This window comes from Heptranchias perlo, unplaced genomic scaffold (assembly GCF_035084215.1).
Source record: "Heptranchias perlo isolate sHepPer1 unplaced genomic scaffold, sHepPer1.hap1 HAP1_SCAFFOLD_440, whole genome shotgun sequence".
NCBI lineage: Eukaryota > Metazoa > Chordata > Chondrichthyes > Hexanchiformes > Hexanchidae > Heptranchias > Heptranchias perlo.
Window position 1 is genome coordinate 68,382 of NW_027139454.1, and position 130,919 is coordinate 199,300.

General features: G+C 51.0%; 1 protein-coding gene and 1 long non-coding RNA gene across 3 annotated transcripts; both read left to right on the forward strand.

Annotated features, from left to right (window-relative positions):
- The first annotated feature begins 25,306 nt into the window (after positions 1–25,306).
- On the forward strand, positions 25,307–91,853 carry LOC137313101 (collagen alpha-1(I) chain-like). Of its 2 annotated transcripts, XM_067979348.1 has the most exons (10): positions 25,307–25,384; positions 37,880–37,958; positions 66,869–67,015; positions 67,747–67,918; positions 73,087–74,107; positions 76,275–76,441; positions 83,135–83,244; positions 83,910–84,023; positions 85,707–85,755; positions 91,650–91,853. In XM_067979348.1, the coding sequence occupies exons 1-10, from the start codon at positions 25,338–25,340 to the stop codon at positions 91,745–91,747; spliced, it is 2,004 nt and encodes a 667-aa protein (XP_067835449.1). In that variant the 5' UTR covers positions 25,307–25,337; the 3' UTR covers positions 91,748–91,853. The 2 variants fall into 2 exon arrangements, with proteins under 2 accessions (XP_067835449.1, XP_067835450.1); XM_067979349.1 differs by lacking the exon at positions 85,707–85,755.
- A 4,891-nt stretch (positions 91,854–96,744) lies between these two features.
- On the forward strand, positions 96,745–106,229 carry LOC137313102 (uncharacterized). Its single transcript, XR_010960986.1, has 3 exons — positions 96,745–97,253; positions 101,144–101,212; positions 105,692–106,229. It is a non-coding gene; the product is annotated as an uncharacterized lncRNA (long non-coding RNA).
- Positions 106,230–130,919: the final 24,690 nt, after the last annotated feature.

Consider the following 130,919-nt stretch of genomic DNA (forward strand, 5'->3'; position numbering starts at 1 on the left):
GCCTTCTCTAATTAATCAAATAAGGGCGACAAGGGCCCGGCCCCAGTGTCATTCTCAGGAAAACAAACGTACAAGTGGCCCCCTGATGAAACAGTTTAAAGGTATAGTCTGATTTGAACGAAACCAAAAGGAAACTTCTAACCTAACCTCTAATCTAAATCAAAATACTATTATCGCTGTCTATCAGATAGTTTTACGATGTGGAGATGCCGGTGATGGACTGGGGTGGACAAATGTAAGGAGTCTTACAACACCAGGTTATAGTCCTGATGTGGAGATGCCGGTGATGGACTGGGGTTGACAATTGTAAACAATTTTACAACACCAAGTTATAGTCCAGCAATTTTATTTTAAAATAAAATACCTGAGGAAGGAGGAAGTCTCCGAAAGCTTGTGAATTTAAAATAAAATTGCTGGACTATAACTTGGTGTTGTAAAATTGTTTACAAAGGTTATAGTCCAACAGCTTTATTTGAAATCACAAGCTTTCGGAGGCTTTTTCAAATAAAGCTGTTGGACTATAACCTGGTGTTGTCAGACTCCTTACAGATAGTTTTACTTAAGAACTGTTGTACGATTTGACCTCTGCCACAGATTCCTGAACAATAAACCAATCTCCAGGGTCTGCAGGTTGTTGTGGGCGAGACTCGTGTCCAAAACAGTCAATCATTTAACCTCTCAATTGCTGTTGTATCGCCAAATGTGGCGTCCATCCTGTGCACAGCAAGATCCCACCAGCAGCCATAAAATGAGTGGGTTGTTGTTTTTGTTTTGCGATGGTTGAGGGAGGAATGTTGGCCCCAGGTCACTGGGAAGAACTCCCCCCAACGCTGTTATTCCGACAGCGGCCGTGGGATCTTCAACATCCACCTGAATGGATAGACGGGGCCCTCGGTTTTAACGTCTCATCCGAAAGAAGGCACCTCCGACAGTGCTGCACTGGGAGGGCGGGTCCAGATTGTGGGCTCAACTGCTGGAGTACGAATCAAACCCACGACCTTCTGACTCAACAGGTCAAGTGTTACGCAGGCTGACCCATCCAGCCAAGTGATAATATAACCCATTTATACTGCCTGCATCAACGTCCTTCCCTGGTTATTCATTCCACACCTCCGTTACCCTTTTGAGAAACAGGTACTATCTAGTGGATAGCTTACTGACAAACATGTGGGATTCCTGCCTGTCACAAGCACCTAACATAACAGATAGTAAGCTGTACAGTAAGCCACCTTACACTGCATCAGTGTCAGCCATGGCTCAGTGGGGTCTCACTCTTGCCTCCGAGTCAGAAGGTCGTGGGTTCAAGGCTCCACTCCAGAGACTCCAGCCCCATAATCCAGGCTGACACTCTGTGTCCCTAGTAGAGAGCCTCTGTGTATCCCAGAGAGAGCCTCTGTGTATCCCAGAGAGAGCCTCTCTGTACCCGGGAGGCAGTCTCTGCGTACCCGGGAGGCAGTCTCTGCGTACCCGGGAGGCAGTCTCTGCGTACCCGGGAGAGAGTCTCTGCGTACCCGGGAGGCAGTCTCTGCGTACCCGGGAGGCAGTCTCTGCGTACCCGGGAGAGAGTCTCTGCGTACCCGGGAGGCAGTCTCTGCGTACCCGGGAGGCAGTCTCTGCGAACCCGGGAGGCAGTCTCTGCGTACCCGGGAGGCAGTCTCTGCGTACCCGGGAGGCAGTCTCTGCGTACCCGGGAGGCAGTCTCTGCGTACCCGGGAGGCAGTCTCTGCGAACCCGGGAGGCAGTCTCTGCGTACCCGGGAGGCAGTCTCTGCGTACCCGGGAGGCAGTCTCTGCGTACCCGGGAGGCAGTCTCTCCGTACCCGGGAGGCAGTCTCTGCGTACCCGGGAGGCAGTCTCTGCGAACCCGGGAGGCAGTCTCTGCGTACCCGGGAGGCAGTCTCTGCGTACCCGGGAGGCAGTCTCTGCGTACCCGGGAGGCAGTCTCTGCGTACCCGGGAGGCAGTCTCTGCGTACCCGGGAGGCAGTCTCTGCGTACCCGGGAGGCAGTCTCTGCGTACCCGGGAGGCAGTCTCTGCGAACCCGGGAGGCAGTCTCTGCGTACCCGGGAGGCAGTCTCTGCGTACCCGGGAGAGTGTCTCTCTGTATCCGGGAGAGAGTCTCTCTGTATCCGGGAGAGAGTCTCTCTGTACCCGGGAGAGAGTCTCTGTGTTTTTTTTTATTCGTTCACGGGATGTGGGCGTCGCTGGCAAGGCCAGCATTTATTGCCCATCCCTAATTGCCCTCGAGAAGGTGGTGGTGAGCCGCCTTCTTGAACCGCTGCAGTCCGTGTGGTGACGGTTCTCCCACAGTGCTGTTAGGAAGGGAGTTCCAACATTTTGACCCAGTGACAATGAAGGAACGGCCGATATATTTCCAAGTCGGGATGGTGTGTGACTTGGAGGGGAACGTGCAGGTGGTGTTGTTCCCATGTGCCTGCTGCTCTTGTCCTTCTAGGTGGTAGAGGTCGTGGGTTTGGGAGGTGCTGTCGAAGAAGCCTTGGCGAGTTGCTGCAGTGCATCCTGTGGATGGTACACACTGCAGCCACAGTGCGCCGGTGGTGAAGGGAGCGAATGTTTAGTGTGGTGGATGGGGTGCCAATCAAGCGGGCTGCTTTATCTTGGATGGTGTCGAGCTTCTTGAATGTTGTTGGAGCTGCACTCATCCAAGCAAGTGGAGAGTATTCCATCACACTCCTGACTTGTGCCTTGTAGATGGTGGAAAGGCTTTGGGGAGTCAGAAGGTGAGTCACTCGCCGCAGAATACCCAGCCTCTGACCTGCTCTCGTAGCCACAGTATTTATATGGCTGGTTCAGTTAAGTTTCTGGTCAATGGTGACCCCCAGGATGTTGATGGTGGGGGATTCGGCGATGGTAATGCCGTTGAATGTCAGGGGGAGGTGGTTAGACTGTCTCTTGTTGGAGATGGTCATTGCCTGGCACTTATCTGGCGCGAATGTTACTTGCCACTTATGAGCCCAAGCCTGGATGTTGTCCAGGTCTTGCTGCATGCGGGCTCGGACTGCTTCATTATTTGAGGGGTTGCGAATGGAACTGAACACTGTGCAGTCATCAGCGAACATCCCCATTTCTGACCTTATGATGGAGGGAAGGTCATTGATGAAGCAGCTGAAGATGGTTGGGCCTAGGACACTGCCCTGAGGAACTCCTGCAGCAATGCCCTGGGGCTGAGACGATTGGCCTCCAACAACCACTACCATCTTCCTTTGTGCTAGGTATGACTCCAGCCACTGGAGAGTTTTCCCCCTGATTCCCATTGACTTCAATTTTACTAGGGCTCCTTGGTGCCACACTCGGTCAAATGCTGCCTTGATGTCAAGGGCAGTCACTCTCACCTCACCTCTGGAATTCAGCTCTTTTGTCCATGTTTGGACCAACGCTGTAATGAGGTCTGGAGCCGAGTGGTCCTGGCTGAACCCAAACTGAGCATCGGTGAGCAGGTTATTGGTGAGTAAGTGCCACTTGATAGCACTGTCGATGACACCTTCCATCACTTTGCTGATGATTGAGAGTAGACTGATGGGGCGGTAATTGGCCGGATTGGATTTGTCCTGCTTTTTATGGACAGGACATACCTGGGCAATTTTCCACATTGTCGGGTAGATGCCAGTGTTGTAGCTGTACTGGAACAGCTTGGCTGGAGGCAAAGCTAGTTCTGGAGCACAAGTCTTCAGCACTACAGCTGGGATGTTGTCGGGCCCCATAGCCTTTGCTGTATCCAGTGCACTCAGCCGTTTCTTGATATCACGTGGAGTGAATCGAATTGCCCGAAGACTGGCTTCTGTGATGGTGGGGATATCGGGAGGAGGCCGAGATGGATCATCCACTCGTCACTTCTGGCTGAAGATGGTTGCAAACGCTTCAGCCTTGTCTTTTGCACTCACGTGCTGGACTCCGCCATCATTGAGGATGGGGATGTTTGCAGAGCCTCCTCCTCCTGTTAGTTGTTTGATTGTCCACCACCATTCACGACTGGATGTGGCAGGACTGCAGAGCTTTGATCTGATCCGTTGGTTGTGGAATCGCTTAGCTCTGTCTATAGCATGTTGCTTCCGCTGTTTAGCATGCATGTAGTCCTGAGCTGTAGCTTCAACAGGTTGGCACCTCATTTTTAGGTAAGCCTGGTGCTGCTCCTGGCATGCTCTTCTACACTCCTCATTGAACCAGGGTTGATCCCCTGGCTTGTTGGTAATGGTAGAGTGAGGAATATGCCGGGCCATGAGGTTACAGATTGTGCTGGAATACAATTCTGCTGCTGCTGATGGCCCACAGCGCCTCATGGATGCCCAGTTTAGAGCTGCTAGATCTGTTCTGAATCTATCCCATTTAGCACGGTGGTAGTGCCACACAACACGTTGGATGGTGTCCTCAGTGCAAAGACGGGACTTCATCTCCACGAGGACTGTGCGGTGGTCACTCCTACCAATACTGTCATGGACAGATGCATTTGTGACAGGTAGATTGGTGAGGACGAGGTCAAGTAAGTTTTTCCCTCGTGTTGGTTCGCTCACCACCTGCCGCAGGCCCAGTCTAGCAGCTATGTCCTTCAGGACTCGGCCAGCTCGGTCAGTAGTGGTGCTACCGAGCCACTCTTGGTGATGGACATTGAAGTCCCCCACCCAGAGTACATTTTGTGCCCTTGCTACCCTCAGTGCTTCCTCCAAGTGGTGCTCAACATGGAGGAGGACTGATTCATCAGCTGAGGGAGGACGGTCGGTGGTAATCAGCAGGAGGTTTCCTTGCCCATGTTTGACCTGATGCCATGAGATTTCATGGGGTCCAGAGTCAATGTTGAGGACTCCCAGGACTACTCCCTCCTGACTGTATATCACTGTACCGCCACCTCTGGTGGGTCTGTCCTGCCGGTGGGACAGGACATACCCAGGGATGGTGATGGAAGAGTCTGGGACATTGGCTGAAAGGTATGATTCTGTGAGTATGGCTATGTCAGGCTGTTGCTTGACTAGTCTGTGGGACAGCTCTCCCAATTTTGGCACAAGTCCCCAGATGTTCGTAAGGAGGACTTTGCAGGGTCGACTGGGCTTGGTGTTTTGCCGTTGTCGTGTCCGGTGCCTTGTGGTCCGATGCCGGGTGGTCCGTCCGGTTTTATTCTTATTATGACTTTTCGTAGCGAGATTTTACAACTGAGTGGCTTGCTAGGCCATTTCAGAGGGCAATTAAGAATCAACCACATTGATTAACATAACCCGGGAGAGAGTCTCTCTGTACCCGGGAGAGAGTCTCTCTGTACCCGGGAGAGTGTCTGTGTGTACCCGGGAATCTCTCTGTACCCGGGAGAGAGTCTCTGTGTACCCGGGAGACAGTCTCTCTGTACCCGGGTGAGAGTCTCTGGGGGAAAAATTGGATAAGGGTCCGTCCTGGGCGATGGCGATGCGCTAACACCCCGCGCCCAACAGACCCTGGGCAGGCAAGACGCAAGTTTGGACCCAAGGGAGCACTTACCTGTAATTGGAGTTCCTTTCCAGGCCTTGCATGTGGAATCAATGCAATTCTCACTTTCCACCACCAGAGGGAGCTCCAGCTCTTAATGGGAGGATGTTTCTTCGAAATCTCTTAAAGGTAGCTGGTACCTGTTATTTGTTGAAAATAACAGTCTACTGTCTGCACAGAGATCAGACATTGCACACGTAAAACACAGATGCGGATCCAATTCTTATGTTTACACACTAATGAGTTATGTTAAAACATTGAATAAAGGTTGCGCACTACTAAATCCCGCATTCTCCAATCTGCACACCAGACCTCACCAATCTGACGATCTGAGTTGGCACCTGGTCTGCGAGAGTGCATGCACCAAGGTTCTCTGCTGATGCACTCGAGAACTTGGGTGCAGGAGGTGGACAGAAGGAGGGACATCCTATATCCACAGTGTGGGGGGGGGGCAAGAGGCCCTCCAGACATATACTCAAAAGGCAGTGGGAGGCAGCGGGGGACAAAGTCAATGCCAGGCGCACAGCATCATCGTGAATGGTGGTGGACAATTAAACAACTAACGGGAGGAGGAGGCTCTGTAAACATCCCCATCCTCAATGATGGCAGAGTCCAGCACGTGAGTGCAAAAGACAAGGCTGAAGTGTTCGCAACCATCTTCAGCCAGAAATGCAGAGTGGATGATCCATCTCGGCCTCCTCCCGATATCCCCACCATCACAGAAGCCAGTCTTCAGCCAATTCGATTCACTCCACGTGATATCAAGAAATGGCTGAGTGCACTGGATACAGCAAAGGCTATGGGCCCCGACAACATCCCGGCTGTAGTGCTGAAGGCTTGTGCTCCAGAACTAGCTGTGCCTCTAGCCAAGCTGTTCCAGTACAGCTACAACACTGGCATCTACCCGATAATGTGGAAAATTGCCCAGGTATGTCCTGAACACAAAAAGCAGGACAAATCCAATCCGGCCAATTACCGCCCTATCAGTCTGCTCTCAATCATCAGCAAAGTGATGGAAGGTGTCGTCGACAGTGCTATCAAGCGGCACTTACTCACCAATAACCTGCTCACCGATGCTCAGTTTGGGTTCCACCAGGGCCACTCGGCTTCAGACCTCATTACAGCCTTGGTCCAAACATGGATAAAAGAGCTGAATTCCAGAGGTGAACTGAGAGTAACTGCACTTGACATCAAGACAGCATTTGACCGAGTGTGGCACCAAGGAGCCCGAGTAAAATTGAAGTCAATGGGAATCGGGGGAAAACTCTCCAGTGGCTGGAGTCATACCTAGCACAAAGGAAGATGGTAGTGGTTGTTGGAGGCCAATCATCTCAGCCCCAGGACATTGCTGCAGGAGTTCCTCAGGGCAGTGTCCTAGGCCCAACCATCTTCAGCTGCTTCATCAATGACCTTCCCTCCATCATAAGGTCAGAAATGGGGATGTTCACTGATGATTGCACAGTGTTCAGTTCCATTCGCAATCTCTCAGATAATGAAGCAGTCCGTGCCCGCATGCAGCAAGACCTGGACAACATCCAGGCTTGGGCTGATAAATGGCAAATAACATTTGCGCCAGACAAGTGCCAGGCAATGACCATCTCCAACAAGAGAGAGTCTAACCACCTCCCCTTGACATTCAATGGCATTACCATCGCCGAATCCCCCACCATTAACATCCTGGGGGTCACCATTGACCAGAAACTTAACTGGACCAGCCACATAAATACTGTGGCTACAAGAGCAGGTCAGAGGCTGGGTATTCTGCGGCGAGTGACTCACCTCCTCACTCCCCAAAGCCTCTCCACCATCTACAAGGTGTGGAAATGCATAAAGAGATACCTGACCATATTAACTTTCCAATACACCTAAACCATGAATATGGACCTGACCATATTAACTTTCTAATACACCTAAACCATGAATATGGACCTGACCATATTAACTTTCTAATACATGATGGATATTTGACCATATTAACTGACCAGCCGAATACAATAGAAAGCTTATATTTTAGTTTCTCACCAAAGACATACAGAAGCACTATTGTTTAATTAAAGTTCTCTTATGCTGTTAACTGTCTGACTAACAGAAATTAATGACCATATAGCCTTGAGACTAGGTACAGACCTACTGATAAAAAAGACTGTTTCTTAAGGAAAAACACTTTCCCAGGCCTGTGTCCAACATCACGAGACGGTCATGAGGAACCAGAGGGTGGGTTCCCTATTTTGATTGACTAACTACCTGAACCAATAAAGAATGTACGTGTACGCCCATATTCTACGACAGGTGGGCGTTGCTAATTAACTGTATAAACGTGAGCTGTTTCTTCAGCTCAGCGAAGACGTAGCCCTGACCATTGTTTAGGGCACTCTTCCCTTGTATACAAGTTTTCTTTAATAAATTCTTACTTGTCTGAAATAAGTGTTTGGAGTTAATGCATTGAATACAATAGGTAATAATAAGTTCAAGTTTTCGACAGTTCTTGGAGGTCCCACCGAGATCGCTTGTGATCCCCGGTAAGTAGGGACACAAGTTGCCTGTACAAACCGCAGACACACTGCGATTGATAAGTGTATGCATTAACTGACGTGACTAATTCTTCTGTTTGCCTTTAGGAATTGGAAGGCGATCATAGGAAATGTGTTTCGTATAGACAAGGATAAAAAAAAAAGGGGGAAGAAAAAAGAGAGAGAGACGCGCGACAGATTACTCGATATTGTCAGCTGCGGTGTTGTAGTAAAGGGCTGAGAGAGAGCAATAACGGAGTAGATCTGTGATACCGGTAATTACTAGAGTGATGTTGAGGTTGCTGTATGGACGGTCTGCTGCTAGTGGAAAAGGCGCCAGGAAAAGAGAGAGGTAACCGGGTTACGGACTTGTGTGAAATAAAATTTTAACATTTGGAAAAGTGTGAAGTTGTAATTCGGACAAGCGCAGACTGGATGTCGCGTAATTCGGAAAAGTGTGAAATTACAAGTCTGTAGTGGCGACAAACGCAGACTGGTGTGGATGTCGCGGATTCGGAAAAGTGTGAAATTCTGGTTTACCTGATGCATAGTGTTCCCCCTTCTCAAAAGGAGAAGCACTGGTTTATGCATTGTGTTTAGATAGAAACACTAATAGTGTTCCCCCTTCTCAAAAGGAGAAGCACTGTAAAAATAATCTTGCGTAAGTCAGCTGATTCAACTAATTGCAGACGTTTCTCTCACGCACCTAGCCTGAGCTGGTTATTAAGAGGGTTTTAACCCCACGTGAAGGCCAGGATCCTAAAGTAGGTGTAGAGAACACATGACGTCTTGTCCGATCAGCTGAATTATCCAAGTGCAGATCGGCGACCGTGATATCGTTGTGTAACATATTGTAGCGATTGTAAATAGAAGCTATGGGTGCCAGCGCATGCAAAATCCCTCCAAAGGGAACACCTGCTGCTTATATGTACAGAAACTTTGGGAAAGAAACAACTGACGAGTTGATAGTTTGGTCCAAATGGACCAGGACTAGAAAATATCCTTTTCCCGAAGACGGCACATTTAATAATGATAGAATTAAGTGATTAGAAAAAGGTTTAAAAGACAGAGACCCAAAAAAGAAAGATTCTTTTGTTTTCAGTGTACTGTCTCTTTAAAAAGCCTGTCCTTATTGTGAGTGTTTTCTGTCGGTGTTGTGGGCCACGCCCCCTTCTTACTGCGTCTTACGTGTTTTCCTCTTTTGTGTAATGTATCTGTTTTGTCTTGTGTTTAATTCTGATATTGCTGAATTAAAATTGGAGTTATTGAGGTTAAGTGACCTATTAAATTCTGGTTCGTATAAAATGTGAGCATGTCAAATTCCAGACATGGGATCTTCACAAAAAAAAAATTGGCATTTTAAATTTTTATCTTGTGATTGGCTGTGGTTAAAAAAAAGGTTCAAAAAAATAACGGGACAGATAAAAAAAAAGCTATCTGGTATCACCATGATAGGAAAAGTTGGAAAGCTGGAACAGCTCGGAGAGTTGGTTATAATCATACCCACTAAAAGTATGTGGGGAAAAAAATGAATTGGACAGCAAATTATAAAACTTACAAAGCAATTAGAAATTGAGGGGGACCTAAACAAAAGTTGATCACAACAATCTGGAAATACTAGACTAACTATAAACTAAAATGTACGATGGGAGATGTTATTTCCCGGTATGAATTTTTTTTTAAGAAGAATTTATGTGAAAGCTGCGTTGACGTATGCTGAGAACGCTGCGTGCATCTGATATCTGGCTCCGTCGTTTTGTTTAAAAAAAAAGTTAACCCCTTCCAAGGACACCGACATCTGTTTTCAATTCACCGAGCAACAACCTTTGCATTTATATAAAATAATTGACAAAATGAGGTTTAATTGTAAAAGAAGAGATAAAGTGCAGCTTTAAAGAATTACAAGTTACAGTTGCAGGATGATCTCTGGTTATAAATTAATTTGATCTTCTTCGAAGCATTTTGTGCCATTGTGATTGATTCCTCCCCCCACCCCTTAAGGTTTTTACAAGCAAAAGTAACTAACCCTTATTTCCGTATTGCTGAAGTTAAGTATTTGGACTGCACTAGTTTTTTTTTTTAAGATGTTGGTCTGATACCTTTGGAGTCACAGCATTCTGAAAGTGGAAAGAGCAGGTACTGTTTAAACAGTTTTGAACAGTTTTATTGTCTCTTGATAAAAACAATGATTTTTGTGAATTTTGAAGGGAGACACCCTCTTTCTTCAGGGTGCAAGGTGAGGATCCTTGAACCCTCCTCCCCTGAAGGAATAGATTAAAAAAAAAGACGGCTCCTAGGGTTGGTACTAGTAATACTGGTGATGGCACCCGAAACCCAGGGACGAGAGGTGTACCAAGTACAGAATATTGGGGTAGTGAAGGACGGAATGCACATATCCCATCACAATATGTTACCATATGCTGTAAAAAAAATTTAAAGGGAATTTGGCTGGAACAAAATTAGAGGGATGTGTTACTAGACATGCTATCACTGTATGTCCACATAGTATTGGATACAGCCCAGAAGCACAGTGTGGGTTTAACAATACCGGTACCAATCAGGATATTAACTGTACCATGGAGGCCCTAGTGGCGGATCTAAAACCCACTCAAGTGGCATATGCCGGAAAGGGCGAATACCGTGTTACAACTAATTGGAAAACATTTAAATCTGCCAATCTAACTTGTGATATTTTAAGTCCAGAGTTCTGCTCCATTCCTGAAGTCCCGGTTCGGATTGGACCCGAGGAACTGGTAGAGATACACCGGCATAACCTCACCACCTTACAAGTTTCTGAGGATGTCAAAAAGGACTTAAAAGAATATCAGGACAATTTGGGTATCTGACACCCCTGTTGCCTAAATACTTGAAAGCATTACGAATGGAGATACGCCTCTCCCAGAAGGTTTATTATAACCTACAGCAGAACAATAAAAACATTAAGCATGACACTGACCAAATTAAAGTCACCACTTGGTGGGATGACCTCTGGAGTTGGAGACTGAATATACAGATCCATCCTTAGATTAGATTAATTTCACATGTATTAGTCGTAGTGCAGTTTGTTGTAATATGCTTCTTGATTTTCATGGCATGTAATAAATGTCGTAAGCAGAGGATGAAAGGTTTGGCAAAGATAGTAAAACAGAGCCCTGGGTGAGAATGTCCCCATTGTCTCTGTGATTTCAACTAAGAACACATCTTAATGGTACCGGGAGTAGCACCCGCTGGGGTAAGGTGCATGTAAAAGGGAAGACATAGAATCATAGAAGTTACAACATGGAAACAGGCCCTTCGGCCCAACATGTCCATGTCGCCCAGTTTATACCACTAAGCTAGTCCCAATTGCCTGCACTTGGCCCATATCCCTCTATACCCATCTTACCCATGTAACTGTCCAAATGCTTTTTAAAAGACAAAATTGTACCCGCCTCTACTACTGCCTCTGGCAGCTCGTTCCAGACACTCACCACCCTTTGAGTGAAAAAATTGCCCCTCTGGACCCTTTTGTATCTCTCCCCTCTCACCTTAAATCTATGCCCCCTCGTTATAGACTCCCCTACCTTTGGGAAAAGATTTTGACTATCGACCTTATCTATGCCCCTCATTATTTTATAGACTTCTATAAGATCACCCCTTAACCTCCTACTCTCCAGGGAAAAAAGTCCCAGTCTGTCTAACCTCTCCCTATAAGTCAAACCATCAAGTCCCGGTAGCATCCTAGTAAATCTTTTCTGCACTCTTTCTAGTTTAATAATATCCTTTCTATAATAGGGTGACCAGAACTGTACACAGTACTCCAAGTGTGGCCTCACCAATGCCCTGTACAACTTCAACAAGACATCCCAACTCCTGCATTCAATGTTCTGACCAATGAAACCAAGCATGCCGAATGCCTTCTTCACCACCCTATCCACCTGTGACTCCACTTTCAAGGAGCTATGAATCTGTACTCCTAGATCTCTTTGTTCTATAACTCTCCCCAACGCCCTACCATTAACGGAGTAGGTCCTGGCCCGATTCGATCTACCAAAATGCATCACCTCACATTTATCTAAATTAAACTCCATCTGCCATTCATCGGCCCACTGGCCCAATTTATCAAGATCCCGTTGCAATCCCAGATAACCTTCTTCACTGTCCACAATGCCACCAATCTTGGTGTCATCTGCAAACTTACTAACCATGCCTCCTAAATTCTCATCCAAATCATTAATATAAATAACAAATAACAGCGGACCCAGCACCGATCCCTGAGGCACACCGCTGGACACAGGCATCCAGTTTGAAAAACAACCCTCTACAACCACCCTCTGTCTTCTGTCGTCAAGCCAATTTTGTATCCAATTGGCTACCTCACCTTGGATCCCATGAGATTTAACCTTATGTAACAACCTACCATGCGGTACCTTGTCAAATGCTTTGCTGAAGTCCATGTAGACCACATCTACTGCACAGCCCTCATCTATCTTCTTGGTTACCCCTTCAAAAAACTCAATCAAATTCGTGAGACATGATTTTCCTCTCACAAAACCATGCTGACTGTTCCTAATTAGTCCCTGCCTCTCCAAATGCCTGTAGATCCTGTCCCTCAGAATACCCTCTAACAACTTACCCACTACAGATGTCAGGCTCACTGGTCTGTAGTTCCCAGGCTTTTCCCTGCCGCCCTTCTTAAACAAAGGCACAACATTTGCTACCCTCCAATCTTCAGGCACCTCACCTGTAGCGGTGGATGATTCAAATATCTCTGCTAGGGGACCCGCAATTTCCTCCCTAACCTCCCATAACGTCCTGGGATACATTTCATCAGGTCCCGGAGATTTATCTACCTTGATGCGCGTTAAGACTTCCAGCACCTCCCTCTCTGTAATATGTACACTCCTCAAGACATCACTATTTATTTCCCCAAGTTCCCTAACATCCATGCCTTTCTCAACCGTAAATACCGATGTGAAATATTCATTCAGGATCTCACCCATTTCTTGTGGTTCCGCACATAGATGACCTTGTTGATCCTTAAGAGGCCCTACTCTCTCCCTAGTTACCCTTTTGCCCTTTATGTATTTGTAGAAGCTCTTTGGATTCACCTTTGCCTGATCTGCCAAAGCAATCTCATATCCCCTTTTTGCCCTCCTGATTTCTCTCTTAACTCTACTCCGGCAATCTCTATACTCTTCAAGGGATCCACTTGATCCCAGCTGCCTATGCATGTCATATGCCTCCTTCTTTTTTTTGACTAGTGCCTCAATCTCCCGAGTAATCCAAGGTTCCCTACTTCTACCAGCCTTGCCCTTCACTTTATAAGGAATGTGCTTACCCTGAACCCTGGTTAACACACTTTTGAAAGCCTCCCACTTACCAGACGTCCCTTTGCCTGCCAACAGACTCTCCCAATCAACTTCTGAAAGTTCCTGTCTAATACCATCAAAATTGGCCTTTCCCCAATTTAGAATTTTAACTTTTGGGCCAGACCTATCCTTCTCCATAGCTATCTTAAAACTAATGGAATTATGATCACTTGTCCCAAAGTGATCCCTCACCAACACTTCTGTCACCTGCCCTTCCTTATTTCCCAAGAGGAGGTCAAGTTTTGCCCCCTCTCTAGTCGGGCCATCCACATACTGAATGAGAAATTCCTCCTGAATACACTCAACAAATTTCTCTCCATCCAAGCCCCTAATGCTATGGCTGTCCCAGTCAATGTTGGGAAAGTTAAAGTCCCCTACTATTACCACCCTATTTTTCTTGCAGCTGTCTGTAATCTCCTTACATATTTGCTCCTCAATTTCCCGTTGACTATTTGGGGGTCTGTAGTACAATCCTATCAAAGTGATCTCTCCCTTCTTATTTTTCAGTTCTACCCATATAGACTCAGTGGGCGAACCCTCGGATATATCCCCTCTCACTACTGCCGTGATGTTCTCCCTAATCAAGAACGCAACTCCCCCTCCTCTCTTACCTCCTGCTCTATCTTTCCTATAGCATCTGTACCCTGGAACATTGAGCTGCCAGTCCTGCCCCTCCCTTATCCATATTTCAGTAATAGCTATAACATCCCAGTCCCATGTACCCATCCATGCCCTGAGTTCATCTGCCTTGCCCATCAGACTTCTTGCATTGAAATAAATGCAGTTTAATCTAGACTTCCCTTGGTCTTTGCCCTGCTTTCTCAGACCATCTGTCCGGTCATGTTCTGTACACTCTCCCTTACTGTCTTTTGTTTCTGTCACCATTTTATTTCCCACTGACTTCCTGCATCGGTTCCCATCCCCCTGCCACATTAGTTTAAACCCTCCCCAACAGCACTGGCAAACACTCCCCCTAGGACATTGGTTCCAGTCCTGCCCAGATGTAGACCGTCCAATTTGTACTGGTCCCACCTCCCCCAGAACCGGTTCCAATGGCCCAGGAATTTGAATCCCTCCCTCTTGCACCATCTCTCAAGCCACGTATTCATCTTAGCTATCCTGTCATTCCTACTCTGACTTGCCCGTGGCACTGGTAGCAATCCTGAGATTACTACCTTTGAGGTCCTACTCTTTAGTTTAACTCCTAACTCCCTAAATTCAGCTTGTAGGACCTCATCCTGTTTTTTACCTATATCGTTGGTGCCTATATGCACCACGACAACTGGCTGTTCACCCTCCCCCTCCAGAATGTCCTGCAGCCGCTCCGAGACATCCTTGACCCTTGCACCAGGGAGGCAACATACCATCCTGGAGTCTCGGTTGCGTCCGCAGAAACGCCTGTCTATTCCCCTTACAATCGAGTCCCCTATCACTATAGCTCTGCCACTCTTTTTCCTGCCCTCCTGTGCAGCAGAGCCAGCCACGGTGCCATGAACCTGGCCACTGCCACCTTCCCCTGGTGAGCCATCTCCCCCAACAGTATCCAAAACGGTATACCTGTTTTGGAGGGAGATGACCGCAGGGGACCCCTGCACTGCCTTCCTACTCTTCCTCTGTCTGTTGGTCACCCATTCACTATCTCCCTCAGTAATTTTTATCTGCGGTGTGACCAACTCACTGAACGTGCTATCCACGACTTTCTCAGCATCGCGGATGCTCCAAAGTGAGTCCATCCGCAGCTCCAGAGCCGTCAAGCGGTCAAACAATAGCTGCAGCTGGACACACTTCCCGCAGGTGAAGGAATCAGGGATACAGGAAGGAGCCCTGAATTCCCACATCTCACAAGAGGAACATGACACGGCTCTGGGATCTCCTGCCATGACTTAACCCTTAAGTTAGCTTAACAACAACTGCAATGTCAAGAGAAAAAAAAGGAAAGAAAAACTACTTACCACTCCCTTTAAGGAGTTTACTCCTTTAAATTGTTCTCAATTTAGAGAATGTTAACTACACTAGGGACCTTGATTCACTAAAAAATAAACGCTACTTCCTATAAGACCAGCAGACCTTCCCTTTCCTTTTACTTCAGTTACTGTCGATAAGTAGAAATACTCACCTGAACCTACTCACCAATCAGGTGCCTCCCCTGTGTCGCGTCCCGATCTGATTCCTGACGTCACTTCGAACTCGGTCGCAGCTCCGCTCGGCTCGGCTCGGCTCCTCTCAGCTGTTCTCAGCGCTCTGAAATCCCGCCTTTTATCGGACGCTCCCTCAAATTAAATGAATCCCACCAATTTCACTTCAATTAAAAAGGTATACTCAAGGGCCCTTGCTGAACAGTAGTCCCCCACTACACAACAGAGACCAGAGAATCCACAAACTCTAACCTTAGACAAATTCAGCAGGAAAATACTCACCAGCCAATCACTTACCTCTTCCTTGGTGACGTCCCACTTGGATTACTTTTTGCTTCTTATTTATCTTAGGTCCAGGAGTTAAGTCCCTGTGATGTCGCACAGTAGTTGTCTCTTGTTGCAGGTCTGCTGCTGCTTTTATTCCACAATCTCAGTCTTCTACTCTCAGGTCCACTACCGCTCTGCAGGAAAAGCAAGGCAAAGCAGCACCTCCTTCCCCCACTTCACCAAACTCCCACACTTACCGAACTCTCAGCACACTGTGTTGTCCTCAATCATAGTTTGATAGGATTATCAGATGCTCTGCCTCTCTTCCACCCGGACTGGTGGCCAACACGAAGAGAACCTGGTTAAGATGAGGTACAGCATCCAAGAGGATATTATAGGAATAAAATTTGGATTAAGGGATATAAAGGGGTGGGTCCCAATCTTGAGTTCAAAGGTCAGGTCTAGTTGATTGATTAACCCATAAATCCCCATACAGGGACCCCGGCGGTGGCATACCAGCCGGGAAAAAAAACTGACTGATTAATTAAACTATTATAAGAGACTGTTGTAGCATGGCATGTCCTAAACTGTTAGATCATTTGGGAATAATTGGCTCGGCATGCCTGATCGTGTAGGTGGGAATTGGCATAGAACCTGTTACAACCCCTGCTGCAAGTAGACTCAATCGTGTTTCAAGGGAACTGCATGTCAATACTTTTTATATATGTCATATATGTATCAAAGCGTCAAGGTATCTCTGGTTGTTGGGCGTGCTCACATATCCCAATTCAATCCAAGGGAGGCATTCCCCTCAGACCAGTCCCCCTAACTTCCCAAGAAATAGAGGAGTGGGTAATAAATCAAATTGAAATTAATGGGAACAGAATGTGAGATAGTGGCTGGATAAACTCGAGAACAAGTAAGGCAATGTTTGTGAGAAAGCAATGGAAGGAGTACGCAATCACAACAAAATGCGAAACCAAATTTCAGGGGTGGTACCAACCTAATTACGATCGAACCCAGAAACCTCCGTTTCTAATCCTTACAAATACACCAAGAACTAATGAAGCAATATGTTTGAGTAAGAACTCAGCAGGGGGTGATATAATGGGATGGAGTAAGTGCACTCAGTGTATAAATATGACAGAAACCAGCATTAGTAGTACCATCAGATGGAAGCCTTGCACAGGTGGCCAAATTCACATAGATAGAATATACGTAAAGAATTCCCCTGCAATCACTGCGTATTATGAAACCTACTTTATTTGTGGCCACAAGGCATACCCATGGTTGCCTCAAAAATGGACAGGATCATGTTACTTGGGATATGTGATCCCATATGTCCGACACTCAGCATCCCTGCCTCAATATCCTGCTGGGCAACGAGTAAAGAAGGTAATTACTGAGGCCGACTGATTCTGGGCCATTGCTTTCCCGAGGTGGGGAGTGAGCATGGCCACCAGAGAAATTATTAAATTGGCCAAAATCTGGGGAATAGTTGCTAATGATACGGCAGAGGCCTTAAAGGAAATAAGCGCAGAAATGATAGCCATTCGTACGGTCACCTTATGGCCCTTGATTACCTGTTGGCAGAAAAGGGAGGAACATGCGCACTAATTGGATCTGAATGTTGTACCTACATACCTGATAGTTCAGAGAATATTACTAATTTGGCCGATCACATTCAAAGGGAAGTTGAGAAATTCAAGCAGCCCCCTTCGTTCACTCTTTGGGGCTGGGCAACAGGATGGCTAGGTTCTATTGGGACTTCTTTAGTTCAGGGACTAGTCATATTCGTTGTTATAATTCTTATAGCCTATTGCTCTGTCAAATGTTGCTGTGTTATGATATCCAATCTGGGTACACATATAGCTCCCACAAATTTGATGGTGCAAGTAGGAGTGGCACGGGATGAGGTGAAGGAAGAGTTTGAACGTCTGGCTGGAATAATGCTCTATTAGAATATTGTCCTTATAAAGGACAAAAGGGGGGAATGTGGAAATGCATAAAGAGATACCTGACCATATTAACTTTCTAATACACCTAAACCATAAATGAAGAAATGCATGATGGATATTTGACCATATTAACTGACCAGCTGAATACAATAGAAAGCTTATATTTTAGTTTCTCACCAAAGACATACAGAAGCACTATTGTTTAATTAAAGTTCTCTTATGCTGATAACTGTCTGACTAACAGAAATGAATGACCATATAGCCATGAGACTAGGTACAGACCTACTGATAAAAAAGACTGTTTCTTAAGGAAAAACACTTTCCCAGGCCTGTATCCAACATCACGAGACGGTCATGAGGAACCAGAGGGTGGGTTCCCTATTTTTGATTGACTAACTACCTGAACCAATAAAGAATGTACGTGTACGCCCATATTCTATGACAGGCGGGCGTTGCCAATTAACTGTATAAACGTGAGCTGTTTCTTGAGCTCAGCGAAGACGTAGCCCTGACCATTGTTTAGGGCACTCTTCCCTTGTATACAAGTTTTCTTAATAAATTCTTACTTGTCTGAAAATAAGTGTTTGGAGTTAATGCATTGAATATAATAGGTAATAATAAGTTTAAGTTTTCGACATCACCACCGGCGCACTGTGGCTGCAGTGTGTACCATCCACAGGATGCATTGCAGCAACTCGCCAAGGCTTCTTCGACAGCACCTCCCAAACCCACAACCTCTACCACTTAGAAGGACAAGGGCAGCAAGTACATGGGAACAACACCACCTGCACGTTCCCCTCCAAGTCACACACCATCCCGACTTGGAAATATATCGGCCGTTCCTTCATCGTCGCTGGGTCAAAATCCTGGAACTCCCGACCTAACAGCACTGTGGGAGAACCTTCACCACACAGACTGCAGCGGTTCAAGAAGGCGGCTCACCACCACCTTCTCAAGGGCAATTAGGGATGGGCAATAAATGCTGGTCTTGCCAGCGACGCCCACATCCCATGAATGAATAAAAACAAAACATGGATGCAATGCAGGAAAAAGTTCAATGCTTTGACAAGAGTGGTCAAGGTGAGTGAGGTCAACTGTCAAGTGGCGTCTCCTACCAACTGCATCACACACTACACCCCCCATCCCAACAAACTCTTTCCATCAACACTCAATTCTTCCAATCAGATGCTTCCTCTCGCCCTTGCACATTACCACTGTTGCAAGCCGCCCACCCACAGGCCACACACACTGGCAGCTATTCAACCATGACAGGCACATCACCCAGGCAAACGTCCCGCTTTCTTGCAGGAGAAGGCGGCGCATATCAAGAGGCAGCAAGTGGCCGTGTATTTAGCCCCTTGAGCCTGTTCCACCATTCAATGAGATCATGGTGGACCTGTGACCTAACTCCATATACCCATCTTAGCCCCATATCCATTAATACCCTTGGGTCACAGAAGTCTATTAATCTCAGATTTAACATTCACAAGTGAGCTAGCATCAACTGCCGTCTGCAGAAGAGTGTTCCAAACGTCTCCCACCCTTTGCGTGTAGAAGCATTTCCTAACTGCACTCCTGCATGTCCTGGCTCTAAATGTTAGTCCATGTCCCCACGTCCTAGTATTGAAGTCTAGGAGACCTCCAAAAACAGTTACAAATGTCTTGGCAGCCAGAGGCAATAATCCAGCCACTAACCTGTAAATCCTGCATGGTCCCTTTAAATAGCATCGGTGGGGGGTCCTCCAGGCTCTCTAAGACACGTTCAAATGGTCTGGGTTAAGACTGTGCGTTGAGTTGAGCATTAAGTCCCAAAATGCTGTGTATCACTTTAAATCAGCGTTGCACACTGATTGAAGCCATTTTCTCCCTACTTTACACGATTCTAGCGTTCCTTATCTACACCGGAAACGTGCGTGCGCATCCAAGACACCATCTTGGATGTCGGAGAGGCCGTGTAGTGCTGAAACAACGGGCACTACATGGCCCAATTTAGCGCCCACTGTCTCCCCAGGAGGAAGTCTCTGTCCCCGGGAGAGAGTCTCTGTGTCCCCAGGATGAAGTCTCTCTGTACCCTGGAGGCAGTCTCTCTGTACCCGGGAGGGAGTCTCTCTGTACCCGGGAGGGAGTCTCTCTGTACCTGGGAGGGAGTCTCTCTGTACCCGGGAGGGAGTCTCTCTGTACCCGGGAGAGTCTCTGCGTCTCCGGGAGTCTCTGTAGTGGTGTTTGCTGAGAGCAATATAAGTCATTGTGATTGTGATCTCCTGGACTAGTTTGAGGGGCAGGGGGTCTGTTAATGTCTGGGGGGAGGGAAGGAGTCTATTAATTTCCAGTGGGGAGTAAGGGCTCTGTTAATGTCTGGGGGGGGAGGTGTCTATTGACGTCCGGGGGGAGGAGTCTATTAATGTCTGGGGGGAGGTGTCTACAATATGCCAAGGGAGGGGGTCTATTGATGTCCGGGGAGGAGTCTATTAATGTCTGAGGAAGGGTCTATTAATGTCAGGGAGAGGGGTCTATTAATGAATTGGGGGGGGGGGGGGGGGGGAGTCCATTAATGTCCGGGGAGGAGCCTATTAATGTCCGGGGGAGGAGCCTATTAATGTCTTAGGGAGGGGTCTATTAATGAATGGGGGGGGGGGTGGGGTCTATTAATGTCCGAGGGTGGAGTCTATTAACGTCTGGGGTGGGGGGTGGGGGGGAAGAGTCTATTAATGTCCGGGGGGGAGTCAATTAATGTCCTAATGTCTGGGAGAGGAGTCTATTAATGTCCGGGGTTGGGGGGGGAGGAGTCTATTAATGTCTGGGGAGGAGTCTATTAATGTCCAGGGGAGGAGTTTATTAATGTCCCGGGGGGAAGAGTTTATTAATGTCCAGGGGAGGAGTCTATTAATATCCCAGTGGAGGAGTCTATTAATGTCCCAGGGGGAGGAGTTTATTAATGTCCCAGGGGGAGGAGTCTATTAATGTCCCGGGGGCGGAGTCTATTAATGTCCATGCGGGAGGAGTCTATTAATGTCCCAGGGGGAGGAAGAGGAGGAGTTTATTAATGTCTCCAGGGGGAGGAGTCTATTAATGTCCAGGAGGAGGAGGAGGAGTTTATTAATGTCTGGGGGGAGGAGGAGGAGGAGTCTATTAATGTCCCAGGGGGAGGAGTCTATTAATGTCCCAGGGGGAGGAGTCTATTAATGTCCCAGGGGGAGGAGTCTATTAATGTCCCAGGGGAGGAGTCTATTAATGTCCCAGGGGGAGGAGTCTATTAATGTCCCAGGGGGAGGAGTCTATTAATGTCTGGGGGGAGGAGGAGGAGGAAGAGGAGGAGTTTATTAATGTCTGGGAGGAGGAGGAGGAGGAGTTTATTAATGTCTGGGGGGAGGAGGAGGAGGAGGAGTTTATTAATGTCCCAGGGGGAGGAGTCTATTAATGTCCCAGGGGGAGGAGTCTATTAATGTCCCAGGGGGAGGAGTCTATTAATGTCCCAGGGGGAGGAGTCTATTAATGTCTGGGGGGAGGAGGAGGAGGAAGAGGAGGAGTTTATTAATGTCTGGGAGGAGGAGGAGGAGGAGTTTATTAATGTCCCAGGGGAGGAGTCTATTAATGTCCAGGGGGAGGAGGAGGAGGAGTTTATTAATATCCCAGGGGAGGAGTCTATTAATGTCCAGGGGGAGGAGGAGGAGGAGTTTATTAATGTCTGGGGGGAGGAGGAGGAGGAGGAGGAGTTTATTAATGTCCCAGGGGAGGAGTCTATTAATGTCCAGGGGGAGGAGGAGGAGGAGTTTATTAATGTCCCAGGGGAGGAGTCTATTAATGTCTGGGGGGAGGAGGAGGAGGAGTTTATTAATGTCCCAGGGGGAGGAGTCTATTAATGTCCAGGGGGAGGAGGAGGAGGAGTTTATTAATGTCCCAGGGGAGGAGTCTATTAATGTCCAGGGGGAGGAGGAGGAGGAGTTTATTAATGTCTGGGGGGAGGAGGAGGAGGAGGAGTTTATTAATGTCCATTATATGTCCCACCCCGCTTCCTGTAAGGACTCTATTCCATTCTCCCAGTTTCTCCGCCTCATCTGTTCTGACAATGCCACCTTCCACACCAGTGTTTCCGATTTGACTTCCTTTTTCCTCAACTGAGGATTCCCCTCCCCTGTGGTGGACAGGGCCTTTGACCGTGTCCGTCCCATTTTCCGCACTCCTGCCCTCACCCCTTCCCTTCCCTCCCAGAACCACGATAGGGACCCCTTGTCCTCACCTTCCACCCCACCAGCCTCCACATTCAACGGATCATCCTCCGCCATTTCCAGTGCAATCCCACCACCAAACACATCTTCCCCTCCCCTCCCCTTTCAGCGTTTCCGAAGGGACTGCTCCCTCTGCAATACCCTGGTCCCTTCTTCCACCACCCCCAAAACCCGCTCTCCTCCCCACGGCACCTTACCGTGCGAGTGCAGGAGTTGCAACACCTGCCCTTTTACCACCTCCCTTCCCACCGTTCAGGACCCCAAGCACTCCTACCAGGCAAAACAGTGATTTACTTGTACTCTTCCAATTTAATATGCTGTATCCGCTGCTCAGGGTGCGGTCTCCTCTACATTGGGGAGACCTAACCCAGACTGGGCGCTCGCTTTGCTGAACACCTCAGTCCGCAAGCGTGACCCTGACCCGCCGGTGGCTTGCCATTTTAATTCCCTGTCCCACTCCCTCCCTGTCCTCGGCCTCTTACACCATGCCAATGAAGCTAGAGGAACAGCACCTCATCTTCACAACCTTCCGGACCCGACACTGATTTCAGTAACTTCAGACCGTAACCACTGCTCCCCTTTGTTTCTGACAGCAGGTTCTGCTGCTGCCATTCTCAGCTCCTCCAGACCCATCTTTTTGTTTCTTCACTTGTCCCATTACCACCGTCCTTGTCCCATTACCATGCCCTCTGTCCCATTCCCATTCCCCCTTTCCCATTACCACCCTCCTTGTCCCATTACCACCCTCCTTTCCCATTAACATTCCCCCTTTCCCATTACCACCCTCCTTTCCCATTAACATTCCCCCTTTCCCATTACCACCCTCCTTGTCCCATTACCACCCTCCTTTCCCATTACCACCCTCCTTGTCCCATTACCATGCCCTTTCCCATTCCCATTCCCCCTTTCCCATTACCACCTCCTTGTCCCATTACCACCCTCCTTGTCCCATTCCCATGCCCCCTTTCCCATTCCCCCTTTCCCATTACCACCTCCTTGTCCCATTCCCATGCTCCCTTTCCCATTACCACCTCCTTGTCCCATTACCATGCCCTCTTTCCCATTCCCATGCCCCCTTTCCCATTCCTATTCCTCCTTGTCCCATTACCATTCCCCCTTTCCCATTACCATTCCCTCTTTCCAAGTCCCATTCCCCCTTTCCCATTACCACCTCCTTGTCCCATTACCATGCCCTCTTTCCCATTCCCATGCCCCCTTTCCCATTCCCCCTTTCCCATTACCACCCTCCTTTCCCATTACCATTCCCCCTTTCTCATTCCATGCCTCCTTGTCTCATTACCACCCTCCTTTCCCATTATGAAGCCCCATTCCCCATTACCAACCTCCTTTCCCATTACCAACCTCCTTTCCCATTACCATTCCCCCTTTCCCATTACCACCCTCCTTTCCCATTACCATTCCCCCATTACCATTACCATTCCCCCTTTCCCATTACCACCCTCCTTGTCCCATTACCATGCCCCCTTTCCCATTCCCATTCCCCCTTTCCCATTACCACCCTCCTTGTCCCATTCCCATGCCCCCTTTCCCATTCCCATTCCCCATTACCACCCTCCGTGTCCCATTACCATTCCCCCTTTCCCATTACCATTCCCCCTTTCCCATTACCACCCTCCTTTCCCATTACCATTCCCCCTTTCCCATTACCATTCCCCCTTTCCCATTACCATTTCCCCTTGCCCATTACCATTACCCCTTTCCCATTACCATGCCCCCTTTCCCAGTCCCATTCCCCCTTTCCCATTACCACCTCCTTGTCCCATTACCATGTCCCCTTTCCCATTACCACCCTCATTGTCCCATTACCATTCCCCCTTTCCCATTCCCATGCCCCTTTCCCATTCCCATGCCCCATTTTCCATTACCACCCTCCTTGTCCCATTACCATTCCCCCTTTCCCATTACCATTCCCCCTTTCCCATTACCATTCCCCCTTTCCCATTACCACCATCCTTGTCCCATTCCCATGCCCCCTTTCCCATTCCCATGCCCCCTTTCCCAGTCCCATTCCCCCTTTCCCAGTTCCATTCCCCCTTTCCCATTACCACCTCCTTGTCCCATTACCAACCTCCTTTCCCATTACCATTCCCCCTTTCCCATTACCATTCCCCCTTTCCCAGTCCCATTCCCCCTTTCCCAGTCCCATTCCCCCTTTCCCATTACCACCTCCTTGTCCCATTACCATGCCCTCTTTCCCATTACCACCCTCATTGTCCCATTACCATTCCCCCTTTCCCATTACCATGCCCCCTTTCCCATTACCATGCCCCCTTTCCCATTACCACCCTCCTTGTCCCATTCCATTGCCCCCTTTCCCATTCCCACCTCCTTGTCCCATTCCCATGCCCCCTTTCCCATTACCATTCCCCCTTTCCCATTACCACCTTCCTTGTCTCATTCCCATTCCCCCTTTCCCATTACAACCCTCCTTGTCTCATTCCCATGCCCCCTTTCCCATTCCCATTCCCCCTTTCCCATTACCACCCTCCTTGTCACATTCCCATGCCCCCTTTCCCATTCCCATTTTCCCATTACCACCCTCCTTTCCCATCACCACCCTCCTTTCCCTTTCCCATTCCCCCTTTCCCATTACCTCCCTCCTTTCCCATTACCATGCCCCCTTTCCCATTACCATTCCCCCTTTCCCATTCCCCCTTTCCCAGTCCCCCTTTCCCATTACCACCCTCCTTTCCCATTACCACCCTCCTTTCCCATTCCCATTCCCCCTTTCCCATTACCACCCTCCTTGTCTCATTCCCATTCCCCCTTTCCCATTCCCATTCCCCCTTTCCCATTCCCATTCCCCCTTTCCCATTACCACCCTCCTTGCCTCGCACCATCATCCCTTTTGCCATTTAATCTCTTCTTCCCTCCCTCTCCCTGGGCTCTGTACTTGCTTAAAAACTGTTTAATCCTCAACTTCTGACGGGTGGTGGTGGTGAGGGGGGAGTCATCGAGACTGAAACGTCGACTCTTGTTTCTTTCTCCACAGCCTGACTTGCTGAGTGTTTCCAGCATTTTCTTTTTTTTTTGCTTCGAGTGGGTCGTCGCCATGAGGGACTGCGCCGTGAGCCGGTCTACGCACGCGCGGCTCGGGACCGTTTCCATGGAGACGCCATTCAAAAGCCGGGCGCGCGCAGCCCGGCAGTTGGAGAAAGGTGGGGGGGGGGGCGGCGGGTCGGAGCGCCGTCTCCATGGCGACCTGGGCGCGCGGCGTAAGGTGCGTGTAGGGGGGGTGGGGTCACGTCCCCTCACGTTGCTTGTCAGTCAAAGCCTGTCAGCGCGGGCGATTGGCCGAAGCCGGTCAGGGTGGGCGGGGCCCGCCGGCGTGGTCTCCCGGGGAGACGCTGAGTGACGCGGTTTCCAAGGAGACCCGCTCGGAGAAGGTGGGCGCAACTGGAAATGGCAGGGAGGAGGTGGGCGCCAGGAGATGGGCCACCCAGCCACAGGTAACGAGCACCCAAGGGCCGGGGCGTCCCTGCACCCTCAACCGGGGGGTGACTTAACTGAACACCGAACAGCATAATTCATAGGCATTGGGTGCACACAAGGGTGCCCCACTGTGACCAAATGGCTGGGCACCCAAGGGTGTCCCACAGTGACCAAATGGCTGGGCACCCAAGGGTGTCCCACAGTGACCAAATGGCTGGGCACCCAAGAGTGCCCCACAGTGACCAAATGGCTGGGCACTCAAGAGTGCCCCACAGTGACCAAATGGTTGGGCACCCAAGGGTGCCCCATAGCAACCAAATGGTTGGGCACTCAAGGGTGTCCCACAGTGACCAAATGGCTGGGCACCCAAGAGTGCCCCACAGTGACCAAATGGCTGGGCACTCAAGAGTGCCCCACAGTGACCAAATGGCTAGGCACCCAGGGGTGCCCCAAAGTGACCAAAGAAGGGCTGGGCACTCAAGGGTGCCCCATAACAACCAAATGGCTGGGCACCCAAGGGTGCCCCACAGTGACCAAAGGAGGACTGGGCACTCAAAGGTGCCCCTCAGCAACCAAAGAAATGCTTGTCACCCAAGGATGCCCCACAGCAACCAAAGAGGGGCTGGGCACCCAAGGGTGCCCCACAGCAACCAAAGAGGGGCTGGGCACCCAAGGGTGCCCCACAGCAACCAAAGAAGGGCTTGTCACCCAAGGTATCATTTGCTGATGACACAAAGGTAGGTAGGAAAGTAAGTTGTGACGAGGACATAAGGAGTCTGCAAAGGGATATAGATAGGTTAAGTGAGTGGCAAAAACTTGGCAGATGGAGTATAATGTGTGAAAATGTGAACTTGTCCACTTTGGCAGGAGGAATAGAAAAAGCAGTGTATTATTTAAATGGAGAGAGATTGCAGAACTCTGAGGTACAGAGGGATCTGGGTGTCCTAGTACACGAATCACAAAAAGTTAGTATTCAGATACAGCAAGGGAGGCAAATGGAATATTGTCATTTATTGCAAGGGGAATGGAATATAAAAGTCGAGATGTTTTGCTACAGTTGTACAGGGCATTGGTGAGACCACATCTAGAATACTGTGTGCAGTTTTGGTTTCCTTATTTAAGAAAGGACATAGTTGCTTTGGAGGCATTTCAGAGAAGATTCACTTGGCTGATTCCTGGGATGAGGGGGTTATCTTATGAGGAAAGGTTGGACAAGTTGGGCCTGTATACACTGGAGTTTAGAAGAATGAGAGGTGATCTTATTGAAACATATAAGATCCTGAGGGGACTTGAAGGGGTAGATGCTGAGTTTCCCCTTCTGGGAGAGACTAGAACTAGGGGGCCACAGTTTAAAAATAAGGGGACTCCCATTTAAGATGGAGATGAGGAGAAATTTTTTCTCTCAGAGGGCCGTGAGTCTGTGGAACTCCCTTCCCCAGAGAGCGGTGGAGGCAGGGTCATTGAATATTTTTTAAGGCTGAGTTCGATAGATTCCTGATTAACAAGGGAGTCAAAGGTAGACGGGAAAGTAGGGTTGAGGTCACAATCAGATCAGCCATGATCTTATCAAATGGCAGAGCAGACTCGAGGGGCCGAACGGCCTACTCCTGCTCTTAATTCGTATCTCAGCCACCAAAGATGGGCTTGGCACCTAACCCCAGCATACTGGGAACGGTAGAGGAGCAAAGAGATTTGGGAGTCCAAGTTATTTAAGGATAGTAGACAGATGCAAAAAGCAATTAAAAGGGCTCATGAAATGTTGGCCTTTATCTCAAAGAGGGCTGGAATACAAAGAGGAGGAAGTTACGCGACAATTGTACAGAGCTGGAGAACTGCCTTCAGTTTTGGAGCAAAGGCAGGTAAATGGAGTTGAGGTACAGATCAGCCGTGATCTCATTGAATGGCGGAGCAGGCTCGAGGGGCTGAATGGCCCTCCTCCTGTTTCTAATGTTCTTAGGCTGGCCCTGGGGGCGGAGGGAGTGGGGAGAACTTTCCTGAATCTGCCACAATGCAACGGTAACGGGATTCGGGCCTCACAGGACGACCGGAGAACGCTCCCCAGTACCCCTCGGTGGCTGAGGAGGGTCCACCCCAGTACCCACAATTGGAGGTAACTTGCATACCCCATGCAGCAAAAATAAATTCAGGTTCATTGGGGCACCCATGGGCTCAGCACAGAATGGATCCTATTCCTAACCCCTAGTGGCACGCCAAGCTAAACTAAACTTCCCCCAGAAGCATAGATGCATTTAAGGGGAAGCTAGATAAACACATGAGGGAGAAAGGAATAGAAGGGTTGGCTGATAGGGTGAGATGAAGCAGGTGAGGGAGGAGGCTCGTGTGGACCATACACACCGGCACGGACCAGTTGGGCCGAATGGCCTGTTTCTGTGCTGTACATTCTGTGTAATTCTATGTAATCTGTCGTGCCTATACTGCAGAGAAACTTTGGTGTCCTCTGCTTCTCAAATTGCCATACATAATAATCATAGAATCACACAGCATAGAATCAGGCCATTCGGCCCATTCTGCTTTGAAAGAGCTACCCAATTAGTCCCTCTCTTTCCCCCCCCCCCGCCCCGCCCGCAATTATTCCTGCAATATTTATCCAATTCCCTTTTGAAAGTTACTATTGGATCTGCTTCCACCGCCCTTTCAAGCAGCGCGTTCCAGATCATCACAACTCGCTGCGTAAAGAAAACATTTCCTCATCAACATTTCCCCTCGGTTCTTTTGCCAATTATCTGCGTCCTCTGGCTACCGACCCTCCTGCCAGTGGAAACAGCTTCTCTCCATGAGCTCTTATCAAAACCCCTCATAATTTTGAATATAAGACAAGCGTAATGCAAATGTAAGATAAAAGTCTGCCGCAGCGTTCTGCCCTAATCGTATCTCAAGTCTCACGCTTGAGATTCTTGAGCCGCTTACTGGGGGAGAGTAGCTGAGGTTGCCTTCCTCTCAGTTTTTATCTTCAGAGTACCTTCTCCGAGGTGGGCTGCAAGCAAAGCTAAAGAGCCCAACCCACCCTTTGAGATAATGGACGCAAGTAGCATCAGACGCAAGTAGCCCAGCTGGACGTCCAATTCAGTATTCAGGACAAATCCAATCCGGCCAATTACCGCCCCATCAGTCTACTATCAATCATCAGCAAAGTGATGGAAGGTGTCGTCGACAGTGCTATCAAGAGGTACTTACTCACCAATAACCTGCTCACCGATGCTCAGTTTGGGTTCCGCCAGGACCACTCGGCTCCAGACCTCATTACAGCCTTGGTCCAAACATGGATAAAAGAGCTGAATTCCAGAGGTGAGTGAGAGTGACTGCCCTTGACATCGAGGCGGCATTTGACCGAGTGTGGCACCAAGGAGCCCTAGTAAAATTGAAGTCAATGGGAATCAGGGGGAAAACTCTCCAGTGGCTGGAGTCGTACCTAGCACAAAGAAAGATGGTAGTGGTTGTTGGAGGCCAATCATCTCAGCCCCAGGACTTTGCTGCAGGAGTTCCTCAGGGCAGTGTCCTTGGCCCAACCATCTTCAGCTGCTTCATTAATGACCTTCCCTCCATCATAAGATCAGAAATGGGGACGTTCACTGATGATTGCACAGTGTTCAGTTCCATTCGCAAACCCTCAGATAATGAAGCAGTCCGTGCCCACATGCAGCAAGACCTGGACAACATCCAGGCTTGGGCTGATAAGTGGCAAGTAACATTCGCGCCAGACAAGTGCCAGGCAATGACCATCTCCAACAAGAGAGAGTCTAACCACCTCCCCGTGACATTCAACGGCATTACCATCGCTGAATCCTGGGGGTCACCATTGACCAGAAACTTAACTGGACCAGCCACATAATTACTGTGGCTACAAGAGCAGGTCAGAGGCTGGGTATTCTGCGGCGAGTGACTCACCTCCTGACTCCCCAAAGCCTTTCCACCATCTACAAGGCACAAGTCAGGAGTGTGATGGAATACTCTCCACTTGCCTGGATGAGTGCAGCTCCAACAACACTCAAGAAGCTTGACACCATCCAGGACAAAGCAGCCCGCTTGATTGGCACCCCATCCACCACCTTAAACATTCACCCCCTTCACCACCGGCGCACCGTGGCTGCAGTGTGTACCATCCACAGGATGCAATGCAGCAACTCGCCAAGGCTTCTTCGACAGCACCTCCCAAACCCACGACCTCTACCACCTAGAAGGACAAGGGCAGCAGGCATATGGGAACAACACTACCTGCACGTTCCCCTCCAAGTCACACACCATCCCGACTTGGAAATATGTCGCCGTTCCTTCATCGTCGCTGGGTCAAAATCCTGGAACTCCCTACCTAACAGCACTGTGGGAGAACCTTCACCACACGGACTGCAGCGGTTCAAGAAGGCGGCTCACCACCACCTTCCCGACCAATTAGGGATGGGCAATAAATGCCGGCCTCGCCAGCGATGCCCACATCCCATGAACGAATAAAAAAAAATTCAGAGCCGGCACTTAGGTCTCCGCTCCCTGGGGCTGTCTGGAGTGGGGCCCGAACCCAACCCTTGATGACTCAGAGGCCGGAACACCAGCACTTAGCCAAAGGCTCGCTTCTAAAGGAAAAGTATTATGTTAAAAAAAATACAAGGACGGAATGTATGACTTCAAAATGGGGACTCAAATATGTCCTGTGCACCCAAGGTCACCTAAAGAGTACATTCGTTCTTGACTCCTTGTGTGCAACGTCAAAGGCGATTGACATGTAATGTGAAAAAAGAAAGAACTTGCATTTATATAGCGCCTATTCACGACCTCAGGACGTCCCAAAGCACTTTCCAGCCAATGGACTTTTGAGGTGTCGTCACTGTTGTAATGTAGGAAATGTAGCCAATTTGCGGAAAGCAAGGTCCCACAAACAGCAATCTGACCAAATAATCTGTTTTTTTTAGTGATGTTTGTTGAGGGATAAATATTGGCCCTTGACACCCCAGGGGAGAACTCCCCCTGCTCTTCTTCCGGTAGTGGCCGTGGGATCTTTTACCTCCACCCGAGAGGGGCCTCAATTTAATGTCTCATCTGAAAGACAGCACTTCCGACAGTGTAGCACTCCCTCAGTACTGGCACTTGAGTGTCAGCCTAGATTTTGTGTTTCAGTCTCTGGAGTGGGGACTTGAACCCACAACCTTCTGACTCAGAGGCGAGGGTGAGACCCCACTGAGCCACGGCTGACACCTAATTGCCTTGTGTCCAGTTTTCATTTCCTGTTCGTCACACTTACTTCATGTTGTCACGTTTTTGCCGTGGTGCTTCGTTGACTGGCTTAAAATAAAACAGCATCAAAGTACGAATGAAAAGCAAGGAGAGTAGCTGGAAAACTGCCAATGAGAAACTTCTGAAAACAGCCAGTCCTGAATGCCCATTAGAGGCGGGAGGTATTAATAATTTGAAAAGAAAGTGAACCAATACAATCACCAAAAATATCTTTTGAAAAATATTTCGTCTGCCATTTTTTCCCCCAGTAACTGAAATTTCTATTGTCCAAAATAATGCGGTTTTAAGAACGTAAGAAATCGGAGCAGGAGTAGGCCATGTGGCCCCTCATGCCTGCTCCGCCATTTAATCAGATAATGGCTCAACTCCACTGTCCCGCCCGATCCCCATATCACTTGATTCCCTTAGAGTCCAGAAATCTGTCGATCTCAGTCTTGAATATACTCAATGACTGAGCATCCACAGCCCTCTGGGGTAGAGAATTCTAAAGGTTCACAACCCTCTGTGTGAAGAAATTCCTCCTCATCTCAGTCCTAAATGGCCGACCCCTTATCCTGAGACTATGCCCCCTCGTTTTAAACTCTCCAGCCATGGGAAACAACCTCTCAGCATCTACCCTGTCAAGCCCCCTCAGAATCTTATACGTTTCAATGAGATCACCTCTCATTCTTCTAAACTCCGGAGAGTATTGGCCCATTCTACTCAATCTCTCCTCATAGGACAACCCTCTCATCTCAGGAATTAATCTAGTGAACCTTTGTTGCACCGCCTCGAAGGCAAGTATATCCTTCCTTAGATAAGGATTCCAAAACTGTACACAGTACTCCAGGTGAGGCCTCACCAAAGCCCTGTACAATTGTAGTAAGACCTCCTTACTCTTGTACTCCAACCCCCTTGCAATAAAGGCCAACATGCCATTTGCTTTCCTAATTGCTTGCTGTACCTGCATGTTAACTTTGTGTGTTTCATGTACGAGGGCACCCAAATCCCTCTGAACGCCAACATTTAATAATTTCCAACATTTAATAATCTTTACACAAAACAAAAAACAAAGCAGACACTGGGAACGCGTATTGCTGGTTCTAAAATCACTGTGCCTTTCCTCAATCTGATTTTTTTCCCCAACAGTATCGGGATTGGTGGTCATTGCGGAGGTCCATGATCATTAGGAGGGGGGAATCAGGGGTCCGCGATCATTGGGCGGTTGAATCGGGGGTCCATGATCGTTGGGGGGGGGAATCGGAGATTGGGGTGGGGGAGTCCACGATCGTTGTGGGGGGGTTGGAGTTCGTGGGGGGGTTCCGCGATCATGGTGGGGGGGGGGTCGGAGATCGGGGCGGGGGGCTCCGTGATCGTTGGAGGTCATTGCAGGTAAGCTTGTTGGGCCAAGGGGAAGCACTGCTGCTCTTCTCGGCCCACAAGCTGTGCCAGAAAGGCACTTACCCGTTAGTCTTGGGCCTTCTCGCCTCCTCTCACATGGCGTGAAGGAATCCCGGCCCCCAGGGGTTGAAATTGGATACTGTGTAAAATTGGAGGCTCGCAGCCTCCTTGAAAGGTTTAAATCACCAACCCACCTCCTGGGAGCAGGTTGGTCACCCGCCCTTCGTCTACCTACACCCCCACCAGTGGAAACTGGAAATGGGTGGGTTGGGGGTAGGTCTGAAATGGTTGTGATTTTGAATGGCCCCCCACCCCCAACTTTTAAAATCATGCCCAGAGAGAGAGACAGTGAGAGACAGAGAGAGAGAGACACTCACACAGACCAAGAGAGAGAGCAAGAGACAGAGAGAGAGAGAGAGACACACACAGACCAAGAGAGAGAGCGAGAGACAGAGAGAGAGAGAGACACACAGACCAAGAGAGAGAGCGAGAGACAGAGAGAGAGACACACAGACCAAGAGAGTGAGAGACAGAGAGAGAGAGAGAACACACACACAGACCAAGAGAGAGAGCGAGAGGGAGAGAGAGAGAGAGAGACACACACACAGACCAAGAGAGAGAGCGATAGACAGAGAGAGAGAGAGAGAGAGAGACACACACAGACCAAGAGAGAGAGCGAGAGACAGAGAGAGAGAGACACACAGACCAAGAGAGAAAGCGAGAGACAGAGAGAGAGACACACAGACCAAGAGAGTGAGAGACAGAGAGAGAGAGAGAGAACACACACACAGACCAAGAGAGAGAGCGAGAGGGAGAGAGACAGACCGAGAGAGACAGAGAGAGAGACACACACATACTAAGAGTCAGACCACGAAAGAGAGAGTGCGAGAGACAGACCGAGAGAGAGACAGACCGAGAGAGAGACAGACCGAGAGAGAGAGACCGAGAGAGATTGAGACAGACAGACAGAGCGAGAGAGACAGACACAGTGAGAGAGACAGAGAGATAGAGAGACCGAGATAGATAGAGACAGACGGACAGAGAGAGAGGGAGAGCAAAGCACGCAAGACTGGTAGAAGTTGTCTACAGACCCCCTGACAGCAGTGATGTAGTGTGAGATATATAAATACGGAGATCAGAGAAGCATGTAGCAAAGGCAAAGTGGTTAGGATGGGAGATTTTAATTTTTGCATCGACTGGGAGATGCAAAACAGCTCAAGTGGTAAAGGCAATGTATTTATAGAGCATATCCAGGGCAGTTTTCTGAAACAATATGTTTTAGAACCACAAGGGAACTAGACTTAGTAATGAGGACCACGCCAGAATTAACTTGTACGGTCAAGAAACCACGGTCAGCAGGTGAGGTAAGACGCAGTATAAAGCTAAATAAAGTGATTCGCACAAATGGCAAGGTAAGTGGTAATCCAGAGGACTGGGTGAATCATAGAATCATAGCAAATTTACGCCACAGGTGGAGGCCATTCGGCCCATCGTGTCTGCGCCGGCTGAGAAACGAGCCACCCAGCCTGATCCCACTTTCCCGCATTTGGTCCGTAGCCCTGCAGGTCACGGCTCTTCGGGTGCACGTCCAGGCACTCTTTAAATGAGTAGAGGGTTTCTGCCTCTACCACCCTCTCAGGCAGTGAGTGCCAGTGATATATAGGAAACGACAAAGGGACACAAAGGAAACGTTAAGAGCTGCAGAAAGGAAATATGATAAAAAAAACTTACAAGTAACATAAGTAACATTTTTCATATATTAAGAGTAAGAGAATGGCTCAGGGTGATGTGGGTACATTGAAGATCGACGCAGGTGATATAGTAAAAGACAACAACAACCATATGGGTGGATGCGGTGAGGATGTTCCTCAGGATGGGTGAAACTAGAACTAGGGGGCATAATCTTAGAATAAGGGGCTGCTCTTTCAAAACTGAGATGAGGAGAAACTTCTTCACTCAGAGGGTGGTAGGTCTGTGGAATTTGCTGCCCCAGGAAGCTGTGGAAGCTACATCATTGAATAAATTTAAAACAGAAATAGACAGTTTCCTAGAAGTAAAGGGAATTAGGGGTTACAGGGAGCGGGCAGGAAATTGGACATGAATTTAAATTTGAGGTTAGGATCAGATCAGCCATGATCTTATTAAATGGCGGAGCAGGCTCGAGGGGCCGACTGGCCTACTCCTGCTCCTATTTCTTATGTTCTTATGTTCTTATTTAACCTAGTAAAACATCCCAAGGTAGTGGCAGATTTATTAAACGAGTACTTTGTATTCATTTTCACAGTAGAGAAAGAGGTTAAAATACCAGTGATAGAAGGGAAACTAAAAATAAATCAAGGGGAGGAACTTATTGGGTTCAAAATGGTAATGGAGAAAATAATGGGACTTAAGACAGATAAATCTCCAGGACCTGATGGTTTCCACCCCAGGATATTAAAAGAAGTAGATGAGAAATTGAAGAAGCGTTAGTTATAATCTTTCAAACCAAACTGACCCAGCAACTCGAAGCTCAGCTGATAACAGAATAACAAGTACCTAAGAGTGAGCTCCAGGCTGGGATCAAACCTGGGAGCTGAGGAGAGCTCATCACTGATGTACAATCATTACCTGAATCCTTTCATTATGTTTCAGCCTGTCGGTCGATCCCATATCCATTTGAGCTCTACGCTGATGCATCTTTACAGAGTACTTCACCTACTAATTATAATGTCAATCTTGCATTACCCCGAGACCCTCACAGCCCTGACCCGCAGGCTCTAACTCCATTATACACAGGGACAGGTCTCACTGTGAGACCCCCACAGTCCTGAACCGCAGGCTCTAACTCCATTATACACAGGGACAGGTCTCACTGTGAGACCCCCACAGTCCTGAACCGCAGGCTCTAACTCCATTATACACAGGGACAGGTCTCACTGTGAGACCCCCACAGTCCTGACCCGCAGGCTCTAACTCCATTATACACGGACAGGTCTCACTGTGAGACCCCCACAGTCCTGAACCGCAGGCTCTAACTCCATTATACACAGGGACAGGTCTCACTGTGAGACCCCCACAGTCCTGACCCGCAGGCTCTAACTCCATTATACACGGACAGGTCTCACTGTCAGACCCCCACAGTCCTGAACCGCAGGCTCTAACTCCATTATACACAGGGACAGGTCTCACTGTGAGATCCCCACAGTCCTGAACCGCAGGCTCTAACTCCATTATACACAGGGACAGGTCTCACTGTGAGACCCCCACAGTCCTGAACCGCAGGCTCTAACTCCATTATACACGGTGAGACCCCCACAGTCCTGAACCGCAGGCTCTAACTCCATTATACACAGGGACAGGTCTCACTGTGAGACCCCCACAGTCCTGACCCGCAGGCTCTAACTCCATTATACATAGGGACAGGTCTCACTGTGAGACCCCCACAGTCCTGAACCGCAGGCTCTAACTCCATTATACACGGTGAGACCCCCACAGTCCTGAACCGCAGGCTCTAACTCCATTATACACAGGGACAGGTCTCACTGTGAGACCCCCACAGTCCTGACCCGCAGGCTCTAACTCCATTATACATAGGGACAGGTCTCACTGTGAGACCCCCACAGTCCTGACCCGCAGGCTCTAACTCCATTATACACAGGGACAGGTCTCACTGTGAGACTCCCACAGTCCTGAACCGCAGGCTCTAACTCCATTATACACAGGGACAGGTCTCACTGTGAGACCCCCACAGTCCTGACCCGCAGGCTCTAACTCCATTATACACAGGGACAGGTCTCACTGTGAGACCCCCACAGTCCTGACCCGCAGGCTCTAACTCCATTATACATAGGGACAGGTCTCACTGTGAGACCCCCACAGTCCTGAACCGCAGGCTCTAACTCCATTATACACGGTGAGACCCCCACAGTCCTGAACCGCAGGCTCTAACTCCATTATACACAGGGACAGGTCTCACTGTGAGACCCCCACAGTCCTGACCCGCAGGCTCTAACTCCATTATACATAGGGACAGGTCTCACTGTGAGACCCCCACAGTCCTGACCCGCAGGCTCTAACTCCATTATACACAGGGACAGGTCTCACTGTGAGACTCCCACAGTCCTGAACCGCAGGCTCTAACTCCATTATACACAGGGACAGGTCTCACTGTGAGACCCCCACAGTCCTGACCCGCAGGCTCTAACTCCATTATACACAGGGACAGGTCTCACTGTGAGACCCCCACAGTCCTGACCCGCAGGCTCTAACTCCATTATACACGGACAGGTCTCACTGTGAGACCCCCACAGTCCTGAACCATAGGGTCTAACTCCATTATACACAGGGACAGGTCTCACTGTGAGACCCCCACAGTCCTGAACCGCAGGCTCTAACTCCATTATACACAGGGACAGGTCTCACTGTGAGACCCCCACAGTCCTGAACCGCAGGCTCTAACTCCATTATACACAGGGACAGGTCTCACTGTGAGACCCCCACAGTCCTGAACCGCAGGCTCTAACTCCATGATACACAGGGACAGGTCTCACTGTGAGACCCCCACAGTCCTGAACCGCAGGCTCTAACTCCATTATACACAGGGACAGGTCTCACTGTGAGACCCCCACAGTCCTGACCCGCAGGCTCTAACTCCATTATACACGGACAGGTCTCACTGTGAGACCCCCACAGTCCTGAACCGCAGGCTCTAACTCCATTATACACAGGGACAGGTCTCACTGTGAGACCCCCACAGTCCTGAACCGCAGGCTCTAACTCCATTATACACAGGGACAGGTCTCACTGTGAGACCCCCACAGTCCTGAACCGCAGGCTCTAACTCCATTATACACAGGGACAGGTCTCACTGTGAGACCCCCACAGTCCTGACTCGCAGGCTCTAACTCCATTATACACGGACAGGTCTCACTGTGAGACCCCCACAGTCCTGAACCGCAGGCTCTAACTCCATTATACACGGTGAGACCCCCACAGTCCTGAACCATAGGCTCTAACTCCATTATGCACGGACAGGTCTCACTGTGAGACCCCCACAGTCCTGATTGAGAGGCTCTTACTCCATTACACACAGGGACAGATCTCACTGTGAGACCTCCACAGTCCTGAACCGCAGGCTCTAACTCCATTGTACACAGGGACAGGTCTCACTGTGAGACCCCCACAGTCCTGATTGAGAGGCTCTTACTCCATTACACACAGGGACAGATCTCACTGTGAGACCCCCACAGTCCTGAACCGCAGGCTCTAACTCCATTATACACAGGGACAGGTCTCACTGTGAGACCCCCACAGTCCTGAACCACAGGCTCTAACTCCATTGTACACAGTCCTGATCGAGAGGCACTGGAGAAAGTGTAAAAAAGACTTATAAAGATGATACCAGCACTAAGAGGTTCTAACTATCAGGAAATACTGAACAGGCTGGGGCTCTTTTCTCTGGAAAAGAGAAGGCTGTGGGGTGACCTGATCGAGGTCTTTAAAATTATGAAAGGGTTCGACAGAGTAGACGTAGAGAAGATGTTTCCACTTGTGGGGGGAGACCAGAACGAGGGGCCATAAAATAAGATAGTCACTAATAAATCCAATAGGGAATTCAGGAGAAACTTCTTTACCCAGAGAGCGGTGAGAATGTGGAACTCGCTCCCACAAGGAGTCGTTGAGGTGAATAGTGGAGATGGATTTAAGGGGAAGCTCGATAAACACATGAGGGGGAAAGGAACGGAAGGATATGCTGATAGGGTGAGATGAAGTAGGGAGGGAGGAGGCTCGTGTGGAGCATAGGCCGAATGGCCTGTTCCTGTGCTGTAGGATGCTTTGTAATTCTGTGTACCTCACAAGCTCTGACTTATCTTTTGGCTTCTCACTGGTTTTTCTCCCTCCACCCTCAGTGGTTACCGGAGAAACACATCCATCACAGACAGTACCTACATGAGGGAGGTCCAACGCAGAATAGACACCGACTATAGGGTAAGATCGGAATTTATTCAAGAGTTCACACAGTGGCCCCCTATTGATGGGGCAGATTTTGCCAGCGGCCATTTTCATCCACCAAGCAAGGCCATGTTCGGACTGAGACGGTCGGGATGGCTTTTGACTTTCGGTCATGGAAAGAAAGGAGTTGCATTTCTACATTGCCTTTCATGGCCTCAGGACATCCCAAAGCGCTTTACAGCCAATGAAGTACTTATTTCTTTGAAGTGTAGTCACTGTTGTAACGTAGGGAAACGCAGCAGCTAATTTGCGCACAGCAAGATCCCACAATTAGCAATGTGATAATGTCTGGTTAATCTGTTTTTTTAGTGATGTTGGTTGAGGGATAAATATTGGGCCCCGGGACACGGGGGAGAACTCCCCCCGTTCTTCTTCCAGTGGGATCTTTTACGTCCACCCGTGAGGGGCAGCCGGGGCCCTCGGTTTAACGCCTCATCCGAAAGATGGCACCTCCGACGGTGCAGCGTTCCCTCAGTACTGGCACCAGAGGTGGTGGCCCTGGATTATGGGGCTCGAGTCTCTGGAGTGGGGCTCGAACCCACGACCTTCTGACTCAGAGAGGCGAGAGTGAGACCCACTGAGCCCCGGTTGAGACCATTCCCGAGGCAAGGAGGCCAGAGTCATTTTTGAGGGCCGGGTCTCGTTTACATTGAACCAGCGAGCTCAGTGCGTCAAATGGGCTGGCCCACCGTCCCTATGCCATCTCTCTGAAAGAGCTCTCCCCCTTAGTCCCATTCGCCTGCCTTTTCCCCATTCGGTCCATCGCCCCTGTGCCATCTCTCTCTGAAAGAGCTCTCCCCCTTAGTCCCATTCCCGTGTCCTTTCCCCATTCGGCCCATCGCCCCTGTGCAATCTCTCTCTCTGAAAGAGCTCTCCCCCTTAGTCCCATTCCCCTGCCCTTTCCCCATTCGGCCCATCGCCCACGTGCCATCTCTCTCTCTGAAAGAGCTCTCCCCCTTAGTCCCATTCCCCTGCCCTTTCCCCATTCGGCCCATCGCCCACGTGCCATCTCTCTCTCTGAAAGAGCTCTCCCCCTTAGTCCCATTCCTCCGCCCTTTCCCCTCTGTTAGCTCTCCTCTTAACCTTCTCTGTCCTAATGGAACGAGCCCCAGTTCCTCTTAGTCTCTCCTCCTAACTAAAGCCTCAAGGTTGCAGTTTGGAGAAGCCCGTTGCTAACCAGCTGCACCCCTTTAACCCACAAAACACTGAGTGAACTTCATCATTACTTCTGTGGGTAGATGCCCTGCCCAGTGAGATACTGAGCCCCACACAGAGCAGGAAGGTCCCAGGGCACCACCCGCGGCCCGGTCTGTGCTGAGTTAACTGATCCCAGCCGGGGGGGGGGGTATGGGCGTTTGGTGGGGGGGGGGGGGGTGAGGGGGCGGTTACAATTGGGTCTCGCGGCACCTGATCACTATCCGGTGATCAGCCACCCCCTCCCCCCCACCTTCCTGGGAATGACGAAGGGTTGGGCACACTCCCCAAGGTCGAATACCCTGCCCTCTGTCCCGGCTTCGACCTGCTGAGGAGTGGTGGGGGGGGGGGGGGGCACTTGAGGGAGTTACTGGAAAATGGAACCCGTGCCCCCACCCCAGCGAGAGGTCAGCACCTCCAGAAGATGGGGGTGGTGGGGAAATCAGCCAAAATATAAATAGTCAACAACGATTGAGCCCTCATAAAAGACGTGCGATGCCACTTACCACCAGCGAGCGGCACTCTTGCACCAGATTTCTCTTAGCAACAAAAGTCAGCCATTTGGCCCCCTGACCCTGCTCCGCCATTTTAGGGGCCACGGGAGCCCTCACAGAGACTTATGTCGAGTTTACAGCGCAGGAACAGGCCATTCAGCCCTGTGCTGTAAACTCGACACCGTGCCGGTGTTTATGCTCCTCCCACCCGACTTCATCTCACCCTATAATGACGGACAGGAAAAGACCCTCTGGTCCATCCAGCCTGTCCCACCCAATCGTGATATCACAATATATACGCTCCCCACCCCCACATCATGTGATCTCCTGGGAGAGGCGAAAAATCGAGATTAAAAAACCAATTTGGGGGGGGGAAGAAATCTGGGAAATTCCTCTCCGACCCCCTTTGGCTCTCGAAACTGGTCCAGGAGATTGGTGTTCATATACAGACTCGACCAGGTAGTGTGGGACTGTGGTGTTCATATACAGACTAGACCAGGTAGTGTGGGACTGTGGTGTTCATATACAGACTGGACCAGGTAGTGTGGGACTGTGGTGTTCATATAGACTGGACCAGGTAGTGTGGGACTGTGGTGTTCATATACAGACTGGACCAGGCAGTGTGGGACTGTGGTGTTCATATAGACTGGACCAGGTAGTGTGGGACTGTGGTGTTCATATACAGACTGGACCAGGTAGTGTGGGACTGTGGTGTTCATATACAGACTGGACCAGGTAGTGTGGGACTGTGGTGTTCATATACAGACTGGACCAGGTAGTGTGGGACTGTGGTGTTCATATAGACTGGACCAGGTAGTGTGGGACTGTGGTGTTCATATACAGACTGGAACAGGTAGTGTGGGACTGTGGTGTTCATATACAGACTGGACCAGGTAGTGTGGGACTGTGGTGTTCACATACAGACTGGACCAGGTAGTGTGGGACTGTGGTGTTCATATACAGACTGGACCAGATAGTGTGGGACTGTGGTGTTCATATAGACTAGACTGGGTAGTGTGGGACTGTGGTGTTCATATAGACTAGACCAGGTAGTGTGGGACTGTGATGTTCATATATGGACTAGACCAGGTAGTGTGGGACTGTGGTGTTCATATACAGACTGGACGATGTAGTGTGGGACTGTGGTGTTTATATACAGACTGGACCAGGTAGTGTGGGACTGTGGTGTTCATATACAGACTGGACCAGGTAGTGTGGGACTGTGGTGTTCATATAGACTGGACCAGGTAGTGTGGGACTGTGGTGTTCATATACAGACTGGACCAGGTAGTGTGGGACTGTGGTGTTCATATACAGACTGGACCAGGTAGTGTGGGACTGTGGTGTTCATATACAGACTGGACCAGATAGTGTGGGACTGTGGTGTTCATATAGACTAGACCAGGTAGTGTGGGACTGTGGTGTTCATATACAGACTGGACCAGATAGTATGGGACTGTGGTGTTCATATAGACTGGACCAGGTAGTGTGGGACTGTGGTGTTCATATAGACTAGACCAGGTAGTGTGGGACTGTGGTGTTCATATATGGACTAGACCAGGTAGTGTGGGACTGTGGTGTTCATATACAGACCAGACGATGTAGTGTGGGACTGTGGTGTTCATATACAGACTAGACCAGGTAGTGTGGGACTGTGGTGTTCATATACAGACTGGACGATGTAGTGTGGGACTGTGGTGTTCATATACAGACTGGACCAGGTAGTGTGGGACTGTGGTGTTCATATACAGACTGGACCAGGTAGTGTGGGACTGTGGTGTTCATATACAGACTGGACATGATAGTGTGGGATTGTGGTGTTCATATACAGACTGGACCAGGTAGTGTGGGACTGTGGTGTTCATATAGACTAGACCAGGTAGTGTGGGACTGTGGTGTTCATATAGACTGGACCAGGTAGTGTGGGACTGTGGTGTTCATATACAGACTGGACCAGGTAGTGTGGGACTGTGGTGTTCATACAGACTGGACCAGGTAGTGTGGGACTGTGGTGTTCATATACAGACTGGACCAGGTAGTGTGGGACTGTGGTGTTCATATAGACTAGACCAGGTAGTGTGGGACTGTGGTGTTCATATACAGACTAGACCAGGTAGTGTGGGACTGTGGTGTTCATATGCAGACTGGACCAGGCAGTGTGGGACTGTGGTGTTCATGTACAGACTGGACCAGGTAGTGTGGGACTGTGGTGTTCATATACAGACTGGACCAGGTAGTGTGGGACTGTGGTGTTCATATACAGACTAGACCAGGTAGTGTGGGACTGTGGTGTTCATATACAGACTGGACCAGGTAGTGTGGGACTGTGGTGTTCATATACAGACTGGACCAGGTAGTGTGGGACTGTGGTGTTCATATGCAGACTAGACCAGGTAGTGTGGGACTGTGGTGTTCATATACAGACTGGACCAGGTAGTGTGGGACTGTGGTGTTCATATACAGACTGGACGATGTAGTGTGGGATTGTGGTGTTCATATGCAGACTGGACCAGATAGTGTGGGACTGTGGTGTTCATATAGACTAGACCAGGTAGTGTGGGACTATGGTGTTCATGTACAGACTGGACGATGTAGTGTGGGATTGTGGTGTTCATATACAGACTGGACATGATAGTGTGGGATTGTGGTGTTCATATACAGACTGGACATGATAGTGTGGGATTGTGGTGTTCATATACAGACTGGACCAGGTAGTGTGGGACTGTGGTGTTCATATACAGACTAGACCAGGTAGTGTGGGACTGTGGTGTTCATATAGACTGGACCAGGTAGTGTGGGACTGTGGTGTTCATATAGACTGGACCAGGTAGTGTGGGACTGTGGTGTTCATATACAGACTGGACCAGGTAGTGTGGGACTGTGGTGTTCATATAGACTAGACCAGGTAGTGTGGGACTGTGGTGTTCATATACAGACTGGACCAGGTAGTGTGGGACTGTGGTGTTCATATAGACTAGACCAGGTAGTGTGGGACTGTGGTGTTCATATACAGACTAGACCAGGTAGTGTGGGACTGTGGTGTTCATATGCAGACTGGACCAGGCAGTGTGGGACTGTGGTGTTCATATACAGACTGGACCAGGTAGTGTGGGACTGTGGTGTTCATATACAGACTAGACCAGGTAGTGTGGGACTGTGGTGTTCATATACAGACTAGACCAGGTAGTGTGGGACTGTGGTGTTCATATACAGACTAGACCAGGAAGTGTGGGACTGTGGTGTTCATATACAGACTGGACCAGGTAGTGTGGGACTGTGGTGTTCATATACAGACTAGACCAGGTAGTGTGGGACTGTGGTGTTCATATACAGACTAGACCAGGTAGTGTGGGACTGTGGTGTTCATATACAGACTAGACCAGGAAGTGTGGGACTGTGGTGTTCATATACAGACTGGACCAGGTAGTGTGGGACTGTGGTGTTCATATGCAGACTAGACCAGGTAGTGTGGGACTGTGGTGTTCATATACAGACTGGACCAGGTAGTGTGGGACTGTGGTGTTCATATACAGACTAGACCAGGTAGTGTGGGACTGTGGTGTTCATATGCAGACTAGACCAGGTAGTGTGGGACTGTGGTGTTCATATACAGACTGGACCAGGTAGTGTGGGACTGTGGTGTTCATATACAGACTGGACGATGTAGTGTGGGATTGTGGTGTTCATATGCAGACTGGACCAGATAGTGTGGGACTGTGGTGTTCATATAGACTAGACCAGGTAGTGTGGGACTATGGTGTTCATGTACAGACTGGACGATGTAGTGTGGGATTGTGGTGTTCATATACAGACTGGACATGATAGTGTGGGATTGTGGTGTTCATATACAGACTGGACATGATAGTGTGGGATTGTGGTGTTCATATACAGACTGGACCAGGTAGTGTGGGACTGTGGTGTTCATATACAGACTAGACCAGGTAGTGTGGGACTGTGGTGTTCATATAGACTAGACCAGGTAGTGTGGGACTGTGGTGTTCATATAGACTAGACCAGGTAGTGTGGGACTGTGGTGTTCATATACAGACTGGACCAGGTAGTGTGGGACTGTGGTGTTCATATAGACTAGACCAGGTAGTGTGGGACTGTGGTGTTCATATACAGACTGGACCAGGTAGTGTGGGATTGTGGTGTTCATATACAGACTGGACATGATAGTGTGGGATTGTGGTGTTCATATACAGACTGGACATGATAGTGTGGGATTGTGGTGTTCATATACAGACTGGACCAGGTAGTGTGGGACTGTGGTGTTCATATACAGACTAGACCAGGTAGTGTGGGACTGTGGTGTTCATATAGACTAGACCAGGTAGTGTGGGACTGTGGTGTTCATATAGACTAGACCAGGTAGTGTGGGACTGTGGTGTTCATATACAGACTGGACCAGGTAGTGTGGGACTGTGGTGTTCATATAGACTAGACCAGGTAGTGTGGGACTGTGGTGTTCATATACAGACTGGACCAGGTAGTGTGGGACTGTGGTGTTCATATAGACTAGACCAGGTAGTGTGGGACTGTGGTGTTCATATACAGACTAGACCAGGTAGTGTGGGACTGTGGTGTTCATATGCAGACTGGACCAGGCAGTGTGGGACTGTGGTGTTCATATACAGACTGGACCAGGTAGTGTGGGACTGTGGTGTTCATATACAGACTAGACCAGGTAGTGTGGGACTGTGGTGTTCATATACAGACTAGACCAGGTAGTGTGGGACTGTGGTGTTCATATACAGACTAGACCAGGAAGTGTGGGACTGTGGTGTTCATATACAGACTGGACCAGGTAGTGTGGGACTGTGGTGTTCATATGCAGACTAGACCAGGTAGTGTGGGACTGTGGTGTTCATATACAGACTGGACCAGGTAGTGTGGGACTGTGGTGTTCATATACAGACTAGACCAGGTAGTGTGGGACTGTGGTGTTCATATACAGACTGGACCAGGTAGTGTGCGACTGTGGTGTTCATATACAGACGAGACCAGGTAGTGTGGGACTGTGGTGTTCATATACAGACTAGACCAGGTAGTGTGGGACTGTGGTTTTCATATACAGACTGGACCAGGTAGTGTGGGACTGTGGTGTTCATATACAGACTAGACCAGGTAGTGTGGGACTGTGGTGTTCATATACAGACTGGACCAGGTAGTGTGGGACTGTGGTGTTCATATGCAGACGAGACCAGGTAGTGTGGGACTGTGGTGTTCATATACAGACTGGACCAGGCAGTGTGGGACTGTGGTGTTCATATACAGACTAGACCAGGTAGTGTGGGACTGTGGTGTTCATATACAGACTGGACGATGTAGTGTGGGACTGTGGTGTTCATATACAGACTAGACCAGGTAGTGTGGGACTGTGGTGTTCATATATAGACTAGACCAGGTAGTGTGGGACTGTGGTGTTCATATACAGACTGGACCAGGTAGTGTGGGACTGTGGTGTTCATATACAGACTAGACCAGGTAGTGTGGGACTGTGGTGTTCCTATACAGACTAGACCAGGTAGTGTGGGACTGTGGTGTTCATATACAGACTGGACCAGGTAGTGTGGGACTGTGGTGTTCATATACAGACTGGACGATGTAGTGTGGGATTGTGGTGTTCATATGCAGACTGGACCAGATAGTGTGGGACTGTGGTGTTCATATAGACTAGACCAGGTAGTGTGGGACTGTGGTGTTCATATACAGACTGGACGATGTAGTGTGGGATTGTGGTGTTCATATACAGACTAGACCAGGTAGTGTGGGACTGTGGTGTTCATATGCAGACTAGACCAGGTAGTGTGGGACTGTGGTGTTCATATACAGACTGGACCAGGTAGTGTGGGACTGTGGTGTTCATATACAGACTAGACCAGGTAGTGTGGGACTGTGGTGTTCATATACAGACTAGACCAGGAAGTGTGGGACTGTGGTGTTCATATACAGACTGGACCAGGTAGTGTGGGACTGTGGTGTTCATATACAGACTAGACCAGGTAGTGTGGGACTGTGGTGTTCATATACAGACTAGACCAGGTAGTGTGGGACTGTGGTGTTCATATACAGACTGGACGATGTAGTGTGGGATTGTGGTGTTCATATGCAGACTGGACCAGGTAGTGTGGGACTGTGGTGTTCATATACAGACTAGACCAGGTAGTGTGGGACTGTGGTGTTCATATACAGACTGGACCAGGTAGTGTGGGACTGTGGTGTTCATATACAGACTAGACCAGGTAGTGTGGGACTGTGGTGTTCATATGCAGACTAGACCAGGTAGTGTGGGACTGTGGTGTTCATATACAGACTGGACCAGGTAGTGTGGGACTGTGGTGTTCATATACAGACTAGACCAGGTAGTGTGGGACTGTGGTGTTCATATGCAGACTAGACCAGGTAGTGTGGGACTGTGGTGTTCATATAGACTAGACCAGGTAGTGTGGGACTATGGTGTTCATGTACAGACTGGACGATGTAGTGTGGGATTGTGGTGTTCATATACAGACTGGACATGATAGTGTGGGATTGTGGTGTTCATATACAGACTGGACATGATAGTGTGGGATTGTGGTGTTCATATACAGACTGGACCAGGTAGTGTGGGACTGTGGTGTTCATATACAGACTAGACCAGGTAGTGTGGGACTGTGGTGTTCATATAGACTAGACCAGGTAGTGTGGGACTGTGGTGTTCATATAGACTAGACCAGGTAGTGTGGGACTGTGGTGTTCATATACAGACTGGACCAGGTAGTGTGGGACTGTGGTGTTCATATAGACTAGACCAGGTAGTGTGGGACTGTGCTGTTCATATACAGACTGGACCAGGTAGTGTGGGATTGTGGTGTTCATATACAGACTGGACATGATAGTGTGGGATTGTGGTGTTCATATACAGACTGGACATGATAGTGTGGGATTGTGGTGTTCATATACAGACTGGACCAGGTAGTGTGGGACTGTGGTGTTCATATACAGACTAGACCAGGTAGTGTGGGACTGTGGTGTTCATATAGACTAGACCAGGTAGTGTGGGACAGTGGTGTTCATATAGACTAGACCAGGTAGTGTGGGACTGTGGTGTTCATATACAGACTGGACCAGGTAGTGTGGGACTGTGGTGTTCATATACAGACTGGACCAGGTAGTGTGGGACTGTGGTGTTCATATACAGACTAGACCAGGTAGTGTGGGACTGTGGTGTTCATATACAGACTAGACCAGGTCGTGTGGGACTGTGGTGTTCATATACAGACTAGACCAGGAAGTGTGGGACTGTGGTGTTCATATACAGACTGGACCAGGTAGTGTGGGACTGTGGTGTTCATATGCAGACTAGACCAGGTAGTGTGGGACTGTGGTGTTCATATACAGACTGGACCAGGTAGTGTGGGACTGTGGTGTTCATATACAGACTAGACCAGGTAGTGTGGGACTGTGGTGTTCATATGCAGACTAGACCAGGTAGTGTGGGACTGTGGTGTTCATATACAGACTGGACCAGGTAGTGTGGGACTGTGGTGTTCATATACAGACTGGACGATGTAGTGTGGGATTGTGGTGTTCATATGCAGACTGGACCAGATAGTGTGGGACTGTGGTGTTCATATAGACTAGACCAGGTAGTGTGGGACTATGGTGTTCATGTACAGACTGGACGATGTAGTGTGGGATTGTGGTGTTCATATACAGACTGGACATGATAGTGTGGGATTGTGGTGTTCATATACAGACTGGACATGATAGTGTGGGATTGTGGTGTTCATATACAGACTGGACCAGGTAGTGTGGGACTGTGGTGTTCATATACAGACTAGACCAGGTAGTGTGGGACTGTGGTGTTCATATAGACTAGACCAGGTAGTGTGGGACTGTGGTGTTCATATAGACTAGACCAGGTAGTGTGGGACTGTGGTGTTCATATACAGACTGGACCAGGTAGTGTGGGACTGTGGTGTTCATATAGACTAGACCAGGTAGTGTGGGACTGTGGTGTTCATATACAGACTGGACCAGGTAGTGTGGGATTGTGGTGTTCATATACAGACTGGACATGATAGTGTGGGATTGTGGTGTTCATATACAGACTGGACATGATAGTGTGGGATTGTGGTGTTCATATACAGACTGGACCAGGTAGTGTGGGACTGTGGTGTTCATATACAGACTAGACCAGGTAGTGTGGGACTGTGGTGTTCATATAGACTAGACCAGGTAGTGTGGGACTGTGGTGTTCATATAGACTAGACCAGGTAGTGTGGGACTGTGGTGTTCATATACAGACTGGACCAGGTAGTGTGGGACTGTGGTGTTCATATAGACTAGACCAGGTAGTGTGGGACTGTGGTGTTCATATACAGACTGGACCAGGTAGTGTGGGACTGTGGTGTTCATATAGACTAGACCAGGTAGTGTGGGACTGTGGTGTTCATATACAGACTAGACCAGGTAGTGTGGGACTGTGGTGTTCATATGCAGACTGGACCAGGCAGTGTGGGACTGTGGTGTTCATATACAGACTGGACCAGGTAGTGTGGGACTGTGGTGTTCATATAGACTAGACCAGGTAGTGTGGGACTGTGGTGTTCATATACAGACTGGACCAGGTAGTGTGGGACTGTGGTGTTCATATAGACTAGACCAGGTAGTGTGGGACTGTGGTGTTCATATACAGACTAGACCAGGTAGTGTGGGACTGTGGTGTTCATATGCAGACTGGACCAGGCAGTGTGGGACTGTGGTGTTCATATACAGACTGGACCAGGTAGTGTGGGACTGTGGTGTTCATATACAGACTAGACCAGGTAGTGTGGGACTGTGGTGTTCATATACAGACTAGACCAGGTAGTGTGGGACTGTGGTGTTCATATACAGACTAGACCAGGAAGTGTGGGACTGTGGTGTTCATATACAGACTGGACCAGGTAGTGTGGGACTGTGGTGTTCATATGCAGACTAGACCAGGTAGTGTGGGACTGTGGTGTTCATATACAGACTGGACCAGGTAGTGTGGGACTGTGGTGTTCATATACAGACTAGACCAGGTAGTGTGGGACTGTGGTGTTCATATACAGACTGGACCAGGTAGTGTGCGACTGTGGTGTTCATATACAGACTAGACCAGGTAGTGTGGGACTGTGGTGTTCATATACAGACTAGACCAGGTAGTGTGGGACTGTGGTTTTCATATACAGACTGGACCAGGTAGTGTGGGACTGTGGTGTTCATATACAGACTAGACCAGGTAGTGTGGGACTGTGGTGTTCATATACAGACTGGACCAGGTAGTGTGGGACTGTGGTGTTCATATGCAGACTAGACCAGGTAGTGTGGGACTGTGGTGTTCATATACAGACTGGACCAGGCAGTGTGGGACTGTGGTGTTCATATACAGACTAGACCAGGTAGTGTGGGACTGTGGTGTTCATATACAGACTGGACGATGTAGTGTGGGACTGTGGTGTTCATATACAGACTAGACCAGGTAGTGTGGGACTGTGGTGTTCATATATAGACTAGACCAGGTAGTGTGGGACTGTGGTGTTCATATACAGACTGGACCAGGTAGTGTGGGACTGTGGTGTTCATATACAGACTAGACCAGGTAGTGTGGGACTGTGGTGTTCATATACAGACTAGACCAGGTAGTGTGGGACTGTGGTGTTCATATACAGACTGGACCAGGTAGTGTGGGACTGTGGTGTTCATATACAGACTGGACGATGTAGTGTGGGATTGTGGTGTTCATATGCAGACTGGACCAGATAGTGTGGGACTGTGGTGTTCATATAGACTAGACCAGGTAGTGTGGGACTGTGGTGTTCATATACAGACTGGACGATGTAGTGTGGGATTGTGGTGTTCATATGCAGACTGGACCAGATAGTGTGGGACTGTGGTGTTCATATAGACTAGACCAGGTAGTGTGGGACTATGGTGTTCATGTACAGACTGGACGATGTAGTGTGGGATTGTGGTGTTCATATACAGACTAGACCAGGTAGTGTGGGACTGTGGTGTTCATATGCAGACTAGACCAGGTAGTGTGGGACTGTGGTGTTCATATACAGACTGGACCAGGTAGTGTGGGACTGTGGTGTTCATATACAGACTAGACCAGGTAGTGTGGGACTGTGGTGTTCATATACAGACTAGACCAGGAAGTGTGGGACTGTGGTGTTCATATACAGACTGGACCAGGTAGTGTGGGACTGTGGTGTTCATATACAGACTAGACCAGGTAGTGTGGGACTGTGGTGTTCATATACAGACTAGACCAGGTAGTGTGGGACTGTGGTGTTCATATACAGACTGGACGATGTAGTGTGGGATTGTGGTGTTCATATGCAGACTGGACCAGGTAGTGTGGGACTGTGGTGTTCATATACAGACTAGACCAGGTAGTGTGGGACTGTGGTGTTCATATACAGACTGGACCAGGTAGTGTGGGACTGTGGTGTTCATATACAGACTAGACCAGGTAGTGTGGGACTGTGGTGTTCATATGCAGACTAGACCAGGTAGTGTGGGACTGTGGTGTTCATATACAGACTGGACCAGGTAGTGTGGGACTGTGGTGTTCATATACAGACTAGACCAGGTAGTGTGGGACTGTGGTGTTCATATGCAGACTAGACCAGGTAGTGTGGGACTGTGGTGTTCATATAGACTAGACCAGGTAGTGTGGGACTATGGTGTTCATGTACAGACTGGACGATGTAGTGTGGGATTGTGGTGTTCATATACAGACTGGACATGATAGTGTGGGATTGTGGTGTTCATATACAGACTGGACATGATAGTGTGGGATTGTGGTGTTCATATACAGACTGGACCAGGTAGTGTGGGACTGTGGTGTTCATATACAGACTAGACCAGGTAGTGTGGGACTGTGGTGTTCATATAGACTAGACCAGGTAGTGTGGGACTGTGGTGTTCATATAGACTAGACCAGGTAGTGTGGGACTGTGGTGTTCATATACAGACTGGACCAGGTAGTGTGGGACTGTGGTGTTCATATAGACTAGACCAGGTAGTGTGGGACTGTGCTGTTCATATACAGACTGGACCAGGTAGTGTGGGATTGTGGTGTTCATATACAGACTGGACATGATAGTGTGGGATTGTGGTGTTCATATACAGACTGGACATGATAGTGTGGGATTGTGGTGTTCATATACAGACTGGACCAGGTAGTGTGGGACTGTGGTGTTCATATACAGACTAGACCAGGTAGTGTGGGACTGTGGTGTTCATATAGACTAGACCAGGTAGTGTGGGACAGTGGTGTTCATATAGACTAGACCAGGTAGTGTGGGACTGTGGTGTTCATATACAGACTGGACCAGGTAGTGTGGGACTGTGGTGTTCATATACAGACTGGACCAGGTAGTGTGGGACTGTGGTGTTCATATACAGACTAGACCAGGTAGTGTGGGACTGTGGTGTTCATATACAGACTAGACCAGGTAGTGTGGGACTGTGGTGTTCATATACAGACTAGACCAGGAAGTGTGGGACTGTGGTGTTCATATACAGACTGGACCAGGTAGTGTGGGACTGTGGTGTTCATATGCAGACTAGACCAGGTAGTGTGGGACTGTGGTGTTCATATACAGACTGGACCAGGTAGTGTGGGACTGTGGTGTTCATATACAGACTAGACCAGGTAGTGTGGGACTGTGGTGTTCATATGCAGACTAGACCAGGTAGTGTGGGACTGTGGTGTTCATATACAGACTGGACCAGGTAGTGTGGGACTGTGGTGTTCATATACAGACTGGACGATGTAGTGTGGGATTGTGGTGTTCATATGCAGACTGGACCAGATAGTGTGGGACTGTGGTGTTCATATAGACTAGACCAGGTAGTGTGGGACTATGGTGTTCATGTACAGACTGGACGATGTAGTGTGGGATTGTGGTGTTCATATACAGACTGGACATGATAGTGTGGGATTGTGGTGTTCATATACAGACTGGACATGATAGTGTGGGATTGTGGTGTTCATATACAGACTGGACCAGGTAGTGTGGGACTGTGGTGTTCATATACAGACTAGACCAGGTAGTGTGGGACTGTGGTGTTCATATAGACTAGACCAGGTAGTGTGGGACTGTGGTGTTCATATAGACTAGACCAGGTAGTGTGGGACTGTGGTGTTCATATACAGACTGGACCAGGTAGTGTGGGACTGTGGTGTTCATATAGACTAGACCAGGTAGTGTGGGACTGTGGTGTTCATATACAGACTGGACCAGGTAGTGTGGGATTGTGGTGTTCATATACAGACTGGACATGATAGTGTGGGATTGTGGTGTTCATATACAGACTGGACATGATAGTGTGGGATTGTGGTGTTCATATACAGACTGGACCAGGTAGTGTGGGACTGTGGTGTTCATATACAGACGAGACCAGGTAGTGTGGGACTGTGGTGTTCATATAGACTAGACCAGGTAGTGTGGGACTGTGGTGTTCATATAGACGAGACCAGGTAGTGTGGGACTGTGGTGTTCATATACAGACTGGACCAGGTAGTGTGGGACTGTGGTGTTCATATAGACTAGACCAGGTAGTGTGGGACTGTGGTGTTCATATACAGACTGGACCAGGTAGTGTGGGACTGTGGTGTTCATATAGACTAGACCAGGTAGTGTGGGACTGTGGTGTTCATATACAGACTAGACCAGGTAGTGTGGGACTGTGGTGTTCATATGCAGACTGGACCAGGCAGTGTGGGACTGTGGTGTTCATATACAGACTGGACCAGGTAGTGTGGGACTGTGGTGTTCATATACAGACTAGACCAGGTAGTGTGGGACTGTGGTGTTCATATACAGACTAGACCAGGTAGTGTGGGACTGTGGTGTTCATATACAGACTAGACCAGGAAGTGTGGGACTGTGGTGTTCATATACAGACTGGACCAGGTAGTGTGGGACTGTGGTGTTCATATGCAGACTAGACCAGGTAGTGTGGGACTGTGGTGTTCATATACAGACTGGACCAGGTAGTGTGGGACTGTGGTGTTCATATACAGACTAGACCAGGTAGTGTGGGACTGTGGTGTTCATATACAGACTGGACCAGGTAGTGTGCGACTGTGGTGTTCATATACAGACTAGACCAGGTAGTGTGGGACTGTGGTGTTCATATACAGACTAGACCAGGTAGTGTGGGACTGTGGTTTTCATATACAGACTGGACCAGGTAGTGTGGGACTGTGGTGTTCATATACAGACTAGACCAGGTAGTGTGGGACTGTGGTGTTCATATACAGACTGGACCAGGTAGTGTGGGACTGTGGTGTTCATATGCAGACTAGACCAGGTAGTGTGGGACTGTGGTGTTCATATACAGACTAGACCAGGTAGTGTGGGACTGTGGTGTTCATATACAGACTGGACGATGTAGTGTGGGACTGTGGTGTTCATATACAGACTAGACCAGGTAGTGTGGGACTGTGGTGTTCATATATAGACTAGACCAGGTAGTGTGGGACTGTGGTGTTCATATACAGACTGGACCAGGTAGTGTGGGACTGTGGTGTTCATATACAGACCAGACCAGGTAGTGTGGGACTGTGGTGTTCATATACAGACTAGACCAGGTAGTGTGGGACTGTGGTGTTCATATACAGACTGGACCAGGTAGTGTGGGACTGTGGTGTTCATATACAGACTGGACGATGTAGTGTGGGATTGTGGTGTTCATATGCAGACTGGACCAGATAGTGTGGGACTGTGGTGTTCATATAGACTAGACCAGGTAGTGTGGGACTGTGGTGTTCATATACAGACTGGACGATGTAGTGTGGGATTGTGGTGTTCATATGCAGACTGGACCAGATAGTGTGGGACTGTGGTGTTCATATAGACTAGACCAGGTAGTGTGGGACTATGGTGTTCATGTACAGACTGGACGATGTAGTGTGGGATTGTGGTGTTCATATACAGACTGCACCAGGTAGTGTGGGACTGTGGTGTTCATATGCAGACTAGACCAGGTAGTGTGGGACTGTGGTGTTCATATACAGACTGGACCAGGTAGTGTGGGACTGTGGTGTTCATATACAGACTAGACCAGGTAGTGTGGGACTGTGGTGTTCATATACAGACTAGACCAGGAAGTGTGGGACTGTGGTGTTCATATACAGACTGGACCAGGTAGTGTGGGACTGTGGTGTTCATATACAGACTAGACCAGGTAGTGTGGGACTGTGGTGTTCATATACAGACTAGACCAGGTAGTGTGGGACTGTGGTGTTCATATACAGACTGGACGATGTAGTGTGGGATTGTGGTGTTCATATGCAGACTGGACCAGGTAGTGTGGGACTGTGGTGTTCATATACAGACTAGACCAGGTAGTGTGGGACTGTGGTGTTCATATACAGACTGGACCAGGTAGTGTGGGACTGTGGTGTTCATATACAGACTAGACCAGGTAGTGTGGGACTGTTGTGTTCATATGCAGACTAGACCAGGTAGTGTGGGACTGTGGTGTTCATATACAGACTGGACCAGGTAGTGTGGGACTGTGGTGTTCATATACAGACTGGACGATGTAGTGTGGGATTGTGGTGTTCATATGCAGACTGGACCAGATAGTGTGGGACTGTGGTGTTCATATAGACTAGACCAGGTAGTGTGGGACTATGGTGTTCATGTACAGACTGGACGATGTAGTGTGGGATTGTGGTGTTCATATCCAGACTGGACATGATAGTGTGGGATTGTGGTGTTCATATACAGACTGGACATGATAGTGTGGGATTGTGGTGTTCATATACAGACTGGACCAGGTAGTGTGGGACTGTGGTGTTCATATACAGACTAGACCAGGTAGTGTGGGACTGTGGTGTTCATATAGACTAGACCAGGTAGTGTGGGACTGTGGTGTTCATATAGACTAGACCAGGTAGTGTGGGACTGTGGTGTTCATATACAGACTGGACCAGGTAGTGTGGGACTGTGGTGTTCATATAGACTAGACCAGGTAGTGTGGGACTGTGCTGTTCATATACAGACTGGACCAGGTAGTGTGGGATTGTGGTGTTCATATACAGACTGGACATGATAGTGTGGGATTGTGGTGTTCATATACAGACTGGACATGATAGTGTGGGATTGTGGTGTTCATATACAGACTGGACCAGGTAGTGTGGGACTGTGGTGTTCATATACAGACTAGACCAGGTAGTGTGGGACTGTGGTGTTCATATAGACTAGACCAGGTAGTGTGGGACAGTGGTGTTCATATAGACTAGACCAGGTAGTGTGGGACTGTGGTGTTCATATACAGACTGGACCAGGTAGTGTGGGACTGTGGTGTTCATATAGACTAGACCAGGTAGTGTGGGACTGTGGTGTTCATATACAGACTGGACCAGGTAGTGTGGGACTGTGGTGTTCATATAGACTAGACCAGGTAGTGTGGGACTGTGGTGTTCATATACAGACTAGACCAGGTAGTGTGGGACTGTGGTGTTCATATGCAGACTGGACCAGGCAGTGTGGGACTGTGGTGTTCATATACAGACTGGACCAGGTAGTGTGGGACTGTGGTGTTCATATACAGACTAGACCAGGTAGTGTGGGACTGTGGTGTTCATATACAGACTAGACCAGGTAGTGTGGGACTGTGGTGTTCATATACAGACTAGACCAGGAAGTGTGGGACTGTGGTGTTCATATACAGACTGGACCAGGTAGTGTGGGACTGTGGTGTTCATATGCAGACTAGACCAGGTAGTGTGGGACTGTGGTGTTCATATACAGACTGGACCAGGTAGTGTGGGACTGTGGTGTTCATATACAGACTAGACCAGGTAGTGTGGGACTGTGGTGTTCATATACAGACTGGACCAGGTAGTGTGGGACTGTGGTGTTCATATACAGACTAGACCAGGTAGTGTGGGACTGTGGTGTTCATATACAGACTAGACCAGGTAGTGTGGGACTGTGGTTTTCATATACAGACTAGACCAGGTAGTGTGGGACTGTGGTGTTCATATACAGACTGGACGATGTAGTGTGGGACTGTGGTGTTCATATACAGACTAGACCAGGTAGTGTGGGACTGTGGTGTTCATATACAGACTAGACCAGGTAGTGTGGGACTGTGGTGTTCATATACAGACTGGACGATGTAGTGTGGGACTGTGGTGTTCATATACAGACTAGACCAGGTAGTGTGGGACTGTGGTGTTCATATATAGACTAGACCAGGTAGTGTGGGACTGTGGTGTTCATTTTCAGACTGGACCAGGTAGTGTGGGACTGTGGTGTTCATATACAGACTAGACCAGGTAGTGTGGGACTGTGGTGTTCATATACAGACTAGACCAGGTAGTGTGGGACTGTGGTGTTCATATACAGACTGGACCAGGTAGTGTGGGACTGTGGTGTTCATATACAGACTAGACCAGGTAGTGTGGGACTGTGGTGTTCATATGCAGACTAGACCAGGTAGTGTGGGACTGTGGTGTTCATATACAGACTGGACCAGGTAGTGTGGGACTGTGGTGTTCATATACAGACTGGACGATGTAGTGTGGGATTGTGGTGTTCATATGCAGACTGGACCAGATAGTGTGGGACTGTGGTGTTCATATAGACTAGACCAGGTAGTGTGGGACTATGGTGTTCATATAGACTAGACCAGGTAGTGTGGGACTATGGTGTTCATGTACAGACTGGACGATGTAGTGTGGGATTGTGGTGTTCATATACAGACTGGACATGATAGTGTGGGATTGTGGTGTTCATATACAGACTGGACATGATAGTGTGGGATTGTGGTGTTCATATACAGACTGGACCAGGTAGTGTGGGACTGTGGTGTTCATATACAGACTAGACCAGGTAGTGTGGGACTGTGGTGTTCATATAGACTAGACCAGGTAGTGTGGGACTGTGGTGTTCATATAGACGAGACCAGGTAGTGTGGGACTGTGGTGTTCATATACAGACTGGACCAGGTAGTGTGGGACTGTGGTGTTCATATAGACTAGACCAGGTAGTGTGGGACTGTGGTGTTCATATACAGACTGGACCAGGTAGTGTGGGATTGTGGTGTTCATATACAGACTGGACATGATAGTGTGGGATTGTGGTGTTCATATACAGACTGGACATGATAGTGTGGGATTGTGGTGTTCATATACAGACTGGACCAGGTAGTGTGGGACTGTGGTGTTCATATACAGACTAGACCAGGTAGTGTGGGACTGTGGTGTTCATATAGACTAGACCAGGTAGTGTGGGACTGTGGTGTTCATATAGACTAGACCAGGTAGTGTGGGACTGTGGTGTTCATATACAGACTGGACCAGGTAGTGTGGGACTGTGGTGTTCATATAGACTAGACCAGGTAGTGTGGGACTGTGGTGTTCATATACAGACTGGACCAGGTAGTGTGGGACTGTGGTGTTCATATAGACTAGACCAGGTAGTGTGGGACTGTGGTGTTCAGATACAGACTAGACCAGGTAGTGTGGGACTGTGGTGTTCATATGCAGACTGGACCAGGCAGTGTGGGACTGTGGTGTTCATATACAGACTGGACCAGGTAGTGTGGGACTGTGGTGTTCATATACAGACTAGACCAGGTAGTGTGGGACTGTGGTGTTCATATACAGACTGGACCAGGTAGTGTGGGACTGTGGTGTTCATATACAGACTAGACCAGGAAGTGTGGGACTGTGGTGTTCATATACAGACTGGACCAGGTAGTGTGGGACTGTGGTGTTCATATGCAGACTAGACCAGGTAGTGTGGGACTGTGGTGTTCATATACAGACTGGACCAGGTAGTGTGGGACTGTGGTGTTCATATACAGACTAGACCAGGTAGTGTGGGACTGTGGTGTTCATATACAGACTGGACCAGGTAGTGTGGGACTGTGGTTTTCATATACAGACTGGACCAGGTAGTGTGGGACTGTGGTGTTCATATACAGACTAGACCAGGTAGTGTGGGACTGTGGTGTTCATATACAGACTGGACCAGGTAGTGTGGGACTGTGGTGTTCATATGCAGACTAGACCAGGTAGTGTGGGACTGTGGTGTTCATATACAGACTAGACCAGGTAGTGTGGGACTGTGGTGTTCATATACAGACTGGACGATGTAGTGTGGGACTGTGGTGTTCATATACAGACTAGACCAGGTAGTGTGGGACTGTGGTGTTCATATATAGACTAGACCAGGTAGTGTGGGACTGTGGTGTTCATATACAGACTGGACCAGGTAGTGTGGGACTGTGGTGTTCATATACAGACTAGACCAGGTAGTGTGGGACTGTGGTGTTCATATACAGACTAGACCAGGTAGTGTGGGACTGTGGTGTTCATATACAGACTGGACCAGGTGGTGTGGGACTGTGGTGTTCATATACAGACTGGACGATGTAGTGTGGGATTGTGGTGTTCATATGCAGACTGGACCAGATAGTGTGGGACTGTGGTGTTCATATAGACTAGACCAGGTAGTGTGGGACTGTGGTGTTCATATACAGACTGGACGATGTAGTGTGGGATTGTGGTGTTCATATGCAGACTGGACCAGATAGTGTGGGACTGTGGTGTTCATATAGACTAGACCAGGTAGTGTGGGACTATGGTGTTCATGTACAGACTGGACGATGTAGTGTGGGATTGTGGTGTTCATATACAGACTAGACCAGGTAGTGTGGGACTGTGGTGTTCATATGCAGACTAGACCAGGTAGTGTGGGACTGTGGTGTTCATATACAGACTGGACCAGGTAGTGTGGGACTGTGGTGTTCATATACAGACTAGACCAGGTAGTGTGGGACTGTGGTGTTCATATACAGACTAGACCAGGAAGTGTGGGACTGTGGTGTTCATATACAGACTGGACCAGGTAGTGTGGGACTGTGGTGTTCATATACAGACTAGACCAGGTAGTGTGGGACTGTGGTGTTCATATACAGACTAGACCAGGTAGTGTGGGACTGTGGTGTTCATATACAGACTGGACGATGTAGTGTGGGATTGTGGTGTTCATATGCAGACTGGACCAGGTAGTGTGGGACTGTGGTGTTCATATACAGACTGGACCAGGTAGTGTGGGACTGTGGTGTTCATATACAGACTAGACCAGGTAGTGTGGGACTGTGGTGTTCATATGCAGACTAGACCAGGTAGTGTGGGACTGTGGTGTTCATATACAGACTGGACCAGGTAGTGTGGGACTGTGGTGTTCATATACAGACTAGACCAGGTAGTGTGGGACTGTGGTGTTCATATACAGACTGGACCAGGTAGTGTGCGACTGTGGTGTTCATATACAGACTAGACCAGGTAGTGTGGGACTGTGGTGTTCATATACAGACTAGACCAGGTAGTGTGGGACTGTGGTTTTCATATACAGACTGGACCAGGTAGTGTGGGACTGTGGTGTTCATATACAGACTAGACCAGGTAGTGTGGGACTGTGGTGTTCATATACAGACTGGACCAGGTAGTGTGGGACTGTGGTGTTCATATGCAGACTAGACCAGGTAGTGTGGGACTGTGGTGTTCATATACAGACTAGACCAGGTCGTGTGGGACTGTGGTGTTCATATACAGACTGGACGATGTAGTGTGGGACTGTGGTGTTCATATACAGACTAGACCAGGTAGTGTGGGACTGTGGTGTTCATATATAGACTAGACCAGGTAGTGTGGGACTGTGGTGTTCATATACAGACTGGACCAGGTAGTGTGGGACTGTGGTGTTCATATACAGACTAGACCAGGTAGTGTGGGACTGTGGTGTTCATATACAGACTAGACCAGGTAGTGTGGGACTGTGGTGTTCATATACAGACTGGACCAGGTAGTGTGGGACTGTGGTGTTCATATACAGACTGGACGATGTAGTGTGGGATTGTGGTGTTCATATGCAGACTGGACCAGATAGTGTGGGACTGTGGTGTTCATATAGACTAGACCAGGTAGTGTGGGACTGTGGTGTTCATATACAGACTGGACGATGTAGTGTGGGATTGTGGTGTTCATATGCAGACTGGACCAGATAGTGTGGGACTGTGGTGTTCATATAGACTAGACCAGGTAGTGTGGGACTATGGTGTTCATGTACAGACTGGACGATGTAGTGTGGGATTGTGGTGTTCATATACAGACTAGACCAGGTAGTGTGGGACTGTGGTGTTCATATGCAGACTAGACCAGGTAGTGTGGGACTGTGGTGTTCATATACAGACTGGACCAGGTAGTGTGGGACTGTGGTGTTCATATACAGACTAGACCAGGTAGTGTGGGACTGTGGTGTTCATATACAGACTAGACCAGGAAGTGTGGGACTGTGGTGTTCATATACAGACTGGACCAGGTAGTGTGGGACTGTGGTGTTCATATACAGACTAGACCAGGTAGTGTGGGACTGTGGTGTTCATATACAGACTAGACCAGGTAGTGTGGGACTGTGGTGTTCATATACAGACTGGACGATGTAGTGTGGGATTGTGGTGTTCATATGCAGACTGGACCAGGTAGTGTGGGACTGTGGTGTTCATATACAGACTAGACCAGGTAGTGTGGGACTGTGGTGTTCATATACAGACTGGACCAGGTAGTGTGGGACTGTGGTGTTCATATACAGACTAGACCAGGTAGTGTGGGACTGTGGTGTTCATATGCAGACTAGACCAGGTAGTGTGGGACTGTGGTGTTCATATACAGACTGGACCAGGTAGTGTGGGACTGTGGTGTTCATATACAGACTGGACGATGTAGTGTGGGATTGTGGTGTTCATATGCAGACTGGACCAGATAGTGTGGGACTGTGGTGTTCATATAGACTAGACCAGGTAGTGTGGGACTATGGTGTTCATGTACAGACTGGACGATGTAGTGTGGGATTGTGGTGTTCATATACAGACTGGACATGATAGTGTGGGATTGTGGTGTTCATATACAGACTGGACATGATAGTGTGGGATTGTGGTGTTCATATACAGACTGGACCAGGTAGTGTGGGACTGTGGTGTTCATATACAGACTAGACCAGGTAGTGTGGGACTGTGGTGTTCATATAGACTAGACCAGGTAGTGTGGGACTGTGGTGTTCATATAGACTAGACCAGGTAGTGTGGGACTGTGGTGTTCATATACAGACTGGACCAGGTAGTGTGGGACTGTGGTGTTCATATAGACTAGACCAGGTAGTGTGGGACTGTGCTGTTCATATACAGACTGGACCAGGTAGTGTGGGATTGTGGTGTTCATATACAGACTGGACATGATAGTGTGGGATTGTGGTGTTCATATACAGACTGGACATGATAGTGTGGGATTGTGGTGTTCATATACAGACTGGACCAGGTAGTGTGGGACTGTGGTGTTCATATACAGACTAGACCAGGTAGTGTGGGACTGTGGTGTTCATATAGACTAGACCAGGTAGTGTGGGACAGTGGTGTTCATATAGACTAGACCAGGTAGTGTGGGACTGTGGTGTTCATATACAGACTGGACCAGGTAGTGTGGGACTGTGGTGTTCATATAGACTAGACCAGGTAGTGTGGGACTGTGGTGTTCATATACAGACTGGACCAGGTAGTGTGGGACTGTGGTGTTCATATAGACTAGACCAGGTAGTGTGGGACTGTGGTGTTCATATACAGACTAGACCAGGTAGTGTGGGACTGTGGTGTTCATATGCAGACTGGACCAGGCAGTGTGGGACTGTGGTGTTCATATACAGACTGGACCAGGTAGTGTGGGACTGTGGTGTTCATATACAGACTAGACCAGGTAGTGTGGGACTGTGGTGTTCATATACAGACTGGACCAGGTAGTGTGGGACTGTGGTGTTCATATACAGACTAGACCAGGAAGTGTGGGACTGTGGTGTTCATATACAGACTGGACCAGGTAGTGTGGGACTGTGGTGTTCATATGCAGACTGGACCAGGTAGTGTGGGACTGTGGTGTTCATATACAGACTGGACCAGGTAGTGTGGGACTGTGGTGTTCATATACAGACTAGACCAGGTAGTGTGGGACTGTGGTGTTCATATACAGACTGGACCAGGTAGTGTGGGACTGTGGTGTTCATATACAGACTAGACCAGGTAGTGTGGGACTGTGGTGTTCATATACAGACTAGACCAGGTAGTGTGGGACTGTGGTTTTCATATACAGACTGGACCAGGTAGTGTGGGACTGTGGTGTTCATATACAGACTAGACCAGGTAGTGTGGGACTGTGGTGTTCATATACAGACTGGACCAGGTAGTGTGGGACTGTGGTGTTCATATGCAGACTAGACCAGGTAGTGTGGGACTGTGGTGTTCATATACAGACTAGACCAGGTAGTGTGGGACTGTGGTGTTCATATACAGACTGGACGATGTAGTGTGGGACTGTGGTGTTCATATACAGACTAGACCAGGTCGTGTGGGACTGTGGTGTTCATATACAGACTGGACCAGGTAGTGTGGGACTGTGGTGTTCATATACAGACTAGACCAGGTAGTGTGGGACTGTGGTGTTCATTTTCAGACTGGACCAGGTAGTGTGGGACTGTGGTGTTCATATACAGACTAGACCAGGTAGTGTGGGACTGTGGTGTTCATATACAGACTAGACCAGGTCGTGTGGGACTGTGGTGTTCATATACAGACTGGACCAGGTAGTGTGGGACTGTGGTGTTCATATACAGACTAGACCAGGTAGTGTGGGACTGTGGTGTTCATATACAGACTGGACCAGGTAGTGTGGGACTGTGGTGTTCATATGCAGACTAGACCAGGTAGTGTGGGACTGTGGTGTTCATATACAGACTGGACCAGGTAGTGTGGGACTGTGGTGTTCATATACAGACTGGACCAGGTAGTGTGGGACTGTGGTGTTCATATACAGACTGGACCAGGTAGTGTGGGACTGTGGTGTTCATATGCAGACTAGACCAGGTAGTGTGGGACTGTGGTGTTCATATACAGACTAGACCAGGTAGTGTGGGACTGTGGTGTTCATATACAGACTGGACGATGTAGTGTGGGACTGTGGTGTTCATATACAGACTAGACCAGGTAGTGTGGGACTGTGGTGTTCATATACAGACTGGACCAGGTAGTGTGGGACTGTGGTGTTCATATACAGACTGGACCAGGCAGTGTGGGACTGTGGTGTTCATATACAGACTAGACCAGGTAGTGTGGGACTGTGGTGTTCATATACAGACTGGACCAGGTAGTGTGGGACTGTGGTGTTCATATACAGACTCGACCAGGTAGTGTGGGACTGTGGTGTTCATATACAGACTGGACCAGATAGTGTGGGATTGTGGTGTTCATATACAGACTGGACCAGGTAGTGTAGGACTGTGGTGTTCATATACAGACTCGACCAGGTAGTGTGGGAGTCTCTCTTGATAACTTGCTGTGGGCTTGAATTGCTTGTCCAGCACCATAACCTCGGCATTGCGTTAGATCACCAGTGGCGGTGCGGCAACAGACAACCAGGTGTCCTGTTTGGACACCTCGACCCAGTTCAACCCCTTATCCTCCGTGCCTCTGAGGAATACCAGCCCCCGAGTTTACCCGGACCCCCATTACCCGGCATCCCCTCCTTCATCCTGGTGATTTGGCGCTGGATTCACCACATGTTCAATCCCTTGGTTACCCACCTCCCCAGTCCCAGCCCGGCCCGCAGTGGTCGGACTGAATATGTCCCTGTCGCCGCCCCCCCCCCCCCCCAGGGGATGGGGCTGGTGAACTCACAATGCCCCCACCATTGTTGGTAAGAGGATGACCTCACGTGGATAATTCACATGGATCCTTTCAGGTTACTCGTTCCGTCCAGCACTCCACACACCCAGTGACACTCAACGCAGGGCGAACAGCATCATGTTGGTTGTAAGTCTCTTCACGCCTTCTCAGTAGACAGGGAAACTGAACCACCTCTCTCAGGAGGGTGTCTGTACACTGGACTGGTGTCCCCCAGTCCCTCTCCCTCAGGGTGATATCTGTACACTGACTGGTGTCTCTCAGTCCCTCTCCCTCAGGGTGATATCTGTACACTGACTGGTGTCTCTCAGTCCCTCTCTCTCAGGGTGATATCTGTACACTGACTGGTGTCTCTCAGTCCCCCTCTCCCTCAGGGTGATATCTGTACACTGACTGGTGTCTCTCAGTCCCTCTCTCTCAGGGTGATATCTGTACACTGACTGGTGTCTCTCAGTCCCTCTCTCTCAGTGATATCTGTACACTGACTGGTGTCTCTCAGTCCCTCTCCCTCAGGGAGATATCTGTACACTGACTGGTGTCTCTCAGTCCCTCTCTCTCAGGGTGATATCTGTACACTGACTGGTGTCTCTTAGTCCCTCTCTCTCAGGGTGATATCTGTACACTGACTGGTGTCTCTCAGTCCCTCTCTCTCAGGGAGATATCTGTACACTGACTGGTGTCTCTCAGTCCCTCTCTCTCAGGGTGATATCTGTACACTGACTGGTGTCTCTCAGTCCCTCTCCCTCAGGGTGATATCTGTACACTGACTGGTGTCTCTCAGTCCCTCTCTCTCAGGGTGATATCTGTACACTGACTGGTGTCTCTCAGTCCCTCTCTCTCAGGGTGATATCTGTACACTGACTGGTGTCTCTCAGTCCCTCTCCCTCAGGGTGATATCTGTACACTGACTGGTATCTCTCAGTCCCTCTCTCTCATGGTGATATCTGTACACTGACTGGTGTCTCTCAGTTCCCCCTCTCTCCCTCAGGGTGATATCTGTACACTGACTGGTGTCTCTCAGTCCCTCTCCCTCAGGGTGATATCTGTACACTGACTGGTGTCTCTCAGTCCCTCTCTCTCAGGGTGATATCTGTACACTGACTGGTGTCTCTCAGTCCCTCTCTCTCAGGGTGATATCTGTACACTGACTGGTGTCTCTCAGTCCCTCTCTCTCAGGGTGATATCTGTGCACTGACTGGTGTCTCTCAGTCCCTCTCCCTCAGGGTGATATCTGTACACTGACTGGTGTCTCTCAGTCCCTCTCTCTCAGAGTGATATCTGTACACTGACTGGTGTCTCTCAGTCCCTCTCTCTCAGGGTGATATCTGTGCACTGACTGGTGTCTCTCAGTCCTTCTCCCTCAGGGTGATATCTGTACACTGACTGGTGTCTCTCAGTCCCTCTCTCTCAGGGTGATATCTGTACACTGACTGGTGTCTCTCAGTCCCTCTCTCTCAGGGTGATATCTGTACACTGACTGGTGTCTCTCAGTCCCCCTCTCTCAGGGAGATATCTGTACACTGACTGGTGTCTCTCAGTCCCTCTCTCTCAGGGTGATATCTGTACACTGACTGGTGTCTTTCAGTCCCTCTCCCTCAGGGTGATATCTGTACACTGACTGGTGTCTCTCAGTCCCTCTCTCTCAGGGTGATATCTGTACACTGACTGGTGTCTCTCAGTCCCTCTCTCTCAGGGTGATATCTGTACACTGACTGGTGTCTCTCAGTCCCTCTCTCTCAGGGTGATATCTGTACACTGACTGGTGTCTCTCAGTTCCCCCTCTCTCCCTCAGGGTGATATCTGTACACTGACTGGTGTCTCTCAGTCCCTCTCCCTCAGGGTGATATCTGTACACTGACTGGTGTCTCTCAGTCCCTCTCTCTCAGGGTGATATCTGTACACTGACTGGTGTCTTTCAGTCCCTCTCCCTCAGGGTGATATCTGTACACTGACTGGTGTCTCTCAGTCCCTCTCTCTCAGGGTGATATCTGTACACTGACTGGTGTCTCTCAGTCCCTCTCTCTCAGGGTGATATCTGTACACTGACTGGTGTCTCTCAGTCCCTCTCCCTCAGGGTGATATCTGTACACTGACTGGTGTCTCTCAGTCCCTCTCTCTCAGGGTGATATCTGTACACTGACTGGTGTCTCTCAGTCCCTCTCTCTCAGGGTGATATCTGTACACTGACTGGTGTCTCTCAGTCCCTCTCTCTCAGGGTGATATCTGTGCACTGACTGGTGTCTCTCAGTCCCTGTCCCTCAGGGTGATATCTGCACACTGACTGGTGTCTCTCAGTCCCTGTCCCTCAGGGTGATATCTGCACACTGACTGGTGTCTCTCAGTCCCTCTCTCTCAGGGTGATATCTGTACACTGACTGGTGTCTCTCAGTCCCTCTCTCTCAGGGTGATATCTGTACACTGACTGGTGCCTCTCAGTCCCTCTCCCTCAGGGAGATATCTGTATATCCGCGATATCTTTCCTTGTCTTTGTTACTTATCGACACTATGCTGGCCGCTGTACCTTTGACCTTTGCTTTCTCGTCCCTCCAATTCCTCTCGACCTACTGCACATTTCATCGCACCATCTGCTACTCATCCTCTGCCAGGAACCTGAATGCTCTGGATCTCCCCACCTCCCCGTGGCGTCCCTCCAGTCTGCGTTCTTTTAGAGCCAAGCTGTGGATATCCCTGTCTGTGCTCCGACCAGACAATACAATGAAGAAAGGACTTGCATTTTTGCAGTGCCTTTCACTCCCTCAGGACGTCCCAAAGCGCTTCGCAGTCAGTGAAGTACTTTTGAAGTGTAGTCACTGTTTTAATGTAAGAAACGCGGCAGCCAATTTGCACACAGCAAGATCCCACAAACTGCAATGTGACAATGACCTGATAATATGTTTTTTAGTGATGTTGGTTGAGAGATAAATATTGGCCCCAGGACACGAGGGAGAACTCCCCTCCCCTCCCCCCAGCTTTTCTTTGAAACAGTGGCCGTGGGATCTTCTGCGTTCACCCGAGAGGGCAGACTAGGCCCTCGGTTTTAACATCTCATCCGAAAGACGGTACCTCCGACAGTGCAGCACTCCCTCAGTACCGGCACCGGGGGTGTCGGCCCTGGATTACGGGGCTTGAGTCTCTGGAGTGGGGGACTCAAACCCACGACCTTCTGACTCAGAGGCGAGGGTGAGACAGACCGAGCCCAGCTGACCTTTAGTACAATACAATACCAAAATATACCCCTCGATGTCTGGGCTCAACGTGGCTAGTAAGGCCCCCCGCCCCAACAACCCCCTCAAGAGGTCCCGCAAGGGGGGGCAACCGAACAAGGGCGGAGGGGAGGGGAGGGGAGGAGTAAGGCTGGCGGTGGGGGTGGTCAGTCCCCCTCGGGAAGGGAAACGCCCAATAACATGCTCTGGTTTGGTGCAGAGTCGACTGCGCCTGAAGGAGCGCGAACGCATGCAGGCCGAGCGGAAGCGGGAGCAGCGAGTCACACAGCAGCTCGCCCGGGCCACAGGCTACGCTGGCCGAAGCTACGACCGACCATGGATCAGTGGGATGCCCAGCAACAGAAAGGTACTCGGCTGAGAATAACACCCCCTGTGTATATTACAGGGAGTAACATCCCCTGTGTGTACTATAGGGAATAACATCCCCTGTGTATACAATAGGGAATAACATCCCCGGTGTATACTATAGGGAATAACATCCCCGGTGTATACTATAGGGAATAACATCCCCTATGTATACTATAGGGAATAACATCCCGTGTATATAGGGAATAACATTCCCGTTGTATACCATAGGGAATAACATCCCCTATGTATACTATAGGGAATAACATCCCCTGTGTATATAGGGAATAACATTCCCGGTGTATACCATAGGGAATAACATCCCCGGTGTATATAGGGAATAACATTCTCTGTGTATACCATAGGGAATAACATCCCCTGTGTATATTATAGGGAATAATATCCCTCTGTGTATATTATAGGGAATAACATCCCTCTGTGGATATTAAAGGGAATAACATCCCACTGTGTATATTACAGGGAATAACATCCCTCTGTGTATATTATAGGGAATAACATCCCCTGTGTATACTATAGAGAATAGCAGCCCCTGTGTATATTATGGGGAACAGCAACCCTCTGTCTATATTATAGGGAATAGCAGCCCCCTGTGTATATTATAAGGACTATATCCACTATACTCCATGCTATCTGCAGGATTCTCCAGTTATTTCTGTCTCCCTTTCATTGGTCACAATGTCTAATTTAATTCCTTGGCCCTGTTCCTCACAGATGGACATTGTGGATACAGAAGCCAAAGAGGTACAACATTCACCCACGTATCCCAGAGCTCCGATCACCGGAAGAGGCTCCAAACTTCCATCTTTATCCAACATCATGGGCAAGAGGCAGAGAGTCCCAGAGCTGTCCGACGTCCCTGAAATCAAGGGCTTTGTGAACTCAGGTAAGAAAAATCCAAAGAGAAGCAGCGATAATGCGAAATATTACCAACAGTAAGCAGCAGGCACTGCTCCGCGTCCAACCCGTGCTGTACCTGCCCTGGAAGTGTTTGATGACGGGACAGTGTAGAGGGAGCTTTACTCTGTATCTAACCCGATCTGTACCTGCCCTGGGAGTGTTTGATGGGACAGTGTAGAGGGAGCTTTACTCTGTATCAAACCCGATCTGTACCTGCCCTGGGAGTGTTTGATGGGACAGTGTAGAGGGAGCTTTACTCTGTATCAAACCCGATCTGTACCTGCCCTGGGAGTGTTTGATGGGACAGTGTAGAGGGAGCTTTACTCTGTATCTAACCCGTGCTGTACCTGCCCTGGGAGTGTTTGATGGGACAGTGTAGAGGGAGCTTTACTCTGTATCTAACCCGATCTGTACCTGTCCTGGGAGTGTTTGATGGGACAGTGTAGAGGGAGCTTTACTCTGTATCTAACCCGTGCTGTACCTGCCCTGGGAGTGTTTGATGGGACAGTGTAGAGGGAGCTTTACTCTGTATCTAACCCTGTACCTGCCCTGGGAGTGTTTGACGGGACAGTGTAGAGGGAGCTTTACTCTGTATCTAACCCTGTACCTGTCCTGGGAGTGTTTGATGGGACAGTGTAGAGGGAGCTTTACTCTGTATCTAACCCGATCTGTACCTGCCCTGGGAGTGTTTGATGGGGATGGTGTAGAGGGAGCTTTACTCTGTATCTAACCCGTGCTGTACCTGCCCTGGGAGTGTTTGATGGGACAGTGTAGAGGGAGCTTTACTCTGTATCTAACCCGTGCTGTACCTGCCCTGGGAGTGTTTGATGGGACAGTGTAGAGGGAGCTTTACTCTGTATCAAACCCGATCTGTACCTGTCCTGGGAGTGTTTGATGGGACAGTGTAGAGGGAGCTTTACTCTGTATCTAACCCGTGCTGTACCTGCCCTGGGAGTGTTTGATGGGACAGTGTAGAGGGAGCTTTACTCTGTATCTAACCCTGTACCTGCCCTGGGAGTGTTTGACGGGACAGTGTAGAGGGAGCTTTACTCTGTATCTAACCCTGTACCTGTCCTGGGAGTGTTTGATGGGACAGTGTAGAGGGAGCTTTACTCTGTATCTAACCCGATCTGTACCTGCCCTGGGAGTGTTTGATGGGGATGGTGTAGAGGGAGCTTTACTCTGTATCTAACCCGTGCTGTACCTGCCCTGGGAGTGTTTGATGGGACAGTGTAGAGGGAGCTTTACTCTGTATCTAACCCGTGCTGTACCTGCCCTGGGAGTGTTTGATGGGACAGTGTAGAGGGAGCTTTACTCTGTATCTAACCCTGTACCTGCCCTGGGAGTGTTTGACGGGACAGTGTAGAGGGAGCTTTACTCTGTATCTAACCCTGTACCTGTCCTGGGAGTGTTTGATGGGACAGTGTAGAGGGAGCTTTACTCTGTATCTAACCCGATCTGTACCTGCCCTGGGAGTGTTTGATGGGGATGGTGTAGAGGGAGCTTTACTCTGTATCTAACCCGTGCTGTACCTGCCCTGGGAGTGTTTGATGGGACAGTGTAGAGGGAGCTTTACTCTGTATCTAACCCGATCTGTACCTGCCCTGGGAGTGTTTGATGGGGATGGTGTAGAGGGAGCTTTACTCTGTATCTAACCCGTGCTGTACCTGCCCTGGGAGTGTTTGATGGGACAGTGTACATAGGAACATAGGAATATAGGAGCAGGAGTAGGCCATTCAGCCCCTCGTGCCTGCTCCACCATTTGATATGATCATGTCTGACCTGTGATCTAACTCCATATACCTGCCTTTGGCCCATATCCCTTAATACCTTTGGTTGCCAAAAAGCTATCTATCTCACATTTAAATTTAGCAATTGAGCTCGTATCAATTGCCGTTTGCGGAAGAGAGTTCCAAACTTCTACCACCCTTTGTGTGTAGAAATGTTTTCTAATCTCACTTCTGAAAGGTCTGGCTCTAATTTTTAGACTGTGCCCCCTACTCCTAAAATCCCCAACCAGCGGAAATAGTTTCTCTCTATCCACCCTATCCGTTCCCCTTAATATCTTATAAACTTCAATCAGATTACCCCTTAACCTTCGAAACTCCAGAGAATACAACCCCAATTTGTGTAATCTCTCCTCGTAACTTAACCCTTGAAGTCCGGGTATCATTCTAGTAAACCTTCGCTGCACTCCCTCCAAGGCCAATATGTCCTTCCGAAGGTATGGTGCCCAGAACTGCTCACAGTACTCCAGGTGCGGTCTAACCAGGGTTTTGTATAGCTGCAGCATAACTTCTTCCCCCTTGTACTCTAGTCCTCTAGATATAAAGGCCAACAAACATTCCATTAGCCTCACTGATTATTTTCTGCACCTGTTCATGACACTTCAATGATCTATGTACCTGAACCCCTCAGTCCCTTTGGACATCCACTGTTTTTAACTTTTTACCATTTAGAAAGTACCCTGTTCTATCCTTTTTTGATCCAAAGTGGATGATCTCACATTTGCCTACATTGAATTCCATTTGCCACGGTTTTGCCCATTCACCTAATCTATCAATATCGCTTTGTAATTTTATGTTTTCATCTACAATGCTTACAACGCCACCAATCTTTGTGTCATCGGCAAACTTAGATATGAGACTTTCTATGCCTTCATCTAAGTCGTTAATAAATATTATGAATAATTCAGGCCCCAAGACAGATCCCTGTGGGACTCCACTAGTCACATCCTGCCAAGGTGAGTACCTACCCATTATCCCTACTCTCTGTCGCCTTTCGCTCAGCCAACTTCCTAACCAAGTCTGTACTTTTCCCTCGATTCCATGGGCTTCTATCTTAGCTAACAGTCTCTTATGTGGGACCTTATCGAATGCCTTCTGGCAGTCCATATAAACAACATCCATTGATATTCCCCTGTCCACTACTTTAGTCACCTCTTCAAAAAATTCAATCAGGTTTGTCAGGCATGACCTACCTTTCACAAATCAATGCTGGCTCTCTCTGATTAACTGAAAATTCTCGAGGTGTTCAGTCACCCTATCCTTAATTATAGACTCCAGCATTTTCCCCACAACAGATGTTAGGCTTACTGGTCTCTAATTCCCCGGTTTCCCTCTCTCTCCTTTCTTAAAAAGCAGAGTGACATGTGCAATTTTCCAATCTAGAGGGACAGTTCCTGAATCTAGAGAACTTTGAAAGATTATAATTAGGGCATTTGCAATGTGCTCACCTACTTCCTTTAAAACCCTGGGATGGAAACCATCTGGTCCTGGGGATTTGTCATTCTTTAGTGCTATTATTTTCTTCATTACTGTTGTTTTACTTATGTTAATTTTATTGAGTCCCTGTCCCCGATTCAATATTAGTTTTCTTGGGATTTCCGGCATGCTATCCTCTTTTTCTACTGTAAATACTGACGCATTGGATACTGTAGAGGGAGCTTTACTCTGTATCTAACCCATGCTGCACCTGCCCTGGGAGTGTTTGATGGGACAGTGTAGAGGGAGCTTTACTCTGTGTCTAACCCGTGCTGTACTTGCCCTGGGAGTGTTTTATGGGACGGTGTAGAGGGAGCTTTACTCTGTATCTAACCCGTGCTGTACTTGCCCTGGGAGTGTTTGATGGGACAGTGTAGATGGAGCTTTACTCTGTATCCAACCCGTGCTGTACCTGCCCTGGGAGTGTTTGATGGGACAGTGTAGAGGGAGCTTTACTCTGTATCTAACCCGTGCTGTACCTGCCCTGGGAGTGTTTGATGGGACGGTGTAGAGGGAGCTTTACTCTGTATCTAACCCTGTACCTGCCCTGGGAGTGTTTGATGGGACAGTGTAGAGGGCTTCTCACTCCAGAGACTCGAGCCCCGTAATCCAGGGCCGACACTGCCGGTGCCAGTACTGAGGGAGTGCTGCACTGTCGGAGGTGCCGTCTTTTGCATGCGACGTTAAACCGAGGGCCCGTCCGCCCCGTGGGTGGAATGCTAAAGATCCCGCGGCACCTTCGGCAGAAGAGCAAGGGAGCTCTCCCAGCGTCCTGGCCCAGCGTTCCTCCCTCAATCAACGCCACTGGAAGACACAGGTTAAGCAGCCAGTCATCCAAGTGCTGTCTGCCTCCATAAGAACCGTGGCTGAACGTCAGACGTACCTGGCTGGCTGTGTGAGGCGTCCCGAGGGCCTGGGAGGCGCAATCCTAACGCAAACTTGTCCTCTGGTTCAATAAGAGTGATAAACGGAGACCTGTGCAGCGGCGGGCAGGGGGGAGCTGGCTGACCTCCGCCCCCCCCAGTCCGCGCCCCCTCACAAGCAGCTAAATCTATCCCCACGGCATAGTCTCCACGTCACGTAGAATTTCAAAGGACAAAGGACTTGCGTTTATGTAGCTCCTTCCACGACCTCAGGATGTCCCAAAGCGCTTTACAACCAATAAACTACGTTCTGAAGTGTACTCACTGTTGTGATGTGGGAAACGTGGCAGCTCATTTGCCCTCAGCAAGGTGATAATCACCAGATCCTCTGGTTTGTTTAGTGAGGGAGAAACGTTGGCCCCCCCCCTCACCCTCCCCCCTCCACTCTTCTCCCAATCGTGGCCGTGGGATCTTTTACGTCCACCCGAGAGGGCCTTCGGTTTAACGTCTCATCCGAAAGACGGCCCCTCCGACAGTGTGGCACTGGAGTGCCCGGATTTTGCGCTCAGGTCTCTGGAGTGGGACTGCAACCTGGGCCAACATTCATCCCTCGAGTCTCTCTTTGAAAAAAAAACCAAACAGATGATCTGCTCATTTATCACATGGCTGTTTGTGGGATCTTGCTGTGCGCATTGGCTGCCCCGTTTCCTACATCACAACAGTGACTGCACTTCAAAAAAAAAAGTACTTAATTGGCTGTGAAACGCTTTGGGACGTCCCAAGGTGTTGAAAGGCACTGTAAAAATGCAATTTCTTTTTTTACTTATCGAGTTTCCCCTTGAATGCATCTATGCTATTTGCCTCAATCACTCCTTGTGGGAGCGAGTTCCACATTCTCACCTCTCTCTGGGTAAAGACGTTTCTCCTGAATTCCCGATTGGATTTATTGGTGACTATTTTATATTATGGCCCCTAGTTTCGGACCCCGCCACATTTAAAAGACATGTTTGCAATTTTGTGTGTTTCAGGCCTCGACCACGGTCCCTCTTCCCAGGGGCAGAGGCTGCAACTGAAGGGCAAGAAGAGCCCTCCCTCACACCAGGTGCCCAAGGCGTCCAGGCAGAGCTCAGCGGGCACTGCGCCGGAGCCTCCGGTCCAGAGGTCCCAGACCGGGAGCCTGTGCTGCGGGGACAGCGCCGAGGAGGAGGGATCATCGAGGAGACGAGACGACGACAGCCAGGACCCGGGGCTCGGCCCCGCCCCCGCCCCCGCCCCCGCCACCCCAGCACCACCGGCCGGCCGGGAGGCCGAGGGCGGGCCGCGGGACCCCGGGGAACCGGCCGAGGCCTCCCGACTGCGCAGGCAGCACACCAGCCACATCCTGCGGAGGCTGAGGCGGGAGAGGCTGTCCAGCGTGGCGGACGGGGCGGGCCGGAGGGGCGGCGGGGACGACCGCCTCCCCTTTGGGCTCCAGAACCGCCCGTGGGCCGACCAAGAGAGGACGCCGCCTGGGGCCGAGGAGGATAGAAGAGCCGGATGCAGCCCGCGGCCGGCCTCGCCCCACCCCGACCCCGCCTGCGCTCCCCGGCTGACCACGCCCACCTCCAGCCGGGGCACCCAGACCTTCCGGAGCCTGGACTACGACGGGTACCCGCCTGGGAGCCCGTCACCACCACCCGCCGGCCACAGGAGCGCCCCCACCCGCCCTCACTGGGCCGGGCCCAACAGCGAGGGGCAGCTGCCCCGCCTGCTCAGCCTCCTGGTCACCACCGGGGCCCCGCACCACCCCGCCGCCCCCGCCGCCAACGGCCTGGCCCGCCTGCAGCCCCTCTCGGCCGCCCGCCTGGGCTCGGCCAGCCCCCCCTGGGCCGGCCAGCTGCACGGGCCCCTGTCCATGACCATCCTCGCCGTGTCGGACCTGAGGGGCCCGGAGGCCAGGGGCTGGGAGGACCCAGCATCCGCCACCACCGGCAGCCAGGCCGAGAAGGAGGCCAGGCAGAGCGAGAAGCCACGCCCGGACCCAGAGACGCTGAGGAAGCTGCAGGAGAGGTGAGGAACCGGGTGTGGAGGGGACACGTCAGGGTAATGGTGGGGGGTAGAGGATAAAATGAGGTCTGCAAGAAAGCCAACCCTCCCTCTTTAAAAGGGGTCCTGATGGGGAGACTCCCTCTTTAAACGGGGTCCTGATGGGGAGACTCCCTCTTTAAAAGGGGTCCTGATGGGGAGACTCCCTCTTTAAAAGGGGTCCTGATGGCGAGAGACTCCCTCTTTAAAAGGGGTCCCTGATGGGGAGACTCCCTCTTTAAAAGGGGTCCTGATGGCGAGAGACTCCCTCTTTAAAAGGGGTCCCTGATGGGGAGACTTCCCCTTTAAAATGGATCCTGATGGGGAGACTCCCTCTTTAAAAGGGGTCCCTGATGGGGAGACTCCCTCTTTAAAAGGGGTCCCTGATGGGGAGACTTCCCCTTTAAAATGGATCCTGATGGGAAGACTCCCTCTTTAAAAGGGGTCCCTGATGGGGAGATTCCCTCTTTAAAAGGGGTCCTGATGGAGAGACTCTTTAAAGAGGGTCCTGATGGGGAGACTCCCTCTTTAAAAGGGGTCCCTGATGGGGAGACTCTCTCTTTAAAAGGGGTCCTGATGGAGAGACTCCCTCTTTAAGAGGGGGTCCTGATGGAGAGACTCCCTCTTTAAAAGGGGTCCTGATGGGGAGACTCCCTCTTAAAAAAGGGTCCTGATGGAGAGACTCCCTCTTTAAAAGGGGTCCTGATGGAGAGACTCCCTCTTTAAAAGGGGTCCTGATGGGGAGACTCCCTCTTTAAAAGGGGTCCTAATGGAGAGACTCCCCCTTTAAAAGGGGTCCTGATGGGGAGACTCCCTCTTTAAAAGGGGTCCTGATGGGGAGACTCCCTCTTTAAAAGGGGTCCTGATGGGGAGACTCCCTCTTTAAAAGGGGTCCTGATGGAGAGACTCCCTCTTTAAAAGGGGTCCTGATGGAGAGACTCCCTCTTTAAAAGGGGTCCCTGATGGAGAGACTCTCTCTTTAAAAGGGGTCCTGATGGAGAGACTCTCTCTTTAAAATGGGTCCTGATGGAGAGACTCCCTCTTTAAAAGGGGTCCTGATGGGGAGACTCCCTCTTTAAAAGAGGTCCTGGTGGGGAGACTCCCTCTTTAAAAGAGGTCCCTGATGGGGAGACTCCCCCATTAAAAGGGGGTTCTGATGGGAGACTCCCTCTTTAAAATGGATCCTGATGGGGAGACTCCCTCTTTAAAAGGGGTCCCTGATGGAGAGACTCCCTCTTTAAAAGGGGTCCTGATGGGGAGACTCCCTCTTTAAAAGGGGTCCTGATGGGGAGACTCCCTCTTTAAAAGGGTTCCTGATGGGGAGACTCCCTCTTTAAAAGGGTTCCTGATGGGGAGACTCCCCCATTAAAAGGGGGTTCTGATGGGAGACTCCCTCTTTAAAATGGATCCTGATGGGGAGACTCGCTCTTTAAAAGGGGTCCCTGATGGAGGGACTCCCTCTTTAAAAGGGGTCCTGATGAGGAGACTCCCTCTTTAACAGGAGTCCTGATGGGGAGACTCCCTCTTTAAAAGGGGGTCCTGATGGAGAGACTCCCTCTTTAAAAGGGGTCCTGATGGAGAGACTCCCTCTTTAAAAGGGGTCCTGACGGAGAGACTCCCTCTTTAAAAGGGGTCCTGATGGGGAGACTCCCTCTTTAAAAGGGGTCCTGATGGGGAGACTCCCTCTTTAAAAGGGGTCCTGATGGGGAGACTCCCCCATTAAAAGGGGGTTCTGATGGGAGACTCCCTCTTTAAAATGGATCCTGATGGGGAGACTCCCTCTTTAAAAGGGGTCCCTGATGGAGAGACTCCCTCTTTAAAAGGGGTCCTGATGAGGAGACTCCCTCTTTAAGAGGGGTCCTGATGGGGAGACTCCCTCTTTAAAAGGGGTTCTGATGGAGAGACTCCGTCTTTAAACATGGTCCTGATGGGGAGACTCCCTCTTTAAAAGGGGTCCTGATGGAGAGACTCCGTCTTTAAAAGGGGTCCCTGATGGAGAGACTCCGTCTTTAAACATGGTCCTGATGGGGAGACTCCCTCTTGAAAAGGGGTCCCTGATGGGGAGACTCCCTCTTTAAAAGGGGTCCCTGATGGAGAGACTCCCACCACCCACTCTTCACTCATGCTCTGACCCGGTGTGCTTTGTACGCAGTCTGCTTCACGAGGAGGAAGAGGAAGAGGGGGACTTCTGCAGGATCTGCCTGATACCGGGCGGCACCCCGCTGAATCCACTCCTTGAGCCCTGCAAATGTGTCGGAAGTCTACAGTTCGTGCACCACGACTGCCTGAAGAGGTGGCTGCAGGCGAAGATTATTTCAGGTAGGCAGACTGGACCGAAGGGGGTCCCTGAAAATTCTACCGCAGTCTCCAGTCAGCCACCGAACCCCTTGCATTCATGGTCACCAATTCTCCTCAACCCAAGAAGTCCAACCAAGGCCCACTAACTCTCACCCTTCACCCAGGGATTCTCGAGGCCTCAATGCCATACTCTTATTCCAAGCAGAACTCCCACATAGAATCACAGAACCCATACAGCACAGGAGGAGGCCATTCGGCCCATCGTGCCTGTGCTGGCTCTTTGAAAGAGCTATCCGATTAGTCCCACTCCCCCTGCCCTTCCCCCCCCATAGCCCTGTAAATTTGTCCACTGAGAGTATTTATCCAATTCTCTTTTGAAAGTTACTATTGAATCTGCTTCCACCGCCCTTTCAGGCAGCGCATTCCAGATCATCACAACTCACGGCGTACAAAAGTGTTTTTCCTCATCTCGCCTCTGGCTCTTTAGCAAATTACCTTAAATCCGTGTCCTCTGGTTACCGACCCTTCTGCCACTGGAAACAGATTTTCCTTATTTACTCTGTCAAAACCCTTTATGATTTTGAACACCTCGATCAAATCTCCCCTTAACCTTCTCTGCTCTAAGGAGAACAACCCCAGCTTCTCCAGTCTCTCCACATCACTGAAGTCCCTCATCCCTGGTACCATTCTAATAAATCTCCTCTGCACCATCTCTAAGGCCTTGACATCCTTCCTAAAGTGTGGACACAATACTCCAGCTGGGGCCTAACCAGTGATTTATAAAGGTTTAGCAATAACTTCCTTGCTTTTGTACACTTTGGGCTAGAAATTGGGCTGTGTCGCAGCCGTTGTTTCGGCGCCCGAAGTGCCAAGGTGACGCCTTGGCTGCGCACGCACGTTTCCAGCGCGACGTGCGCCGGACGCCATCTTGGTATAGGTATTAGCGCATGCGCAAATACCAAACGCTGGCAGCATGTAAAGTAGGGAGAAACTGTGTGCTGATTTAAAGTGATAGACACCATTTTGGACCTTAACGCTCAACTCAACGCACAGTCTTAACCGCGCACACCTGAACATGTCGTAGAGTGCCTGGAGGACCCCCCCCACCAGCGCTATTTAAAGGGACCATGCAGGTTAGTTGCTGGATTATTGCTTCTGGCTGCTGGTGGAATAGGAAGTGTTTTTTGAGGTTCCCTATTCTTACTGAGAGTTGCTACAGTACATTTGGGAGTGGTTTGGCAGGTACTGCCTTACAGTTCGGGAAGTTACAACCTGTGGTTGAACAACATTCCCGGCAACCATGGGCGGTCTGCTAGGGCTCCAGCTGGGCATTGAACACGACTGGGAGCGTGCAGAGAGGCCACGCACAGCAGGTCAAGCTGCGAGGAGAGGGAGGAGGAGGCGCAGGGCACTGAGCAGGGGGCCGTATCCAATGAGGGCCTTCCGGGACCAATTCTCTTACCTCAACATGACCGAGGAGGATTGCATCCGATGCCTGAGGTTCACCAAGGAGGCCGTGACAGAGATCTGTCAACTGGTGCGGCCACAACTGCAGCCTCAGAGCAGGGCGAGGACAGCGTTGCCTGTGGCTGTGAAGGTCCCCGTGGCGCTGAACTTCTACGGCTCAGAATCATTTCAGGCCTCTGCTGGCGACATGTGCAACATCTCGCAGTATGCAGTGCACTGCTGCATAAGGGAGGTCACAGACGCACTGTATCACATGAGGAACAGGTTCATCACCTTCCCTCTTGACAGAGACGAGCAGAACGAGCGAGCACGGGAGTTCGCTCGCATTGCTGGCTTCCCCACGGTGCAGGGTGCCATTGACTGCACGCATATTGCCCTGCGTGCCCCGCACATCAACTCAGCCGCCTTCGTCAACCGAAAGGGCTTCCACTCCCTCAACATGCAGCTGGTGTGCGACCACACGCATCGAATCATGGAGGTCGAAGCCCGCTACCCTGGGAGCAGTCACGACGCCTTCGTCATGCGGCAGTCCAACGTGCCAGCTATCTTTCACCCGCCTCGGCAAGTCAAAGGCTGGCTACCGGGCGACGAGGGCTATCCCCTCACGCCATGGCTCATGACTCCGGTCAGGAACCCACGCACACGTGCACAGCAGGCCTACAATGATGCTGCCACACGCGACATCGTGGAACACACCATAGGCCTCCTCAAACAACGCTTCCGCTGCCTGGACCGGTCTGGAGGAGCCCCTGCAGTACTCCCCTGAGCAGGTGGGCAGATTCGCTGTGGTCTGCTGCATGCTGCACAACCTCGCCATCATGAGGGACCAGCCCTTGCCACCGATGATCGGAGAAGACCCTGAGCCGAAGGAGGAGGAGGAGGAAGAGGCTGAGGAGGAGGAGGCTGAGGAGATGCAGCCGGAAAAGGAAGTGGAGGAAGAGGCAGGGGTGCAACAAGGAACACACGCCTTGTCTGCAAGGGCTCTGCGTGCTCGCCTGATCCGTGCCCGCTATCAATAATGTCAACTACATCCCCCAACTCCCCACCAGTCCTACACTGCCCACCTGTCTGCTCCCACGTGACCATCAAATCACCCTCCACATCTGATTGCACATTGGTTTCCCTCTCAGCTCATCGAACAAACAAAAACCACCACCAAATGCAAATTCAAAGTCACATTTATCAATTAATAAATAAAATTATGGAATCAGAACAGGACTATTCACCCTTGTGTATTCCCTTAGTGCCTGCTGTTCATGTGTCTTTACCTATCCTAGCGCATCCCCAATGGCTGGAGCATGGGTGGTGGGAGGCTGCTGGCCTTCAATGGAGGAGCATGCGGACGGCCTTGGAGGACGACCTCGAGCAGCTCTGGGTCGGGAGGGCCCGGCTTCAAACTGCACCATCTCAGCCTGGGCTGCAGCAGTCTGGCCCGGCTGGCCGATAGGCAACAACAGGGGCACTGGCGGAGTGGCAGGGGTGGGAGGAGGAATGTTGTCGTCCTGAGAGAGGACAGCAGGTCCGACTGCCATGGCGCCACTGCCGCTCTCCCGGGGCGACGCCTCAGCAATCCTGGTGATCGGCTGGAGAACGGATTGCTGGAGTGCTGTGACGCCCTGGAAGCCCCGTTCCACAGTGGTCCCCAGACCCACGATAGCAGCAGTCTGAGTTTCCACTGCAGCAGTCTGAGCAGCAACCGTAGATTGCAAACCTTTGATGACATGGATTTGTGCTGCAATGGAAGCCGTGACATCGGCCATCAGACGCTGCATCATGGTGGGTTCCACAGGTGCGCTGATGGAGGTGACCACCCCGTTCCATGTTGGAAAGGATGGGCTCCAAGCTCTGTGTAAAGCCCTGTGCCAAGTTGGAGCTGGACTCCTCCATGCCCCTTCTCATTGTGCGCAGGCTTTCTGGCAGGCTTTCCAGTGCCCCAAGCATTTGTTGGTGTACACCCATCAGCCGTCTTCTGTAGCCTGACCCATCGAAGTCCTCATCTGACTCCTCTGCAGTAGGACTAGTGAGCGACCTCACCCTCCGGCAAGCTGGACCTGTGATACCCGTTCCCTCCGCCTCGGCTCCTGCGCACTTGTGCCCGGTGTCTCACCACATGCAGATCCCTCCTCTAACCTAGCTTCTAAAAGACGCGCAGTGTCGGTCTCTGAGCTGGTGGATGGGAGTGTCAGATCAAGTGACGGTGTAGCTTCAGTGTCCCCCTCCTTCTCCTCGGACGGTGCCGCCACGTGTTCTAGAGTATCAGCGAAGACAAAGGGAAACAGGTTGAGTTGTGGAGCGGGGAGAGGAGCAAGTAAGACGCGCGTGCCGACAGCATCTGCGGCACGTCAAGTCAGAAAAGATTATGGGAGGAGGGAGATGCGGGAAACGAGAAGGAGCATTAGATACGCAGAGACCCCCTTCATCGGGACCTCCAGCGCGGCATGTGGCCCCGCTGCAGCGACGGCCCAGCCAATGATCCGAAGTACCGTCTCCTTCAAGGGGGTGAGGGCGTGTAGGCGTGCCCGTCCTTCCTCAGGTCTCTCCTGCTGCCGGCTGTTATGCGCCACCTTCTCCTGCAAGACAGAGGGGCAGTGTGTCAATGAGTATCCTGCAAGGTGTCTGGGTGATGTGCCTGTCGGGGTCGAATAGCTGCCAGTGTGTGTGAGACCTGTGAGTGGTGGTTGTGTGGCCTGCAAGTGTGGTACTATGCGCGGGTGAGATGCAGCATGCCGAGACCAGCATTGCGTATGGACAGGCTGTATTTGTTGGTGGGTGGGTGACGGAGTGGGGGGTGATGAGTGGAGCAGTTGGTAGGATGTGCCCACTTGATACTGGCACCCACGTGCATGGTGCAATGCTCCTGGCGTTCACTTCCTGGGCCACAGCCTGCAGAGCTGGAGTCTGGAGGGTCTCCTGCCACCCTGCGGGTACATGTTGGCCCTCCTTTCATCCGCCCCCTCCACCAGGGCCTCCAGTGCACCATTGGAGAAGCATGGGGCCTTCTCTCGGGCCAGTCCCACCATCCTTCCGGCCATCTTTCCCTCCTCCCAGTGGACTGCGCACGTGCCATTTAAAATGTGCACCTGCACCTTTAAGAGATGCAGGCTGCCGATGACGTGCGCTGAGCACGCCCCATTTTGAGCTTTCTCATTCTCCGTGCAGCCTCTCAGCAGCGCGGGTAGCACTGGCTACACGGAGATATCATGGTAATTAGCAGGCAGCACAAAGTTCACGTGTTGCCTGCGTAGGGGCCGTCGGGTGTGGGTTATAAGCGGATCGCGCTACCCGCGCCCATTAATTGGCCTTATCCAATTTTTCTCCCCCTGTGCCTCTATTTATAAACTCCTGGATCCCGTATGCCTTTTTAAGAGCCTTCTTAACTTGTTCTGCCACCTTCAAAGATTTGTGTACACACCCCCCCAGGTCTCTCTGTTCCTGCACCCCCTTTAAAATTGTACCATTTAGTTTATATTGCCTCTCCTCATTCTTCCTACCAAAATGAATCACTTCACACTTCTGTGTTAAATTCCATCTGCCATGTGCCTGCCCATTTCCCCAGTCTGTCTCTGTCCTCCTGAAGTCTGTTACCAACCTCCACATTGTTTACTACATTTCCGAGTTTTGTGTTATCTGTAAACTTTGAAATTATACCCTCTATACCCAAGTCCAGGTCATTAATATATATCAAAAAGAGCAGTGGTCCTAATACTGACCCCTGGGGAACACCACTGTATACTTCCCTCCAGTCTGAAAAACCGTTCACCACTACTCTCTGCTTTCTGTCCCTGAGCCAATTTTGTATCCACACTGCCACTGTCCCTTTAATCCCATAGGTTTTAATTTTGCTAACAAGTCTATTATGTGGTACTTTATCAAATGCCTTTTGAAAGTCCATATACACAACATCAACCGCACTCCCCTCATCAACCCTCTCCGTTACTCCATCAAAGAACTCAATCAAGTTAATCAAACACAAATATAAACAGGAAATGCTGGAGAAGCTCAGCAAGTCAGGCAGCATCTGTGGAGAAAGAAACAGAGTTAACGTTTCAGGTCGAGGACCCTTCGTCAGAACTGGAAGATGGTGAAGATTAAACCGTTTTTAAGCAAGTACAGAGCCAGGGAAAGGCTGGGGAGGAAGAGGAGGATTTTAATTGAGTCAAACACAATTTGCCTTTAACAAATCCGTGCTGGCTTTCATTTATATAGCGCCTTTAACACAGTAAAACATTCCAAGGCCCTCCGTCTCCTTCCCTCCCTATCTCCCGCCGTCTCCATCCCTCGCTCCCTATCTCCCTCCATCTCCTTCCCTCCCTATCTCCCTCCGTCTCCATCCCTCCCGCCCTCACTCGTCTACTTCCCTCCCTCCATTTCCTTCCCTCCATCCCTCCGTCTCCTTACTTCCATCAAACGAAACAAAATTTGACATCGATCCCCTCCTTCCGTCTCCTTCACTCCTGCAGTCTGTCTCCTTCCCTCCCGCCCTCCGTCTCCTTCCCTCCCGCCCTCCGTCTCCTTCCCTCCCGCCCTCCGTCTCCTTCCCGCCCGCCCTCGGTCTCCATCCCGCCCGCCCTCCGTCTCCATCCCTCCCGCCCTCCGTCTCCTTCCCTCCCGCCCTCCGTCTCCTTCCCTCCCGCCCTCCGTCTCCTTCCCTCCCGCCCTCCGTCTCCTTCCCTCCCGCCCTCCGTCTCCATCCCGCCCGCCCTCCGTCTCCATCCCTCCCGCCCTCCGTCTCCATCCCTCCCGCCCTCCGTCTCCATCCCTCCCGCCCTCCGTCTCCATCCCTCCCGCCCTCCATCCCTCCTGCCCTCCGTCTCCATCCCTCCCGCCCTCCGTCTCCATCCCTCCCGCCCTCCCTATGTCCCTCAGTCTCCATCCCTCACTCCCAACATCTCCTTCCCTCCCGCCCTCCGTCTCCTTCCCTCCCTATCTCCCTCCGTCTCCATCCCTCCCGCCCTCCCTATGTCCCTCAGTCTCCATCCCTCACTCCCAACATCTCCTTCCCTCCCGCCCTCCGTCTCCTTCCCTCCCTATCTCCCTCCGTCTCCTTCCCTCCCTTACTTCCGTCAAACGAAATAAAATTTGACATCGAGCCCCTCCCTCCGTCACCTTCACTCCTGCAGTCTGTCTCCTTCCCTCTCTCCGCCTTTCCTTCCCTCCCTCAGTCTCCTTCCCCCCCCCACCATGTTATGCAGTTTGCAGTGAGCAAGTGGGTGGGACGGTGAAGCCGCTCTGTTGTTTCCTGCACAGGTGCCGATCTCTCCGCTGTCACCACCTGCGAGCTCTGCAAACAGACCCTCAAACTGGATTTTGACAACTTTGACGTGCACGAGTTTCATCGCAAGCGTGCGGCCTCGCAGGTACGGGGAGGGGTGGGAGCGCGGTCTCACGGGGGGAGGGGTGGGAGCGCGGCACAGAGGGGGGAGAGCGCGGTCTCGCGGGGGAGGGGTGAGAGCGCGGTCTCGCGGGGGGAGGGGTGAGAGCGCGGTCTCGCGGGGGGAGGGGTGAGAACGCGGTCTCGCGGGGGGAGGGGTGAGAACGCGGTCTCGCGGGGGGGGGGTGGGAGCGCGGTCTCGCGGGGGGAGGGGTGGGAGCACGGCCCCGCGGGGGGAGGGGTGGGAGCGCGGCCCCGCGGGGGGAGGGGTGGGAGCGCGGCCCCGCGGGGGGAGGGGTGGGAGCGCGGCCCCGCGGGGGGAGATGCGCGAGCGCGGCCCCGCGTGGGGAGATGCGGGAGCGCGGCCCCGCGGGGGGACATGCGGGAGCGCGGCCCCGCGGGGGGAGATGCGCAAGCGATTTTCTCGCGGGGGAGGAGTGGGAGCGCGGCCCCGCGGTGGGTGGGGTGCGATCGGGCCTCGCGGGTACAGGGCGGGTGAGATCGGGCCTCGTGCGTACGGGGGGTGAGATCGGGCCTCGCGGGTACGGGGGATGAGATCGGGCCTCGCGGGTACAGATGCACAGAGGGCTGACCCACTCCTCTCCTGTTTTCTCTCTCCCCCCCGCCCCCCGCCCGCTCTCCCCGGTCCAGGTTGAGGAACAGATGACGAGCTCCAGTGTCTATATGGCAGTCCTGCTTCATCTCTACGAGCAGCGGTTCACCGAGCTAATGAGGCTGCTGAGTGGGAGCTCGACCAGTTACCAGGTACAGGGGCAAATACCACACACAGGGGACAGGGGCAAATACCACACACACAGGGGACAGGGGCAAATACCACACACACAGGGGACAGGGGCAAATACCACACACACAGGGGACAGGGGCAAATACCACACACACAGGGGACAGGGGCAAATACCACACACACAGGGGACAGGGGCAAATACCACACACACAGGGGACAGGGGCAAATACCACACACACAGGGGACAGAGGCAAATACCACACACAGGGGACAGGGGCAAATACCACACACAGGGGACAGGAGCAAATACCACACACACAGGGGACAGAGGCAAATACCACACACACAGGGGACAGGGGCAAATACCACACACACAGGGGACAGGGGCAAATACCACACACAGGGGACAGAGGCAAATACCACACACAGGGGACAGGGGCAAATACCACACACAGGGGACAGGGGCAAATACCACACACACAGGGGACAGAGGCAAATACCACACACACAGGGGACAGGGGCAAATACCACACACACAGGGGACAGAGGCAAATACCACACACACAGGGGACAGAGGGAAATACCACACACACGGGACAGGGGCAAATACCACACACACGGGACAGAGGCAAATACCACACACACAGAGGACAGGGGCAAATACCACACACACAGGGGACAGAGGGAAATACCACACACACGGGACAGGGGCAAATACCACACACACGGGACAGAGGCAAATACCACACACACAGAGGACAGGGGCAAATACCACACACACAGGGGACAGAGGCAAATACCACACACACAGGGGACAGGGGCAAATACCACACACACAGGGGACAGAGGCAAATACCACACACACAGGGGACAGGGGCAAATACCACACACAGGGGACAGGGGCAAATACCACACACACAGGGGACAGAGGCAAATACCACACACACAGGGGACAGGGGCAAATACCACACACACAGGGGACAGAGGCAAATACCACACACACAGGGGACAGAGGGAAATACCACACACACGGGACAGGGGCAAATACCACACACACGGGACAGAGGCAAATACCACACACACAGAGGACAGGGGCAAATACCACACACACAGGGGACAGAGGCAAATACCACACACACAGGGGACAGGGGCAAATACCACACACACAGGGGACAGAGGCAAATACCACACACACAGGGGACAGGGGCAAATACCACACACACAGGGGACAGGGGCAAATACCACACACACAGGGGACAGGGGCAAATACCACACACACAGGAGACAGGGGCAAATACCACACACACAGGGGACAGGGGCAAATACCACACACAGAGGGGACAGGGGCAAATACCACACACACAGGGGACAGGGGCAAATACCACACACAGGGGACAGAGGGAAATACCACACACACAGGGGACAGGGGCAAATACCACACACACAGGGGACAGAGGCAAATACCACACACACAGGGGACAGAGGCAAATACCACACACAGGGGACAGGGGCAAATTCCACACACACAGGGGACAGGGGCAAATTCCACACACACAGGGGACAGGGGCAAATACCACACACAGAGGGTGAAACAAACACACATGCAGCCTTTGTGTTGAACTATGTGTTGATGGTTGGGCCAATTTTAAGCTCAAACACAATGTGAAAATGTCTGAATTTAACAGCTAGTTCTTTTTTCCTAGTTCTCCACAGCTGACACACAGCCAGGAGCTGATGGCAGTGACATTCAAAGTAGGTCTCACTGTGTCCCCGTTCAGGCGAGGCGAGAGGTGCCCCCAGTGTTCTGTGCCTTTGTATTTCCGTCTTCTCTCCCTCATGCCCAGCCCACCAACGAGTCAGCTCGCCTTCCCTCACACGGACAGCATTAGCTGCAAGGTTCTACCCATCAGGAAAGACTGAACAGGCTGGGGCTCTTTTCTCTAGAAAAGAGAAGGCTGAGGGGGTGACCTGATCGAGGTCTTAAAGATTATGAAAGGGTTCGATAGGGTAGACGTAGAGAAGATGTTTCCACTTGTGGGGGGGGAGACCAGAACTAGAGGGACATCAATATAAGAGAGTCACTAATAAATCCAATCGGGAATTCAGGAGAAACTTCTTTACCCAGAGAGCGGTGAGAATGTGGAACTCGCTCCCACAAGGAGTAGTTGAGGTGAATAGTGTGGATGGATTTAAGGGGAAGCTCGATAAACACACGAGGGAGAAAGGAACAGAAGGAGATGGTGATAGGGTGAGATGAAGTAGGGAGGGAGGAGGCTCGTGTGGAGCATAAACACCAGCAGGGAGCAGTTGGGCCGAATGGCCTGTTTCTGTGCTGTACATTCTATGTAATTACTGACACTCCCATTTGCAGGGACCAGGCCAGTGCACTTTATAACAATACCCAGAGCGGATGGGAGCAGACAGTTATAGAGGGACATAACAGCAACAACAACTTGCATTTATATGGCGCCTTTAACGTAGTAAAACGTCCCAAGGCGCTTCACAGGAGCGATTATCAAACAAAATCTGACACCGAGCCACATAAGGAGATATTAGGACAGGTGACCAAAAGCTGGGTCAAAGAGGTAGGTTTTCAGGGGCGTCTTAAAAGGAGGAGAGAGAGAGGCGGAGAGGTTTAGGGAGGGAATTCCAGAGCTTAGGGTCTAGGCGGCTGAAGGCACGGCCGCCAATGGCGGGGCGAAGGAAATCGGGGGATGCATGAGAGGCCAGAATTGGAGGAGCGCAGAGATCTCGGAGGTTTGTAGGGGCTGGAGGGGGTTACAGAGATAGGGAGGGGGGAGGGGGTGGCGAGGGCCACGGAGGGATTTGAACACGAGGATGAGAATTTTAAATTCGAGGTGTTGCCGGACCCGGAGCCGATGGAGGTCAGCGAGCACAGGGGCAGACCAAGTGAGTGGACAGAGAGTGGGGATGAAGGGATGCCTGCTCTGACTGGCGGGATGTGACGAGTGGTGTTCCCCAGGGATCTGTTCCTCTGGGGCCTCACTTTACACCAGAAGTATTAATGCCTTGGACCAAGGAATAGAGAGTTGTATAATCCAAGTTTGCAGATGACACTGAGTTAGGCGAGATCGTAAGTAGTGGAGGTGGGAGCGGGGAGTTGCAAAGGGACACAGGCAGACGAGGTGAGCGGGCAAAACTGTGGGCAGATGGAGTTCAGTGTGGGCGAGTGCGAGGTCGTCCACTTTGGACCCGAGAAAGATAAATCAGAAGATTTTCCAAATGGCGAGAAACTGGGAACGGTAGAGGGGCAGAGAGATTTGGGAGTCCAAGTACAGAAATCATTTCAAGATAGTAGACAGATGCAGAGAGCAATTAAAAGGGCTCATGGAATGTTGGCCTTTATCTCAAAGAGGGCTGGAATACAAAGAGGAGGAAGTTACGAACCCCTCGTTGTAACTCACTCCCAGGTATCTGTTATTCTATATATAAACCGCTCCCCGAACCCCTCGATTCCAGCCTGTAACTCACTCCCGGGTATCTGTTATTCTATATATAAACCCCCCGAACCCCTCGATTAGATTCCAGCCTGTAACTCACTCCCGGGTATCTGTTATTCTATATATAAACCCCCCCGAACCCCTCGATTAGATTCCAGCCTGTAACTCACTCCCGGGTATCTGTTATTCTATATATAAACCCCCCCCGAACCCCTCGATTAAATTCCAGCCTGTAACTCACTCCCAGGTATCTGTTATTCTATATATAAACCCCCCCGAACCCCTCGATTAGATTCCAGCCTGTAACTCACTCCCGGGTATCTGTTATTCTATATATAAACCCCCCGAACCCCTCGATTAGATTCCAGCCTGTAACTCACTCCCGGGTATCTGTTATTCTATATATAAACCCCCCGAACCCCTCGATTAGATTCCAGCCTGTAACTCACTCCCGGGTATCTGTTATTCTATATATAAACCCCCCGAATCCCTTGATTAGATTCCAGCCTGTAACTCACTCCCGGGTATCTGTTATTCTATATATAAACCCCCCGAACCCCTCGATTAGATTCCAGCCGGTAACTCACTCCCGGGTATCTGTTATTCTATACATAAACCCCCCGAACCCCTCGATTAGATTCCAGCCTGTAACTCACTCCCGGGTATCTGTTATTCTATATATAAACACCCCCGAACACCTCGATTAGATTCCAGCCTGTAACTCACTCCCGGGTATCTGTTAATCCATATATAAACCCCCCGAACCCCTCGATTAGATTCCAGCCTGTAACTCACTCCCGGGTATCTGTTACTCTATATATAAACCCCCCGAACCCCTCGATTAGATTCCAGCCTGTAACTCACTCCCAGGTATCTGTTATTCTATATATAAACCGCCCGAACCCCTCGCTTAGATTCCAGCCTGTAACTCACTCCCGGGTATCTGTTATTCCATATATAAAAACCCCGAACCCCTCGCTTAGATTCCAGCCTGTAACTCACTCCCGGGTATCTGTTATTCTATATATAAACCCCCCGAACCCCTCGATTAGATTCCAGCCTGTAACTCACTCTCGGGTATCTGTTATTCTATATATAAACCCCCCGATTAGATTCCAGCCTGTAACTCACTCCCGGGTATCTGTTATTCTATATATAAACCCACCGAACCCCTCGATTAGATTCCAGTCTGTAACTCACTCCCGGGTATCTGTTATTCTATATATAAACCCCCCGAACCCCTCGATTAGATTCCAGCCTGTAACTCACTCCCGGGTATCTGTTATTCTATTTATAAACCGCCCCCCGAACCCCTCGATTAGATTCCAGCCTGTAACCCACTCCCGGGTTTCTGTTATTCTGGACAGGACAGTGTAGAGGGAGCTTTACTCTGTATCTAACCCGTGCTGTACCTGCCCTGGGAGTGTTTGATGGGGACAGTGTAGAGGGAGCTTTACTCTGCATCTAACCCTGTACCTGCCCTGGGAGTGTTTGATGGGACAGAGGAGCGGGAGGAAGGCTGGATCTACTCCTAACATACTGATACGATGAGGAAGTCAATGTGTGAGGACAAGGTTGATGCTTGTTTGATTTCTCCCCCCTGCCCTGTTACCACGTATTACCTGGTGTTTCACTGTGTTACGAGGCTGGATCTTGAACCCAGGTTCAGGTCTCCCCCATTCTCAAAGCCGATTTGTACCGTGAAGGGGCTGTTTTCCCTTCCCCCACCCACCCACTCCTCAACCATGGGGAGCATCACAGCTGAGCCTGAGGTGACCTGCACCCACGCATGGCAAGAGTCACTGGACAGTGATTAGCAAAGGCTGATTTTTCATCCTCCCTCACCTAGTCGCGGGGGTGGGGGGGCGCAGGGGTCACTGGGACTCCCCCCTCCCCTCCCCCCCAGAGCCGACTCTCCCCCCTCCCCTCCCCCCCAGAGCAGACTCTCCCCCCTCCGCTCCCCCCCAGAGCACACTCTCCCCCCTCCCCCTCAGAGCAGACACTCCCCCCTCCCCTCCCCCCCAGAGCAGACTTTACCCCTCCCCACCCCCCTCCCCTCCCCCCAGAGCAGACTCTCCCCCCTCCCCTCCCCCCCAGAGCAGACTCTTCCCCCCTCCCCTCCCCCCAGATCAGACTCTATCCCCTCCCCTCCCCCCCAGAGCAGACTCTACCCCCTCCCCTCCCCCCCAGAGCAGACTCTTCCCCCCTCCCCCCCAGAGCAGACTCTTCCCCCCTCCCCTCCCCCCCCAGAGCAGACTCTCCCCCCTCCCCTCCCCCCCAGAGCAGACTCTCCCCCCTCCTCTCCCCCCCAGAGCAGACTCTCCCCCCTCCCCCCCAGAGCACACTCTCCCCCCCTCCCCTCCCCCCCAGAGCACACTCTCCCCCTCCCCTCCCCCCAGAGCAGACTCTTCCCCCTCCCCTCCCCCCCAGAGCAGACTCTCCCCCCTCCCCTCCCCCCCCACGGAGCAGACTCTCCCCTCTCCCCTCCCCCCCAGAGCAGACTCTCCCCCCTCCCCTCAGGGCAGACTCTTCCCCTCCCCTCAGAGCAGACTCTTCCCCCTCCCCTCCCCCCCAGGGCAGACTCTTCCCCCCTCCCCCCCAGAGCAGACTCTTCCCCCCTCCCCTCCCCCCCCAGAGCAGACTCTCCCCCCTCCCCTCCCCCCCAGAGCAGACTCTCCCCCCTCCTCTCCCCCCCAGAGCAGACTCTCCCCCCTCCCCCCCAGAGCACACTCTCCCCCCTCCCCTCCCCCCCAGAGCACACTCTCCCCCTCCCCTCCCCTCCCCCCCAGAGCAGACTCTTCCCCCTCCCCTCCCCCCCAGAGCAGACTCTCCCCCCTCCCCTCCCCCCCCACGGAGCAGACTCTCCCCTCTCCCCTCCCCCCCAGAGCAGACTCTCCCCCCTCCCCTCAGGGCAGACTCTTCCCCTCCCCTCAGAGCAGACTCTTCCCCCTCCCCTCCCCCCCAGGGCAGACTCTCCCCCCTCCCCTACCCCTCCGAGCAGACTCTCCCCCCCCCAGAGCAGACTCTTCCCCCTCCCCTCCCCCCCAGAGCAGACTCTCCCCCTCCCCTACCCCTCCGAGCAGACTCTTCCCCTCCCCTCAGAGCAGACTCTTCCCCCTCCCCTCCCCCCAGAGCAGACTCTCCCCCCTCCCCTACCCCTCCGAGCAGACTCTTCCCCTCCCCTCAGAGCAGACTCTTCCCCCTCCCCTCCCCCCCAGAGCAGACTCTTCCCCCTCCCCTCCCCCCCAGAGCACACTCTCCCCCTCCCCTCCCCCCAGAGCAGACTCTTCCCCCTCCCCTCCCCCCCAGAGCAGACTCTCCCCCCTCCCCTACCCCTCCGAGCAGACTCTCCCCCCCAGAGCAGACTCTTCCCCCTCCCCTCCCCCCCAGAGCAGACTCTCCCCCCTCCCCTACCCCTCCGAGCAGACTCTCCCCCCCCAGAGCAGACTCTTCCCCCTCCCCTCCCCCCCAGAGCAGACTCTCCCCCCTCCCCTACCCCTCCGAGCAGACTCTCCCCCCCAGAGCAGACTCTTCCCCCTCCCCTCCCCCCCAGAGCAGACTCTCCCCCCTCCCCTACCCCTCCGAGCAGACTCTCCCCCCCCAGAGCAGACTCTTCCCCCTCCCCTCCCCCCCAGAGCAGACTCTCCCCCCTCCCCTCCCCCCCCCACGGAGCAGACTCTCCCCTCTCCCCTCCCCCCCAGAGCAGACTCTCCCCCCTCCCCTCCCCCCCAGAGCAGACCCCCCCTCCCCCGCTTCGTGGTTTCCTCTCCTGTGACTGCAGCCTGCCCCAGGGAAAGTGTTAATATTGCAGCCTCCAGCTCGCAGCCTCCGAACTCTCCCTGGTGAAGTAATTGCTCTGGGACCTGGGGGTCAGATCCAGCCCCAGACGGAGGGAGGTGATGGTCTCCTCTCTCTCTGATGGAGTGACTGGGTGGGGGGGCAGAGGGTCAGACACTGACCTTTCACCCTCTGGGGACCTGGGGTCTGGCCCCGGCCTCAGCCAGAGGGGAGGCGGTAATTCTCCAGCATTAATGGCCATCACTTCAATAAATGCGAAAGAAAGACAAGAGCCCTTTTAAATTGCAGCCTGAGCACTTGCTTGCAAGTAGCTTGATTGACTGTATAGGGTGTAATGGGCCCCTTCTATCGTTTCTCCAGCATTTCTGCTCTTATTCTACCTTCCAGACTCTGACTCTGAGGAAGAGGACAGCACGGATCTGCCGTCCCACAGTGCCATCTTGCAGGACAGCATGCTGCTGACGTTTCAGCAGAGAGACGCTTAAAGAGATGGGCCTCGCCAGTTATAGTACTGTATGGACAATGTACTATACATTCGACTGTTTTCTTTTGATAAAGTGTCTCACAGGAATTGTGGGACCTCCTGTACAAGGTGTCTTTGACTCATTTGGAAAGAGTAGGTGTGTGTGTGTGTGTGTGTCTGCTGTGCATGTATATGAGCGTGTGTGTATATGTATATGAGCATGCGTGTGTGTGTATATGTATATGAGCATGTGTGTGTGTGTATATGTATATGAGTGTGTGTGTGTACATGTATAGGAGCGTGTGTGTGTACATGTATAGGAGCGTGTGTGTACACATGTATAGGAGCACGTGTGTGTACACATGTATAGGAGCGTGTGTGTACACATGTATAGGAGCGTGTGTGTACACATGTATAGGAGCGTGTGTGTGTACATGTATATGAGCGTGTGCCTGTGTGTCACTGAGAGCCTAAATACCAAGCCAGATGGCTCTCTGAGCTGGGGTACCAGGCTTGGAAGAGCTAAGTGCCTCAGTACCAAATCAGAAGTAACTGAGAGCCCCAGCGGCGGGCCGGGAGGAGCCCCGGGGCCCCCAGCGGCGGGCCGGGAGGAGCCCCGGGGCCGGGACAGAGCTCAGAGGCTGAACACCAGGCCCAGAGGATCCACAGAGTTGGAGTGGCAGGAATGGAGAACAGAGTAGAGAGCAGCAGCCTGCAGGCCAGGAGGAGGGTGTGGAGAGTGTAACGGTTTCGAGGTCAAAAACAGTGTGTGTGAGGGAGGGAGAGGAGGGAAGGTCAGTGGCCAGTGTCAGCGGCAGTGTCCAAACCAGGCAGATCAGTTAGAAATTTCTGGGGTTTTTTTGTTTCAGTTTTTGCGGCAGTTCTTTTTGCATTATGGTGTCCTGCGAGGCACTTTCCTGGGTTTGTGAACAGAACAACGTCGTCATCGCCGGGTGATATCGGTTCAGCCGCCCGACACGCACCTCTCCCGACTCTCACGTGACGGGCGGCTGAATCGATAATCGCCCCTTTTACAACCAAGGCCCAAAGTCAACGTCAACCCCCAAAATCACGGGCGGAAGGATCAAATTTCCGAGATCTCGGATGCCCGCCTTGGACCAAAACCTGCTCCAGATCAGCTACTTCCCATCACTCCTTCACACCCCTCCCCGCCTTCCGGATTGGAATCTTCAGCAATTAGGGAACCAACTCGGCACGAGCTAGACTTGCTCCTGGCCTCTGATATCGACGACGACGACAGCAACTCGCATTTATATAGCGCCTTTAACGTAGTAAAATGCCCCCAAGGTGCTTCACAGCAGCGATTATCAAACAAAATTTGACACCGAGCCACATGAGGAGATATTAGGACAGGCGACCAAAAGCTTGGTCAAAGAGGTAGGAGAGGCGGAGAGGCTTAGGGAGGGAATTCCAGAGCTTAGGGCCCAGGCAGCTGAAGGCACGGCCGCCAATGGTGGAGCGATTAAAATCCGGGGATGGGCGAGAGGCCAGAATTGGAGGAGCGTGGAGATCTGGGAGGGTCGTAGGAGGTCACAGAGATAGGGAGGGGTTACTAGAGTTGAGGAGGGAGGTAGTCTTCTCAGAATGACATGCCTGTTGGAAAATGACCCTCCATTTTATTCCGAGTTGCCTGCACAGCTTCATTTTCTCAAATGGGAGATGGACGCCATGACATCAACGTTATTCTTCGTATCTCAAGCCTCGAAGCCCGCGACAGACGTATTGTAGAGAATAAATGACGCATAATTACAAACCATATCATAAATACAGGATAGTCACTAATAAATCCAATAGGGAATTCAAGAGAAACTTCCTTCCCCAGAGAGTGGTGAGAATGTGGAACTCGCTCCCACAAGGAGTAGTTGAGGTGAATAGTGTCGATGCATTTAAGGGGAAGCTCGATAAACACATGAGGGAGAAAGGAATAGCAGGATATGGTGATAGGGTGAGATGAAGTAGGGAGGGAGGAGGCTCGTGTGGAGCATAAACACCAACATAGACTAGTTGGGCCGAACGGCCTGTTTCTGTGCTGTATATTCTATGTAATTCTATGTCAAAGGACAGAAAAAAAGGCACCATTGCTGGGAAAATGCAGTGGCCTCATCCGCATCTGAAAAGAAAGGACTTGAGTTTCTCTGGCACCTTTCACGACCGCAGGACGTCCCAAAGCGCTTTACAGCCAATTAAGTACTTTTTGAAGTGTAGTCACCGTTTTAACGTAGGGAAACGCGGCAGCCAGTTTGCGCACAGCAAGATCCCACAAACAGCAAAGTGTTAACGACCAGATCATCTGTTTTCAGTGACGTTGGTCGAGGGATAAATATTGGCCCCTGGGGAGAACTCCCCCCTCACTCTTCTATTGAGATGGTGGCCGTGGGATCTTTAACATCCACCTGACAGACGGCACCTCCAACGGTGCAGCACTCCCTCAGTACCGGCACTGGGAGTGTCAGTCTAGATTGTGGGGCCCAACTCGCTGGAGTGGGGCTTGAACTAACAACCTTCTCGCTTCAGAGGCTAAAAGCACTACCCGCTGAGCCACATGACTAATTCGTCTTATTTAGGGTTTGTGGAACCTTGCTGTGCAAAAATTGGCTGCTGCTTGTGCCTACATAACACAGCAGCCATGCTTGAAAAGAAAAGCACCCCATTGACTGAAGCAGACAGCACGGAAGGAGGCCATTCGACCCATCGTTCCTGTGCCGGCTCTTTGAAAGAGCTATCTGATTAGGACAGTGATAAGGCGCACCATTTGGACACACCAGGGGATAGAGAGAGCCAGCGGAATGGGGCTAAGACTAGGGGTTGGGGGGGGAAATGGGATATGGCATCTGAAGGTGTTGTGGCTGGGGGAGGCTGGCACAGCGAGTTTCAAAGTCGAACCCTTGGGTGCTGGGTCAGGGTGTCGGCAGGTGTTGTTGGGAAGGGGTAAGAGAGATGGAGGCAGCTATTTTGGCAAAAGAGCCAGAGGCGACATGAGGAAACATTTGTTTTTAAACACGGGGAGTTGCAATGGTCTGGGACGCGCTGCCTGAAAGGGTGGGAGGAGGAAGCGAATCCAACAGTAACTTCCAAAAGGGAATTGGATAAATCATAGAAACAGTTACAGCACGGAAGGAGGCCATTCGGCCCATCGAGTCCGTGCCAGCTCTATGCAAGAGCAATCCAGTTAGTCCCGCTCCCCCGCCCTATCCCCGCAGCCCTGCAAATTTTTTCCTTTCAAATACTTATCCAGTTCCCTTTTGAAGGCCATGATTGAATCTGCCTCCACCACCCCCTCGGGCAAGCGTTCCTGATGCAGCTGCAGCAAGCAGTTAGGAAGGCGAATGGTATGTTGGCCTTCATTGCAAGAGGATTTGAGTACAGGAGCAAGGATGTCTTACTGCAGTTATACAGGGCCTTGGTGAGACCACACCTGGAGTATTGTGTGCAGTTTTGGTCTCCTTACCTAAGAAAGGATACACTTGCCATAGAGGGAGTGCAGCGAAGGTTCACCAGACTGATACCTGGCAGGACTGTCGTATGAGGAGAGATTGGGTAGACTCGGCCTGTATTCACTCGAATTTAGAAGAATGAGAGGGGATCTCATTGAAACATATAAAATTCTGACAGGGCGAGACAGACTGGATTCAGGGAGGGCGTTTCCCCTGGCTGGGAGGGGGAGTCTAGAACGAGGGATCACAGTCTCAGGATACAGGGTCGGACATTTAGGACTGAGATGAGGAGAAATTTCTTCACTCAGAGGGTGGTGAACCTGTGGAATTCTCTACCACAGAAGGCTGTGGAGGCCAAGTCACTGAATATATTTAAGAAGGAGCTGGATAGATTTCTAGACACAAAAGGCATCAAGGGGTATGGGGAGAGAGCGGGAATATGGTATTGAGATAGAGGATCGGCCATGATCGTATTGAATGGCGGAGCAGGCTCGAAGGGCCGAATGGCCTACTCCTGCTCCTATTTTCTATGTTTCCAGATCCTAACCACTCGCTGCCTAAAAAAGTTTTAACCCTTTCCTTCAAATATCTTTTGTTAAGGGGGTTTTGAACCCTACAGTCCCTCCTCAAGTGGGTCTCTTGAATCTTTTGACTGATCCACTTCATACCCCGGGCGTTTCCCCCCTTGGTTTGTACCATCGATTAGGACTGGATTGGCGTGGCACATAGTTGAAAGGCAAAAATTTACAGGGCTATGGGGAAGGAGTGGGACTAATTGGGTAGCTCTTTCAAAGAGCCGGCACAGGCACGATGGGCCGAACGGCCTCCTCAGGCGCTGCACCTACTATGACGCTGTTATATTTCGCAGGTGGAAGAGGATCCAACACTGGAGACCAAATGGATGACACAATGGACATCTTCAAGGGAAGAGGGGGAAACAGGGGGGCCTGTGCCTTTAAGTAAGACGGACAGGTCTGTCCACCAACCAGAACACAGGGACCGTGGCCACTCCTTGGATGACACGTCAGTCAGAAGGCGGGCACTCGGCTCTCCATGACGTCAGGGCCTTTTAGATTGACGCAGGCGGCGACCAATCGCGCCTCGTTATTTCGTCGTTGCTATGCGCGTGTTAACCAATAGCACGAGGTCTCTCCGGGTTCAATTTTTTTTAACCCCCCCCCCCACCCCTCACCCCGCCAAGAAAAAAAGGGGTGGGTAATCGGCTCATTACCTTTTTTTTTTATTTGCTTCGTGGAATGTTGGGCTCCCGATTGCGGTAAATGAGAGTTAAGGGGGGAAAAATAACACCACGCAAGTCCCTCCCTCCATCCATCGTCCACCGGAAAGCGGAGGCTTGACCGACAGGCGGGCGGACCAATCAAAACAAACGGGGCGGGACGTCGAGTGCGTGTGGAGGAGGACGATTGGCGATTAACTCCCCCATCAAGTTAGAGTGCGCGGAGGAGGAGGAGGAGGGGGCGGGACTAAATCCTGACTGGCGGCCGATTGAGCCAATAGAAAGGCGGAGCGGCGTCCAACCAGCGGAAGACGACGGCCATAAAGTTAGGATGCGCGGCCTCCCGCCTTCTTCCCGCCCGTTCGTCCGCTCTCCCTCTCTCAGCGGCCGCCATCTTGTTGATTGTTGTGTCTTGTCGGAACCTATTTTCCCCCCCCCTTCCCCCTCTCTCTCTCTCTCTCTCTCTCGGAGCCGTTTAATTTTAATTTAACTTTTATTTTTTTTCCCTCTAACCCTTTCCTCACTTTGAGTGGGATCCGATTCCACTATTGTCAACAATCCCCCCCCTCCCCCCCCCCACCCCACCACCCACCATTTTAAGCTTAAAAAAAAAGCACCTCTCCTCCTCCTCCTCCTCCCCACCCGGGTTTGCAGGAGTCGAGCCGAGCCGAGCTCTGGGCCTTCTTCCATTCTCCCCTTCTTCCCTCCCCACCACCCTCTCCTCACACTCATCCTCCATCAGCCCCCCCACCCCTCGCCACTGCCTTTTTATTTTTTAAGCCGCCTTCCTCCTCCTCCTCCTCCTCCTCTCTCCCTCTCGGGGTTTTGTCCTCTCGGTGAGTACAAAGTCAAAACCGACAAAACAACCAAAAAAAATTTTTAACCGACCAGACAGAGAGAAAAAAAAAATCGACGGACGGAAACGGGCCGGGCAGGGGGTGCGTGTAGTGCGGGCTTTTACTTTACGAAAGAGTCGGGGATTTGCGGCCCTGTCAGTTGAGATGATAAATATATATAAATATCTGCTTGGGGATCATTAACTATGTGTTTAAACCGGGGATCGAAGCTTAAAAGTCTAATTATAAAAAAAATACAATCTAAACATTAAGGTGTAAATTCTACTTTAAAATATTTAGTTAGTAACTAGGTGTAAATATTACTAGTTATGACACCTAAAAACTTTGATTATTTCTAGTTTGAAACTTAATTTGTCTCTTTTATACTAATAATCAGGATAAATATTTAGTTAATAACTTGTAATATTTATACCTAGTTCTAAAAACTTTCATTATTTCCAGTTTGAAACTTATTTATCTTTTGCACTAATAATCAGGATAAATTATACCTAGTTATAAAACCTAAAAACTTTCTTTATTTCTAGTTGAAACTTATTTGTCTCTTGTACTAATAATCAGTATAAATATTATACCTAGTTATGAAACCTAAAACTTTCATTATTTATAGTTGAAATTTATTTCTCTTAATCCTGGTGATCAGAATAAATATTTAACAACTTGAAATATTTATACTTAGTTCTAAAAACTTTCATTATTTCCAGTTGAAACTTATTTGTCTCTTAATCCTGATGATCAGTAAAAATATTTAATTAATAACTTGTAATATTTATACCTAGTTCTAAAAACTTTCATTATTTCCAGTTGAAACTTATTTGGCTCTTATACTACTAATCAGTATAAATATTATACATAGTTATGAAACCTAAAACTTTCATTATTTATAGTTGAAATTTATTTGTCTCTTAATCCTGGTGATCAGAATAAATATTTAGTTAATAACTTGTAATATTTATACCTAGTTCTAAAAACTTTCATTATTTCCAGTTGAAACTTATTTGTCTCTTAATCCTGATGATCAGTAAAAATATTTAATTAATAACTTGTAATATTTATACCTAGTTCTAAAAACTTTCATTATTTCCAGTTGAAACTTATTTGTCTCTTATACTAATAATCAGTATAAATATTATACATAGTTATGAAACCTAAAACTTTCATTATTTATAGTTGAAATTTATTTGTCTCTTAATCCTGGTGATCAGAATAAATATTTAGTTAATAACTTGTAATATTTATACCTAGTTCTAAAAACTTTCATTATTTCCAATTGGAACTTATTTGTTGTACTGGTGATCAGTATCTACTTGCGAATTCTTAAGTCCTAATTAATGTCTGGTTATAAATGATATTTAAATCATGTTCTAATTTAAATCTTTTAATATCGAGTATACATATCAAATTGTATAAATTTTAATAGTTGCATATTTAGTTCCAATTAGATGTCTGGTTAACGAATCTTATTATAATTAGCTAAATTTTTCAATTAAATAGTTATAAATTCTGATCAGTACCTAGGTTTAATGAATTGCAATTAAAATTCTAAAGTACTTATTGTAAATATCTAAATCCTGACACATCTAATATTTATGAAAGTTGAATATCTGATAACTTTCATAACATAAATTCATTAATATAAATTATTTATCAAGGTATAAATACAAATTAGAAATTCAAATCTTGGAAGTAGTTATCGAAATTCAATTAAATTAATTTTAATTGTAAATTTAGACTAACAGCATTCTAATTCAACAGATAATGTTTAATTATAAAATCAAATTAAATGTCAGATGGATAACTAGTTGTAAATTTAATTTATTTCAACAGATGAAAATAAATTTATAAAGAATGCATATTTAATTTGAATTTCCAATTAGAATTTACAAATATATTTGAAATTACTTTTTCAGTATCTTTTAAATTACAAATTTCAATGGTTAAAATGTTTAAATTATAAATGTATTCTGATAGTTTAAACTAATATTAAATATATATTGAAATTTAGGTTCATATTAAGTGTACTGATTTAAATTCATATGTATATTCAAAATTAATTTGCTACATTAAATATGTATATTTCAAATTAAACAGACATTTAAATTTTTTTATTTCTAAAATAAGATTTATTTGTTTACATTCAAATTATTTAATACAGTATGCTTAATTAGAAATGCAGATATTTTAATTGTAAACTCAAAAGTAATTTTATAAATTTGAATATTGAAATATATTGTAAACCCATTAAAATATTCTAAATTCAAATTATTGGCATTAATATATTCAAACTGTTAATACATTTATATATATTTATGATTACAAATTGATGTTAATTTATATCTCAATACTTCCCTGGCATGGGAAAATTAATTTTTTTACACATATAATATGCACTTTTTTAACAAAAAAGAGAATGATTTTTTAAAAACATTTTTACTTTGGAAAGCTTCCTTGTTTTACACTTCGCCAGAAGATTTCCCTGTTTTGCCCTTTTTGGGGTGGGGAAAATATCATAGATTTGTGTTTTTAAGATTGAAAACTTAGTTTTAAAAAATATTTTATTTGTATTTTACACTTGACAAAGGAAAGCTTTTTTTAAAAACTTGTGATTTTTTTCATAGAGGAAAACCTTTTTAATTTTTTGGCGTTTGTATTCCAAAATACATTTTGCACTTCAGATTTTTGTCTATATAAAAGTTCAGATCCCAAAAGTTCTACGTAAAAAGAAAATTAAATACCTTTTTAGAGCTTTTCTACACTGTTTTGCACTTTTTGCAAGTGTATTTGACGGGAAAAGTTTGAAGTTCTCAAAAAAAAACTAATTTGGAGCAAAGTTGAGTTTTTCTCCACTTTGAAAAGCAGGGAAAGAATTCTCAAACTTTTTGATGTTTTAGATCTTTCGAACTGGAGAATATTTTGTGTTTTACGCGTATTTGGCACTTCAAAAAAAGGAAAATGATGATTTTGTATCCCAACGTCCTCTTTATTTTTCACTTTGGAAAAGCAAAACACCTTTCATGTTTTGAAATAATTTGATTATAATCTCCAAAAATCCGTTAATTTTTTGTTACAATCAGGAACACATTCTGATAACCTTTCACTTATGGGGAAAGTGACATTTTTTAAAAAAAATGTTCAAGGGCAATTTTCCCCATGTTTCCTGCCTCGAGGAAAGCATTATTAACTTTCATTGTTTTAAACTTTTGAAAGTTTTTATATAAATCTTGTAATTTGATCTTTTTTTTAAAAAAAATGGAAAATACATATTTGATGTTGGTTTTTACATCTGCATCTTGAAATATTTAAAATATACTTGATACAAATTGGCTTTTTTAATAAAAAAGAAATTTGAAATGCTGTGAAAACAAAGACGTTTTGTATTTTTTCTAAAGGGAAATGCGAGAGTCGGCACTCGTTTCTCCGATCGAGGTGTTGATCATGGAAAGGCCCAGGACTGTGCGGGGCAAATTCTAACGTGGCCGTTTTCGCTGATTTTCCTAAACTAAATTCAATTTCCGTTTCCTTAAAAAAAAATACAAATACGTGTATTTTGGTGATTTCCCCCCCACCCCCACCCCCGCGCCCTTGCAGCTGTCATTTGATGCAGTGCGGTGGAGCCTGGAGATTGCCGTTGGGCAGTTCAGCAGCAGCGTGTAAAGGGCTGCTGCTGCGTTCAAGATGGCGGACAGAGCGGTGTCACATGGACGCCTGCCCCTCCCTCCCTTTTTCCTCCCCTGCCCCCCCCGAACGTCGTAAAAACGGCAATTTCCCGGCTGGAGTTTTTAAGACAAAAGTGAAATGTTTCAAGATTTTCTTTTCCTCTGGAAATTACTTCTGTTGAACTTTTGTGCTCTTAATCTTTTTTATATTCGCAGTTTTGTGGACACTTTTTCCCTAAAAACCAGTTGGTTGGGCCTCTCTATAAGATCAACATGAATGCAGAAGTAAGCACCAACATTTTTTTCAAAAAAAACTTTTTTTTAAAGCTGAAAAGTGTTTAAGAGTTGCAGAAATAATTTTTTTTTCCTTTTTATAAAAAAAAAGCTATATACTCTTTTTAAAAAGAAAGTTAATTTGTAGCTTTTAGCAGTGTGCGTGAGTAGATTTTCCGAAAGCGCACTTTGTATATAACTTTTATATATTTAGTTTTAAAGTCGTTTTTTTTTGGTTGGACTTCTAATTTAAAAATCTGGGGTGTTTTTTTAAAAATATAAGGTTTTTAACTTCTCTCTCTTTTTCCAGTGTTTTCCCCCTTTTTAAAAAAAAAAACTATTGCTCAAACTGTTAAAATTTTTTCATAGAGATTATCTTTGAAAGTTTTATACCAGGCCATTCTTGCTCCTGCTTTCCTATTTTTTCCAAGCTTGAATCGAATTGTTGAATTTTGAAGTGTTTAAGTGCAATTTTTAAAGTTTTTGAAAGTTTTATATTGATATATATATATATAGTATTTTGTGCAGTTTTTACTTTTTTCTCTCTTCCCCCACCCCCCCTCTTTCCCAGTTCAATTTTTATAGCTAAGCAATGCCTTACAGGGTTTTTAATAGTGGTTTGGTTAGTTTTTAGTGCCTTTGCTTTTTACTTTTTATATATATATATAACGCCGTTGGACTCTGATGGTATGGTTGAGCAGAAGGTGACATTTTTTCCCCTTCCCCCCCCCCCCCCTCTCCCAGCCCCCCCCCCATCCTGTTGACGGAACGTGCAGTTATTGGCAGACTATATTTTTGTTTGGGGAGAAGAACAACAACTGCTTCCAAACGCCGTTCTTAACTTCTGGTCGCACAACAATCACTAAGAGTTTCTTGCCCGTCATGGACTGTATTTCCCACACGCACAAACACACGCCCTCCGACCTATGTCATACGCGTCCAGCAACCGGGGCGGTGGGGTTGGGAACGGAAATCACCGCCAATACGCCCTCCCGTGTGCTTCTGCTGTGTGCGCGCGCCCCTGTGTATCGTACCCACTGCCTGATCCTAGAGACCGCTGCTGGGTTAGTCAGGTTCCTTGCCCCGTAAAGTCCGAGTGTCTCATCCACGATGAAGCCGAGGGTTTGTGAAATTCATGTACGTTTAGTTAAGCGGCTGCTGCAAGAACAGTAACCTCTGTGGTTGGGATGGGACTGATCTCCTTCCTGCTCTTCTTTCACACCCACCCCGGGTGTGTGCACTTGAGCGTTAGGTCGCCTCTGAGTGAAACTGAAACTGTCATTTCTAGTTGCAGATCATAATGGTTCCATTGTGGGGTGGGGGGGGGGAAGCAGAAAATGCTGGAAATCCACAGCAGCGTCTTGGCGCCTGTCACTTGACGTCATCCCCAAAAGTGCCATTTTGAAGTGCATCAGCTGCTTGCTCGGCTCGCTCGTCGGCAACTCTTCTCCGAATCAGAAGGCTATCGGTTCGAGCCCCGTAACCCACGCCAAACATCCTTCGTTAAATATAACAAATACGTCACAAGCGTTAACGTTTGTCAAGCTCAAAACGCCTGCCACTTCAATGAGGGAGCGCTGCACTGTCGGAGGTGCCACCCTTTTGGAAGCGACGTCAATCCGAGGGCCCTGTCTGCCTGTTCCGGGTGGATGTTAAAGATCCCGCGGCCGCCGTTGGAAGAAGAGCAAGGAGGAGTTCTCCCCTCTGGAGTCCCAGGGCCAACATTCCACCCACGGCCAGCACCTAGATGATTAAGTGGCCATTGATCTCGTTAGCGCTTTGTGGGATGTAACGCCAGCGCGACATAATTAATATTTCATTTTTAAAAAAAAATTCCCCTTTTACAGCACCTTCCACGTTCTCGGGGCTTCCCGAAATGCTTCAGAGCCAATGAATTACTTTTGAAGCGCGGTGGCTGTTATATTGTAGGTAAACGCAGCTATTTTTCACATCTGAAGGGACGGCAGCACTTCTTCAGTACTGCACTGGGAGTATCCATCTCGATCAGAGGTTCCCAGATTTCTTTTCCCCCTTTGCTGATGCATGTTTCATGTGTGGCCCCCCCCCCACCCCCCGTTCTAAGAAAGTGTTCTTGCATAATTAATGTTAGGGTAGATATCGCTGTTCGCCCAGAATACTTCAGTTAATTCAAGCGCTCTCGGGTTTAGTCCAGTCACATCATTGCACCTCACTGGCCAGGACAGTCCTGCCTTGCTGGTGTGTCTCAGCTGGGAAGTGGGGCGGGAAACGGGGGAGGTTTCCCTGCTGCTGTGCTTGTGGTGAAGTAACACCAGCGAGGCCGGAGCAGGTCCCAGGAATTTCCCAGCAGCTTCACCGAGGAAGGCGGTGGGCCTCTCTATTCTCTCCCCTCTCCCCACCCCAGGGCCGGGGATCTGAGCTGGGTGCAGGGTGGAACAAACCCTGCTGAAGCCAGAACTAGAATAGGACTGTGGTCAGGTTGTTTGGGGGCGTGGGTGCAATAGGCAATACTAATAACTTGCATTTATATAGCGCCTTTAATGTAGTAAAACATCCCACGGTGCTTCACAGGAGCGACTATCAGACAAAATTTAACACCGAGCCACATGAGATATTAGGACAGGGGACCAAAAACTTGGTCAAAGGGGTAGATTTCAAGGCGCATCTTAAAGGAGACGACAGAAGTTTAGGGAGGGAATTCCAGAGCTTAGATCCTAGGCAGCTGAAGGCACGGCTGCCAGTGGTGGTGGGGCAAAGGGAGTGGGGGCTGTGCAAGAGGCCAGAATTGGAGGAGCGCAGAGATCCCGGAGGGTTGTAGGGCTTTAGGAAGCTATAGGGATAGGGAGGGGGCGAGGCCGTAGAGGGATTTGAAAACCTGGATGAGAATTTTAACCTTGGCTGCCGGTCCAGCCACATCTCAATGTAGATTAGCGTGCACAGGAGAACGGTTGGGTTGCTTTGGAAGGGGTGAAATACAAGTTGATTATTTTTTTTGCGTGCAAGCATCGAGGGCCAGTGAGTGCGGGTGCCATTATTAATTCCTTTCACAATTCGAAAGGACGCCAGGCAAGCAGCAACACGAAACCCACCCATGGCGGAATGAACTTTCCAGAAAAGTGCTGGGCAGGAAAGCAATTTTTGAGGCTGTGACCTTTGTTAAAAGGAGGGCTGTCCCCTCTAAACATCATGGAGGACTTTACATAGAATTTATAGCACAGAAACAGGCCATTTGGCCCAACTGGTCTATGCCGGTCTTTATGCTCCACACGAGCCTCCTCCCTCCCTCCCCGACTTCATCTCACCCTATCAGCATAGCCTTCTATTCCTCTCTCCCTCATGTGTTTATCGAGCTTCCCCTTAAATCCATCCACACTATTCACCTCAACTACTCCTTGTGGGAGTGAGTTCCACATTCTCACTGCTCTCTGGATAAAGAAGTTTCTCCTGAATTCCCAATTGGATTTATTATTAGTGACTACCTTATATTTATGGGCCCTAGTTCTGGTTCCCCCCCCCCCCCCCAAACAGATGCAAACATCTCTCTGTCTACCCTATCAAACCCTCTCATAATCTTAAAGACCTCTTGGGTCACCCCTCAGCCTTTTCCAAAGAGGGTCTCAGCCTGCTCCTGATAGCAGAACTGAGGTGTTATAATATCATCCGTATGAATCTTTGATGCGGGGACCACAAAAGACGTTCCACTGAGCTGCAGAACTCGGGGCAAAGAAGCTCTTAACAGATTCTTGGTGGGGGTGGGGGCAGCACTGACTTGCTGCTGTTTATTGGTTTAGTTCTTGGTGACCGTGGGGACCCCAGGGCTCACGAGCACTCCCAAAAATAAATTTATGCTGCACGGCAGTAGAGACGAGAAGGCAAACTACTTTTTCTCTTTCTTTGACTGAAAGATACGCATTTAAACTGAGGAATATTGAAAGTACCTGCCAGCTGGAACAGTTTGCAGGAGTGCCCGAGTGTGGAGGGAGAGCAGAGGTGGGGATCAGAGTTTGGCAGGTGGGGGGCGGTGGCTACAGCATCACCAGTGGAGCAAATACATATATATTGCAGGCATTACCTGTTAATGACTTACAGCTAGCGTCCTCCTCTCACCCCCTTGATAACCCCAACTTTTAGGAACCACTGGCCTAGATTACAGGCCCAAGCCCTCGAACCCATGGCCTTCTGACTAGAGTAAAACCAAACTGACACACCAAGACAGACTTGCTTTTATAAGAACATAAGAAATCGGAGCAGGAGTGGGCCACACGGCCCCTCGAGCCTGCTCCGCCATTCAGTCGGATCATGGCTGGTCTTCTACCTCAACTCCGCTTTCCTGCCCGAGCCCCGATTATACAGCGCCTTCCACAACCTCGGGACGTCCCAAAGCGCTTTATAGCCAGTGACGTACTCTTTGAAGCGTAGTCACTTCTTGTAGAGTAGGCAACGTGGCAGCCAAATTGAACACAGCAAGATCCCACAAACCAATGAGATAATGACCAGATAATCTGTTTTTAGTGATGTTGGCCGAGGGATAAATATTGGCCGCAGGACACCGGGGAGAACTGCCCTCCTCCTCCTCCTCTTCGAAATTGTGGCTGTGGGATCTTTAACGTCCACCTGAGATCACTTCTGAAAGACGGCACCTCCGACAGTGCTGCACTGGGAGTGTCGGCCCTGGATTGTGGGGTTTGAACCCACGACCTTCTGACTTGGAGACGAGTGCCACCCGCTGAGCCACAGATGGAAGCGCTTTGAGATCGGCCAAGGGGGCTACGTGAACAGAAGTCGTCCATCTTCTGGCAGATGCGGCAGCAGTTTTGTGAGCAGCAAGGAGAGAGGTTAATATCCCCAATGCAACGCTGCCTCAGAACTGAGCTGAAGGAGCTCGGCCCGAGACCATAACTGTCTCTTCCTTTACAGATGCCTGACTGGCCTGCTGTGTGTTTCTAGCAATTTCTGCTTCAGATTTCCATTATAGCTGGGTTTCCTTTTTTTTTTAAAGAAAACAAATACTACAAGCATTAAAACAAAACTGGATTTCAAAGTAGGTGGCTGTATTTGGAGGTGGGGTGGGGCAGGAATGGAGGAGTCACCTCAGATGCGGGACTCTCGGCGATGCTACCTGTACTGTAGCCCTGAGCTGCTAACTCCTCGTTGCGCTGCATTGGGAGACCTGTCGCAGCTGTACAGGAAGATGTCAATTGCATCAGTTCAGGGTAGTCCAAGCCCTGTAGCCTAGGGAGAAGGAGGGACTCGATCGAGGGTATAAAATATTAAATGGGATAGAGGGGGTTAAGGAGGGACCCGATCGAGGGTATAAAATATTAAATGGGACAGGGGGGGTTAAGGAGGGACCCGATCGAGGGTATAAAATATTAAATGGGATAGAGGGGGTTAAGGAGGGACCCGATCGAGGGTATAAAATATTAAATGGGATAGAGGGGGTTAAGGGGGGACCCGATCGAGGGTATAAAATATTAAATGGGACAGGGGGGGTTAAGGAGGGACCCGATCGAGGGTATAAAATATTAAATGGGATAGAGGGGGTTAAGGAGGGACCCGATCGAGGGTATAAAATATTAAATGGGACAGGGGGGGTTAAGGAGGGACCCGATCGAGGGTATAAAATATTAAATGGGATAGAGGGGGTTAAGGAGGGACCCGATCGAGGGTATAAAATATTAAATGGGACAGGGGGGGTTAAGGAGGGACCCGATCGAGGGTATAAAATATTAAATGGGATAGAGGGGGTTAAGGAGGGACCCGATCGAGGGTATAAAATATTAAATGGGACAGGGGGGGTTAAGGAGGGACCCAATCGAGGGTATAAAATATTAAATGGGATAGAGGGGGTTAAGAGTTGCTGGACTGTTGTGTGAGGGGAGACTTTTTTTTAAACAAACATTTTGTTGAGTACTTCATTGGACGAAGGGTGCAGGGCAGGGAGTAAGAAAATAGACGAGGTGAGATAGTTCAGGAATGCTACTAGTTAACTGACAAGTTTTGGGAGCCTGCAGGTTATGGGAGGAGGAAGGGAAAGCCCCAGGAAGTGCGGTGGTCTGCAGTTTTGGGGGTTAAGTGGAAGCTGGAAGTTTATGTGAGTTGTCCGGGCGACGTATGCCAACATGTTACTTGAGCAGTGAACGCTGACTTGTTTAAAGTCTCCATGCAAGAAGTGAACAGGTTCATGACCAGTCCAAGGAGCAGGAGGGCAGGGGGTCTGGAGATGGGGCAGGAAGGAAACTCTCAACATTCCCTTGCATGTGTAGAGCCTCGGCTGTACCTGTCCAGGTCTGGTTTCACCACAGCTTCTCTTGCGCGTACAGGGTTAGAAACCAGGTTGACTCGGAAGAAAATGGCCCCTGCCTTGCTTCAATAAAAGTCTCCATAAAATAAACGCCAGGTGCCTTGAGAGGAGCTGAGCCACACAATTCAACTCGAGTTACCAAGTCCGCTTTTCTGGCTGAGCGAGAGACCTTGCACATCAGGTATCCGTGCCTTCCCACCCTACTGCCGTTGCTCACGGGATCGGGCTATGCTGCCCGATGGCAGCCAAGAGCTACACTCTACTCCGAGCTGAGGCAGAACCCCTCCTCCCCCCAACCCAACCAAGCCGGGGACACCCCACGCCGCATATCGCTCGGCAGCCTCATGGGTTTGACCCAGGCAGGGCGGGCAGTTGGTTTGAAACGGCCTGAGGCGGGTGACCCAGCGCACTACGACGGGAACTGTCGTCACTTGCCAAAGAAAATTTGCATCTGGCTTTTTTTTAAACAGAATTAAGCAGAGAACTGCACCCACAAATACACTCCTAACTTCCCCATTCAGAAGTTTCAGGAAATCACCAGCGGAAAGTTGTGTACTAATTTTGAAAGCACCAGCTGGTGAAAAGGTTGCTCAAATAACACTGGGCGAGCATTGTGGGGTACACAATGATCTTAGATACAATGAGGCAAGCAGAGAAAAACACGTTATCAAGGCAGTACCATCGGAATTCACTGTTACACGACCCAGGAACTGGCCCTTTCAATCCCCGCTGATACACGACCCAGCAACTGGCCCTTTCACACCCCGCTGTGACACTGATACACGACCCAGCAACTGGCCCTTTCACACCCCGCTGTAACACTGATACACGACCAAGCAACTGAACCTTTCACACCCCGCTGTTACACTGATACACGACTCAGTAACTGACCCTTTCACACCCCGCTGTTACACCGATACACGTCCCAGAAACTGGCCCTTTCAATCCCCGCTGTTACACTGATACACGACCCAGCAACTGGCCCTTTCACACCCCGCTGTGACACTGATACACGACCCAGCAACTGGCCCTTTCACACCCCGCTGTGACACTGATACACGACCCAGCAACTGGCCCTTTCACAGCCCGCTGTTACACTGATACACGACTCAGTAACTGACCCTTTCACACCCCACTGTTACACTGATACACGACTCAGGAACTGGCCCTTTCACACCCCGCTGTTACACTGATACACGACTCAGGAACTGGCCCTTTCACACCCCGCTGTTACACCGATACACGACTCAGTAACTGGCCCTTTCACACCCCGCTGTTACACCGATACACGGCTCAGTAACTGGCCCTTTCACACCCCGCTGACACACAACTCAGTAACTTTTACACCCCGCTGTTACATCGATACACGTCCCAGTAACTGGTCCTGTCACACCCCGCTGTTACACCGATACACGGCTCAGTAACTGGCCCTTTCACACCCTGCGCTTACACTGATACACGACTCAGTAACTGACCCTTTCACACCCCACTGTTACACTGATACACGACTCAGGAACTGGCCCTTTCACACCCCGCTGTTACACCGATACACGACTCAGTAACTGACCCTTTCACACCCCGCTGTTACACTGATACACGACTCAGTAACTGGCCCTTTCACACCCCGTTGTTACATTGATACACGACCCAGTAACTGGCCCTTTCACACCCCGCTGTTAAAAACTGATACACGACTCAGTGACTGGCCCTTTCACACCCCGCTGACACACAACTCAGTAACTTTCACACCCCGCTGTTACATCGATACACGTCCCAGTAACTGGTCCTGTTACACCGATACACGGCTCAGTAACTGGCCCTTTCACACCCTGCGCTTACACTGATACACGACTCAGTAACTCACCCTTTCACACCCCACTGATGCACGACTCAGCAACTGAACCTTTCACACCCTGCTGTTACATCGAAACACGTCCCAGGAACTCACCCTTTCACACCCTGTGCTGACACTGATACACGACTGAGTAACTGACCCTTTCACACCCCGCTGTTACATCGACACACAACTCAGTAACTGGCCCTTTCACACCCCGCTGTTACACTGATACACGACTCAGTAACTGGCCCTTTCATACCCCGCTGTTACACTGATACACGACTCAGTAACTGACCCTTTCACACCCCGCTGTTACACTGATACACGACCCAGTAACTGGCCCTTTCACACCCCGCTGTGACACTGATACACGACCCAGTAACTGGCCCTTTCACACCCCGCTGTAACACTGACACACGACTCAGCAACTGGCCCTTTCACACCCCGCTGTTACACTGATACAGGACTCAGTAACTGGCCCTTTCACACCCTGCTGTTACACTGCTGCACGACCCAGTAACTGACCCTTTCACACCCCGCTGTTCCACCGATACACGTCCCAGCAACTGACCCTTTCACAACCCGCTGTTACACTGATACACGACTCAGCAACAAGCCCTTTCACACCCCGCTGTAACACTGATACACGACCCAGTGACTGACCATTTCACACCCCGCTGTGAGACCGATACACGACTTAGTAACTGGCCCTTTCACACCCCGCTGTTACACTGATACACGACCCAGTAACTGGCCCTTTCACACCCCGCTGTTACACTGATACACGACCCAGTAACTGGCCCTTTCACACCCTGCTGTTACACTGATACAGGACTCAGTAACTGGCCCTTTCACACCCCGCTGTTACACTGCTACAGGACTCAGTAACTGGCCCTTTCACACCCCGCTGTTACACTGATACACGACTCAGTAACTGGCCCTTTCACACCCCGCTGTTACACTGCTACACGACTCAGTAACTGGCCCTTTCACACCCCGCTGTTACACTGATACACGACTCAGTAACTGGCCCTTTCATACCCCGCTATGACACTGATACACGACTCAGTAACTGGCCCTTTCACACCCCGCTGTTACACTGATACACGACTCAGTAACTGGCCCTTTCACACTCCGCTGTTACACTGATACACGACTCAGTAACTGGCCCTTTCACACCCCGCTGTTAGACCGACACACGACTCAGTAACTGGCCCTTTCACACCCCGCTGTTACACTGATACACGACTCAGTAACTGGCCCTTTCACACCCCGCTGTTCTACCGATACACGACTCAGTAACTGGCCCTTTCCCACCCCGCTGTTCCACCGATACACGACTCAGTAACTGGCCTTTCACACCCCGCTTTTACACTGATACACGACTCAGTAACTGGCCCTTTCACACCCCGCTGTTACACTGATACACGACTCAGCAACTGGCCCTTTCACACCCCGCTGTGACACTGATACAGGACTCAGTAACTGGCCCTTTCACACCCCGCTGTTACACTGCTACAGGACTCAGTAACTGGCCCTTTCACACCCCGCTGTTACACTGCTGCAGGACTCAGTAACTGGCCCTTTCACACCCCGCTGTTACACTGCTGCAGGACTCAGTAACTGGCCCTTTCACACCCCGCTGTTACACTGACCCTTTCACACCCCGCTGTGAGACCGATACACGACTAAGTAACTGGCCCTTTCACACCCCGCTGTTACACTGATACACGACCCAGTGACTGACCATTTCACACCCCGCTGTGAGACCGATACACGACTTAGTAACTGGCCCTTTCACACCCCGCTGTTACACTGATACACGACCCAGTAACTGGCCCTTTCACACCCCGCTGTAACACTGCTACAGGACTCAGTAACTGGCCCTTTCACACCCCGCTGTTACACTGCTACAGGACTCAGTAACTGGCCCTTTCACACCCCGCTATTACACTGATACACGACTCAGTAACTTTCACACCCTGTGCTCACACAGATACACGACTCAGTCACTGGCCCTTTCACACTCCGCTGTGACACTGATACACGACTCAGTAACTGGCCCTTTCACACCCCGCTGTTAGACCGATACACGACTCAGTAACTGGCCCTTTCACACCCCGCTGTTAGACCGATACACGACTCAGTAACTGGCCCTTTCACACCCCGCTGTTCTACCGATACACGACTCAGTAACTGGCCCTTTCCCACCCCGCTGTTCCACCGATACACGACTCAGTAACTGGCCTTTCACACCCCGCTTTTACACTGATACACGACTCAGGAACTGGCCCTTTCACACCCTGCTGTGACACTGATACACGACTGAGGAACTGGCCCTTTCACACCCCGCTGTTACACTGAAACACGTGCCAGCAACTGGCCCTATCACACCCCGCTGTTGCACTGATACACGACTCAGTAACTGGCCCTTTCACACCCCGCTGTTACACTGATACACGTGCCAGCAACTGGCCCTTTCACACCCCGCTGTTAGACTGATACACGACCCAGTAACTGGCCCTTTCACACCCCGCTGTTAGACTGATACACGACTCAGTAACTGGCCCTTTCACACCCCGCTGTTACACCGATACACGACTCAGTAACTGGCCCTTTCACACCCCGCTGTTGCACTGATGCACGACTCAGTAACTGGCCCTTTCACACCCCGCTGTTGCACTGATACACGACTCAGTAACTGGCCCTTTCACACCCCGCTGTTACACTGCTGCAGGACTCAGTAACTGGCCCTTTCACACCCCGCTGTTACACTGATACACGACTCAGCAACTGGCCCTTTCACACCCCGCTGTGACACAACTCAGTATCTTTCACACCCCGCTGTTACACTGATACATGTCCCAGTAACTCACCCTTTCACACCCCGCTGTGACATCGATACACGACTCAGTAACTGACCCTTTCACACCCAGCTGTTACACTGACACACGACCCAGTAACTCGCCCTATCACACCCCACTGTTACACTGATACACGACTCAGCAACTGGCCCTTTCACACCCCGCTGTTACACTGCTGCAGGACTCAGGAACTGGCCCTTTCATACCCCGCTGTTACACTGATACACGACTCAGGAACTGACCCTTTCACACCCCACTGTTACACTGATACACGTCCCAGGAACTCACCCTTTCACACCCCGCTATGACATCGATACACGACTCAGTAACTGACCCTTTCACACCCCGCTGTCACACTGACACACGACCCAGTAACTCACCCTTTCACACCCCGCTGTGACATCGATACACGACTCAGTAACTGGCCCTTTCACACCCCGCTGTTACACTGCTGCAGGACTCAGTAACTGGCCCTTTCACACCCCGCTGTTACACTGATACACGACTCAGCAACTGGCCCTTTCACACCCCGCTGTGACACAACTCAGTATCTTTCACACCCCGCTGTTACACTGATACACGACTCAGTAACTGACCCTTTCACACCCCGCTGTTACACTGACACACGACCCAGTAACTCGCCCGATCACACCCCACTGTTACACTGATACACGACTCAGTAACTGGCCCTTTCACACCCCGCTGTTGCACTGATGCACGACTCAGTAACTGGCCCTTTCACACCCCGCTGTTGCACTGATGCACGACTCAGTAACTGGCCCTTTCACACCCCGCTGTTACACCGATACACGACTCAGTAACTGGCCCTTTCACACCCCGCTGTTGCACTGATGCACGACTCAGTAACTGGCCCTTTCACACCCCGCTGTTGCACTGATACACGACTCAGTAACTGGCCCTTTCACACCCCGCTGTTACACTGCTGCAGGACTCAGTAACTGGCCCTTTCACACCCCGCTGTTACACTGATACACGACTCAGCAACTGGCCCTTTCACACCCCGCTGTGACACAACTCAGTATCTTTCACACCCCGCTGTTACACTGATACATGTCCCAGTAACTGGCCCTTTCACACCCAGCTGTTAGACCGATACACAACTCAGTAACTTTCACACTCCGCTGTTGCACTGATGCACGACTCAGTAACTGGCCCTTTCACACGCCGCTGTTACACTGATGCACGACTCAGTAACTGGCCCTTTCACACCCCGCTGTTACACTGATGCACGACCCAGTAACTGGCCCTTTCACACCCCGCTGTTACACCGATACACGTCCCAGTAACTCGCCCTTTCACACGCCGCTGTTACACTGATACACGTCGCAGTAACTGGCCCTTTCACACCCCGCTGTTACACCGATACACGTCCCAGTAACTCGCCCTTTCACACCCCGCTGTTACACTGATACACGACTCAGTAACTGACCCTTTCACACCCCGCTATTACACTGATACACGATTCAGCAACTGGCCCTTTCACACCCCGCTGTTGCACTGATACACGTCCCAGCAACTGGCCCTTTCACACCCCGCTGTTACACTGGTACACGACTCAGTAACTGACCCTTTCACACCCCGCTGTTACACTGGTACACGACTCAGTAACTGGCCCTTTCACACCCCGCTGTTACACTGATACACGACTCAGCAACTGGCCCTTTCACACCCTGCTGTTACACTGATACACGATTCAGCAACTGGCCCTTTCACACCCCGCTGTTGCACTGATACACGTCCCAGCAACTGGCCCTTTCACACCCCGCTGTGACACTGATACACGACTCAGCAAGTGGCCCTTTCACACCCCGCTGTTACACTGACCCTTTCACACCCCGCTGTCAGACCGATACACGACTTAGTAACTGGCCCTTTCACACCTTGCTTTTACACTGACACACGACTCAGTAACTTTCACACCCCGCTGTTGCACTGATACACGACCCGGTAACTGGCATTTCACCACCCGCTGTTACACCGATACACGACTCAGTAACTGACCCTTTCACACCCTGCTGTTACATCGATACCCGACCCAGTAACTCGCCCTATCACACCCCACTGTTACACTGATACACGACTCAGTAACTGGCCCTTTCACACCCCGCTGTTACACCGATACACGACTCAGTAACTGGCCCTTTCACACGCCGCTGTTACACTGATACACGACTCAGCAACTGGCCCTTTCACACCCCGCTGTGACACAACTCAGTATCTTTCACACCCCGCTGTTACACTGATACATGTCCCAGTAACTGGCCCTTTCACACCCAGCTGTTAGACCGATACACAACTCAGTAACTTTCACACTCCGCTGTTGCACTGATGCACGACTCAGTAACTGGCCCTTTCACACCCCGCTGTTACACCGATACACGACTCAGTAACTGGCCCTTTCACACGCCGCTGTTACACTGATGCACGACCCAGTAACTGGCCCTTTCACACCCCGCTGTTACACTGATACACGACTCAGTAACTGAACCTTTCACACCCCGCTGTTACACTGATGCACGACTTAGTAACTGGCCCTTTCACACCCCGCTGTTACATCGAGACACGACTCAGGAACTGACCCTGTCACACTCCGCTGTTACATCGATACACGTCCCAGTAACTGGCCCTTTCACACCCCGCTGTTACACTGATACACGACTTAGTAACTGGCCCTTTCACTCCCCGCTGTTACACTGATACACGTCCCAGTAACTCGCCCTTTCACACCCCGCTGTTACACTGATACACGTCCCAGTAACTCGCCCTTTCACACCCCGCTGTTACACTGATACACGACTCAGTAACTGACCCTTTCACACCCCGCTGTTACACTGATACACGACTCAGTAACTGACCCTTTCACACCCCGCTGTTACACTGATACACGACTCAGTAACTGACCCTTTCACACCCCTCTGTTCGACCGAGACACGACCCGGTAACCGGCCCTTTCACACCCCGCTGTTACACTGATACACGATTCAGCAACTGGCCCTTTCACACCCCGCTGTTACACTGATACACGATTCAGCAACTGGCCCTTTCACACCCCGCTGTTACACTGATACACGATTCAGCAACTGGCCCTTTCACACCCCGCTGTTACACTGATACACGATTCAGCAACTGGCCCTTTCACACCCCGCTGTTACACTGATACACGATTCAGTAACTGGCCCTTTCACACCCCGCTGTTGCACTGATACACGTCCCAGCAACTGGCCCTTTCACACCCCGCTGTTGCACTGATACACGACTCAGCAACTGGCCCTTTCACACCCTGCTGTTATACCGATACACGACTCAGTAACTGACCCTTTCACACCCTGCTGTTACACTGATACACGACTCAGTAACTGGCCCTTTCACACCCTGCTGTTACACTGATACACGACTCAGTAACTGCCCCTTTCACACCCTGCTGTTACACTGATACACGACTCAGTAACTGGCCCTTTCACACCCCGCTGTTACACTGATACACGTCCCAGCAACTGGCCCTTTCACACCCCGCTGTTACACTGATACACGATTCAGCAACTGGCCCTTTCACACCCCGCTGTTGCACTGATACACGTCCCAGCAACTGGCCCTTTCACACCCCGCTGTTACACTGACCCTTTCACACCCCGCTGTCAGACCGATACACGACTTAGTAACTGGCCCTTTCACACCTTGCTTTTACACTGATACACGACTCAGTAACTCGCCCTTTCACACCCCGCTGTTAGACTGACACACGACTCAGTAACTTTCACACCCCGCTGTTGCACTGATACACGACCCGGTAACTGGCATTTCACCACCCGCTGTTACACCGATACACGACTCAGTAACTGACCCTTTCACACCCTGCTGTTACATCGATACCCGACCCAGTAACTCGCCCTATCACACCCCACTGTTACACTGATACACGACTCAGTAACTGGCCCTTTCACACCCCGCTGTTACACTGATACACGACTCAGCAACTGGCCCTTTCACACCCCGCTGTGACACAACTCAGTATCTTTCACACCCCGCTGTTACACTGATCCACGTCCCAGTAACTGGCCCTTTCACACCCAGCTGTTAGACCGATACACAACTCAGTAACTTTCACACTCCGCTGTTGCACTGATGCACGACTCAGTAACTGGCCCTTTCACACCCCGCTGTTACACCGATACACGACTCAGTAACTGGCCCTTTCACACGCCGCTGTAACACTGATGCACGACCCAGTAACTGGCCCTTTCACACCCCGCTGTTACACTGATACACGACTCAGTAACTGAACCTTTCACACCCCGCTGTTGCACTGATACAGGACTCAGTAACTGACCCTTTCACACCCCGCTGTTCGACCGAGACACGACTCAGGAACTTTCACAACCCGCTGTTACACTGATACACGACTCAGTAACTCGCCCTTTCACACCCCGCTGTTACACTGATGCACGACTCAGTAACTGCCCCTTTCACACCCCGCTGTTACACCGATACACGACTCAGTAACTGGCCCTTTCACACCCCGCTGTTGCACTGATGCACGACTCAGTAACTGGCCCTTTCACACCCCGCTGTTACACTGACACACGACCCAGTAACTGGCCCTTTCACACCCCGCTGTTGCACTGACACACGACTCAGCAACTGGCCCTTTCACACCCCGCGGTTGCACTGACCCTTTCACACCCCGCTGTTAGACCCATACACGACTCAGCAACTGATCCTTTCACTCCCCGCTGTTACACTGATACACGACTCAGTAACTGGACCTTTCACACCCCGCTGTTGCACTGATACACGACCCAGTGACTGGCCCTTTCACGCCCCGCTGTTCGACCGATACACGACTCAGTAACTGACCCTTTCACACCCCGCTGACACACAACTCAGTAACTTTCACACCCCGCTGTTACATTGATACACGTCCCAGTAACTCACCCTTTCACACCCCGCTGATACACTGATGCACGACTAAGTAACTGACCCTTTCACACCCCGCTGTTACATCGAGACACGACTCAGGAACTGGCCCTGTCACACTCCGCTGTTACATCGATACACGTCCCAGTAACTGGCCCTTTCACACCCTGCTGTTACACTGATACACGACTCAGTAACTGGCCCTTTCACACCCCGCTGTTACACTGATACACGACCCAGTAACTGGGCCTTTCACACCCCGCTGTTACACTGACACACGACTCAGCAACTGGCCCTTTCACACCCCGCTGTTGCACTGACACACGACTCAGCAACTGACCCTTTCACACCCCGCTGTTACACTGACACACGACTCAGCAACTGGCCCTTACTCACCCCCCGGTTGCACTGACCCTTTCACACCCCGTTGTTAGACCGATACACGACTCAGCAACTGATCCTTTCACTCCCCGCTGTTACACTGATACACGACCCAGTAAATCGCCCTTTCACACCCCGCTGTTACACTGACACACGACTCAGCAACTGGCCCTTACTCACCCCGCGGTTGCACTGACCCTTTCACACCCCGCTGTTACACTGATACACGACTCAGTAACTCGCCCTTTCACACCCCGCTGTTACACTGATGCACGACTCAGTAACTGGCCCTTTCACACCCCGCTGTTACACTGACACACGACCCAGTAACTTTCACACCCCGCTGTTACACTGATGCACGACTCAGTAACTGGCCCTTTCACACCCCGCGGTTGCACTGACCCTTTCACACCCCGCTGTTAGACCGATACACGACTCAGCAACTGATCCTTTCACACCCCGCTGTTAGACCGATACACGACTCAGTAACTGACCCTTTCACACCCCGCTGTTACACTGATACACGACCCAGTAACTCGCCCTTTCACACCCCGCTGTTACACTGATACACGACTCAGTAACTCGCCCTTTCACACCCCGCTGTTACACTGATACAGGACTCAGTAACTGACCCTTTCACACCCCGCTGTTCGACCGAGACACGACTCAGGAACTTTCACAACCCGCTGTTACACTGATGCACGACTCAGTAACTCGCCCTTTCACACCCCGCTGTTACACTGACACACGACCCAGTAACTGGCCCTTTCACACCCCGCTGTTATACTGATACACGACTCAGGAACTGACCCTTTCACACCCCGCTGTTACACTGACACATGACCCAGTAACTGGCCCTTTCACACCCCGCTGTTACACTGACACACGACCCAGTAACTGGCCCTTTCACACCCCGCTGTTACACTGACACACGACCCAGTAACTGGCCCTTTCACACCCCGCTGTTACACTGATGCACGACTCAGTAACTGGCCCTTTCACACCCCGCTGTTACACTGACACACGACCCAGTAACTGGCCCTTTCACACCCCGCTGTTATACTGATACACGACTCAGGAACTGACCCTTTCACACCCCGCTGTTGCACTGATGCACGACTCAGTAACTGGCCCTTTCACACCCAGCTGTTACACTGCTGCAGGACTCAGTAACTGGCCCTTTCACACCCCGCTGTTACACTGATACACGACTCAGTAACTGGCCCTTTCACACCCCGCTGTTACACTGACACACGACTCAGCAACTGGCGCTTACTCACCCCGCGGTTGCACTGACCCTTTCACACCCCGCTGTTAGACCGATACACGACTCAGCAACTGATCCTTTCACTCCCCGCTGTTACACTGAGACACGACTCAGGAACTGGCCCTTTCACACCCCGCTGTTACACTGATACACGACCCAGTAACTGGCCCTTTCACACCCCGCTGTTACACTGACACACGACTCAGCAACTGGCCCTTTCACACCCCGCTGTTGCACTGACACACGACTCAGCAACTGACCCTTTCACACCCCGCTGTTACACTGACACACGACTCAGCAACTGGCCCTGACTCACCCCGCGGTTGCACTGACCCTTTCACACCCCGCTGTTAGACCGATACACGACTCAGCAACTGATCCTTTCACTCCCCGCTGTTACACTGACACACGACTCAGTAACTCGCCCTTTCACACCCCGCTGTTACACTGATGCACGACTCAGTAACTGACCCTTTCACACCCCGCTGTTCGACCGAGACACGACTCTGGTACTTTCACACCCCGCTGTTACACTGATACACGACTCAGTAACTCGCCCTTTCACACCCCGCTGTTACACTGATGCACGACTCAGTAACTGCCCCTTTCACACCCCGCTGTTACACTGATGCACGACTCAGTAACTGGCCCTTTCACACCCCGCTGTTACACTGACACACGACCCAGTAACTTTCACACCCCGCTGTTACACTGATGCACGACTCAGTAACTGGCCCTTTCACACCCCGCTGTTATACCGATGCACGACTCAGTAACTGACCCTTTCACACCCCGCTGTTACACTGATACACGACCCAGTAACTGGCCCTTTCACACCCCGCTGTTACACTGACACACGACTCAGCAACTGGCCCTTTCACACCCCGCTGTTACACTGATACACGACCCAGTAACTCGCCCTTTCACACCCCGCTGTTACACTGATACACGACTCAGTAACTCGCCCTTTCACACCCCGCTGTTACACTGATACAGGACTCAGTAACTGACCCTTTCACACCCCGCTGTTCGACCGAGACACGACTCAGGAACTTTCACAACCCGCTGTTACACTGATGCACGACTCAGTAACTCGCCCTTTCACACCCCGCTGTTACACTGACACACGACCCAGTAACTGGCCCTTTCACACCCCGCTGTTATACTGATACACGACTCAGGAACTGACCCTTTCACACCCCGCTGTTACACTGACACATGACCCAGTAACTGGCCCTTTCACACCCCGCTGTTACACTGACACACGACCCAGTAACTGGCCCTTTCACACCCCGCTGTTACACTGACACACGACCCAGTAACTGGCCCTTTCACACCCCGCTGTTACACTGATGCACGACTCAGTAACTGGCCCTTTCACACCCCGCTGTTACACTGACACACGACCCAGTAACTGGCCCTTTCACACCCCGCTGTTATACTGATACACGACTCAGGAACTGACCCTTTCACACCCCGCTGTTGCACTGATGCACGACTCAGTAACTGGCCCTTTCACACCCAGCTGTTACACTGCTGCAGGACTCAGTAACTGGCCCTTTCACACCCCGCTGTTACACTGATACACGACTCAGTAACTGGCCCTTTCACACCCCGCTGTTACACTGACACACGACTCAGCAACTGGCGCTTACTCACCCCGCGGTTGCACTGACCCTTTCACACCCCGCTGTTAGACCGATACACGACTCAGCAACTGATCCTTTCACTCCCCGCTGTTACACTGAGACACGACTCAGGAACTGGCCCTTTCACACCCCGCTGTTACACTGATACACGACCCAGTAACTGGCCCTTTCACACCCCGCTGTTACACTGACACACGACTCAGCAACTGGCCCTTTCACACCCCGCTGTTGCACTGACACACGACTCAGCAACTGACCCTTTCACACCCCGCTGTTACACTGATACACGACTCAGCAACTGGCCCTGACTCACCCCGCGGTTGCACTGACCCTTTCACACCCCGCTGTTAGACCGATACACGACTCAGCAACTGATCCTTTCACTCCCCGCTGTTACACTGACACACGACTCAGTAACTCGCCCTTTCACACCCCGCTGTTACACTGATGCACGACTCAGTAACTGACCCTTTCACACCCCGCTGTTCGACCGAGACACGACTCTGGAACTTTCACACCCCGCTGTTACACTGATACACGACTCAGTAACTCGCCCTTTCACACCCCGCTGTTACACTGATGCACGACTCAGTAACTGCCCCTTTCACACCCCGCTGTTACACTGATGCACGACTCAGTAACTGGCCCTTTCACACCCCGCTGTTACACTGACACACGACCCAGTAACTTTCACACCCCGCTGTTACACTGATGCACGACTCAGTAACTGGCCCTTTCACACCCCGCTGTTATACCGATGCACGACTCAGTAACTGACCCTTTCACACCCCGCTGTTACACTGATACACGACCCAGTAACTGGCCCTTTCACACCCCGCTGTTACACTGACACACGACTCAGCAACTGGCCCTTTCACACCCCGCTGTTGCACTGACACACGACTCAGCAACTGGCCCTTTCACACCCCGCTGTTGCACTGACACACGACTCAGCAACTGGCCCTTTCACACCCCGCTGTTACACTGATACACGACCCAGTAACTGGCCCTTTCACACCCCGCTGTTACACTGACACACGACTCAGCAACTGGCCCTTTCACACCCCGCTGTTGCACTGACACACGACTCAGCAACTGGCCCTTTCACACCTCGCTGTTGCACTGACACACGACTCAGCAACTGGCCCTTTCACACCCCGCGGTTGCACTGACCCTTTCACACCCCGCTGTTACACTGATACACGACCCAGTAACTGGCCCTTTCACACCCCGCTGTTCGACCGAGACACGACTCAGGAACTTTCACAACCCGCTGTTACACTGATACACGACTCAGTAACTCGCCCTTTCACACCCCGCTGTTACACTGATGCACGACTCAGTAACTGCCCCTTTCACACCCCGCTGTTACACCGATGCACGACTCAGTAACTGGCCCTTTCACACCCCGCTGTTGCACTGACACACGACTCAGCAACTGGCCCTTTCACACCTCGCTGTTGCACTGACACACGACTCAGCAACTGGCCCTTTCACACCCCGCGGTTGCACTGACCCTTTCACACCCCGCTGTTACACTGACACACGACTCAGTAACTGACCCTTTCACACCCCGCTGTTCGACCGAGACACGACTCAGGAACTTTCACAACCCGCTGTTAGACTGATACACGACTCAGTAACTCGCCCTTTCACACCCCGCTGTTACACTGATGCACGACTCAGTAACTGCCCCTTTCACACCCCGCTGTTACACCGATGCACGACTCAGTAACTGGCCCTTTCACACCCCGCTGTTGCACTGATGCACGACTCGGTAACTGGCCCTTTCACACCCCGCTGTTACACTGATGCACGACTCAGTAACTGGCCCTTTCACACCCAGCTGTTACACTGCTGCAGGACTCAGTAACTGGCCCTTTCACACCCCGCTGTTACATCGATACACGTCCCAGTAACTGGCCCTTTCACACCCCGCTGTTACACTGATGCACGACTCAGTAACTGCCCCTTTCACACCCCGCTGTTACACCGATACACGACTCAGTAACTGGCCCTTTCACACCCCGCTGTTGCACTGATACACGACCTGGGAACTGGCCCTTTCACACCCCGCTGTTAGACCGATACACGACTCAGCAACTGACCCTTTCACACTCCGCTGTTGCACTGATACACGACTTAGTAACTGGCCCTTTCACACCCCGCTGTTACACTGATGCACGACCCAGTAACTGGCCCTTTCACACCCCGCTGTTACACTGATACACGACTCAGTAACTGGCCCTTTCACACCCCGCTGTTGGACCGATACACGACTCAGCAACTGATCCTTTCACTCCCCGCTGTTACACTGATACACGACCCAGTAACTCGCCCTGACTCACCCCGCGGTTGCACTGACCCTTTCACACCCCGCTGTTACACTGATACACGACTCAGTAACTGACCCTTTCACACCCCGCTGTTACACTGATACACGACCCAGTAACTCGCCCTTTCACACCCCGCTGTTACACTGATACACGACTCAGTAACTGACCCTTTCACACCCCGCTGTTCGACCGAGACACGACTCAGGAACTTTCACACCCCGCTGTTACACTGATACACGACTCAGTAACTCGCCCTTTCACACCCCGCTGTTACACTGATGCACGACTCAGTCACTGCCCCTTTCACACCCCGCTGTTACAGTGATGCACGACTCAGTAACTGGCCCTTTCACACCCCGCTGTTACACTGACACACGACCCAGTAACTTTCACACCCCGCTGTTGCACTGATGCACGACTCAGTAACTGGCCCTTTCACACCCCGCTGTTACATCGAGACACGACTCAGGAACTGACCCTGTCACACTCCGCTGTTACATCGATACACGTCCCAGTAACAGGCCCTTTCACACCCTGCTGTTGTACCGATACACGACTCAGTAACTGACCTTTTCACACCCCGCTGTTACACTGATACACGACCCAGTAACTGGCCCTTTCACACCCCGCTGTTACACTGACACACGACTCAGCAACTGGCCCTTTCACACCCCGCTGTTGCACTGACACACGACTCAGCAACTGGCCCTTTCACACCCCGCTGTTGCACTGACACACGACTCAGCAACTGGCCCTTTCACACCCCGCGGTTGCACTGACCCTTTCACACCCCGCTGTTAGACCGATACACGACTCAGCAACTGATCCTTTCACTCCCCGCTGTTACACTGATACACGACTCAGTAACTGACCCTTTCACACCCCGCTGTTACACTGATACACGACTCAGTAACTGCCCCTTTCACACCCCGCTGTTGCACTGATGCACGACTCGGTAACTGGCCCTTTCACACCCCGCTGTTACACTGATACACGACTCAGTAACTGCCCCTTTCACACCCCGCTGTTGCACTGATGCACGACTCGGTAACTGGCCCTTTCACACCCCGCTGTTACACTGACACACGACCCAGTAACTGGCCCTTTCACACCCCGCTGTTATACTGATACACGACTCAGGAACTGACCCTTTCACAGCCCGCTGTTGCACTGATGCACGACTCAGTAACTGGCCCTTTCACACCCAGCTGTTGCACTGCTGCAGGACTCAGTAACTGGCCCTTTCACACCCCGCTGTTACACTGACACACGACTCAGCAACTGGCCCTTTCTCACCCCGCGGTTGCACTGACCCTTTCATACCCCGCTGTTAGACCGATACACGACTCAGCAACTGATCCTTTCACTCCCCGCTGTTACACTGATACACGACTCAGTAACTGGCCCTTTCACACCCCGCTGTTACACTGATACACGACCCAGTAACTGGCCCTTTCACACCCCGCTGTTACACTGACACACGACTCAGCAACTGGCCCTTTCACACCCCGCTGTTGCACTGACACACGACTCAGCAACTGGCCCTTTCACACCCCGCTGTTACACTGACACACGACTCAGCAACTGGCCCTTTCACACCCCGCTGTTGCACTGACACACGACTCAGCAACTGGCCCTTTCACACCTCGCTGTTGCACTGACACACGACTCAGTAACTGACCCTTTCACACCCCGCTGTTCGACCGAGACACGACTCAGGAACTTTCACACCCCGCTGTTACACTGATACACGACTCAGTAACTCGCCCTTTCACACCCCGCTGTTACACTGATGCACGACTGAGTAACTGGCCCTTTCACACCCCGCTGTTACACTGACACACGACCCAGTAACTTTCACAACCCGCTGTTACACTGATGCACGACTCAGTAACTGGCCCTTTCACACCCCGCTGTTATACCGATGCACGACTCAGTAACTGACCCTTTCACACCCCGCTGTTACACTGATACACGACCCAGTAACTGGCCCTTTCACACCCCGCTGTTACACTGACACACGACTCAGCAACTGGCCCTTTCACACCCCGCTGTTGCACTGACACACGACTCAGCAACTGGCCCTTTCACACCCCGCGGTTGCACTGACCCTTTCACACCCCGCTGTTAGACCGATACACGACTCGGCAACTGATCCTTTCACTCCCCGCTGTTACACTGATACACGACTCAGTAACTGACCCTTTCACAACCCGCTGTTACACTGATACACGACTCAGTAACTCGCCCTTTCACACCCCGCTGTTACACTGATGCACGACTCAGTAACTGCCCCTTTCACACCCCGCTGTTGCACTGATGCACGACTCGGTAACTGGCCCTTTCACACCCCGCTGTTACACTGATGCACGACTCAGTTACTGGCCCTTTCACACCCCGCTGTTACACCGATGCACGACCCAGTAACTGGCCCTTTCATACCCCGCTGTTACACTGATACACGACTCAGGAACTGACCCTTTCACACCCCGCTGTTACACTGCTGCAGGACTCAGTAACTGGCCCTTTCACACCCCGCTGTTACACCGATACACGACTCAGTAACTGGCCCTTTCACACCCCGCTGTTACACCGATACACGACTAAGTAACTGGCCCTTTCACACCCCGCTGTTACACTGCTGCAGGACTCAGTAACTGGCCCTTTCACACCCCGCGGTTGCACTGACCCTTTCACACCCCGCTGTTAGACCGATACACGACTCAGCAACTGATCCTTTCACTCCCCGCTGTTACACTGATACACGACTCAGTAACTGACCCTTTCACAACCCGCTGTTACACTGATACACGACTCAGTAACTCGCCCTTTCACACCCCGCTGTTACACTGATGCACGACTCAGTAACTGCCCCTTTCACACCCCGCTGTTGCACTGATGCACGACTCGGTAACTGGCCCTTTCACACCCCGCTGTTACACTGATGCACGACTCAGTTACTGGCCCTTTCACACCCCGCTGTTACACCGATGCACGACTCAGTAACTGGCCCTTTCACACCCCGCTGTTACACTGACACACGACCCAGTAACTGGCCCTTTCATACCCCGCTGTTACACTGATACACGACTCAGGAACTGACCCTTTCACACCCCGCTGTTACACTGCTGCAGGACTCAGTAACTGGCCCTTTCACACCCCGCTGTTACACCGATACACGACTCAGTAACTGGCCCTTTCACACCCCGCTGTTACACCGATACACGACTCAGTAACTGGCCCTTTCACACCCCGCTGTTACACTGCTGCAGGACTCAGTAACTGGCCCTTTCACACCCCGCTATTACACTGATACACGACTCAGTAACTGGCCCTTTCACTCCCCGCTGTTACACTGCTGCAGGACTCAGTAACTGGCCCTTTCACAACCCGCTATTACACTGATACACGACTCAGCAACTGGCCCTTTCACACCCCGCTGTTACACTGCTGCAGGACTCAGTAACTGGCCCTTTCACACCTCGCTGTTACACTGATACACGACTCAGCAACTGGCCCTTTCACACCCCGCTGTAACACTGATACACGACTCAGTAACTGACCCTTTCACACCCCGCTGTTACACCGATACACGACTCAGTAACTGGCCCTTTCACACCCCGCTGTTACACTGATACACGACTCAGTAACTGGCCCTTTCACACCCCGCTATTACACTGATACACGACTCAGTAACTGCCCCTTTCACACCCCGCTGTTACACCGATACATGACTCAGTAACTGGCCCTTTCACACCCCGCTATTACACTGATACACGACTCAGTAACTGGCCCTTTCACACCCCGCTGTTACACCGATACATGACTCAGTAACTGGCCCTTTCACACCCCGCTGTTACACTGATACACGACTCAGTAACTGGCCCTTTCACACCCCGCTGTTACACCGATACACGACTCAGTAACTGGCCCTTTCACACCCCGCTGTTACACCGATACATGACTCAGTAACTGGCCCTTTCACACCCCGCTGTTACACTGATACACGACTCAGTAACTGGCCCTTTCACACCCCCGCTGTTACACCGATACATGACTCAGTAACTGGCCCTTTCACACCCCGCTGTTACACTGATACACGACTCAGTAACTGGCCCTTTCACACCCCGCTGTTACACCGATACATGACTCAGTAACTGGCCCTTTCACACCCCGCTGTTACACTGATACACGACTCAGGAACTGGCCCTTTCACACCCCGCTGTTACACCGATACACGACTCAGTAACTGCCCCTTTCACACCCCGCTGTTACACCGATACACGACTCAGTAACTGGCCCTTTCACACCCCGCTGTTGCACTGATACACGACTCAGGAACTGGCCCTTTCACACCCCGCTGTTACACCGATACACGACTCAGGAACTGGCCCTTTCACACCCCGCTGTTACACCGATACACGACTCAGTAACTGGCCCTTTCACACCCAGCTGTTGCACTGATACACGACTCAGTAACTGGCCCTTTCACACCCCGCTGTTGCACTGATACACGACTCAGGAACTGGCCCTTTCACACCCCGCTGTTACACCGATACACGACTCAGTAACTGGCCCTTTCACACCCCGCTGTTACACTGACACACGACCCAGTAACTGGCCCTTTCACACCCCGCTGTTAGACCGATACACGACTCAGCAACTGACCCTTTCACACTCCGCTGTTGCACTGATACACGACTTAGTAACTGGCCCTTTCACACCCTGCTGTTCCACTGATGCACGACCCAGTAACTGGCCCTTTCACACCCCGCTGTTACACTGACACACGACCCAGTAACTGGCCCTTTCACACCCCGCTGTTAGACCGATACACGACTCAGCAACTGACCCTTTCACACTCCGCTGTTACACTGATACACGACTCAGTAACTGGCCCTTTCACACCCCGCTGTTACACTGATGCACGACCCAGTAACTGGCCCTTTCACACCCCGCTGTTACACTGATACACGACTCAGCAACTGGCCCTTTCACACCCCGCTGTTACACTGATGCACGACCCAGTAACTGGCCCTTTCACACCCGCTGTTACACTGATGCACGACCAGTAACTGGCCCTTTCACACCCCGCTGTTACACTGATACACGACTCAGCAACTGGCCCTTTCACACCCCGCTGTTAGACTGACACACGACTCAGTAACTTTCCACACCCCGCTGTTGCACTGATACACGACTCAGTAACTGGCCCTTTCACACCCCGCTGTTACATCGATACACGACTCAGTAACTGGCCCTTTCACACCCCGCTGTTCGACTGCTGCAGGACTCAGAAACTGGCCCTTTCACACCCCGCTGACACACGACTCGAACTGGCCCTTTCACACCCCGCTGTTGCACTGATACCCGACCCGGTAACTGGCCCTTTCACACCCCACTGATACACGACTCAGTAACTTTCACACCCCGCTGTTACATCGATACACGTCCCAGCAACTGACCCTTTCACACCCCGCTGTTACACTGATACACGACTCAGTCACTGGCCCATTCACACCCCCGCTGTGACATCGATATATGTCCCAGCAGCTGGCCCTTTCACACCCCACTGATACACGACTCAGTAACTCGCCCTTTCACACCCCGCTGTTACACTGACACACGACCCAGTAACTTTCACACCCCGCTGTTGCACTGATGCACGACTCTGTAACTGCCCTTTCACACTCCGCTGTGCACTGATAGAGGGCTCAGTTGATCTTTCCATGTCCCCCGTCTCTCTCTCTCTTCCACCCCTCCCCCTCCTCCCCCCCCCCCCCCCGTCTCCCTCTCTTCCCCCTCCCCCCGTCTCCCTCTCTTCCCCCCCCCCCCCCCCGTCTCCCTCTCTTCCCCCTCCCCCCCCCCCCCGTCTCCCTCTCTTCCCCCTCCCCCCCCCCCCGTCTCCCTCTCTTCCCCCTCCCCCCCCCCCCCCCCCGTCTCCCTCTCTTCCCCCTCCCCCCCCCCCCCCCGTCTCCCTCTCTTCCCCCTCCCCCCCCCCCCCCCCCCGTCTCCCTCTCTTCCCCCTCCCCCCCCCCCCGTCTCCCTCTCTTCCCCCTCCCCCCCCCCCCCCGTCTCCCTCTCTTCCCCCTCCCCCCCCCCCGTCTCCCTCTCTTCCCCCTCCCCCCCCCCGTCTCCCTCTCTTCCCCCTCCCCCCCCCCGTCTCCCTCTCTTCCCCCCTCCCCCCCCCCGTCTCCCTCTCTTCCCCCTCCCCCCCCCCGTCTCCCTCTCTTCCCCCTCCCCCCCCCCGTCTCCCTCTCTTCCCCCTCCCCCCCCCCCCCCCGTCTCCCTCTCTTCCCCCTCCCCCCCCCCCCCCCCGTCTCCCTCTCTTCCCCCTCCCCCCCCCCCCCCCCGTCTCCCTCTCTTCCCCCTCCCCCCCCTCCCGTCTCCCTCTCTTCCCCCTCCCCCCCCTCCCGTCTCCCTCTCTTCCCCCTCCCCCCCCCCCCCCCCCCCGTCTCCCCTCTCTTCCCCCCCCCGTCTCCCTCTCTTCCCCCTCCCCCCCCCCCCCCCCCCCCCCGGTCTCCCTCTCTTCCCCCTCCCCCCCCCCCCCCCCCGGTCTCCCTCTCTTCCCCCTCCCCCCCCCCCCCCCCCCGGTCTCCCTCTCTTCCCCCTCCCCCCCCCCCTCCCGGTCTCCCTCTCTTCCCCCCCCCTCCCGGTCTCCCTCTCTTCCCCCCTCCCCCCCCCCCCCCCCCGTCTCCCTCTCTTCCCCCTCCCCCCCCCCCCCCCCCCCGTCTCCCTCTCTTCCCCCTCCCCCCCGGTCTCCCTCTCTTCCCCCTCCCCCCCCCCCCCCCCCCCCCCGGTCTCCCTCTCTTCCCCCTCCCCCCCCCCCCCCGTCTCCCTCTCTTCCCCCTCCCCCCCCCCCCCCCCGTCTCCCTCTCTTCCCCCTCCCCCCCGGTCTCCCTCTCTTCCCCCTCCCCCCCCCCCCCCCCCCCCCCCGGTCTCCCTCTCTTCCCCCTCCCCCCCCCCCCCCCGTCTCCCTCTCTCTTCCCCCTCCCCCCCCCCCCCGGTCTCCCCCCCCCCCCCCCGGTCTCCCTCTCTTCCCCCTCCCCCCCCCGGTCTCCCTCTCTTCCCCCTCCCCCCCCCCGTCTCCCTCTCTTCCCCCTCCCCCCCCGTCTCCCTCTCTTCCCCCCTCCCCCCCCCCGTCTCCCTCTCTTCCCCTCCCCCCCCGTCTCCCTCTCTTCCCCGCTCCCCCCCCCCCCCGTCTCCCTCTCTTCCCCCTCCCCCCCCGTCTCCCTCTCTTCCCCCTCCCCCCCCCCGTCTCCCTCTCTTCCCGCTCCCCCCCCCCCCCCCGTCTCCCTCTCTTCCCCTCCCCCCCCCCGCCCCTCCCTCCCCCCCCCCCGGTCTCCCTCTCTCCCACCTCCCCCCCCCCCCCCCCCGTCTCCCTCTCTTCCCCCTCCCCCCCCCCCCCCCGTCTCCCTCTCTTCCCCCCCCCCCCCCGTCTCCCTCTCTTCCCCCCCCCCCCCCGTCTCCCTCTCTCCCCCCCCCCCCCCCCGTCTCCCTCTCTCCCCCCCCCCCCCCGTCTCCCTCTCTTCCCCCCCCCCCCCCCCCGTCTCCCTCTCTTCCCCCCCCCCCCCTCCCCCCCCGTCTCCCTCTCTTCCCCCCCCCCCGTCTCCCTCTCTTCCCCCCCCCCCCGTCTCCCTCTCTCCCCCCCCCCCCGTCTCCCTCTCTTCCCCCCCCCCCCCCCGTCTCCCTCTCTTCCCCCCCCCCCCCGTCTCCTCTCTTCCCCTCCCCCCCCCCCCGTCTCCCTCTCTTCCCCTCCCCCCTCCCCCCCCCGGTCTCCCCCCCCCCCGGTCTCCCTCTTCCCCCTCCCCCCCCCCCGGTCTCCCTCTCTTCCCCCTCCCCCCCCCCCCCCCCCGGTCTCCCTCTCTTCCCCCTCCCCCCCCTCCCCCCCCCCGGTCTCCCTCTCTTCCGCCTCCCCCTCCCCCCCCCCCGGTCTCCCTCTCTTCCCCCTCCCCCCCCCCCCGTCTCCCTCTCTTCCCCCTCCCCCCCCCCCCCCCCCCCGTCTCCCTCTCTTCCCCCTCCCCCCCTCCCCCCCCCCCGGTCTCCCTCTCCTTCCCCTCCCCCCCCCGGTCTCCCTCTCTTCCCCCTCCCCCCCCCCCCCCCCGGTCTCCCTCTCTTCCCCCCTCCCCCCCCCCCCCCCCCCCCGGTCCTCCCTCTCTTCCCCCTA

Bases quoted from the DNA above. Each gene is read 5' to 3' on its own strand.
- LOC137313101 (XM_067979348.1), top strand. From the start codon at position 25,338: ATGGCAGGGAGGAGGTGGGCGCCAGGAGATGGGCCACCCAGCCACAG. The intron at 76,442-83,134 runs GTAGGCAGACTG...TTTCCTGCACAG, and splicing joins GCAGGCGAAGATTATTTCAG to GTGCCGATCTCTCCGCTGTC. The intron at 84,024-85,706 runs GTACAGGGGCAA...CTTTTTTCCTAG, and splicing joins GGAGCTCGACCAGTTACCAG to TTCTCCACAGCTGACACACA.